This window comes from Apus apus, chromosome 1, assembly GCF_020740795.1.
Source record: "Apus apus isolate bApuApu2 chromosome 1, bApuApu2.pri.cur, whole genome shotgun sequence".
NCBI lineage: Eukaryota > Metazoa > Chordata > Aves > Apodiformes > Apodidae > Apus > Apus apus.
This window is the reverse complement of record NC_067282.1, coordinates 97,802,465-97,926,012: the sequence shown is the minus strand read 5'-3', so window position 1 is coordinate 97,926,012 and position 123,548 is coordinate 97,802,465. Positions and strand designations below refer to the sequence as shown.

The following is a 123,548-nucleotide window of genomic DNA, read 5'->3' as shown; positions in this document are numbered from 1 at the left end:
AGGTGCCCTAGATCTGAGAGCAGCACAGCCACTTGCTGTGGGAAAGAATGCAATAGGCTTTCCTAATTGCAGGAAGTATGCCTGGTAAACACGTAGGTGAATCAACTGATTTTTGATGGATTCTGCAGTTAACAGAGTTGCCCTTCTCTACATCGTGTGAAATGCCAGTGTGTAAATAAAAAACCACCAGTGGCTACTGGGAAATGAGGAATTGTATATATTCATGCTAGATGTCAATTCTGCCTGTGGAGAATTGGAGTAGAAGGCATTTAAATTTGTTTAATAAGAATTTCCGTGGACCTGCTTGAGAGAAAGCATTATTTCCTGTATGATACCAGACATGTTTGCTCTGTGCCGCTCAGCAGTGGAGTGACAGCAAATACAGACCTGCACACAGCACCACAGAGTACACACCTCATAGAACATGTTTCTTTGAAATTACTCAGTGGTATCTGTGTGCTGCTACTTGGTTGTTCTGGTTAGGAGGGTGCTGTTTCATTCATTCTGGAACTCATTTTCTAGTGTTAACTAGATCACAGCTCCTTAGAACACGGACCACAGCCAGGATGCTGAAGTGCATCCAAGTTGACTTAATAAATGCTGAACTTTTTTGGCAAGGAAATCCAGAGAAACACAGGTGGCCTTTAAGAACGATGCAGCTGAACCTTGCTGTATACAGGAAGCAGAAAACCAGGGATCTTTTTTTGAAGAGACATTGCTAATGGCCATGATACCACTTTGTTGTTGTACCTGAACTGTGAGGCAGGAGTGCTAACCAGGTGGTGAAGAACAGGAAGCAGAGGTAGCCGTCTGATGTCCAGGACTTGCCTGTGGAAGCTGGGCTGGAATATCAGGTGCACAAAAGCTCTTTGTTAAAAGCTGAAAGCACATCTGGACTAGCGAGATTAACAAAATACATGCATATTTTGACAATGATACATAAAAATGTTACTTAAAAGGTTCTAAAAATGTACACCAAGCCACCACAGCTGGGGAATGGAAAAAGAATAGCTCAGATTTAGGTTTTAAAGCACGAGTATAGCCATTGCTACATTCTCATTCATGCTGGACAGAGGTGAGAACCGTTAAGAAGGAAAAAGAAATAAATTCCCCTACAAACAGGCTCCCGAAGTCGTGGAGGAGGCACTGGCACCCGTTCGCAGACAGGCAGCGCTGGGTAACCGGGGCAAAGCTGCTGGTTTGGAAAGCGGATGCCAGCCAAGGTCCTGCCCCGGGAGAGGTGGGGGGGATGCCGCTCCCTACCGGGGCATCACACCCAGCCAGCCTCGGTGGCTCCGGAGCCGCAGCGCCCTGAGGAGCTCGGCGAGCAGCCTCAGGTGGCAAACAGGAGCCGAAACACGACCGACCGTGGGCCGGAACACGGCAGCCGCTGATGCAGCGCTGGCAGCCGCACCCGCGCCGTTGCTTCAGCCGCTCCCGAGCTCCGCCGACCCGAACGCGGCCCCGCCGTCCCCCCGGCCGCGCCACGGCCGGCGCAAGGCTTCAGGCTTCAGGCCCGGGCCCCGCACCCCTCAGAGCCGGCGTCCCGCCCCGCCCCGCCGCGGGGCTCGGCTGGCTCCCGGGAGCCGGCCGCGGCCCGGCCCGGCCCCGCACCCACCGGCGGCCGCCGCGCGGCCCGCGCCTCCCTCCTTCCCGGCGGCCCCGCGCGCTCCCGCCTCCCCGCCGCAAGCCAACGGCCGCGCCGCGCGCACGCGAGCGCGCCGCGTGACGCCTCCCCGCCCACCGCCGCCGCTCGGCACTAACCGCCTCTCTCTCGCGCCAATCCTTCCGCGCTCGGGCCTCCCGTGCTCTCCCCGCGCGCCACCTCCCCGCCCCATCCCTCCCCCCCCCCCCCGCCGCCCTCCCCATCCCGCACATCGCCCGCAGCCACCCGCACAACCCTTGCCCCCCGCCGCGCCCCCGCCCCTGCCCGCCCGCCCGGACAGGGGACTACTTTTTTTTCTCCCCGCCCCCCCCCCCCCCAGCCGGGCGTGCCCGGCGCAGGTGGCAGCGGCAGCGCCGCGGCGGAGCGCGCGCGGCAGCGATGGCGGCAGCGCCGCCGAGGCGGCCCTAGCGCCCGCGCGAGGGGGAGGGGAGCCGGAGCGCGAGCGAGGCGTCCGGCGGGGGGAGGAGGGGGGGGCGGGGGCGGCTCGCGCCCGCGCGCGGGGGAGAGGGAGGGGAAAGGCGGGGGGAAGGGAGGGGAGGGGAGGGGAGGGGGGGGCGGCTGGTGGCGGTTGGCGGTGGGGGAGGGGCGGCGCTGACAGGGCGATGCCGAGCCGGGCCCGGCCCGCGCCCGCCGCCGCCGCCTGAGCCCTCCCAGCCCTGCCGGGGCAGCCGCGGCCGCCGCCAGCAGCCGTCGTGCCCAGCGAGCGAGAGAGCGAGCGGGCGGGCGGGCGGCAGCTCCTCCCGGGCCGGCGCCGCCATGGCTGAGCCCACGGCCTCGTCCAACTCCGGCGGCGTGTCCCTGCCGCTCATTGAATCAGGTAAAACCGCCGGGGCGGCCGCGGGCCGGGGCGAGAGCTCCCGCCGGTGCCGCCGCCGCTCCCTGCCGCCATCTTCCTGGCCGGGATTATGAATTAGTCACCCCGGGGGCTCCCCCCCCCCCCCCCGCCCCAGCAAAGCCCCGGACTCATCCCCCGTCTCTCTTCGTGTCTCTCGCAGAGCTCTACTTCCTCATCGCTCGGTTCCTGACCACCGGGCCCTGCAGGCGAGCGCTGAAGGTGAGTCCGGGGGTGCCGCGCTCACCTGGGCGCGCCGGCTGGCACCCCGCTGCCGTTCGCTGCCGCCGAGAGGGTTGATTGAAGGGGAGGTGTGAGCAGCCGGTCCCCGCGGTTCCCCCCTCCCCGTTTGCGGCAGCTGCCGCTTTAGAAGCTGAGGGCTTGCTCGTCCCTGACTCTGTATTTTTACCTTCTTCTCTGCAGGTGCTGGTGCAGGAGCTGGAGCAGCACCAGGTCTGTGTGTAGTCTCCGGTCAAATCATCTCTCTTGCTGTAGTCGAAAGTTTACAAGTCATTCAAGTTTCTTCCACTCTACTATCTCCACATTTTCCCCTCGACACACATTGTTTTGGATGTGATCTATCCTTCCTTCCCCTTTAACCATTCAAGTTTTCTTTTTTTTTTCTTTTTTCCCTCCATTTAGTTGCTTCCTAAAAGGTTGGATTGGCAAGGAAATGAGCATTATAGAAGTTACGAAGAATTGGTGAGACTTCTTCTTATTTAATTGGGATGCTAACATTGATGTTAGACGCTTTAAGTTTAAAAGAAGGGCCAAAGTTTTACCTTCCAGTTTCGTTCCTGCTCTCTTAAGACATTGGAGTTGCTTTGGAAAAGGCCTTCAATTTCTTTACATTAGACTAACAAAAACACAACTGGTGTTTTAAATGCAGGATATTGTTTACATAGGAGAGGTGGAGCTTGGCGGTGTTCATTGGTACATGCCACTGCCTACATATAGGGGAGAACCAATCTGCAGCAAGGTTTCATTTCAGAGTTTCAGGAGCAAGTTTGTTAAGCGTGTTTTGATTTGACGGTATTTATTTTCCGCTTGGTTTCCTTCATCAGTCCCCTTCAACAGATTAGGAAATGAAATCGCTGTTCAGAAATCAAGCGTTGGCAGTTCTGGTGTCTATGAGTATGATCTTTATCGCTGGTTACTCAGTGGTGATAGCTTTGTTTCTAAATACTGGAAAAAATAGGAGTGACTTCTCAACAGCATGTACTTTATGCCTCCCACGGCTGATGTTGTTTGCTTAAATGTTTTAACTTGCATCCGTTTCAGAGAGAAAAGCTGTCTTTCTCTTGATATTTTAGTGCTGCTTAAATGACAAAATATATTTGGCGGTTGAGTCTGGTGAAGTGGTGGCCTGCTGGTGCCTGCCCAGTGTGGGTTTGTGCTGCTTTATTGATGTTGATCTTGCTTTCTTTAAAGACGTGTTTATACTTGAGGTTTTTCCCCGCTAAGATTCAGGCATTTCAGGTTAATTGGCTTATCCTTTATCCATCAGGTATTGCATTGTTATAGTTAAATCCCCTTGTCTCGCTTGTGTAAGGCTTGGAAGATCTCAGAATCGTATTTGCATAGAGAGGGAATGAAAATTTTGTTTAAAACATTTTATTAATTATTTCACTGCTGCTTAAAATGATAAATTGGATTCCATTTCTTCCGTTTGTCAATGAGGTCAGTTGAGCAAATGAAGTTTTAAATTAACGGTTTAAGTCTCTAAAAAGCCAAGTTTTGTTGAACAGGAATAGTTTCAAGCTCTGATTTGAAACATTAAAGTAGTAGTAAGTTTGCAAAGGATTGTTTGGGTTTTGTTTGTTGGTTGGCTGGGTTGGTTTTTTTGACCCCAGTTTTTTTGGCAAAAAATGGTGGTGGATTTTAGTATAGGGCTGTTGGGGTTTTTTAAAAAATGTTTACTATATGTATACAGTTGTCAGATTAGTTCTTTACTGTGTGCTGCTTGTACCTCTTTCTCCTACACAATTTACATCTCTACACAGGGTAATAGTATTTCAGAATATCCAAATTCATCTTCTGAAGGTTTTAGTTTCTGCTTTTGAGGGGCTTTGCAAACCTTTTTTCTCCCACTGGTCTTGCTCTGGATTTGCAGAGACCCCAGACAGATGCTGTCATGTGATACAATTACGCTTTTACTCTTTGTTCATCACAGAATTGGAGTGAGACTTTAAAATAACTGTTCCTTCCAAAATCTGAATAAAACTCCCTAGAAAAGGAAATTAATTGCAAGGGTTTGTATTCATGCTTCTATCAGGGATTACATTTGAAGTGTGTACTTCCTGATGATGGCATGCAAGCAAAATGGTTTATAATGTTTGGCATAAGCCATTAGACCCTGAGCTTTCTGTCCTGAATGTCATGGCTGGTAGTGCTCTATACCAATTCAAGAGGGGAAAAATAGTAAAGAAATTATAAAAATGCATTTTGTAATACAAAATAAAATTCTCATTATCAGCCTTAAGCGTCTGATGAGCTGATTGGCTTGGATATATATATATATTTAGCTGTGTGGTGATGTTAACTATTTTACTGCTATTTTCACCCCTCTGCACCCTGAAGAATACAACCTATACCCTTACAAGCTTTATACATTATTTGGATTTTTATTACTAAAACAAGTACTAAGTTGTGGCTTAAATGCTACATTTTCAATACTTAGTGTATATTTGGGAAACTTTTTCTTGAGCAAATCTTAACGATAGCACGTTATATTTTTATTCTCACTGTTCTGATGACAAGATCAGCCTTGTCAGGGCTTTCCTCATCTTGAGTCAGTAGGCTAAGGGAATAGCATCATGAGCACAAGCTAGTTCTGCCTGTGTTCTGAGCTACATGGGCAAGAGGCCACATACTTGTGTTGGTGTGGCCCTCTGCCTCTCCTGGATGTACTGGCTGGTAATAGTCTGGCTGCTGAAGTAGCAGAGTGGTTTCTGGGTCTAACTGGTTTTGACGTGGCCAGATCAGAGAGAGGAGTAAGCATGGGACTGCTTGTGCCTGCTGATTCAGACCTCCCTAGTTTTTTAAAATTATTATTCTTAGGGTTTGGTTTATTCATATCTCTGTAAACTCTACTTTGCATACTTCTGCATTATTGTGACTGATTTTTATAGTTGGAGAAGTTTTTTTTTCATTGAACTCGCAGAAAGAATAGAGAAAAAAAGAAAAAAAACTCCACACATCTGTTTTTGACTGAGACATCTGAGTGTGTGTGGGGGTGTAGGTTTTAGGCTGTTAGATGTAGATAGTATGAGAGCCTTCCTGAATGGATGGGATGGCTGTTTTGATCCTTTTGGTTTAAGGAAGTAGGACAATCTTATGAAGTACTGGTTCTTCAAGGAAACTATTTCCAGAGAGATTGTACACAAGCCTGCTAGTTTGCAGCTTACTGAACAAGTACTGTGTGACTTAAGTACTTGTTGCATAAATTCTTGTGCTGGATTACAAGAAAATTCTCCATGATCTTTAGTTATGAGGGTTTGAATTCTGTTTCTTATTCTTAATAAAAATAATTGTGTGAAGACACTCATTGTAGGGTGCCACACAAAAGGGTACCATATGTGTGAATGTTGCAGGCTTTCAGTAGTAAAAGTGATGTGCAGCAAGTAATTTTACTGCAGTCATTTTTATTATGGCTTTCCTGTTTTTGGAGAGCTGAATTTAATGGATTGCAGTTTAACAGAATTGACCTTGTGTTTAAGTTGAACTTCAGAATATTTAAGCAATGCTTAGTATACCTGTGAATACTGATACTTTTAGCTCCATCTGTTCTGGATGTACCATATGTATTTTTAAAATTTAAATTTCTGTCAGGTGCTGTCCAACAAACATGTGTCTCCAGACCATTTGTTACAAATATGCAAACGTATTGGCCCTATACTGGATAAGGAGATACCACCCAGCATTTCAAGAGTGAATTCCTTACTTGGTGCAGGAAGACAGTCATTGTTACGTACAGCAAAAGGTATGGGTTTTTTATTCTTTGAAATGGGTATGATGCATTCTCATAAGTATGTAGTGAAGACTTTTGGAATACTTAAAAGTGGTGAACTTTAACTAATATTGGCCCCCGCTTCTTCTATAGTGAGTTTAATGAAGAAAAACATCAGTCATCTGTGTATTAATGGTAGAACGGTATATTGTTTGTTGTGAAGAGGAGTTTGTATGTTGGCATCACATGATTTATTTTTACTCTGGGTGCTGAGGCTGCTGAATGTGGCCAGTTTTCTGTGTTACTGCAATGTAGAGAATCATTAGGACACAGGTGTTACTCCTCTAACATCTGCCAACACTCCCAGTAGTATATCGGCCCATGCTGGTTTTGAATACAGTAGCGGTTTTTCTCTGTTCAGTGCAAATGTGAAACAGTAACACCGGTTTTCTGAAAGGTTTCTTGGTTCATGCAAATGGCATCATAATTAGTACTTGTGAATTCTATGCATAGGCAGGCAGAAAGTCCTTGCCCTTAACTGAAAGGGAGTTGTTGGCAATGCATAAGCAGATACTTTATTTGAGTAGATCTTTGCTTTAGATTTATCTCTTCAAATGTTTCTGGGACAGGGGTGTTCATATGTTTTTCTATGAGGTTCTGTTGGGTAGCTAGATGGTATGATGTGCAACTGGTTTATGGGATACTATTGCATTTTCAGTTGTCTGTCTTAATTGCTTTAAAGGATGCACACCAAATGGCACTGACTATTCAGTCCTGAAAATCAGAATTAGGATTATTTCAGCACGAGTGTGTCAAAATTACTGTCAGTGTGGGGATATTTTTAAGAAATGCAGAATTGTCAGGTTGGAAAGGACCTTTTGAGATAATCTAGTTAAAGAATTTAATAATAGCTAATTAATACATATTTTTATTATTGATTAATAAGTATTAATGAAAATTTAAAAAATAATTAGTTGTTTTAACTGAGAATGAGTAGGAAAAATTCAGTTGAAAGTTAGTTTTGTGTTAAGTGAACTGCAGAGACATCACCATTTAGGAGTAAGTTCCAAGTTTGGTGATTGGTTGTGGTGTTTGTTTTTTTTTTTTCCTCTGTTACTGTATTAAATGTACTTTTCTCTCCTCGTGAAAGCTTTGGGGCATTTGGTGTTCCTATTTTTTCAGTTGTTTCCACACTGTTTGGTATCACAGGTGCGTTCTTTACCGTGTGTTGGAACTGCAGCTCTCTTGATGTTTTTAACATGCACTTAGGACTAACCTCAGTTAGTTTTAAAGATTGCAGGAACACTGTTTGGAAGGGTTCTGCATTTGCTGCTCTTCATAGAGGAAGACCACCTGAAATTCCTGTTAACTATGGCGCGCCACCAAACCTTGGTAAGCTCTTTTCTCATTACTGTTGCTGTCAGCATACAATGCTTATCTTGATGCTGGCCTTGCTATGATGCTGAAAATTGCACCTTAGAACTGGATCTGGAGGCTTATCTGGAGAACTTTTGTATGACTTCACTGGAGTTATGTATTGGGTACAAAGGTCTGCTCCCAGCACTAGACAGACACTAGCCTCTAGATGATCTTTTTCTTTTATAAAGCCCCTATATGAAGTGGATGAACCTGCAGAAAATGCAAATCATTCTCCTACTGATAGAAGGACTCTTATTATTTGAGGTATATATAGAAAGCCACAGGAAAATAAAGATAACAATTAGCTTTTTTATTTGGAGACTGAAGTTTTGATTGGAATTGAGCAATTTTAAAATACTGTCTTAATAATAAAAAATGCAAATACAAAAAAACCCTGAATTTATGAATTCTGAAAGTCACCTCTAGTAAGTCCTTAAATAATATATTAATGGAAGTTAAATAACATCATGTTTTAGAATAGACCCATTTTAAACATCAGTATGTTCATTCTTTTATTTCTTTGCATTGTAGTGGAAGTGCATCGAGCGAAACAATTAACTGGATATGCAAAGTTCAGTACTTCATTTCCAGGATGTATGTATCAGCATGTCAAGATGCACAGACGGATTCTTGGCCATCTTTCTTCTGTATACTGTGTTGCGTTCGATAGGACTGGACATAGAATATTTACTGTGAGTTGATGAAATAGATCCATATTTGAATATAGTTCTACACAGATGCAAAGAAAAGAACTTTGAAATGCATATTATGCTAAAACTTCTAGAGATGGATATTGGTAGTATTAAAATCTAGCTGTTTATCTCCATCGCTATACCTAAGTAGAACAATTTAATGAAATTAAAAATTGAAGCGTTTAAGAAATTGTGCTTAACATCTGATCTGGTGTTGACCTTGAAGTAGAAGCTTTATTCAGTGGTGTAGTTCAATGTTAAGCATGTTTCATGTTCTCTATGAAGTGGCAGAGGAGAGATTGCTTTTACAGAACAGTACTTTCCTTGACTGTTACATAAGGTATCCCCTCAAACTTATTCCAGACTTTTTGCATTATATGGTGCAGTTTGTGGTGATTGCAGTGTAATCCTGAATGATAAGTGAATATTCTTGTTTTTCTTTAATGTTGGTCATATGACTTTCATTCAGCTTAAGTAGCATACATAGTTTTAAATAAAAGTGTAATTTACCAACCTGTGGAAAAACATAGTTAGGTTCCTTAAAGGAAATCTTAAACTTCTATCCTGAATGTCTTGGAAAATCCTTGCTGAGTGTAATAAACACTTCTTTCTAGGGCTCAGATGACTGTTTGGTAAAGATTTGGTCAACTCATAATGGCAGATTATTGGCCACATTACGAGGACATTCAGCAGAGATTTCTGATATGGCTGTCAATTATGAAAACACTATGATTGCAGCTGGAAGCTGTGATAAAATGATCCGAGTGTGGTGTCTGAGAACTTGTGCACCAGTTGCAGTCCTCCATGGACACACAGGGTCCATTACCTCATTACAGGTAGGTTTGTGGGGTTTTTTTAAAGTGTTTCTGCTTGTAGAATAATGTAGATAATACATAATAATAATGTAGATTGGTTGTGAGAAGCAGCCAGTCCACAAAACTCCAAGCTGAGTTTCACTTGACAGCGTGGTGTGGAAAGTTTGAAGGTGTTCTGATAGTAGAAAACAAGAAATAATATGGGGGGAAAAAAAATGCTGTTTCACCTGATTTAAAAAGTTGTAAGTCTGCTTTAGTAATAGGATCTGGATTGATGTGACACCCCAAGATTAGCTAGCTGTCACATTGATAAGAAATATCAAGTTTGCTTGGTCACTTACTGAAGCTAAGAAACGTAGTTACGTGAATGCCCCTTGCCAATAGAGCCTTCTATTTTTGTGTTATAACTTCTCAAGAAGGAAGATTACTACCTTACCTTCTGTTTGTGGAGAAAAGTGCTTTGTGGTTGCTGTTACTAGGTTAAGAAATAACTTTAGTGTCCATCTTAATTTTTCATGTCCAAGTGCAAGGAACTGATGTTCTGTTTGTCTCTTTGTTGATGTTCTGTCTATGTAGGCTAGCATGTACATGAATGGCAAATAACTTTCTCTGTGCCCATCAATGTGGTTTTCACATGATTAAAATTATTCTGTGTGTCTGCCTGTGGGGATATGAACGTCTGTACATTTAAATATTTGTGTAAAAAATTAGTCTAAACCACAGGACAAATCGGCTTTTTTTTTTAAGAAAGTTCCTTTCCTCTCTGAAATTCATGAGTATTTAATTGAAGATAATGACAGGAATCCTTCACTCAAAAAAAGATCACTGTCTGTAATTACTAAGGGGTTGGAATCAAAGAGAATTTGTGGGAAACATCATGTCATCCTACTGTCTGTTACTGGTGACCTGATAGCCTGGTTTATGTGGGGGGTGTTCTGATTCAATATGTGGTCCCAACTTCTGTGAAATAGGTGTTTGACTTAATCTCAGAATAGAAGTTATTTCAAAAGTGTTCATTGTAGTATGTTGCGTATTTAAATTTGAAGGCATTGTGATACTTCGTGTTCTTGGTAGTCCTTTGTATTTGGTCTTGTTCTGTAATTTTGTAATTTCTTACTTAGCAGATAAACTAGTAGCTCATTGTCCAGATTTGTTGTGTTTTCCAATGAGACAAACAGGCTTATGTTGAGGGATAAAGAGTGGCTACCTGCCAGCTTATGATGTTAAGTACAAAAATAATTTAGCAGTTTTCTCAAAAATTCTGCCTCCCAGACTGATATTCATATTTGCAGAGTTGCTGTGGCATTTGTTGCTCTTTTTTTTCTTGTTTTTTTAACAGCGAAGCATTTACTGATAGTGTTTCTTTTATTGTAGTATGTTGGATTATTGTTTTTTTGTTAAGTGTTCTTAATAATACTGTAATTGTAATATGTACAATTTATATGGCCATTTTTAATGGTAGTAAATTGCAGTACTTGATAAGCAATTTAATCAACCCGTGTAACTTGCATTCTGTAAAGTATTATGAAAGGTAGCTCTGTGCATAGCAGTAAACCCATGTCTTAAAGAAAGTGTGTGTGTGAGGGCTGCCTATAAATGTGTGGTACCAGATTACACGTACTCAGATGAACTCACAACTGATGCTCTGCTTAATTACAGAATTTTAAAAAGCCTGTCTAGTGGAACTTCCTTCCATTTTGTTCTTTCAGTCTACTCTGCTCATCATTGCATTAATTGACAGCATTTTTAGTGTATGATTTTGAGTAGTTAAGACTTGAAAAACAAAGCAGTGAATGAATTGATTTTATGTAAGTCAATAAATGAAACATAGACTACAAACTTATTTTCAAGTATAGATGTTATTTTGTAAACATTAAAAATTACAGTTATCAGCAACTGCTTTGCAGTTGCAGTTGAAAAATCCAAAGTAAATCAAGGTTTACAGTAACTTTTTTAGAAGTTCATAAACAACTTTTAAATGCCTCTTCTTGTATGTCTTTTTTGTCTTCAGTTTAGTCCAATGGTGAAGGGCTCCATGAGATATATGGTCTCTACTGGTGCAGATGGAACTGTGTGCTTTTGGCAATGGGATACAGATTCCATGAAATTCAAGTATGTAAGCGGGTTGCTGATTAATGCTGTGCTATGCTTGATTAAAATAAGTTGAGTATTTTAACCAGCTAAAAAAAAAATGATTTTTTGGTGATTATAAAAATGTTCTGGAAATAATCTTATGTAAATATTTTGAAGCACCATCACTAGCTATATCTTTTACAAATTAAGTTATTCTATTGCCTGGGGACGTCAGCTGGGAAATACACTAACTTTGTATTACACTAAAAGTACAAATGTAGGACAACTATAATTGCTGCAAACATCAATATGTTGGAAAAGCATAACAAAGCTTTTTGTTTGTATTGAGTTTTCAATAGTTGTGTTGTTTTAGGATGTCTATTACATCCCTAGTATGTTCAGGGTAGTTTTAAGTGTTCTATATGTTGATCTGTTGATCTGTTAAAAAAAAAAACGCCAGAAAGAGAAAGATCTTGGATGATCAATCTGTATCTACCATTGTGCCATATAATGGTAGTTGGTATAAAATGAACCACTTTACATTGGAGCACCTATTTAAAAACAAACTAACCAATAAAACAAACCACAAACCAAAAGATAAAAACAGAGCAGTCATTTAGAAAGCGGAAGATTATTTTGCTATTTAATCAAAGGTGTAGTTGTATCTGAAGAATCTTTTCAGGCTGTAAGTTATAGAAAGAGAGTGTGTAAACTAGATCATTAATTATTCTCCTCAAATTAGGAGAACAGGACTTTGAGATGGAAGCATTGCTTAAATTAGTTTAAGCATTGGAAGGTCTCAAGGCAGCATTAGATTTTGAATCTCTACTATATATCATATAAACATGAAAAATACTGTGATACCGATGGTCACAACATTTCCTTTGATAAATAGAAAACACTTCAACAGAAAAGTCATAGAACAATGAGTAGAAGAAACCTATAAAGCTTGAAAGTAGCACATTTTGGTGGATTTCTCCTTACTGTAGTTCTTAGTAGCTACTTCCTGTGAGATTATGGCTATGTCAGTTGGAACACTGTATATGATTTGTAGAACTGGAAACATTCTTTTAAATGAGTCTTTTAAATCACCATGTGCAGAGTGTTGCGAAACTTTTATTTCTGTAAAATTTTATGATTTTGCACAGCATTCTGCAATAATGGTATTGCTAGACTTCATGTACTGTTGGTGGTTTGTAATGTGCAGGCAAGAGTTGGGTATATCGTGGGTATGTTATGGAGCGGGTAAATCATACTGAAGGATGAGAATAAACATTCTTAAGCATGTTGTGTTACCCTTGCTAGGTAATAGGATCTTGCAGGAAAAGTCATAAGCTGTGTGGGCTTCAAATATCATTTCTGTATTTGTGTACAGTAATTTCAAAAAGTAAACCTTACAGCTCATCCTCCTACACAAGATCTACAGATGTTATTTATGAAGTACCTTTTATGTAGATGTTTGAAGAAACATACCTTTATGTTTTGAAATGTTGATGAAAGCCAGGTGTTGTGTGGCATGTCCTGTTTCAAGCATCTTTTCTTTTTAAGCAATCGGCCAGTGAAATTCACAGAGAAGCCTAGACCAGGGGTTCAGATGCTTTGTTCTTCATTCAGTGTAGGTAAGTCATGTGTAGATTGAGTTCATTATTGTGATTTCACTTCTTTGTAAGTAATTGGTATAATACTCTGCTCGTGACAGCTTTAAAATATTTGAAAACAGCGCTATGTAGTAAGTTATAAGTAGTGTATATGTTTATTGTTAGCCCATGACATAAATGTGACACTTGCCTTAGCTAACGCTGAAAAACTCTGTTGAACTAAGTAATTTTCCTTTTGACATTGGTGATGCTACAGAAGGAAGAGTCACCTGATGCTTGTTTACTTTTTATGCATCATTTGCTGAATTTTAATTTTGATTTAATTCCTTAGTATAATGTCAGAGATTTGCAAAATCAGTTCTCTTTAAGGTATCACAGTCAACAGCAGCAGTGGAAATGGTTACTGCTAATAGGAGGAGGTCTGGATTCTGTGCCAGTTACATGCAGGAAGTCATAAAGATCCCTTCTTTTTTAAGAATCCACAAATATATCTAAAAATGTGCTTCATTGATGGCTTGTGTTCTTCTTTCTAATCATGTGCGTTACTGGTGAGAAGCCTTACTTGTACCAGACAGCATGAGTATTTGAAGAAACTTGGGATTTTCAGAAATAAAACAGAAATTGAAGTGTAGCTTGTTAATGTTGTCAGGATATGGCCCTGGGTTGTGTTTGGGGCTTTTTGAGGGTGTTTTTGTTTGGGGTTTTTTGACAGCACTTAAAGGCACCAAGAGGCAGATGTTACTATTGCTGCCACCGCAGCTGAATAGTGGTATACTCATACTGGTTTACTTACCCTTGTGACCAATTTTGAAGCCATTCACATACTACAAATGAGACCTATGCTACAGTGAAAGAGTCATCTAGATAATTCTGATGGTGGCTATTCATATTCCACATAATTGAAGACTTCTGTGCTTAATTAGTAGTGTTAGATATTTGAACATTCCCCTAGTTATGTATTTATTTTTTGTAGCACTGAGTACGACCATGTATTTTTACTATGTCTGAGAGAACTTTTATCGGGCAACAGGGCAGTCTACTTCCACATCTGTATGTCAGTGGAAGAACGCAGAAAATGTGACACTCTTAATATTATTATTTTTTTTAAACTAGGCATCTTAAGAAATGTTGGTTATCTGCATTTATTTCTTATACAGTAGGTTAATGCTTGATTTATTTTTTTTTTTTTACAGGTGGTATGTTTTTAGCAACTGGCAGCACTGACCATGTAATCAGGATGTATTTTTTTGGCTCTGAAACACCTGAGAAAATAGCTGAATTGGAAAGTCATGCTGTAAGTAAGATTGTTAAATCCAAGTAATTTCAAGCAGTATTGAAGTTGCACATTAATGGTGTTAGTAGGTTTGTAGCAGTGTCCTTTTATTGAGTATTTTTAGAGCTTTTGCACAATTTCAGCCTATCATCTCAATGTAACTTGACCAGTTTAAAGGCTGGAATGTATCAAAATAATACTTAGAATCGTTTCAATTGGACATATATTATATGTTTTCATCTCATTCAAGTATGCCTAGCCACCTGCATATTACATGGTGTATACAGCAAGGAGATAACTTGAGTAATCAAATCCACATTCTCAGCCTATTTACCATTTGATGCCTTGTTTTGTGTTAAATCTTTACATGGGCTTAAGCTTCCTGAATTTTGCTTCTGATGACTTCTGTTCATGCACAACCAAGCTACTTTATACTCCCTGCATAACAAGTCAGCTTGCTGGTTTACTGTTGTTTCCCCATGTGCTTAATGTAATGTGTGCTGTCTGTCTACTTGCTCTCTTGATGTAACTGATACCTGTCAGGAAAAGAACTTCTTAGATAAAATGCTCTCTGTGTACGTTAGTCTAATGATCTCTGTTTTGTAAGGAATCTGAGAGAAACTTGGCTTATCTTTGTATGCTGAAGATTGAGTCTTTTTTTTTTTTTTAGCACTTGATGCACAAAGAATCTGTAGATGTAGTTGAGCCCTCAAAGTTCTTTCAAAGGCAGTTCTTAAAAATACTCTTTAATTGTTTGCCTTTGTAAGTTTTCTGTAATAACTTAATCTGACTCAAACCATTTATGTTACAGTGATAAGGTTTGATCAATACATGTTTTGCATGTAGGGGAGACTTTTAGCTCTGAAGATAAACTGATCTGAGTGTGCTATCTACTTTTCCTGTGATTTTCTTGTGATTAAATTTAATAAATGTATGTTTCTTTAAAGACTGGGTAAGTAGGAGCAGGAACAACAGATTCCTCTAGATTGTAGTTGGCTTAGGGTAGTGGAAATATATGTTCAAGTAGGAGTTAATTGACTGCCATATTATTAATGGACAGTTACTTAATCTGTCAGTCCTTCATATTGAATTGGGACATTTTGTTTTAAAATTTCCGTTTTAAATGCATTAACAGTGAATTCTAATAATTATTTGTTGGACTTGGTTCATCTTACAGTTAAAACTGTTAGTAATTATACAATATGCAGGTTTTTCACTGTTTCATGTTTTACTAAGCTCAGATTTGTCAAAACCATATTTCCTATTTAAAATTAGAATTTCTAACAAACTATACCTTTTCTTACAGGACAAAGTTGATAGCATTCAGTTTTCCAACAATGGTGATAGGTACGTTGAAGATTTTCAAATGTGAACAAACACTAGATTATTTTGGCATTAAGGATGTATTCTTTTTCTCACCTGGAGGCTTCCAGTAAGAAAATTCTACTTATTTGGAACTCAGAAAGGAAATTGAAACGAATCAATGAGAGCATAGTTAAGTTTCAGCTCTCCCTCAGCTTTCTATTAATTTTTGTTAGGCACTGCCTGTGGACTGGCTGGGTTTTTATTTACCTGGAGGAATGTTTTTAACATGCCTGATATATTTGTAGTTTCATAAACCTCCTCTTCCTCATTCTTTTTCTTTCAGTTTCAGGAAGGATTGGATCAGAATAAGGAATGGAAAAACATAATGGAAATAATAAAAAATAAGTTTTAATAATTTTCTTTTTTTCTAGCCTGCTATTACTTTTTAAAGGAAATTGATTTAACAGAATTTTACAGTTGACTGGGGGAGGGAACATTGTGTAAATTCCATTTGTAAAACTTCATCCATACTTCCAGGACAGAATGGAGTAAAAATTGATCTCTGTTTGGCTTGTAATTCAAGAAGATCTGGATTTTAGCCTTCAGGGTAGAGTGAGATCTGCAACCATAAGTTGCAGATTTGTGTTATGTTGTGTGTGTGTCTTCTAGAAGGCCAGATAACTGTAACTAAGAATGCTAGTAATCTACATTCAATTTGGAAGTTGTAATTGTCTTCCTTTTGAATGTGTTTTTTTTGCCATTATACTTGTCTTTCGGGTTGTCATGTTGCACTGGACTATCCGTACTGCCTGCCTGGATTAGTTTTTCAAGGCGGTACCAAAAAAACCAGGCAAAACTTCTGTTGTTTTTTTTTTCTTGGTAATGCTTTCTTATGGAAGACATTTAAGATTTATAATTATTATTATTAAAATTAATCATAGCAAATTAGAGCACAGTAATGATACACTTGGTTGCAGTATTTTTCTGTAGGAGTTAATGTCAACTGTTTAGCTCAGAGTTGTGGAGGAGATTATCTTTGGGTGTCTTACAGTGTTTCAGTTCCTCTCTTGAGGAATTTTCAATTTGCTGCATTCATAGTTTAGCAGTTCATGAAATGCAAACCTGAGCTGCTGCGGTTTACACCTTGGTATCTTAAAGTAGACCACTGGTGGCCTTCTCCTTATGCATAGTTGGGGGTGGGAACATCTCAAGTTTGGCTGTGCTGATCTACTGCTGCCCCCACGTTAGGATCTGGAACACTATAGTTTCAGAATGGATTATTTTAAATACTTGGTTAAAGTATTGTAATTGAGGAGTTGAGGATGAAGATGTGAACTGAGCTTAACTTTGGGGCTTAATTCTTGTTCTTACATTGTAACATTTTAAATTGTGATGTTGTAACGTTTTAAATTGTGATCTTGTGTAACTCTGAATCTACCTTAAAACAAATTATTTTGATTTTATTGATTATTTTATTAACTATGTTTTAAAACTTCTTAAAGGTTCATAAGTGGCAGTAGAGATGGAACAGCTAGAATCTGGCGTTTTGAACAAGCAGAATGGAGGAGTATTTTGTTGGATATGTCCGATAGATTGCCAGGGTAGGTGAAGTGTTTTTTCTGCTGTGTTAAGTCAGAAAGTTTGAAAAACTTATCAAGCACACTTACTTACAGTCAAAACAGAGCAAGCCTTAGCAATCCTATGATCAAGTGGTATGGTCTTTATGTGAATGAAATGAGTTTTCTCATGATTGCTAATTTTTAGTCTTCTTGAATAAATGCATCAAGATTTATATAGCTTTCAAATGTATGCTGTGACAATCACATTTTCTTTATTAAGGAAAAAAAATTTAACAGGAAGTGCCATAGATCTTCTCAATCTGGATTTCAGTCAGACAGCTAATGTGTCACAGGAGAAACAATTTTAGTTTAGTTAAAATAAGGTGAGATGATAACCTCTTTACAGGAGAAGTCATGACAGGTAATGGGTAGGTTTCATCAAGGTCTGATCTTGCTGATTATTTTAATGTATTATTTTGTACTTTTATATGTTGATAGCACACAGTTTGAATAGGGTCGTTACAGATGAAGATAGGTATATTATATGGCACCCGATAGAAATGAAGGGTGGACAATGTACAGTAGCACAGAATGCTAAGTTAATTTTTTTGTGGACACTAAGCAGAAATTAATTTGTAGGTGATTAAATAAAGGGGAGAAAAAAACACAAAAAACAAACCTTGAGTATACTAGTTGATTGGAGGCTAATTGCAAACTCTTCTTATGAAGCAGTCCTTAAAAAAATGTTATTTTACTTAGAAATGAGGAAAAAATAATATTTGAGATTTGATGGTGGCATCTTCCTGGGTTAATGTGTGCAATTGTAGTTGTGTATAACTGTTTTCGTACGAGAGGCTACTCTTTGACTTGGAATAGATAATACTGCGTGAAGGCGTGTTTTGAAGAAGGCTTGTCCCTTCAGTTGACCGAGATGCTCACAAGGGAGTGTTGCAGTATCTTATACATGTATTTTTGGGGAGAGAAACATCAATAGATTGAGGTTAATACAAAATATTATCTTTATGTTGGGATCAGAAAAAAAGGCTTAATTAATGTAGAGGTTATCTTCTGAAACAGTTGGAAAGCTCTTGACTGAAGAGTCAGATTTTTTGAAGGAATTATGTTAGGAGTATAATTGTAGAAGAGACAAGTCTCCATGAGAGAGGAAAGCCGTTTTGCCTTGCATCTCAAATAGAAGAGGTTATCATGTCCTATGATATAAGTATACTAGGCATTCAGATTTACTTTTTGTTGATTGCTCCAAAAAGAATGAGATTTATGAACTGAAGTTTCAAAACAAATTTAATTCTTAGCTTCCTTTCCCTTGTCTGCTTATTAACATGGGAAAAAGGTTATTTTTCTGTGTTTTGAGATTGAAATGGGCTAAATAAAAATATCTCACTCCTATTCAACTCATTAAAATAGAGATGCATGCTCAGAAGAAGACAAATTTATGAAGCCTAAAGTCACCATGATAGCTTGGAATCAAAACGATAACTATGTTGTTACGGCTGTGAATAATCATCTGCTCAAAGTTTGGAATTCCTATACAGGGCAATTGCTTCATGACTTGGTGGTATGTAATTTTCCTTTCTTCTTGAAGTAGATGGATTTCCTAGTATTGCAATGATGTGTGCATGCTGGGTTCATGATTAGATCTGATTTGTCTTAAAAGGTCTTTATGAATGGTAAAGCAAGTGTAGTGTTTCTTGCATTTTTTTTAACCAAAACTAGCTGCTTCCTCCTGCATTTGAACAATTATTTCCCTAGCTGCTGTATTGAACTGTCCTTTGGAATAAATAAAAGTTTATGTGCAGTAATATACTTGCCCATTGCATAGTCCACTGTCCTGTGGCAGAAGCTCCATATTTCTAGAGCTCTTGCTTGAATCTAGAGAATTACTGAGTTTAGAATTCTAAAGTCTTTCTGGCTGCCTGAATTTTTGCCCTACTGATGTGCCGCAAGTAGGAGTCCAGGTGGATACACTGTGGAATTTGTAAAAGTCCATGTATTTCTGAAGGCAGCTTGTAGGGGACTAATTTTCCGAAAGTCTGAGTCTCAGGAACGGATAGTGCAGTGCTTTAGTCTCTACTATAAATATCCTAGTAATGTGGATTTGTCTTCTTGTTTGCAAGTGATGTGCAATTTTAAATTCTAGGGGCATGCGGATGAAGTATTTGTCTTGGAGACCCATCCTTTTGATTCCAGGATAATGCTGTCTGCGGGTCATGATGGCAACATCTTTATATGGGACGTTACCAAAGGCACAAAAACAAAGCATTATTTTAATATGGTAAGACCTTTTTTATACTCCATTTTTTCTTAACACATAGCAGTGTGTTCACATACTAGTTTCAGAAATTGTCACCAACATGCACACCCTCTGTACCTTTTGGGAAAAAAAACCCAACAAAACAAAACCAAAACACCAAAAAATGAACAACCAAAACCCCACCTAAAAAACCAAACCAGCAAAAGTTGGGAGTTTGTTTTTCTCTAGAGCTTTTACCTTTGAGTTTCTAGGTTATAGTAACAGTAGATGCAAAGTGATTGGGAGCCAGTTTTGACAGTTCAATGTGGCAGAAAAGGAAGGCCAGTATTGCCTCCCTTGTCTGCTCCTAGCTGCCTGCTTCCATTATCTATCTTGAATCAGGTGCCTCTCACTGGACTTTACACTAAGCTGAGTCAGTTCACTGATCTTCTGCAAAAGTATTTGCTGCTTCTTTCCGCTGCTACTTTCTTGTAAGGCTTCCAAATCTAATTTGGTCAGGGACATCTTGATAAGATTTTGAGACATGGAAGTCTACTTATGAATAGGCACTGGAATAGGTTGCCCAGGGAGGCTGTGGAAGGCCCCTTCCTGGAGGTGTTTAAGGCGCCAGGTTGGATGAGGCCTTGTGCAACCTGATCTAGTGTGAGGTGTCCCTTCTAGTAGCAGGGAGGTTGTAATGAGTTGATTTTTAAGGTGCCTTCCAACCATAACTATTGTACATGTGGAGGAGCAGACCTTGACTTTACTTTCATGACAGTCAGCGTCTGAGCTCTTCAGACTTCACCTGTTGTGAGGTGTTGTGAATAGTAGACACCAGGGCTTTTTCACTTTTTTAGTACTAAAGATCTTCTTGCTCCTCATTTGTAATTGCTGTTTTCCTTAATAGAGGTGACTTGCCATCTACAAAGACTGAAAGGTCCTCTTTTAGACCATTTTGAGAGTACTATGGACAAATATTTGTATTCTAAGCTGTCATAAAATTGATAATATTGTTACCATGAGTGTTAGTGGATCGGTGTGGTTCTTAACAGCTCCCGTGACATTTGTGCCAGCTGACAGCTCATGATTAGCACTTTAAAATAGGTTATATTCTGAGACTGAAGTTACTATCCAATGTTCATATTAAATTTTAATTTTTTTTTTCTGGCTACAGGTAATAGCAAAGTAATTTATTTATTTTTTCTTTAGCTTTAAGATCCCCTGTGCTTTTCCTGAAAGTGGTTTAACAAAATCAGTATATATTGGATGTGATTTATTTTTAAGCAGTGTACTAACAGCTAAAAAGCCTCAATAAGCTTTTTTTTTTTTTTTTCTTTTTTCTTAACAGTAAGTTAAGAAAACTTACTGCGTCTTTTAAAACTGTATGATTTGGGACTTAAATTCACATGTCAAGGAGAAAAGAAATAAACGGAAGTAACATTATTATTCATGCTTTAATTGAGGTATTTAAGAGGTGCATGGCTACTCTTGGTAGAGCAATTACTTCTTGTTTCATTATTGTTTGCTCAAAAAAATGTTGGTCAAATAGTCTTGGGTTTCTTTCCTTCAATCTAGATTGAAGGCCAAGGACATGGTGCTGTTTTTGACTGTAAGTTTTCACCGGATGGGCAGCATTTTGCATGTACAGATTCTCATGGGCACCTTTTGATATTTGGTTTTGGCTGTAGCAGGCCTTATGAAAAGGTAAGTTCTGCTTTTTACTAGAACTGTTTATTCAAGCTTCTAACTGAAATTAGTTCAGCTACATTGATTCCTTTAGAACATCAGATGTAAAAAAATTTTTGTGGGGGTATGGGATCTGAATGTAACGGTTGCCTTGATGTCTGAGAGTTCTTGTTTGCATAAGGTCCTGGCAATAGCAGAAACAACCACTGTGATAGGTTTTCTTGGGAGTCACTCCCAAGAACTTTTCTGGAATACATTTTCATCTTCCACTCAGCTAATTTGCATGTTAATTGTTTGACCGTACAATTATTTTTATTTCTTATTTCTAAAAGTAGTATAATGTTTAAAGATTGGAATGTATCACAGAGTTTATTGAACTGCTACCTAATTAACAAAGAAGCAGACTGTGTGTATGTTAAGAACAATCTGCTGTTTTATTTAAAATACTGTAACTTGTAGTTCTTTAGGCCTTTCCTTATTCAAACCCAAATTCACAGTAGTAGTTTGATTAAAATAAGCAAAAGTAAATATTCATCCAACACTCTGAATTTTAAAATGTTAGAAAAATAGGCCTGTAATTAATATTTTGGTTTTTTCTTATCAGCCTGTTTCTGTTTTGTTTTGATAAATACATGTGTTTCTGTTTGTTTGTTTTGTTTTTTTGTTGTGGGTTTGTTTTTGTTTGTTCTTTTTAAATAGCTCTAAAAAGTGCAGTTCTGGCCTATGCTTTTCTTCACTTTCAGTTTTTTGAAAGTTGCAGTAGTAATTCCATGTTTATAACTTTACAGAATTATTATATTTTGTTGCTCTACATTCTTAGCTGAAATTTAAACTTTCTCTTCATCTTGCTCATCATTGCTTGCAAAAAAGATTCTGACTGTGATCTGCTACCCTGTAACTTTTCCTTCAGCCGCATTAGGTTTCAGAAAACATTACTGGTGGACTTGCATGATAAAGAAAGAACTTTACTTTCAGAGCTTATGCTTCATACAATTATTTCCTTGCATGGAAACCAAGGAAACTTCTCTTAATTGTGTAGAAAAAAAAAAAACCAACAGAATGAGACATAAAATATTTTTTACTTTAAATGTAAAGCAGTGTTTCTGCTTTAAGTTGCTTCATACAAAAATCAGAGTAGTGGAATATCCATACAGGTTAATTGTAGCTGTGCATAACTCTTTATATTGGGAACTTGCCCTTTCTTTTATTTTTAAGGAGATTTTTAAGTATTATAGTGTCACTACTTCTTCTCTGTTCTTTAGTTGTTTTTTTTTCCAAATTGATAATATAATAACTCAATTTCTTTCTAGATTCCTGATCAGATGTTCTTCCACACTGATTACCGGCCACTTATTCGAGACTCTAACAATTACGTCCTAGATGAGCAGACTCAACAGGCTCCTCATCTCATGCCCCCTCCCTTCTTAGTAGATGTGGATGGAAACCCTCATCCAACAAAATATCAAAGATTGGTGCCAGGAAGAGAGAATTGTGCAGATGAACATTTGATTCCTCAACTTGGATATGTTGCAACAAGTAAGAACGCTGTCACTGAAGACCAGCAGTTAAGAGTTACTGTAGTGATTCTGAATGGGAGCAGAGTAGTTAAGACATATGTGATTTAGAAAAACCCTTGTTTTCTCACATGCTGACTACCATGTATTTATGTTCACTGAAGATGCTGAAAGGTCCTACAGGGAATACAATTTTCAGCAAGCAAAAAAAAAAATTAGTTGCTCAAAAGGATCTCTTAATTTTTTTTTTTTGCAGGCACTAACATGCACAAACTGTCTTTAATTTCTAGATTCCATAAATGTCTTATTTGCAATAAGCAATTGGTAGCGTTACAAGAATGGTTTTCTTTGGTTGTAGAACCTCTCACTGTGATGTGAACAATGAAATTAAATAATTGGCTACAGTAATTTAGTTAACCCATTAATTTTATTTGTATTACACTTGCAAGGTGATGGAGAAGTGGTTGAACAAGTTATAGGCCAACAGACAATTGACCAGGATGAACAAGGCTTGGAGCCAAGCATTCTCGATGGCATGATTAGACAGTTACAACTACAACAAGATCAAAGAATTGGAGCTGATCAAGAATCTGCTTCAAGTGGCCCACAAAATGGGGAAGGAACACCTAGAAGAGGTTAGTACTTGCTGATTAAGTCTTAGGTAATTGTTCTATCTCAATTTTTATTCCAGTATGTGAAATATTGCAAAAAAACTTTAATGTTGTTTTGAGGACTAAGATTCCCTTAACAGGGTGATACCTGGATAAGATATTTTTATTAATTAAAACACTGCTACTCCTGTGATTAAATTACAAAACAGAGACTTTCACTTTTTCTTTTAAAGAACATAAATTGTATTTTTTGTAGAGTGCTATGAATTTAATAATATTTGCAGAGTACTCAAATAACAAAGTACTAATTTTGTACATTGTAGTAAGAAGAAACAGAGTTACAATTCTGTATTATCTGGAAAAAATATTTTTATTTGTATATTTTAGCTTTTAGAAGACCAAGTTTAGACATCCAGTCTCCTCCCAATATTGGTCTGCGACGTAGTGGACAAGTTGAAGGTGTGCGACAGATGCATCAAAACGCTCCACGAAGTCAGATGGCTACTGAGCGAGACCTTCAGGCTTGGAGACGAAGAGTTGTTGTACCAGAAATACCACCAAGCTTACTCAGGTCTGTAGACAGCTTACTGGCCTGCAGATATTACTAGAGAGAACAGATCAAGTTGTTTTTTCTAAATCTCGTGCTATTAGACCTAAGCTAAAATAGACACATGGTAAAACTTAAATAGTTCAGTGTTACAGTCAACCCTGCTTAAAACTTCTGATTGTAAAGTTCATTCAGCTAAAAAAAAGTTTACTAGTTTAATAGAGAATGATTCTTCCACATGTAAATACTTCTGCTCATCTTAAAGGACAGTTAGATTTTCTAGATTCTTGCTTTTTGTAAATAAAGGAATATAGAATTTAACTCTACATAAGAGTTTACAGAGATTATGATTCTTTGAGGTATTATGGGGGTGATGTGTTATGACCAGAAGCAGCCTTGAGCACTTGAAATCCTAAACCAGTTAGCTAGTTTCAAAAGTACTGTCAGTATGCATCTGTGAAAAGGAGAATTAATATCAGTGGCTAATTATTTTTAATGGTATAGCTGCATTTACTACTACATATCTGAAGTTTTAAAAAGGCTTTCCTGGTTTTGAGAGCTAGAATGATAGCAAAGGAAAAAATGAGGATTAAAAGTGGGCTTGAAAAATTTTGTTATATTCTGATATTTGCAAGTAAGACTTCCATAATATGCATCTTTTTAAATCTGGAAATGAGAAGACTTATTTTATAAGTGTTTAAGTAATAGCATCTAAAATCAATAAGGTAATGGAATTAGGTGTTAGGGTTTTCCAGATAGATCCTTTAAAGGGAATGTATTTAACTTTTTAGCATTGTCAAAACAGATGTAGAATTAATTTTCATTACTTTCTTGTAGGAAGCAGGAAGAGTATCAAATAGCAAAAGGGGAAGAAGAGAGAGATCTTTATGCAACAGAGAAGAAAAAGTCATTCGAGTCATTGGAAAAGGTATGCAACAGCTCCTAAGAAAATGGGCATTCTGCACCCAGATACAAATAATGGTTTAAAAAATGAAGGTAGACATTTCTGAAGGCATGGTCTTCAAAGATTTCTGCTGATTCAGCTTCCACTTATTGCAGAACAAGGTTTGATTTATTTTTATGAATACCTGGAATTCTTTTTTCTTTCAGTCAAGCCTCCTTCCATCTAAGGTATTTGGCAGTAATTTTGAAAGGCAGGCTTGATTTTCAGGCTTTTCTGGCTTTACTGCAGTAGAAGTTTCAAAGACAGTTGTTCAGGTTCCTGCTAAAGCATGGAGGTGCAAGTGAGAATGTTCAAGGTCTTACACCTGAAGAGTTAGAGGCTAAATTGCTCTTACCTTGTAATTTTATTTTAGATTACAATGTTTTGTGTATGGGGTAACTTTTTCAGACTTGCCCCATTTTTAAAGATTTTTTCATTATTATTTTTTTGAAGCAATCAGTAAGAAGGAAAAATGGCTTATTTTACTGCTTTTAATACTGCTTTATTTTAAAGAGTAATTCCCTAGACAATCACTAAATACTAAATTTGGAACAGCAAATTTAAAACTATTTGCTTACAGGAAATACAATGAAGAGAAGTTTTGATGTGATTATGCTGTGATGTGATTGAGGCAGTTTTTACATTCAGCACGGTGTTTAGCTGCTCTTTCATGCCCACAAACACTTGCCACGTGTGTGTTTATATAACCTCTTTTTTTCACTTCTTGTATAAAACAGAGTGACTCTGAGTCTTCATTAATACAATCAAAGCGTAGACTGCATAGGCGCAAATATGCCAGTTACCGAACTCGGAATAACATTGAACAACTGGATTCTTCTGATGAGGAAAGAGAGAACTGCTTTGGCTTGATAGAGCAGGTGAGTTCTCTTCAGAGTTCTGAGTTTTGAACTTGATTTCCTCAAAAAGTGAAGTTTCATGTAAAAGTGCCTTTTCTTTCTTAAAACAAACAAGCAAGCAAAAGGAAAACCCTCTTTTACCAGGGAAGTGTTTCTGTCAGCATCATTATTGTTAACACTTCTCAAACCTAGTTATCTGGTGCTTTAGTAGTGGCAAACATTCCTGTCATTTTAAAAATGACATAGTTCAACTGTTTTTACTGAGAATCTTCTAAACCAAATCCACAGGCCAAGGCAAAAAGATGGTGTACAGTGCTAAGGTTGGTTTAAGGTGAACTTCGGATTTTAGATGTGTTTTGCTCTTTCTCTGCAAAACCTTCCAAATTTGTTTTCACACCTAAAACTGGAAATTCTGGAAGTTCTTGTTAAAGCATTGTTACAGCCTGGTAATGTGATTCTCCCACAGTCGGTTTATCCTGGCCCAAGTCCTGGCTTGGGGTGAAGGAGAGCTTTGCTGTGGGTAGCAGGAGCTTTTGACTGTTGTGTTATCATATGCTGTAAATCAGTGGTAGGACTGCTTGGAGTACAATTGTCTTGCTTTGCACACAAGGAAATAGCCTCAAACTGGGAAAGGGGGAAGAAGTGGAAGGAGCAAAGAAAGTTGGACCTGTTGGACTAATAATTTTGTTAAGGAAGGATGGTGAACAAATTTAAGGATGTTCAGGAGATAAGATAATTTTGTAAGTAAGATGAAGAATGATATTCTTTGGAAATGAACTCTCTTCTCCTAGACTCTGAATAAAGAATTCTTATGTGTTCTAAAATAATTAATCACGTAATTTAATTATAAGTTCAGATTTTCCTTATTTTGGGAATAAGGTTGGAGGGGACTTGACAGGAGACTTCTGGCAACGAACAAATTCAAAGCATGCAAAACACAAATAGGAGAGTTATGCACACTGTCCTGTCAATACTACATATACTTAAATATTTTTCAAGTTATGTTGGATTTGATAATACTAAAAAAACCCCTACGCTATAAATACTATAAAAAGCCGAACTCATGTAAATAAGGCCTTTTGTTTGTTCTTTTTAATCCTCCAAATGTTAGGATGAAAAAGAAGGACTGACTCAGTGGGCATTGTCCATCCTGTACACTTTAATGAACAGGTCTTAGGGGGAAGGCTCTTTGTTGCTCTGAAAACTACAAACAAATACTCAGTTGGACTAATCCAAACAGTATCAAAATTGAAGTTGCAAGTTAAATCTTGTTTTCCTTGATTTGTGCCTTTTGCATTCTTTAAATTCTTCCATTTCATTCTTAAAAGTTAAAATTTTATTGTGTATTTTACGTGACCTCATTACAGCATCTCGAGTCTGGAATTTGAAGGAATCAGAATCACCCTTCACTTTGTTCTGATAAATGTTGTGAACTTAAATGAGGAAAAAAGTACAACTGTCATATGGTAGGGGGATAGAAGTGTTGCTTTCTGAAGAATGGCCACAGTAGGTGGATCCACATGTGGCTAATAAAATGTGACTGAATATACAGAAGTTATTGATAAATAGTGTGCTTCTAAGGTGATTAATAGTGTGCTCCTGAGGTTAAGAGTTGAAATCAGCTGCAAAGAATTACTTTCATTTCCATTTCAACAACTCTTTTTACCAAATTTCTTCCTAACTTAATAATATGCAGACATGAATGTGCAATGTGGCTTGCATTTCAAACCCTAAAAAAATGTGGTGTGAGAAAGTTTTGGACTGACTGCATATTTTTATATTCAGGAAGCTGAAGAAAGTGAGGGCTCTGGCTCATCTGAGGAAGAGGAAGAGTGGAGAAGTGACAAGAAAAGCAACAGTAACAGTTCAAGGTAAAAACAAACAAGCTTCATCTTTTTCTGTAAGGAGTCTTACTTGAATTTTGGCAAGTTAAAAGCTTTGTGGTAGTTGTCTTGTGCTTTGTATGTAATATTTCTTGTAGTAATGTACTGACACCTTGCATTGCAATTTGGTGTTCCATTTCACCAGAATATTTTTGTCTTTAATATAGTTTAAAATCCTTTTCCTTTTTTGCTAGAGGGCCAAGAGAAAGAAGACAGTCTGGAAAATTTTTTGTAGTGTGTTTTGTTCTGTAGGGTTTTTGAGGGGGTTTTGTTTGGTTCTAAGTTTTAGTTGTCGGTGTTTTTTTTTTTTAATACTGCAGCAGCAGTCAGTTTATAATTCAAATATTATAGGGAAAAAATCCTAATTTTGATAAGGTTGTAATTTTGTTTAGAACTGAAGTTATAGACAACTTTTTAATAACTTTTCTATGGCTTTTTGGATATTCTTTCTAGCACTCTGTAGTAGTAGACCTAAAATATATGGAGGAGAGAGGAAAAAAAGCAAATGCGTACCTGTGAGATTTCCAGAATTTCACTGCACATTTTCTTGAATTAAATTACTGATTTTAGAATTCACCAGGCCTGAGTGTGTTTAAAAAAACGCTTTGAAATACTGTGTTCCTGAAAAATTGTTAAACAACAAGTGAAGAAATTGTTACAACAGGCTAAAGTAATTTTATTTCTTTTGAAAGTGCTCTCAACAGTAACCTATATCTGCAAATATTTGTCTTAGAGAAATTTAGCATTCTGAAACTTGATCCTATGTTTTTATTTTTCCTGACCCCCATTCCCTATGAACAGTGATTCTTCAAGTAGGTACTCTGACTGGATTGCTGACGCAGGAATTAACCTACAACCTCCTGTACGGACTTCTCGACGGAAAGTTATCAGATATTGCAGTACTTCAGAAGATGAAGTATCAGCAGAGATATCAGCTCCTCCAAAGAGAAGAAGAAGAAAAAGGAGAAAAAAGCCCAAACCAAGAAAGCAGGAGGAGGTATAGAGTTAATTTCTTCTACTCTTTAATTAACTTCTCTCTTATGTGTTTAAACCTGGATTTTTTTATTGAGACTGCCATCTTAAATTATAAAACTATTTCTTTTAAGACCTGCATAATAGTAAACTTGTTCACTTAAATCTTCATATAGGAAAGGAATGCTTAGTATTAGTACTACAAATACAATTACAACTTAGAATCATAGAATCATTAGGGTTGGAAGGGACCTTGAAGATCACCAAGTTCCAACCCCCCTGCCATGAGCAGGGAACTCTGCCACTATATCAGGTTGCACAAAACCACGTCCAACTTGGCCTTAAAAACCTCCAGGGATGGGGCATCAGCAACCTCCCTGGGCAACCCATTCCAGTTCCCCACCACCTTTATAGGGAAGAATTTCTTCCTGTTATCTAACCTAAATCTTCCCTCTCTCAGTTTAAAACCCCTGTCCTATCACTATCTTCTCTGATGAAAAGCCTCTCCCCAGCTTTCCTTCAGGTACTGGAAGGCCACTAGAAGGTCTCCCCAGAGCCTTCTTTTCTCTAGGCTGAACAGCCCCAACTCTCTCAGCCTGTCTTCATAGCAGAGGTGCTCCAGCCCTTTGATCATCTTGGTGGCCCTTCTCTGGACCTTCTCCAGCAGCTCCACATCTTTTCTGTGCTGAGGGCTCCACAGCTGTACACAGTACTGCAGGTGCAGCCTCACCAGAGCAGAGCAGAGGGGCAAAATCGCCTCCCTGGCTCTGCTGGCCACGCTTCTTTTGATGCAGTCCAGGATGTGTTTGGCTCTCTGGGCTCCAGCACACACTGGCAGCTCATGTCGAGCTTCTCATCAAGTACCACCCCCAAGTCCTTTTCCTCAGGACTGCTCTCCAGCCATTGTTCCCTCAGCCTGTATTTGTGCCTGGGGTTGTGCCGACCCAGGTGCAGGACCTTGCACTTGGCCTTGTTGAACTTCATGAGGTTGGCATTGGCCCACCTCTCCAGCCTGTCAAGGTCCCTCTGGATGGCATTCCTTCCCTCTAGGGTGTCAACCACACCACACAGCTTGGTATCGTCAGCAAACTTGCTGAGGATATACTCAATCCCACTGTCCATATCTCCAAAGCCTTGAGGAATTTTGAGCAAAGCCTTGGAGGAATTTTGCTAATACGTTTTGGAAGTGCATGTTTGTCTTTTACAAGTTAACCTTTTGTCTGCCAAATGAAAATTGAATTAGTAGTTTTGATGTCAGCAATATGTCCATTATGTCTAATCTTGCTATCTATTTAATTTGCAGGCTAATGCTGCAACACAACCTGTAAACTTGGAATTGTCCTATGATTGGCATCCTCCCATTTGGATAACAGACACAGCTCTTCGAAGATCCCCTTTTGTTCCTCAGATGGGCGATGAGGTAGGAACGTGGATGAAAATCTGTAAAAGCTTGTGTTAACTAACATTATTCTAGTTACTAAATATAGGCTAACATTTACTATTTGTGGTTTTATTGGGGTTTTTTTAGGTGATATATTTTAGACAAGGACATGAAGCTTACATTGAAGCGGTCAGAAGAAATAACATTTACAAACTGAATCCCCACAAGGAGCCATGGAGAAAAGTAGTCCTTAGGGTAAGTACATTGAATATACTGTGGGTTCAATGCTAATAGTCTGTGAATGAAGAGTTGTATTACATTGTTTGCAAAACATTGATTTATGAAGTAATGACATTTCCCATCATGTTTCCCTATAGAAACAACAAGGGAAAGTGTGTCTGCAATTAACAGAGTATCTTCAGAGTAACCTGTGGGAAGCCCAAATATAAATAGCTGTGTCAAAATTGGGAAGTTTGTCAGGCTGTCTTCCACTAAAATCTCAAATAGAGTTTCAAAATTTGTGGCTTTTTGGATGTGGGTGCAATTCATGTGCTTGGTTAACTAATTTTAACTTAATACTTCTGTGCATAGTCCAGAAGGTAATACTTGCTGAAACTATTTGTTCTTACCTTTAGGATCAGGAATTAGTAAAAATTGTTGGAATTAGATATGAAGTTGGTCCTCCCACGTTGTGTTGCCTAAAGCTTGCTTTTATAGATCATGCCACTGGAAAACATACAGACAAATCATTTTCTATCAGGTATGTGCAGCTTTCTTTTTCTGAAAAGTATTTAAAAATACATTTATTTCTAACTTTCTTCCTAAAGCCCTAGGGCACACACGTGAAAGGTGTTTTGTTTTTTTTTTTAATCTAGATACCATGATATGCCAGATGTTATCGACTTCCTTATATTACGTCAGTTCTATGAAGAAGCACGGCAAAGGAACTGGCAAGCTTGTATGTGTGTTTTCTAAGTATTTGACTAAATTATTTTGAAATAAAACACTTGTCCTTGGCTAATTGCTGAATATGCTAGATGCTTCTTGCTTTAAATTTGAGGGGGCTCTCTGGTAGGTAATGTCCCTTTACCCTTTAGAAATTTGAGCCTATTATCTGCTCTGCTAAGCATTTTGGAGGGATTACCATGCATCTAATAGTCTTCAAAACATATATTGAGACTGTAGTTTTTTCTTATTTTATAGTTAAGTAGCAAATTTATTTTGATTTTAGCACTTGTATTTTCTTGGTATAGTAAGTTGTCTCATCTTTTATTTTGAATATCAATGGGTTCAGAACTTTTCAGCTGAAATACATTGATCAAATTTTTTTTCTAACTGTATGCAGAAGCAGCATTGTTAAATAAGTTTTCCTAGTAAAGTATCTGAGTGGACTTTTTTTTTGCTCTAGCTGATAGGTTCCGATCCATTATTGATGACGCATGGTGGTTTGGAACAGTGTTGGGTCAAGAACCTTATCAGCCTCAATATCCAGATAGTCACTTTCAGTGTTACAGTGTTAAGTAAGTATAAAAAGATTTTACACTTCTGATGTTAGTAGTGTAGGTTGCCTTCTTACATAGCTGACTTACTAGTATGAGAATGTATACATTGTTCAAATTATTTTTCCGGTTGTATTATTATCACCACTTTTTAATGTTTTCAGGTTACTGATCTAGCACAATGTGAACATGAAGGTACTTCTGGCAACTTTTTAGTGAATAGTAATATCCTAAAAGTTATTGATCTCTTTCGCATTTCTGAGTAATTTTCTGCAATGACCAATGCTGAATCTCTTCCACGAAGCAAACAATTTCCACTGTATGTTAATAATTTGGTTTGGATAGGGCATGCTGAATCTCTTCTGCTGTTGCTGACTTCATGATCCTTATGCTCACAGTTCTCGCACTTTTGTCTTTCACATTATAGTCCACAGGAGCAAGTATACATATAAGATGATGTCATGCTATCACTTGAGACTCCTGTAAAAGATGTTTCCGATGTCTTCATGCTTGACACATTAATGTGAAGACAGAACTTGAGTCTTCTCATTGCCTAGTGGTATTCTGCCATATTCCCTATTGTATAGGTCCCACTTCTGGTTTCACCTTTTGATTGCCTGTTAGGTGATATTTAGCTACATAACTGGAAGATAATGTAACCTTGTGTTACCTGTAACATACTAATCCCTTTGAGCAGCCTACTTGTCAGGACATAATCAAAGAAAAGAAAGATAAGTGAACAAAGATAACTCTGGACCTCAGTGTTCAGAATCAGAATATTGCTCTTGTCCTGCCGTGTCCCAAGTTGTCTGGAATCGTTCTGGGATCTTGCTTGCCTTGGATTCTGCCAGCAAGGGAGGACTGTAAGGAGCATAATTAATTAATACATAAAAGTCTTATTTCTGTCATGACCAGAGGTTATTCCCATGTCTGTTACAGTATATTTGATATTTAGAGTTTCAGTGTTAGAGGGCTTTTTACTTTTTTTTCACACAGAGACTTTTGAGCCTGTCATGCATCCCAAAGAGAGGAAATACTTGTAGCTAATAGGTAGTTCTGTGAGACTGGTAACATCATGTATTTTGGTTCCTTGTCTCATCTGAGTTACTTGTGATCTATCCCATTGATATTCCTTAGTGGAAAGGTGTAATTGACTTACAGATTGAAGTTCTTGTCCTGTATGGCTTTCGCAAGTGAATTTTCACTTTTGCTTTTACGGCTACAGTTAGCAAATTGTCTGTCTTGATATGCTTTAAGTAAAAGTGGCATCAACACTAAGTTTGTACAAAAGATAATCAGACTGTAAAGGACTTTATGTTCCTGACAATGATAAAGCTAAGATGCTTCTACATAGAAGCTATCTGTTAGTATGTACAAGTACTTGTTTTTTCTTTCTAACAGTTGTTTAATCACCCACAATGTGAAAGTACATACAGATTAAAAACTGAATTTCACACTATTTGTACACTGATTTCTTGTTATCATTTCATTCTTCTTCAGACTCTTCTTTTAAAGAGAAAATCTTTGAAAACTAAAATGGTACTGGATGCTTACTGGCATCTTACTCAAGTCCATGGGGAAAAATTTTACATTCCATATGTTGTACCTTTAATGTGTTTTATTACGTAATCACAGTAGTTCCTTAAGAGGAATTTTAGATGGGGTTTTGGTTGTTTTCTCGGCCAGTTCAAAGTGCAAGTTTCCAGTTACGAAAAAGAGCCTATAGCACATTTCCTAGACTCCTTTGTTCTGTGAACACTAAAGGATATTTCAGTATTTTAATGCACCAGCCTTCAACAGAGGAAAATGTAGAACTGCTTTGATGTTAGTTTAATAATTGAATAGGCAAGGAATGTAGTGCTCTTTAAAGAGCACTTTCAAAAGACAGCTCTTTAAAGATTTCTGCTGCTTCTGTAGAGAGTGTGACTCACAAACAACTCTTCTAGGGAAGATTCCTAAGACGTATATATGAAAATGTCTGGCGTGTTTTGCAGGTATGGTTAGGTTTTGTGACTTGGCTGGGTCCTTGGCTCTTCTTGTAAATACAAGCCTGTGTTCAAGACTCTTGAGTCTTGTTGACCCAAGAATCTACATGTGGTTCAGCAGCAATAGCTTTCTGATTTGCATTAATATGCTCTGTACATTGCATGCAAAAAGATTTTTAATTACATTTCATTTTACATCTGTTTAAGTGGGAAATAACAGCCTAAACACAAATGTTTGTGACTCTCGTATGCTGTGTCTCTTCTTCACTCAGGATTTGGTGCTTTTTTAAATGGTAGAATTTTGCTAATCCAGTTGAATTTGTACATCTGTGATTGTTCTTTGCCAGTTGTGGAATAGAGCTTTATTGGAATCTAAGCATTTTTCTATTTTATACCAGAAACAACCTTTGAAAGCTGGCTTCAAAACGCTTAATGATTTTAGAATGTGAGAAACTACTTTTTAATGAGACGAAGTGGAGAAATTGCCAAATAATTTAATTGAAACCAGGTTGTCACACAGGAATAATTTCAAGTTATCACCATCGCTATTGTATAGAGAAGAAATAAATGCAAGATGTATACATTCAATGTTTTGTTATTTTGTTGGCCAGAAAAAATAAAGTATTTGTGTAGAAGGAGCTTTATATATTAAGGTGTATTACCTGGATGAGTGGAGCTTCAGGAGAATGAAATGGGGCTTAAGCTTTACTTAACTGTTTTAAGTCTTTTAATGCAATGTTATAAAGTAGTATATACTTTTACGAATGCCATCAGTTTCTGAAGTGTGGTTACATTAACTTGGGAAGACCACCAAATGGATGAATCTTCAGAACCTTAAAGAACTCTGCTAGTTCCTAAGCAGGCAGGCTGAAGGTGGATGTGGATCCTGTTTTTCCCAAGTCAGTGGGTAATCCAAAATAATGGGCAAATGCTTTTGCCTGCGCAGTTTTGGTTATAAAATATTATAAGAATGATCATCTAAGTTTTCACTTTGCTTGAAATAAATACACAGGAGGTATTAGACTAAATACGTAAGTTTATTAAGTCATAAGAAGTAGATGACATTCACCCAAGCATTTGAAGAATTCTAATGAAACTCCTGGCAAAGTTGCGAACAGTCCTAGAGTTGGATGCTCCACTGGTGGACTGGCCAATTGCTGTTGTAACTCCTGCAGACAGAAAAGGCTCTGGAGGGAAACTGGTGAACTGTAGACTGACTGTATTTGACTTCAGTTTCTGGTATGAGCTTATAATACAGGATACTAAGTGTAAAGATAAACCCAGCTGTAGGAAAAAGCCAGCACTGCATCTTTACAGGGAAGTTCTGCCTCTCTACATCTTTTGAAGTTCTGTGACTTTGTTGATAAGCATGTGAATAAAGTGGACAGTGGACAGCATATATTTGGATTTTTTTAAAGAAGACTTTGACAGAATTTCTCTTCAAGAGATATTAAAGAAAATAAGGTGACTTAGGATTGGAGCATATACTTCTCTGTGTTTAAAGTTGGTTAAAGGATAAGGTGCAAAAGGGTGGTTCTTAGTCATATTTGAGGCTGGAGTTTGGGTTTGTTTTTTTAACATTGGGGGTAGTGGACTTTGGAAATACATAGACACTGGAAGCCGTGGAAACAGTATCAGCAGGTTCAAAAAGGTATTAGACAAAAGGAAATGGGTTGGGAGGTATTTACAAACGTGCCTAGAACAATACAGTGATAACGAATGCTGGAAATATGAGTAGAATGGTAGAGTAGAATGAGTACCAGGGTATACTGTCTCAGTAAACAGCATGTCAGTCGTAGTTTCAAAACCACAAATCACTGGTCTAGCCTGACCAATTGGGCATTAAGCTGATCCAGTTGGGCTTTTCTTGTCTTTGTGCCAAAATTTGTTGGCTTTTTTTGTGTCTTTAGAACCATGTAGAAATATGCTCAAAAGTGGTAGGATTTGAAGATATCTCAAAATTAAACCATTAACTAAAAATTAAGTATCAGAGTGAATATACGGATGGACTATCAATACCAACTGTGTTTGCCTTTGCTTCCTTTTGGTCCTTACTTCGTCTTAATGTGGTATGCCTTATAAAACAAAATGTTAAAATACCAAATACCTCATGTACTGTTCTGCCTTTTTCTGAAACTTCCTATGGACATGTAGAACTACTGTTGTGGTTAGCCAAAAAATCCACACTCTCCTGTGTCTTTTTTCTCGTATCTTGCCTTTGCTGCTATCTCCTTTTTCCAAGTGTATGGCTTATTTTTCTTCTTCAACTTCTTAGTGCAGGCTTTGTGAAATTGATTTTTATATTGGGTAAGCTGCATATAGCCAAAATCAGGAGCACAATTTTAATTTGAATTTCAGTATGAAGAGTGTTTCCTTTTTGCACTGTGATAGTTGCTAGCTAATACTTTTTTTTATATGCATGTTTATACAGTATTTTATGAATACCTAAAAAATAGCTGTAATTTAAATATGCTGGGAGGCAATACTTCTGATTCAACATATCCTTCTTTTGTTTTTTTGTTTTTTTTTTAACTTGGTGAATCAGATGGGACAATGGTGAAATTGAAAAGCTTAGCCCGTGGGACATGGAACCAGTTCCTGATAATGGTAGGTAGAAACTCACTTAATAAAACAGCTTAATATGCTTCTCCCTCTTCCCAGTTCCTTTGTTCATGCAGGTAGATCACCCCTGTCTTTCTTGTGACTCTTTATGCTAAGTCATCTGAGTACAGTATCAATTATGCATATCCACTTAACGTGTGGAAGTGATATGGTAATAGTTGTATTGTCTTTTAAATTACAGAAAATGTCATGAGGGTGTTTACATGTTTAGGCAACAAAGTTCTTAAAGACAGTCTTGTTTCAGATTTGGTGAAATACCTTGAATATATCTATATTTTTTCCCTTTGCATCTGACAGAGCAGTTTTGAAGGAAATATTTCAAATGTGTATCTCTGGTGTATGCAATAAAACCTGCTACTTCCAAATGTCAAGTTTCAAAAACATCTCAAGTTTCAAAATATTAGTTTGTTGTGATACATTATAGTACAAGAGGGTGGAGCAGTGTGGGGGAAGAATGTATATAAAATAATTTGCAGCTGGCAGATCCTTACCGCATAGTTTTAAACCAGCAATTTATAAAGTTTGCTGGTCAAATCCAAATCAACTGTAAATTAAACAGCTGGGTTCCTGGTTTGTCTTACTCAATACAGTTTTACAGTGCTTGTCAGTAACAGCTGGGTGGAGGAAGGAAAATTTGTGAAATACTGAGGCAATAGTTACTGAACAAGCTGTCAGAAATACACTTATTTTCTTTATAACCTTTGCCAGGAGTTAGCTTACTTCCCAAACACCAGAGAGGCTTATGCTATGTTTTTTTCTGAAATATGAGTATATTGTGCACATGTGGATGTTCTCAGTAGCCACCTGACTGTCTATCTTTGAAATGTTAGCTGGCTGCTTCAGTCAAATCTTGTGATGACTAATTCTGCAAAACAGTCTGAAATTAAAATGTAAAATTGAAATCTTAGTACATTTTAGTTTGTAGAAAACAAGTAATCAAGAGGATTTTGGTTTTACACACAGAGACTTAATGGAAACATTCCATCACTGACATCTCTCTCCTACCATACAGAAGCTTTTCTTACTCATTGTGAACTGGTGATATGACACTGAGAAACAGTCATATTACTGTTAGAGGCTCACAGATCTTATGTGTGAACTGAAGTCAGGATTTCTTCTAGATGCTGTAAACTACAGTTGAAGTTGCTGTTTATATCAGTGTATTAATTATCACCTCTTCCTTGTATGGAATGAAATACAAAGAGTAGTGTTCTTGACCACTTTATTAATAGAATAAAGGAGCTAGAATTCTTGAAAATGCTACACCAATGACAGAGACCTCCTACAGATGCTAATTTATATCTGGATAGTATTAAATGCATCAGTCGTCATTTACTGGCTGTACCAGAGGCAAATTGGAACCTCTTTCTTTGATCTAGTAAGTTGTTATTGCCATGTTAAAAGCTTAAAGTTTGATCAATTGGAGGAGCTATGACTTTACCACAAGAAAACTAGGAAGTGGGACACATGGGAAGAAAAAAAAGAAGCCTAAAAACAAATGTATATTTTTGGACAAGGTCAAGGAATTGAGGATAGCATTCTCTGAACAGGTCAATGATCAGTATCACAGCAACCACTAAGCTAGATGAACAAAAATTCTCTAAGGACAGTCTGGAACTCCTTATTTTCTACCTTTCTTTCCAGGCAGAAAATGGCACTCTGCAGGGAAGTAAAGCTCTTACAGAAAGGTTCTGTGCATTTTTGGAAGGCATCGTTATGTTGACAATACAGTATAAAACAAGGGTTAAACCTTTTTTGCTTTCCCTTCCTTTCTTCCTTAGACCGACTTACAGATCAGATTGAAATTATACTTTATATGTCTTCTTCATTCAGTTTACTAAGGTAAACATACCGGAGCACTGAAGTTAGACTAACTAGCAGGTCACAACTTTAATATGTTACCTTTGTATCCTGCAAGCAAAAGTTTTTGTGTTATATTTATCAAGAGACAGCGTCAGATTTCAAGTGCTTGCCTTGTCAGGGACAGTGCTGTCAAGAGCAGGAAAACCTTGTCCATATACACGTAGAGTTCAGTTTTTAGCGGCCTACTTACTAAATCACTATGGTATGGACTGGCTGTTGTATGTATTAATTGCCTGTACCTGTACTGTAAGCACTGCAATCCTTCTGGGGGTTCATCTTTCTATGACCAATCTACTCCTGAAGATGAGATCATATGGTTATATATATATATATGTGTGTATATATATATATATATGAGTGTGTGTCTATATGTGTATATACATAAAAACATGCCGGGAGTTACGACAAGTCTTCTGTGTCACCTTTACTAGGCTGCTGCTTACAACACAAAGCAAAGATATTTACACACTTGTTGAGAAGGATAGAGTTTTGTTTGTTTTAGTCTGTCATTCTGCTTTAGTTGTTACTCCTGCAGGAGAAAATCCCTCTTGAGCACTTATGCAATGGAGTACCAGACACCATGTTGAGTTCTTCTTGACACAACCTTATGTAAGTGTAGCAGTATTACTTGCTACTTTCTCTTAGTGTTGTCTTCAGGAAGTTCAGTTGCAGAATTTGTTTCAACTCAAGTTGAACCTGGAGTTAAGAAGGATCATCTGAGTCACCTCTGCCCCTTCAGCTTTTCCTACCACCTTTTTTATTTCATACGTTTATTTCTTGAATTGCTGCTTCATCTTTAGTACTAGTTCACTGGATAACAAATGCTGTTAGGATTCCATCAATGTAATAATGAACAGAGAACTAGAGATTATTTTGGGCTATTAAGACTAACCCTGTTCAGATGAAGGAAAAATAGTCCTTTTTGTAAACTTAGAAGATCCCCCACTAAATCTTGAGGTTTTTTCTTTACAGTAGTTGTAGCTGAAATGTATTTTAGAACTTGTATGCAACACTTTAATGGACTGCAGTCATCATAATACTGACAAAGACCCTATCCTCTTGCTTTCATCTTAGTGGACAGACTGGCATGCTAATGGAATTTCTTACTGTTAATTTTCTCTGTATAAGCCTACACACTTCATACTGTTGAATGTATCTGCTAATAAATAAAATACTGATTATAGTTGTCCTAATCAGTACAAAGAAGTGATCTTGCCTACCAACAGTGTCTGCCTTCCATCAGGAACCTTCACATGCTTTATCCTTTTCAGGTCCTCCAATTAAATAAGAAACTTAGCTTTTCAAAAACAAAGTGCAGAAATGGCAGATGTGAGGGGGAAAGATACCCAGGGATAATACATTATCTACTCCATCATTCTGCATTGGCCAAATGGCATTAGTCTGTGGAAGTGTGACTTTCCACAGAACCAAACAACACAGCTTTATATTCCTACTAGTTTTTAATGTTTTGTAAATGCTAAATTTGCCATGTACAAACCAAATCTTTTTAAAAAATGTCCAGAAGATCACAGTTGTTAATACCAGGAAGGATGTCAGAAGTAAATTGCCCGTCTTACACATCTTTAAAGGTTGAGGGCACAAACTGACTCACTGAACTAAGTTATCCTGCAAAGTCTTAAGTCATGCCTTTAAAACAAAAGCATATAAACAACTCTTCCAGTTTAAGTCCTCTTCTAAATCCTCTCTTAGTTGAAGAGAGGTAAAAGTTCTCTTGAAATTCAGAACTGCAGAAAAGGTGAATAAAGGATATTTTTGCTGTTGTATGAATTTTCAGTACTTATTTTTCCTATAGTCTTAGCATCAAACTTCATTTTAAAGCAAATTTTTTTTGTCAGTTACAAGCATGTGAGTATTTATTAAACATGAGTACTTAACAATTTATCTTGTTTTGTGTTCTTACTTCTTTCCCCTTTCCTGTTTGCTGACTTTTCAGTTGACCAGCCTGAAGAATTAGGAGCTAGTGTTTCTGTGACTTTTGAAGAGGTGGAGAGGCTACTCTACAAACCTGAAGAAGGGGAGTGGGGGATGAAATCTCGTGATGAAGCATGTGAACGGATTATCAGTGGCATTGATCAGCTTCTGACTCTTGGTAAGCATGTAATCTAAGCCTTAGCTAGTTTTCTCCTAACATTGCATTTATAACAGGTTCCTGGGATATCTGTGGCTTTCTTTTACAGTACTTTATCATAGGGTATCTTTAATGTTCATACATTTTTATGTGCAATTCCTTCTGTTTGCACTGAGATTTTCGTATTTTTATAGATTGTTGGTTTTATTGTGAATATAACAACTGAACACCTGGCTTAAGTGTCATATGCATACAAGCCTTGAAATAGTAAATTAATCTTGCTGTTTCTTAACAGACATTTCAGCAGCTTTTGCTGGTCCAGTTGACCTGTGTACGTATCCCAAGTACTGTACCGTGATTGCTTATCCGACAGACCTCAACACTATTCGGACAAGACTGGCTAACCGATTTTACAGGTTAGTACTAGCAGTAGAAACAAGGAAGAATGTGGCCTTGAGTTTGTCCATCCTGAGAACTAAACTTTCTTTTAGTAAGAAGAGCAGTTATTCTTTCTACAAACATCCTGACAAGTAGTCCAGTACCTGAATTCAGCATTACTACTGTTTTGTAGCAGGGCTCTGATGCTTGATAACTGCAACATAATATTAATTTGTATTTAGTTTCTTAGTTCTGAAGGAAACTTACTTCAGCCCATACTTGGTACCGTTTTCAGAGTTACAATAAACTTTGACTTTCTTTGAGAATTTTGCTATTTGAGTAAATATTAAAAAATCATTGAAGTTACTTCAGTGCTGAAGATTTTGAAGTTCTGTAATTCATTTACTTGGAACTTGAAGTGGGTTAAACTCCTAAGTGCTTATCCCTTTCAGAAATGGGCTTAAACACAGTGGTGAAATGTCAGATAGTTTACCACTGATATTTTTAATGATAAAAACTTGTAGTGAAAGAGGGAAGAAACTGAAGTACAGTGATGATAAAGTTCTGATCTGCTAGGTATCCATAGCTCTGGAAGAATCTTAAGGGTGTTCTTCATCTGGACTTGGATTCAGTGTGTATGTGTAAATACAGTGAAGAGGCTATCGTTTTCCTACGCTACTAATCGTTTTCCGTGTAAATAAGACTGAAATAATATCTTGGGAAGTAGTTTGAAATTCTGTAGGTGAAGAGCTGCAAACTGGAGGTATCTCTACTTAAGAATTATAAGGAATTGGAAAAATGAATTATAAAAATGAAGTTGCATAGTTTTGGTAGCTCATTTCTATCAAGTTATAATTTTAATTTGTAGCATTTTCTTCAAATCTGTCATCTTATAGAGAGTACTTGTTGATTGGTTAGTTAGCCTCAAAGCAAGGTATTTGAGGAAAAACAGAAAAGAACACCATAGCTTAGATGTCTTTAAAATGTCATTAGACTAAGCTTCTCGTCACACTCTTTTTTAATTGCTTCTGCCTACTGTTTATTAGTTAAAAAGATACTACAGAACTTGTGTTCCATTTAACAGGGCTTTGTGACAAGCAACTTCTGATGATTCCAGAATAAATGTTAGAATTTACAGTGGTGATTCAATAGTACTTTTTTCCCCCTCCTTTTTTGAATTGGGTTAAATGTAACCTTTTTTTAAAATACATGTGGTTGTAAAGAGTCCAGGGAGTCCACAATCCTCATTATTATTTCAGTGATATTTTATAATTCAGTGGTAGCGAATGCTAGTGCTTACTTGGCTAGTTGTATATTAAGAATGAAACCAAAGTGTACTAGAATTTCACAGCCTTTCTGAAGATAAAGTACCAATAATGAGGTGAAAAGTGAATGAGCAAAGATAAGTGCTGGTTTTGCTTCCTTGAGTAGGTGTCTGTGTGTGTATACATACATATACACACATATTTCACTTCTGCATGTGAATAAAAAGTTTGAGACTGGTCTAATGAAACTTAAAGGACAGGACATCTCTTTTAATCTAATATGGACACAAAATCACTGAGATGTAATTTTTGCATTTTTTAAGCTTTTCAGCTTAGCATTAAAAGTGCAATATTTTCTAATTTTTAGGAGAATCTCGGCATTGGTTTGGGAAGTAAGATACCTTGAAAGCAATGCTAGGACCTTCAATGAACCTGGGAGTGCTATTGCTAGAGCTGCAAAAAAGATCACTACCCAGCTCTTGAAGTTTATCAAGTAAGTGGAATTTTAATCTAAATAGTGCTTTAATGCCCATACTCTCAAACAGTGGGAGAGTATAAGCATCTTAATATCCCTTTGTTGTGAATCCTGCTTCTTCTAATTTCTGACTACATTTCAAGACATGCAGGACAGTTGTGTGTTACTTTTTTAGTATCATCTTAATCAAGGAAATACTTAAATGTAATGTTTAACTTTTTTTCCCTTAGTAGCATTGATTGGTTTTTATAGTATCAAAATGTCATTTGATGTAGCTCAGCTTATAAAGTAAGTTCTGTTCTGTGTAGGAACTCTGTAAGAGTTCCTGTTGCAGCTTGTCTGACTTAGTTCACTTGAGAGATTTATTTTGAAAACAAGTTAGTACAAGCAGTCTTGCAGCCGGTAGAACAGGTGTGAAGGCTCTTTTCAAATTCCTAATGCTAATTTCACCCTTTTCTCCTCACTTCTTCTGAAATGTACAGTAGAGCAGTTTTTCAGATGTAACATTACTTTGTTAATACTATAATCACCTTGTGATTTTTGTATTTCATTTAATTCTTAGTTACTGTCTTGCAGTTCATGTGTAGCTCTTGGTTATGGCTAGGTTTAATCTAGGAAATGTTTTTGCTATTCCGGTAACAGATTTAATTGTATTACAGTGATCAGGACTGTACAAACATTTTTGAATTATGTAGCACAACTGATGATGAACAAGATGGTCTTGATGCTGATCTGGTAAGCTTTTTTTTGTAGATACTTTCAATAATGTATGGTGGTAAGGAAACACCACCAGCCTTCAAGTATTTATTTTGTAAAATTGCTCAATTTTATATATATATATATATATATGTACGTATGTATTATACATTTACATAGCTAATATAGACATGAAATTGTGAGGAGGTGGTTTATTAAAATAATTTTGAGTTGTTAGTATTTGTGAAGAACTATAACAAATAGGCGTGTTGTACTATCAGTGTGTACCATCAACTAGAAAAATTCTTCCATATTTTGTGAGTGGCACTGTATTTCTGAACCATGTTAACATGCAGTAATATAAATATTTCAAGAGCAGATGAATAGCTATCTTTCACTGTCTTTTTGATTATATATGTTTTGATTGTATGGTTATTTCTAAGGTCAAAATTGTCGTAAGTGCTAAAAGCTGACAAGTGTTTAACTATTGCACTGTTGCTTTTGCTCTCTGTTTTTCTGTGTACCATAATACGAATCATGCATTAGATTTGCATGCCTCCTTAAGAATTTAATAAAGTGTATTTATCTTAAGTCTGATAGAGGTAAATATGCACTGCTGCCTGGAGTGCTGTATGTTTAATGATAGCTTGTCCAAAACTGCCCAAACCTTTTTCACATTTTTAATTCTAATTTGGCATAAAGATGCAAAGTAGCTGCTCCCCCTTGCAGGTTAATATACAGGGAAGAAATTTCATTGAGTCATTTTAGTTCTTTGTCTCGCTACTTCAGCATCACCTTAGTACTTCCACATTGTAAGGTTTTTCTTCTTACTAAAAACAATTTGATCACAAGATGTCTTTTCGTAGGACAAGCAAAAATCAGAAAGCTTTATGACATGTAATATCAGTGAATTGAATTACTAATATAGTCTTTGAGGTTCAAAGCTGATGGACATCCTTGTATTGCAATTTCTGGTGGTAATCTTCCCTTTGTGTTAAAGACAAGCTGGAGTTGGGAATCTTTAGTGGTGTTCTAGGATCTTGCTTTCCAAGTCTCAAATGCTGTGTTGTTTTTTAATATGCTCATCTTCTGTCTTTTGGAGATAAGTTAGAATAAAAATCTATTTTTACTACAGCATCAAATATAATGACACTTTGAGCACTCATTACCTGTTTTTTCTTACGCTATTTTAGAAAGGATTGATTTTATTTATTTATTTTTGTTCAGGATGATGAAAAATGTCTTCCGAGAACATCATACAGAAGAAGGAAAGTGAGTTGGCTAATCTTTAACGTACATATGCAAATGAGTTATGGTAGAAAAAAATAGTTAATAGACTATATTTAAATTCAGTGATGCTGAGTGATGGTTGTTTTGGTTTTTTTTAACAATCATAAACCAGGATTTTTCGATTGGTATTGAGGAAGTAAAAGCTTTGTTTAAATAGGTCTTAGCTGTTTTAGTGCTTCTGTATCCATTCTGTATAGTTGTGTGGGAAAATCTTCAGACTTTAAAACCAGTGCTGTTCAGTGTGACAGTTTTCAGTAATCTCTCTGATACTGAAATAAAAGCATTATTCAACTGAGATGATTGGAAAATAATATTTTGAGTGATGGATATTATTAAAATATTTTGAAAGTAATTTGGTATCAAAAATTATATTTTTGTGTCTTATTTTGCATTTTAAAAAACCCTGAGATATAGTAAAAGAATATTGTATCATTTGTCAGCATTTATTAATAAGTTAGAAAAAATTCTGCTGGTAGCGTAGTGCCCTTTTTATTATTTAAATAATATGTTTGGAAGTGTGTTTTTTCTGCTATAGAAATAATTCCAAACAAGGTTATCAGGTTTAGTTTTTCTAGCTATATTTCAGTAATGCTTTTTTCCAACTGTTTTATTTTCAAGGGGCGGGGCTTAAAAAAAGGCAAAAGCATGAAAACTGGCTATGATGAAAACTCGTGGAAGAAGCAGTGTATGGAACTGGTGAATTTAATTTTCCAGTGTGAAGATTCTGAGCCTTTCAGGCAGCCAGTTGATTTGGATCAATATCCTGTAAGTTGTTCTTAACCTTGTATGATACAATTTTTTTTATTTTTATTTTTATTCCAGTCTTTGGTATCATAAGATCTCCACATTGCTCTTGGAGCCATTTATTCTCTTTATGGCTTTAGTCCCAAACCACTGGAAGTAATATGCTTTGCTCTGTGCTTAGAAATGTGATCTCTACTGCATCAAGATCATCCATCAAAAATACTGACACACAACACAAAGCTATTGTTGAGCAGTGGTGGTGTCTACAAATATTCTGACACCTTAAATATGGTTTGAGACCACTCGTGATCTTTTTTTGCTTACTTTCTTGCTGTCCCTTATAAGGGAAATAATTTTAAATAAAACTGTGAATCTCTGTGTTCTTAATTAAAACCAGATTCTTGAGAGACAGTCTATAAAACCTGTTACTGAGTCTGAGCTATAAACCTTATTTGTTCCTTCCCTTTCTCTTAGCTATTAATGTTATCCTTGCTGACTCTTTGGTCTCTTTTTGTCTAAGAATTCAACAAATTTTCAAGGAAAAAAAAATTCTATCAAGCATGCAAACAGTTTCTTATAGGCTTCACATCTTGAGTTCACGTCTCACTTCAGATTTTAAAAACATCTTGAGTTTCTGTGGAACTCATTAACAGGAGGGAAGATAGAGTTGTGTTGATGTAGTGTTTGGGTTTGTTTTATTTAAACTAGGTTGGTTTGTTTCTCATAGTAAAATCAGTCAGGCAAAGGATTACAGGATTTACAGCAATCTCATTTTGATTATCAATAAAAACATTGACTTGCGTTTTATTGTTACTGGGTATGTTTTATGAAGGAAACTCAGGAGAATTGAAACTGGAAATCTCTGTGTGCAAGCATGTGACATTCTATCAACTCAGTAATCCTTCAGAAACTCTGAAGAAGACCTTGAAAATACCCAACAGTTTGTATGGGGTAATGTAGTGGAGACTAACTAGTCTCAACAAAGTATTGCTGTCTGTATTGTGGTTAGGTGCTTCTGTGTTCAGCTGCTGGTTAAAATAATCTGGTCATTTTAGCTACCCTTAAATTACAGAAATAAAATTCAAAAGTATTGTATTTTCTTGTATACCACCTTGAATCTTTTTTCCCTGTGTTTTATTTAGGATTACAGACATATTATAGACACTCCAATGGACTTTGGTACAGTGAAGGAAACTCTAGAAGCTGGAAATTACGACACTCCAATGGAACTGTGCAAAGATATAAGACTAATATTTAGTAATGCAAAGTCTTATACTCCAAACAAGAAGTCAAAGGTAGCTGTTAACATTGGGAAGTTTATGCTTGTTTTAATGAAATGAGGTATTATTTTGGAATTAGTTTGTTTATCCATATTTATGATAAAGCTGCTGGTTAGAGCTGGGGAGAAGTATGACAAAAATAATTAATATTTTCATTTCTTGTTTATTTAGAGTTACATAGGATTGCATGCTGTGTTTTTTCTATTCCTTTTCTGTGCAGTTTTTAATTTTAGAAATGTTAACTCTTAAATGAAAGGTTCTGTTTTTAATATAACCCCCTTCATTACCTAGATTTATAGTATGACCTTGAGATTGTCAGCCTTATTTGAAGAGAAAATAAGAAGAATTGTTTCAGATTTCAAAAATGGTCAGAAACAGAATGAAAAACTGCGAAGAAATCGGAGGTACACTAGAAGATTTCATAATCAAAGCTCAGTGCAGCATCCTACCAAAATGCTCAGGTAACCAAACTATGCAGATGAATAAATATCTCACAGCTGACTAATATGCATATTGACTGTCATGTTTACTCTATTAAGAAGAGAACAATTCGTTTATTAAATGGTTAGCTAACTCCAGTGAGACTTAGTATACTTACTTTCCTTGCAGTAGGAAAGACATGCAAAAAACCTGCTTTCTTTGTAGTATTAAACTGGCTGTGAAACAGCGAAGGGACAGAAGAGTAGAAAGATTGGGGGTTTGCTTCTGTTTTTTAAAATATTTCAGTCAGGAAATCAATATTTAATCTGACTGAAATAATGAGGAATTAAATTAAGATTTACTTAATGTACATATGATACCAGCCTGTAGAAGAGAATGCTCCAAGCAGACCTCATAGCAGCCTTCCAGTACCTGACAAGGCTACAGGAAAGCTGGGGAGGGGCTTTTTACAAGACTGTGTAGTGATAGGATTAGGGGTAATGGCTTTAAACTGGAAGAGGGTAGATTTAGGTTAGACATGAGGAAAAAAAAAATCAGTGTGGTGGTGATGAAACAGTGGAACACGTTGCCCAGAGAAGTTGTGGATGCCCCATCCCTGGAAGTGTTCAGGGCCATGATGGATGGGGCTCTGAGCAATCTGCCCATGCAGTGGGGTTGGCACTAGATGATCTTTGGGTTGAAAAGGACCTTAAACCATTCTGATATTACAAAGATTACAAAGCTGCATATATTGCATGTTTTACGACATTCAGAAGAAAGTCAGTCCTATGGAATTTATAGAAGTTGTCACTTACTGTAGTACTCTGTTGGTAGCTAGATACACCTTTTCTCTTTTTAAGTAAAACAAGCTTTTGACAAAACCGCTGGTTGACATGATTAGCTCATGTATTCTTGATTTGCATATGGGATGAAGTGAGACAAAATACAAAAGCTAAACATGATAAATTGTCGAAACTGATCTTACACCTTTCTGCTACTGTCCAGCCTTTCTTCTCTGGCAATGAAAGGAGAGGAATCAACAGTTTTAAGAAAAAATAAATCTAAGAATACATTTCTTCACCATGTTTGACTTTCTTCTCTTAAAATGTCTACATTTTCAAATTCTTTATGCATACATGTTGGATTATGCTGTAGGAATACCTGGCAATGAGCTTTAAACTTCACTGGGAGTGTTCCTTGGGTTTCTTGTTTCTTCTCGGAGAAATAGAGAAGCACGCATCAGGATAGGCAACGTTTTTTCCTTTGAAACCACACTTCAGCTTGTATCTGTAGAATTGTATATGACTTGTTTACAAGTCGGCAGTGCTTGGCAGGACTGAAGTTTTGGACTATTTGGGAGTTTGTTTAGATAGCAAAAAGAAAATACATCTTGTGTGCCTAGATGAATTTCTGAAAAACTGACTGTAAAGAAGTAGCTGACAAAACAGTAGTTTTAAATGTGAAAAAAGTTACTTATCAGGATTGCATGTAGCACTCTAGTATGTATGTTAAGAAAGGATCAAATAATTGAATTTCTCTGCAAACATGCATTTTATTTTAGATAGTTAACTTTCTCTAAAGATAAAATAACTCGTGTTTTTGGAACTCAGTTTATTATGGAATAATATTAGCATGCATAGCGCTTATTTTGAGGCTTATGTGCAATTAACAAGAGACTGGGGATTCAACAGAACTTAAAGGCTCCTGTTGCAATTTCCTGGTAAGCAATAAAAGGGCATTTCTGTCTAGAAGGCATTCCATATGTAATTATTTGGTTTTTAGAGCAAAGAAAATGTATCCTCTTGTGTAACTTCACTAGGAGATTAGACTATTAATGAAAGTACTTAATTCTTACTCTTGTTGAAGTTAAAATTGCCTCACACTGTGTTAGCTCACAAATCTAACAACCCTTCCATAAATCTAAAATTGTATGTCATACAGTTAGTTAAGCTTTCAGAGAGAAGGTTTGTTAAAATAGACATAATTGCCATTATTTTTCATTGTTTTACAACCTGTGTTGCTTTTACTTCTTTCCCCTTTCACTAGAAATTTGAAGCAGAAACCATTGAAGTCTCAGCCAAAAATTGAATCTGAGCATGAAGATTCTTTTACTCAACCTACCTCAAGCAGAGCTGCCTGTGTTGCAAGCCATAAAATGAATTCTAGCAATTACAACCATAGTTCCTCTGGTGAATCCTCAGATTCTGCATGTCTGGCATCCTTTGAAAGGAATGGAAAAGCTAGATCCACAACACTAACAAATTGTTCTGCATTATCATCAGGTCAGAAATGGAATCTGTTTCAGATCAGGGTTTTCATCTGGGTCTTATGTATTATTTGTTCCTTTTCCATTATAATTGCCATAATTTGCAATTGCATACTAAATTGTTGAATGAGGTTTGAATCTTTAATGTCAACATTTTTAGACAAGTTTATTATGCACTTTGGCTTTTGTATAATACAGAATTTTGTGTATTTTAATGAATTTTGGACACTTCCTGCAGTCCTGAATGTCATAAAAATATCTGTGTACTAAACATAAAAATTTCTGCTTTAAAATCCCAGAGAATGCAGTAAGTTTATTTCCTATCACTGAACACTATAAATACAGAGTGGTGTATTTTGTAGGGCTGTCAATTTCATACATGCAAGACATTAAGATACGGTAGTGTATTGGACAGTAATATGAAGAAATTTTAAAGATTTCCTTGATCAGCAAAATGTAGCTCTCAAGAATTGACAATTTTTAATTTATTTTTTAGCAGAAAGTGAAATAGAAGGTTCTTTGGTTTCTTCATCTACTTCATCCTCTACTAGTAGCTCAGAAGACAGTAAAGAAAGCTCTGTGCCTCTTTTGTCGCCTACACTGCACAATGGTGTGTGTAGAAGAAAGAACAGCAATCAAAGGATAACTAGAAATCGAGCTGCTCAGAGAAAACAAATAGGTATGTTTTGAGTAGCTTTCTTGTGAATAGCAAATAACACACGTGTGTGTATATATATACAAGTAAATGTAATTAATATGTATTTAAAATTGTATATGTAAGAGACTTTTTGATTGGTGGTAGTTCTGAAGCTCTGAAAGTACTTACATTCAACTTTTAAAAACTTTTTGTTCAGTGCTTAGGGGAGGAGGGCAGAAACCAAGACTAGTGAGAAGGAAGTATGTTATATATTGATAAGAGTAAAAGCAATGATTTGTAATGAAGTTCTAATTGTCACAAAGCTAGAACGAACCCAAAATTTATGATACAGCTAAATAATTTCTCTTGACTGACAACAAATGTCAGTGTCATGTCTGTGTGTTAAACTGTTCCAGATTTGACAAGACTTACCAAGTTGCTGTTTTACTATTTCAGATGTTAATTTCTTTTTTAATTTACAGGAACACTTTCTCAGGAGAATGGGAATACAAGAAAAACTGTCAGGAAAAAGTTATATGGAAGTGACTCTGAAAATACTTCAGTGGTAACATCTGAGTTGCTCAGTAAGAGTGCTGGTAGACATAGAAAAACTCCACGCAGAAGTGCTGCTGTGGCTGCTAATAAATTAAGGCTAATGAGTGATGTGGAGGAAGAGGTTTCAAGCTCAGAAAGTATTGGCATTGGATGCAAGAATAGAAAACTGCCTCATCGAAATGCCTCAGCTGCAGCCAGGCGAATGTTTCTGGAGGGGTCTGAGGATGATGTAGGCTTAAAGTCTGAAAGTGAAAAAGAAATAGAAGAGCAGCTTACCAAGAGGAAAATTCTTTCTCAACCTAGTTCATCTGCCGCACGAAGAAAATTTGTTAGTGAATCTGAAAATGGAACTTCAGATTCTGAGACAGACACCCAGATAAAGCAAAAAAACTTGCAAAGCAACGGTCATAAGCAGTTGTGTGTGATGGTCCACTCTGTCTCTCCCAAAATTAAAAGTCCCATCCTAGACTTTTCAGAGGAGGATTCCAAAAGCCATAATTCAGAGGATGGGAGCAGTCAAAAAGTTTCTGACCAGTCAACATCTGTACATAATAAGCCTGCAGTGAGCAACTCTGAGAATGAAATGGATTCTGAATTGGACAGATGGAATGGCAGAAAAGCAACTGGTCTGCAGCTTGCTGCTCCTTTAAAAAAAGCTAAAGTCTTGAGTGATTTAGAGGATACAGCAGAATCTGAAACAGGAGATAAAGAGGATGGGAGAAGTTTTTTCTCAGAGAGCTTGGTGCCAACTAGAATTGCAAGGAGTTCAAAATCTGGACCTCGTGCCAGCATCAATGACTCTTCCGATACAGAATCTGAGACAAATTCCAATAACCGTAATTACTGTGAAATTTCTTCAAGAACAAAAAAGAGGAAGAGAAGAGGAAAAACAAAAATTGTTAGAAAAGGTAAGTTTTTTTTTAATTAATGCATCTAACTCTTGATACTGACTACATGAAAGACACAACATAAGATTAATGACTGAATAGTGTTTGGGACAGTATGGACTAGACAAAGTGTAATGGTGTTCTTTGTTCTAAAATAACTATAAATGGGGGAAGTAGAACTGTAAGATATGGTGATGATAGTGACAGCTTCTAGAAGTTTAAATAGGTTTGGAACTGGGAGGCTGCCAAACACAGCCCTGAGATAAAAGTATCACAGTTTGGTTTAGTTTGATGATACACAGAATTCACACTGAATGCTGGCTGGTTTTGTGCTATTCAGGTGATATATTTGTCTGTGAAAAACTTGTCATTAAATCATTATTGTTTTTCCATATTTACAGGGGTTTGGGTGGTTTTGGGGGGGATTTTCTGTGTGAGAAGGTACCATTACTGATACAGTGGCAACCCTCCTATTGCTTGCTCACTTTAGTTTTTTAGGTTCATGGGTGTCTAGGTAATGTTGAACGTAATTGAAGCATCATGTCACTTGCTCTAACTACCTTATCATACTGGTAAGACATTACTTGAGGAGATCTCTGTAAAGCAGTTAACAACAGCTGACTGAAGGACAGAAATTCCAGATAGTTGCAGAACCAAGATTTACCATTCCACTTATTTTAAAAGCTTTAGTTTTTTCTGTAATTTTGTCTATCATTAAAATGTGTGTGCTGGGTGACATGTTAAGATTTGGAGACCTGGTTTTTCAGGGGTTTTTAAGTATATCAGAATGATGCTCAGATTTGTTATTAAAACAGGTTCTGTACATTATGTGCCTTTAAATTGTTAGGCAATTAGTCCTGATTTAGAAGTTGAAAGACTGCTCAGGGGTTGATGTTTCATCTAATCCTTCTGAATCTGTCACTGAATCAGAGAGACCAGATTTTGAACCTCTAAGAACTCTTCAGGAATTTTAATTGTAATTGGCTATTGAGCTCTAGACTTGTCAGAACTGTGTTGCTATAGTCACTTTCTAAAACTTAAAAGGATTGGGGAGGGAATCTTTTAAAAACTTCTTAGAGTTTAAAATGTTACTTGAATGTGCTTTGTATGTCAATACTGAGTCAAGTATAAAACTTCTGGTTGGGTTATGTTTCGGTTTTTTTGGTTGGTTGTTTTTTTTGTTGTTTGTGGGGTTTTTTGTGGTTTGGTTGTTGTTGTTTATTTGCGTTTTGTTTTTTTTTTGGAGACTGGTACCATTACTTTGAGAAAGATTTGAATAAACTTTTAATACAGCAAAAAGGGAAGGTGTTTCTACAGATATTTTATCTAGTAGGAATTTGTAGCTTTTAGAGTAGGCAATTGGTAACATTTCCTTATCAAGCTTGTCTAACACCTCATTTTTAAGGGAGAAACAAGACTGGTTAATCTAAAAAAATTTCCTTATTTTTTTAATGTAAACACTTCCCATGAAATACGTAGAAGCTCCCACTTAGTAGCCAACACTGAGCTTCTGGTCCCTTAGCTTGTCCTTTGAATGTAACATGGATATTTTAACTGTTTCTATTACTGTGTTTTAAAACTTGATGAAAAATGGGTTTATCTTCATGCCGTCTGTAACACTCTGTTTAAGCTGTAGCTTCTGCTATCCTGTACTTTTTATGCCTGTGGGTTTGTTAATTTGTCTTCCAGATCTAACTTAGAGCAAAACTCCTCTTACTTATGTTTTGTCTCTAGAACTTTTCTTTTTTTTTCTTTTTTCTTTTTTATTATTTTTTTTTATTTTTTATCTTTTTCCCTTTTTTCCTTTTTTGCCTTCCCCCCCCCCCTTTCCCCCCCCTCCTTTTTTTTCTTTTTTTTTCTTTTTTTGTTAATTCTCGTCCTTTTACTTTGGTCATAGCTTCTTCAGTATTCCATGTTCATCCAGCTAGGCTGAACTGCCAGTCACAAAAGCAAATTCATAATTAAAATAAACATTGGCAAGTATCAATATGTATTATCAATTAATTGTCAAGGGCTGCATTAGCTTTATAATCATATTAACATTACCAAGTATTTTAAGGAGAATCAGAAAGAAAATAAACAGTATACTTTTTACTTCAGTGTCCAACTTTTTGCCTTAAGGGGGGCTCATTTATTATGAAACAGTCTTACTTTGAACTAAATGTTTAACATCCCTGTGTAGTCATATGCACACAACAGAATGTCAGGTTTTTTGTTTTACCAAATTTTTTAAGCTGATGCCTTTCTAAAACTTAAATTAAGAGACTCCATCTAAAGGGTATCCTTAAGTAATTATGAGGCAAGAGTGAGTATCACAAAATTTCTAGAAGGCCATTAAATATGCTCTTTAAAAATCAGTAAGGATAAAATACTGTATGTAATGATTACTAGCAATTTTTGGGTCTTACTGAACAGTCATCTGCCAAGAGGCCTCAGTATACTATTAACTTAGTAAAAATCTTCATGTTGCCAGTGTGTGCAGAGCAAGAATGGGTAAAGACATGGTACCACGTTTGAGTCTCCTTTCATGTGAGAGGGGAATATGTCATTATCCTATACAGTGTTCCTTATGGGCAAGTAACTTTCAGGCACATAGTTTTTTTTATGTTGTGAGTTTTTCTGTGTTTCTATTGAAACATGAGTTGTTCTGTATATGAACTCGTAGGTAGCTTTGGACAATGTTTGCTGTAAAACTCAGTATTTATTTTCCAGTTTATCTAATCTAATCTGGGATATTACCACAGGTATTCATTTACTGATTTTTAAATTAGCATATGCCCTTTCTAGATTATTTTTCTCCTCAGCCGTCAATAGATGCCACAACAGATCTTCTGTCAGTACAACCTAGTTTGTCTGTGGTTTGCCAACATGTATTGCTCTTTTTCTAAAGAGGCTGTTAGTTAACTGCAAATAGCAAGCTAAACTTGTTTGTACTTCTGAAAGTTGTTGCTGGAGTATATGCATGGTTTTATGTAAATGCATACATATAGATGCATATGTATTTCTACAATATCTGTTTTCAAATAAATATATATTCTGTATCTAAAAATAGATATATACTACACAGTCAACTAGCTCAGTAATTTATGTGGAAACTGGTTATTTTAAAAAATATAATGTATATGGTACATATAAAATACAGCATATTTTATTCTATAAAACATAGTATATATATAGTGTAATGTAGATAATATTTTATATACTACATATGTAGTATATAGCATGGTTTTGAATATATTTTTTAAAGGAAAAGGTAAAGCAAAGTTTTCACACAAATTATATAGCTGGTCAGTAGGGGCTGGGAAATACTTTGTGGACTGTAGTACATTCTGTAGATTAGCTGACTGGAGGGATGGCTGGATATTCCTACACAGCATTGCAGGCTGGACTTCCAGGTTTAAAGTTTCATGGCATGAACTCCAGGAAAGTTTGTCACAATGGGGACTGTGATGGACAAGGCCTTTGTATCTTGGTGCCTTTCTTTTAAATGCTCACCTCATTTCTGCAGGTAGTAAAGTTTCTTTAATCCTCCCTCTTCCTGCTTGTGCAATCTCTTCGTACCTTTGCATTATTTAGTTCAGGGCATGGTTATTGTGTAGTGTCATTAATCTTTAATTAAAGCTTTTATTTAAAAATAAGGTGAGCTTTATACAAATACACACCCAATTTAAGACTTTTGTGTACGAAGTATAGATTGAATATTCTGGTGATGTGTTGCAGAAAGGCTGAACTACTTTATCCTTTAGTCTTGCATTTCATTTTATGAATTAGCCTCTGAATCTTGGAAAATACACATCACCTGAAAAGAAATGTGGCCTGAAAATATGCATAACCTGAAAATACACATAGTACACATTTATTACGATTTTTCCTCAAAACATGCATGTATAAACACCTAAGCAACTATTGTTGTGAAAAAATGGCTAAAATAATTGTATGTATTCTTTCTTTTATTAAAAAAAAAAAAAAAGCCTTTCTTGAAATAATTCCAGGTGATGTCTTTAGGTTTAAAACATTTATTTCTTCAGATGGCCAAAGAGACTTTAATTAGCACTTAGCAGTAAGGCTGGGCTGTCTTTTCCACCTTTCCAAACTGCCATTCTAGAATGTGAGTGTAGCTTAAAGCAGATGTAGGGAAATCTTAATCCTAAGGTTGGGTTATACGTTTCCACACTTACTAACTGGTTGAAATATCTCTTTCTACTGGTAACTTGTTCGCCAACACTATTATGTCATGATGTATCACTACATTTACTTTTAGTAGTTTACTATTTCAAGTGTAATTTACGATGTTTAAAGCTTATTTGCTCCTGCCTGTTCAAGCTTGCTTCCTAACAGCTATAAACAGTAACCATATGTCTTGTACGTGTGTACTTGACCAGGAAAGATAGTAAAGTAATTATCCTTTGGAAACATCAAAATAAGAATATATTTGAGTCATATATGAAGTAATTTACATTGAAATAATGAGCAGATTTGATGTATTAAGATATTTTTAATATTGCTACTTGAGCAGGACATTTGAATTTGTGGCCCATAACTTTTTTTACACTTTCTATAATATATCTTTGTTACGTTTATTTTTGTCAGATTTTAGGGAAAATGTTATCCTATCCTTACCTCATAGCTGAGGAACTGGGGAACAAGAGAGTACAAATGACTTGCAGTGCTAACACATCCAGTAAAGCTGGCCAGAAAGAGCAAGGAACTGAACCTCAGTCAATGTTAAGTCTCAGACTAGTATTCCTGTGGTGGCTGTCAGGCTCCAAAAGCATTTGACCATTAGCAGTTCAAGCAGCTGAAACAAAGCTAGTGAGACAAGCTTGTTTCATCCCTCTGTAAAGGAAGATGAGGGAGCACACCCTCTCTAAACTCCTCGTTTCCCTCAACTTCTAATTGAGAAAATACTTAGTTGCCTAGTGTTCTGCAGATACACAGCAGCTGCTATGATTTTTCCCTGTTTGCTGAGTACAGGTAGATAATAATCAAAAGTAGTGAGTTTAAGATAGGACAAAATTGGCTATTAACAGGAGGTAACAGGCTAATATAATGCAGGGGTCTTAATGGAACACATTTATCAATTTCGTTCATAAAATCAGTAACAGCTATAAAGAAATAGTCGCTGGGCAACAGTCTTGGAAAAACTAACTTTGCAAAACACATTTCTGCTAAAATAGCAAAGTTTTGATATTTTTTTAAATCAAGTTTATGCAAATAAGATTACTTCAATAACTGCTTTTTATTTTCAGATACCTAGGAGTAATTCTGTTTTATTTAGAAGGTAAAAGTTTAAAATACTGATCTTAGCATTGTACATATTATTCACAGATTGAATATTTGTTTTGAAGCCCAACATACTAAGTAAGTGCTATATTAAAAATAAAAAGACTGAATTAAAGAAATGACTTTTTAAGTTGCTAAGGAACAGAGCAGTTTTAGTATGTTCTGTGTATGTGAAATAATTCTAGAATTGTTCCTTTCGGGTTCAGGACTTGTGTCTACGTAAAATATAATCTTTATTTAGAGTAAAAAGGTGTAAAATGTATAATAGTTAATTTTGGAAGTTCATTCTAGTAAGAAAATTATAGCTTCTCATGATAGAAGTATCAGTAATATGAGAGCATTTGATTGCTAAGTTAGGTAATTTGTAATTTCTAAGCTAATTACTGAAGTGATGCTAAAGAAATTTACTCTCAAAACCTTCCATTATCTCAAATCAAAAGGGTGATCCTGAGAGTTAAAAGTATGCCTGGGACTGGCTAACTGTATTTTTAGTAAAGGCTGAAGGTAAATACTTCATTAATAGTTGAAATGAAAAAAAAAAAAAAAAAAGCTTTTGTCTATTCTATTAAAGGTGGCAGTGTTTGTGCTTAACTAAGTATTTCAGGAATTTAAGTTTTTTAAATCTTTATTTTGTAGAATCAGCATCTGAGGAGACTGGACAAAATGCAAAAGTGCTCAGGAGCAGGACATGTATCATTAACTACAAGAAACACATAAAGCTGTCTAATGTGACTGAGAAGAAAAACCCACGCAGATGTGCCACTTTGGCAGCTAATAAGATTAAGATAATGAGCGATACAAAGGAGGAATTATCAAGCTCAGAAAGCGTTCCCACAGTAAAAAAGAACAGAAGGCAACCTCATGGCAACATGTCTGCAGCATCCAGGAAGAAACTGATCAGCAACTCAGAGACAGATACTTGCTTAAAGTCTGAAAATGAGAGAGAACAGCTTTCTGGCAGAAAAACACTTTCCTGCCCCGAATCATCTGCTCCTAAAAGAAAATACATTAGCGAGTCTGAGAATGAAAAAACAGAATCTGAGGCAGAGACAAAAGTGACTCAAAAGCAGAATGATGGTAGCCACAAGCAGGCGCACAAAAAAGTGTGTGCTGCAACTTTTAAAAATCTCAAATACAACTCTTCAGAGGAGACTTCCACAAACCACAACATGGAAAACGGGAAAAACTGGGGAAGTTCTAGTCAGTCAGCTTCAGCCCACAACCATTGTACAAGCAACTCTGAAGAGGAGATAGATTCTGACTTGGCTAAACATGAAACTAAAAATACCAGAGAAGTACCAAATAAAAAATCTAGAGCTTCTTTCAAAAGATCCAAAATACTGGATGACTTCAATGAAACAGCAGAATCTGAAACAGGGGGAAAGAAAGATGAAAAAAGCTCAGTATCAGAAAATATGGAAGCCCCTGGGACTGCAGGAAGTTCAAAAGCCAGTTTCAATTGTTTTTCTGATTCAGACTCTGGAACTGATAACAGTATCTATAGTGATGCCACAGGAACAAGAAAGAGGAAAAGGAAAACAGAAATTTTGAGAAAAGAAATTACCAATTCCAACTCACGTAAGCCTTCCAGAAGACCCCAGCGAAGGAAACGTTGGAAACTGAACCAAGAAAATGACTCTGAAGATTTGGATTACACCAAATACAGAAGAGCTAATCGGCGTTCTAAGATAAGAACTCGGAACTGCGGTAGACGGACTGTGAGATACGATGACGGTGACGACGATGACGAGAGAGGTTTAGATGATGTAGAATGCAAAACGTAACCTTAAAAGGAAAAGCCAGCCCACTTTTTTTTTTTTTTTTAATGGTAATAGCACTAGAACTCATGATGGATGCTGGCTCTTCTTTGTCCTACATTTCAGGGAATATATTTATATTTTTCTATGAAAAAGTTATGAATGTGATTAGATGATGACTTTCTCCTTTTCATATTTTGACTTGCACTTGCCTGCCCATGTAGCAGCATTTAGCACAGATGCCAAAATGTGCCTCATTATAGGGGCAATTTTTTGTCTTTACTGGTATTTTATTACATATAACAAGAGTTAAAAAATGTTAAAACACTGCGCAACAGGTTAATAGCAGTATGTTGAGTATTATTGTTATGGGTGCTGCAATGGAATACTACCTAGGTCATACAACATTCAAAAACAGATTTCAAACATCTCTAATGCTGTATGAAATCATATACAATAATAACAGGCTTATAACTAATATTGTACACTATAAAAATCTGGCAGATGCTAGCATTGCATCAAAAAAGTAATGAATGGTCACTAGGTGAATAACTCTTCAACTTGTATTAGTGCAGAGTTAAACCTTCTGTACTTCCATTATTGATAACATGCAACTAGAACCAGTTACCAGTGAAAAAGTGTGTTTGCCAATTAAAAAGGCATAGTGGTGCTGGTGAAGAGAGCATTTATGCTGACTGGTAGTACTATCATCATTAATGTGACTTCTATACTGTAAACTTAAGAATATGAAATGCAGGTGAACTCTTGGGCCTAAGGGTTTTTGTGTGTTTTCTTTATAAAATAGAAAAACAAACAAAACACTTGTTCTGTTTTCTTTATGCGTGAAAAGCTTGAGGTGCAGGATTCTTACATTCCAGACCTTTTTGCTACATTTCTGTTGTTCTTCCGTATTTAAACTTTAAAGTGTGCTTTAATGTTACACTTCACATTGATTAAACCTTATCAGTTTCTCATTATTGCAGTACATCTCCTATTTTTGAAATGTTTGAAGTGGTGGCTGTTGACAAGAAATAATGCTGGTCTAGAAGACAGAAGAAAATTTCTCCAGGAAAAGGTGTAAATTCTTATTTGGCCATCTATCAACTACAAGACCATGTAGCCCATCTATATTCTGACTTTGCCTTTCCCCCCCATTTCTGCCTTCAGCCCAACACCAGGCACTCGGTCTTCTCTGCTTCTACCCCACTCTCCAATATAGGTTTCCTTCTTCTGCTCTGCTGGTTCCCTTTTTCACACAAAGTAAGACTTAGTGATTCCTGATCTCATTGTCCAATAAGAGATACATTAGAATAGTTTCATCCCAGCCCAGTTCTTTAACTGAAATAGCAAGTTTATGAGTTAGTTTTCCAGCAGACTGGACTGGAAGGGATTGGGGGCCCGGCAGGAGGAAGTTAGTGCAGCTGCATAATTGTAGTTACCAATGCCAGAACTGTTTGAAAATGTAGTCCCACTCGGCTGCCTACCAGTGGTCAGTGAGAACCACTTTTCCAGCATCGCTGACGTTACGTGCCAAAAATGTGTCTTTGCCATTGCATCATTTGGTATCTAGAATGTTACCTCTATAGAGAGGTTTGTTTTTTGTTTGTTTTTTTTTCTTAAAACTTCTACATGAAGTAAGAAATTACCCTAGTTTGTATCATTCTTGCCCCAGGATTTTTTTTTTTTTAAAGCATAGCTCTTAATATGATAAGGTAGAATTTTGTAAATTCAAGATACGTGTGTATCTGAATTCTTTGAGTTGGGATCAAAAATACGAACACAGTTGTGTTTAGTGATGAAACTCTGAGGTGGCTTTATGTATCCTACGTTTAGGGATAATTTCGTTGAAAGAGTAAGTCAACTGGTATTTTTATGTTGCCCATAAACCAAATGCATTTTTCAGCAGCTGCCTATGATCAGTGTCCTATGGAGTATAACCCTCATGTATAGGAATAAATATTGATGTAAGAACTCTTAAGTGAATATCAGAGTTTTTATTAACCTTAAGTTTAAATTGCTAAAACTGAGCTGGTAGGTTTGTATTTCTCATTCAGCCTTAGATGTAAAAATACAGTTTTCTTTTTTTCTTTCCCACCCTTTCTCAGATGCTGAATTCTCTGTTATATCACACTTGTGCTCTACATACTCATGGTGATCCCTGGAAGCTGCAAGAAGGTTCTGGCCTCTGAATTTATCAGGTTTCAAAGAGCCATTAGGAAGGAAAATTACTAAACTGGAAAGGGACTGTCACTGCTCCACCCTCTAAGAGTCTGTTTGTTTTTTTTTTTCTTTTAAATCTAAATGAGCATACTTTTACCAGAACTGGCTCTTCCAAGCCTTGCAGAAACCTTTCTTTCATCTTCCTGGTTAAACAGTCAGCATTTTTCATTTGGTCTAGCTGTACTCAGGGAAGTAAAGTGATTTAATAGACCTGTAAAAGTAGTGTTTTTATTTAAAGCTGCTTAATGCAATATATTTGTAAGTGCTTTTGTTGTTGTTTACGTTGTGGTGGTTTTTTTTTCGTTTTGGGGGGAAGTGGTTCTGTTTGTTTTAAAGCTGGACCTGAATCTGGGATAGTCAACAGGCTGACAGGCACCACAGAGGAAAATGCTGGAAGTGCAGGACAGACGTGTAGCAGAATCAGTTTTTTTAGTATTAAAGACTTCTATGATGTACATGTAGAAGTGGACCAAAGTAAAGTTATACATGAAACTGGACCCTCACTGTACTCTTATTTGCACACTTGCGGTGTGTTTTCCCCTTGTCGTGTCCGGGTTTCTGCCCGTCTACCCCACACCCCAGACCCCGCCGGTCCCCGACCCCCCACCCGCCCTGCCGGCCCGGGGCGCTCGACTCCAGCTGCTCCCGGGCAGCTCCGTTTCCAACCAGGCAGAGAAGCCAGCGCGGGCAGCGGGAGGCCTGGGGGGCGCGAAGGGGGGAGCAGGGGCTGCGCTGGGCGGCCCCGCACTTGGCCCCGCTCCTGCTCTTCGGCCTGCCCGCCGCTTCTCCCCCTCGCCCCTGCCCCCGACCGCGAACCGCCGCCCCCAGCCCCGGGCGGTCTCGCAGGCTACGCCGGAGAAACGCGGGCCGCTCTGCGGGCGGGAGGGGAGGAGGGCTCAGCCGGCTGTGCGGCCGCCGGGCCGGCCTTCCCGCGGGGCTCGGCGGCAGAAGCGGCCGCTTCGGGCGGCCCGGCAGCGGGCAGGCAGCAGCGGGCAGGCTCCGGGGGGCCGCGCTCTGTTGTGCGCGGCCGGGCCGGGCCGGGCGGGGCGGGACGCGGCGCAGCCCGGCGAGCGGAGCGCGCAGGCGGGCGGAGCAATGGCGACCTTCTTCGGGGAGGTGGTGGTGGCGCCGTCCCGCGCCGGCGTGGACGATGAGGAGTCGGCGGAGGAGGCCCGGGAGGAGACACCCGAGGACCGGGAGATCCGCAGGGAGCTGGAGAAGAAAAGGTAGCCGGCCCGCGGAGCGCCTCGGCCGTTCCTGCCGGCGCCGTGGGGCTGCCTCCCCCGCCGGGCCTGCTCCGGAGCCGCTGGGGCTGGGGCCCGGCTCGGGCCTGAGCCGGGTGGAGCGGGGGTAGCTCCACTTCTCTCCGCCTCTTTTGCCAGGGAGGTCGAAGTCCTCTGGACCTGGAAGTCTGCGGAAGGCCCGGCCGGCGAGCCCCTCGTGTGCTCGAGGTTTATCGTAGCGATAGGACATCACGCTGCAGGTAGGTGCGCGGGCGGCAAACCCTGAAACACCGCTGCTCTTTGGCGCTTGGCTACGTTCGAGAAAGCAGGAGGCCGGGAGAAAATAAGAGCGTGCCAAGACGCTCTCTTCGCCATAGTCTGTTTTAGCGTTGATCTCAGCTGTGGGGATGGTCCTTAGGAGCGCCCAGCTCTCCGTGCAGGGAGCGGAGCTGCAGCCCTGAGGCAGCCGGGCTGTCCAGGGAGAGCCAGAGTTACTCTGGACGGATGGAACAGGGGGTTTGTTACAGCTGCTTATTCCTCCTGTCAGATCACGGTGAAGTGGTACATTTTTAGTTGAAGAGCAGAAGCAAAGTATGGCTTGGATTTTAGCTGGGACTCTTCCCTTTATCTGACTCCTGTTTTGTCAGATTCGCCTGGATTATTTGTTAACTGACAGAAGTTTCTTTCTAGTAGTATCAAGTTTCTCAGTGCAGTCTAGTGTTTTGAAATGGGAGTTTGTCAAAGACTTAAAATTATGGTCAGTAAGATGCATTTTCCTTAATTTCTAACGAACAGTGATTTTTTGCTTGATCAGTCAGTCCTTTTTCACATTTTAATTCCTCACTTGTTCAAAAATGCAGTCTTTCGAGGTGGTTATTTACTTACTAGGCATAAAGTCTTGAAACACCCTCCCCCTTGTGAGTTTTTACATAGCTCTTTCCCTGTGGATATAAAGGAGTTCTGGATCTTCTGTACATTTAGGTCACATCTAGTTGATATTTAGATCTTATCAAAGCTAACTCTGCTAACCTATTTTTTATTTGTTCAGGTTTTTCCTAGAAAAATAGCTACAGCTATTTTAGACATTATTTCTGTTTAACAGGAGCTTTTGACAGGAATTTGATTTATGAACATTTATTTGGAACCTCTTTGCCGCTAAGTCATGCATACTCTTGTCTTTACTTCCTAGAGCCAGTATTAATAGTTCTGCCTTGCTGGTTCAGTGATATTTTTTATTTATAGAAATCTGTTAAATTTGGTTTGTCAAGAAAGAGACTTAATGTCTACATCCTTAGTGTGTACTAAGGGAATCAAAGTTGACTGTAGTGATACAATTCCTAATGATACATGTTTTTGATGTTGGGGCTCTCTATATGTAGAACTGCTCTTTTACATCTTGATATGGTGAGGTTACTCATGTTCTTGAGCTTTGCTAGATTGGGTCAACACACGTATGTTGATAAAAATGTTATTCCTTTTTTTTTTTTTTCACTCAAGCTGGCAAAAAAAAAAATTAGGTTTGGGTATTTATTTGTAGAACAGGGATTTTGTGCTTTATAAATTAACAGTATTTATTGGCTTTTTGCAGCATTCCTGTCATCTTTTATTCTGGATTCTGTATGTTGGGAAGTGGTTGGTGTTGTGAAGCTGTGGAATGAATGGTGTCGAACATCCAATGCAACAAATGTCATCCCAACAGATTCTTTCTGTTTGTTCTACCGATTAATATCAGACCCAACTGTAAGTGACTTATGTATGAATTCCTCTCTATTTTAGCTTCCTGAAAAAGAGAGCAACCTCCATCCTCCCCGTCCCCTGCCCTGGCCAAACAAGACATTAAGGCTGCAGTCTTCTGGACTAACATCGTAAAAAATCTGAAGGGTCATTATGCTTACTAAAACTATTTGAAGGTCTGGCATGTGAAGTTCAGTACAAAGATGTGTGACAGCCTGAATGCCTCTGTTGTGAATAAAAAATTCTTGTTGAAATAGAGTTGAAGAAGCCCAAGAAAACTGAACAAGTCGTTGGCTGTAGTCACATCATCTTTGTGTAATCATGAGCTGGTTTTGTGCTCTTTAAACCACTTGCTTATGCAACTTTTTTTTGTTTTTAAGGTTTTGTTGTGCCAGTGTAGTTGCTATGTTGCTGAGGATCAACAGTTCCAGTGGCTTGATAAGGTAAAACTGGCAAGAGAGCAAATTGGGCAATGAAATCTTAGGGGTGGGGATCTTCAACTTAGTGTAAGTGCCTTTTTCTGATTTTCTAAACATGACAGCATTGTAAAGAACTGTTTTCCCTGTGGCTTTCTTAAGTTTTCAATAAATGAAGAAATTTACTATTTGTGGATTCTGTGAAATTCCTTTGTAGATGCTGCCAATTGTTTGTATATGCTGTAACTTACCAGTGTTGGGCAGTTCCTTCATTTGGACAATGTCAGTTTTGTTGCCCTTTTTCTCTAGCTTCTTTCAGCTGCATTTCAGCTCTGGGAGAATTCCTTCTGTAAAAAAATAATTGCATAACTCTAAATGTATGGCTGCCAAAGGATCAGCAGACAAGCCTGTTACAAAACTCGTGGTGGATGGTGTCTTTACTAATGGATGTGTTCTGTTCCTTTCACAAAGAGGAACTCTAAAGGAAGGTGCCTCCAAAGCAGTATGTGTCCCACTTGTTCATAGACTTAAGTGCATTACCCCAGCATCATTCAGGTCCATGAATGCTGCTGGATCGTTCAGGTCCCTCCAGATATCATCCTAGTGATTTTAATAAGATAAAGCCAGGAGGGTAGGCTTTGGCTGTTGATTTTTATTATGGACTTGGGTCACTGCTTAGCCTCAAGGAAGTATGGCTTATTTGTTCTTGCTGTCTGTCTGCTAACCTAATTTCCTTTGGATCTGCTCAGTCTAGCCTGCCAGCTGGCCCAGCCAGTGCATGAGAGGGATTACTTGGTTGCAAGGGAGAACCATACGAGCATCTCAGTGAGAGTGAGGGAGCAGAAAGATTATGGGAAGGCAAAGAGGACAGAAAACTGGGAAAACTTCACTGAACAATACGGGCATTTCAGACTTAATTTTGTAGAAAAAATAGGCTTTTGTGGTTCTTTGGCTTCTAGAAGTGTTTTCATTTGCTTTGCTGGGGTTTGCGTAATGGTTCACTTCAGAGTTTGGAAACCCTAAGACCTTAACCATTTTGGTTTTGCTGTATTCCACGCATTCTTGCACTTCATTTGAACTGGGATTACAAAAGAAAGGTTATTGCCGTGTTGCTGTCATCTCCATTTGTCTTTTTCCAGCTGTTTGCACATGTGTTATTTTAAATGTGGGTGTTTATGAAGTAGGAGTATGGACTTTTACCAGATCAACGTTCCTGAGTATTTTTAGACTTCACGATTATCAGTATTTTTAAACATACAGCAGAAATGTTGTGCTGGTAACCTGCTTTTAATGTGAGTTACAGACCTGTTCTGTATGCTTCAGAAATTGATTCACGGAGCATCTTCACAGTCTCTATGAATCAGATTTTTACTTTTATATATATTTTCTCAGTAAGTGATCACTGACAAAATCAAAACATACAGACTAAACTTTCACAGTAAGGCACGCCAGCCAGTGTTTCCAACAAAGCAAATAAACTGTAAATTGAAAGTATCTGTGCTTCTGAAAAGTTATGTCAGTTTTACGTTACAGCAGTAACACGCTGATGTGAGGGAACAGTCAGCTTCCCTCCTGTGATTGGTAACATATTTGGAAACAGGCGAGTTTTTGTTATCTTTACCAATTCCCTGTACCCTTATTGGTCATAAATCTGAAGAGGACAGTGTAAAAGAAAGGTGCAGGTTTATCATGCATCTCATTTTGACACATTCTTGAAAAAAAATGGAACACTGCAGCAGTTTGGTATTTTGTGACCGCATGCAATGGATACAAAAGTATATTTGATGCAGTGTTTTTGAAACTCTCCTCTTTGAATTTGAGGAAAACTTGAAAAATTACGGTTCTGTCTCAATTCAACTTGAATATAATTAAATAAAATCGGAGCATTTAAAATGGAGACTCTTTTTAAGTACTGTGGACCATCTGGGGAGCACGATTTCAATTTCAAATGTCTTGCTGCTTAGTAAAGCAGCCTGGTTTTATTTGGAGTCCTTTTTCTTTCTACAGTCACCATTAGTGAAAATAAGTCTTTATATATTTGGAGGTGAATAGCAGGTGCTGAAAACCTAAAGCCTCTCAAGAAGATCAGTAGAATTGGTAAATATCTTAGCTGTTCTTCAGGTTTTGTTATCTCCATCCCAAGAGCAGTGCATGTGAAATTACTGCCTGAAGGTTGTGATTAAAATTTTAATCCTGCAAACCTGAATTAAATTGCAGTGTGCCATCTGCACTGAAACTGAATCAATTGAATTAATATCATTGTATTTTTACAGTATTACTGAGAGACAGTGAGTTTTATTTATGTGTTTACATTTTTATTTCAGGTCTTTGGCTGTATGCAAAAGGAAGGCTTGCAAGTAACTATTCTTTCAACGTGCCCTGTAGCTGATTATAAAACTCAGGAATCCACTTTAACACTTCCATCTCCATTTCTGAAAGCCTTAAAGACAAAAGAATTCAAAGAGCAGGTCTGCTGCCCACTGCTGGAACAACCTAACATCGTTCGAGATCTTCCTGCTGCTGGTATTTTCCATCTCCCGTTATTTACAGGGCTGCTGGTGGCAACACAAAATTCACTTTTAAGAGAATGCCATTGCAACTAGTGTTTTTGCCTGATGGTGTGAACTGGCTAACAAGTTAGCTTTGAAAATGAATTCCTAACACTTTGACATTTTACATGTTGCCTTGTAAAATAGGGACAAATTCCAAAAACATCCCAAAATCCTTCTTAAGTGTGGGCTCTAAGTACGAGCACATTCTTCAGTATAGCATCACAGATTGAACTGTATATTGGGTTTTTTGAACATTTTACTTAGGAACTAAATAAGTTTTTTTAAGAGTTCTTTTCATCTGAGCATCCAATCTGAGGCTAATAAAGTCCTTTTTGCATATTACAAGTAAAGTAGGTTTCACTGCACTACTGACTGACCTCATGTAAAATATGGGTTCATATTTATTCTGCAATGTGGTACAACTCCGAGTCTTCTCATTACAGAGTACCAAATTAGTGGTAGCATTATGAGGAAAAACTTGTCTAGCAGGAGCTAAAAGTGGATGATTTTTTCTTTAAAACGTCTGTCTTGTTTGCAGTTTCTTTTGAGTTTTTATGCTTGGTTTGGTTTTGGTTTTGTTGTTTATTTTTTACAGAAGCTCATGTTACTTTTGTTTACCAATAATGTACCATTTCCAGTTATTTGCCAGGAAGAAACACCAACTGCATTTTACTAATTTTTGGTCGTTTATGTTCTTGAGTACCTGATAAATGGCCTAACAGTCAGGATCCTAAGTACTTTATAAATTAACTTTCATGCTTTATGAAGTTCTGGCCAGAACAAACGTGATTTTATACATAGAACTGAGATTCCTTCTCTGCTGAACATAACACACATTTTCTTGTGACTTGGATTTAGTTTTGAGTTATTGTCAAGTGTGGCAGATTCCTGCAGTGCTGTATCTGTGTTACACTGATGTCATCAAACTGGACACGGTTACAGTTGAAGCCTTCAAGCCTCTGCTTTCTTCTAGAATCCTGAAAAGTTTAGTCAAGGTAAACATTAATATTTAAAAATTAATTGGAAGTTTGGTCTATTTTGGTCTGTCATTCATCTCTTGAGTTCTACTGTTGACTCGCCCCTGTGAGATTCCACCTGTATATAATTTATAGAAAGATATAGACTTTAATGATAGAGGACAAGGATTTCTGCTACAATACCTGCTGTGACATCTGTTTATAAGTTGATTAGAAATCATGAATCTGTAGCTTCCTGCAAAACTTCATTTTGACTTTTCAAGCTCTTGTAGTGGTACTGGTGTATCAGGGAGGGATTTCTTGTGGTTGTTTAAGCTGCATTTTACTTTGGAGGTGCGTCGTGTTAAAATCTTTAAGAATATGTATTATTTTCTTGTATTCATATGCAAGATGACTCTGTTCTAGCTCTGTATCTACCTGTCTTGTGCCATACGTGAAAGCTTCTTAAGAAACCTATTTTGACCTGCAACTTCTTTCTGAAATTAAAAGACTGAGTCTTTAAGATGATTCTTAATAGTTTTGCACTGATCAAGCAGCTGAGAAATCATGGCATCTTAGCTACTACAGTGAATGTTTTGCTTCTTTCTGAAATGTTTTTAATTGAAATATAGTTGGTTCAAAACACTCTCATCGGTTTTGCCAATTGAACTTGTATTTAAATGACAGAAGAGGTTTGTGTGTACTGAAGTGTTTATTTTAACTTTAAATGTGGGACTTGCAAGTTAGTTTTTGTTACAGCTTATGCTGGTCTGCTAAATAAATCTTAACAGACTAGTACGTAAGTGTTTAAACTCTGTAGGAAAACAACAGTAAACATGGAGGCTCTTCCTCTCATGTACGAACAAGGAGGAATGCAGATTAACAAATCCCATTTTATGGTTGAACTGCAAATTCCTTTGGAGCCTTTAGCAGATCTCTGGATACCTTCCTTTGGAAGCCCTGAGTTTTGCTCACAGTTAACATTTTAATCAAACTGATATTCAGAGCAATAAAAATTGGAATAGAGGACAGTGAGGCTCTTTTTGGTTTGGTTTGTTAAAGGCAATGTAGCTAATGCTTGGCATCTCTTCCTTTCCGTAGGATGTATCTGAAAGCACGAAGATTTTGAAGAAGTTACTGACGACCAACGAAACTCACAATAATATCTATATCTAAAGAGGACATTTATGACACAGACTGCACAGTTTGTTCTGTAGAGGACATTTTGAATTTGTAATTGTTTCCTTAAAAGTGGAATAAATTCCAGTAGATTTTTACTTTTGCACTCATTTTTGTTACTTACAGATTCATCACCACAAACACATAGATTTCTTCTGCGTGGTTTGGGACACTATCTTCTGGAGGGATTTTAGGAGATATCTGGAATATGAAAAGCAACTTCTTTTTCTCGTCATGAAGGGATTGTATTATCTAAATGTATACTTATTATATATAAAAGAGGAAATGCAATTAAGAAATTCTGTTTATCTAATGAGAACACTATTTTTTACTTTCTTTTGAGACACAAAAGTTTTCCTGATATTTGTTCCTCTTTAAAGGTTTGTCTGTGATGGAGAAAATACACTCTGCATCTTTTTGCTTAGATAAGTATGTATAAGTTTGTTGTATGTATGAATGATACATATATATGTATACATGCTCATACATTTGTTGATACACAAGACAGTAAGTATGGTCAATATCTTTAAAAGATTTACTAGTGGAAAATAAGCTTGCTTTAGAAATTAGTAGGAAGCAGGAATGTGGAGCTGGTTTGAACTGCATGGAAGGGCTGTGACTTGGATGTAGTGAGTAGTTCATCACAGGTATTTGGGATGCCACTGCCTGTGGCAGTGGCATGGTAGGAGAGATCTGGTAGGAGAAGTTTGCCCACATTCAGATGCTGCAGCTCCCATTTGCAGTGCCTTGCTCAGAGCTCATCTTTCTTGGCACTTTCAGCTACAAACTGATCAGGTGCCATAGAAGCACAGCAGCATTCCCTGCTGTCAGGTCTCTGCCACTGGTGGGAAACTCTCCTGCTGAAACCGGGTGGTAAGGATCACAAGCTGCTTCAGCTGGTTTTGCCAGGACAAACAATGTAATCTATCCACTTTAAAGCTCTGAATTGCTGGTAGCTGTAGGAATAGTACAAGATTTCTTATGCAGAGTATGTGATTTCTAGAGATCCTTAAATTTAAATTTTAGATCTTTTAAATTTAATTTAAAATTTAAATGTGTCCTTTTGGAACAGAAGGAAAACAGCTTCAGAGTTTTCTGCTAAGTTTAACTTTGACTTACATTGAATGGCCAGTGGACCTTTTTCAACAGTGTATGCCTGTAACAGAACTGTCATCCATCCCTTCAGGTTTGAAAGTGGTTTGCTTAGTCAACATGCACTGATGCAAGTAACTCCTGGCTTCAGCAGGGCCTCTACAACTTCTGATGCTGGAAGTTTTAACTGCATTCTGTAATCATAGTTTCCATGGTAGAAGAATATTCTTGATGTAGATACCAAGTTGTGTGTCAGTTAGACATTGATTTAAACTTCTGTTAATATAATTACAGATAAGCAAGCAACTGTTGCTTTAAGTGGTGCTGTATTTTGGAACAAACTCTGAAGCATAAAGTACAAGACATGGTTCCTTCTGTTTTGTATTCTTTCCTGTTTCTATGCAGCATTTTAATTAAAACCTGTTCATCTGCATGATCTGAGCTGAGAATTCTGTTGTTGTGAAATAGTTGGCTGCACCGTTTTCTTACTTGCATACTGAACATGTTTGGTTCATAATAAATAAAATACGTAACAGGAAATAACCTTGAAAAATAAATTGCAGGCTCTTTTAAGAATTGTTAATACACTTCTAGTATTGGCTTTATCAGTTTGCAGTGTTTCAGAACAATTTTCCACTGAAGTAGAATTCAGTTTTTACTACCTGGGTTCATGCTGAGGTGTGAGAATACTCATGAACACCTTGAATAAAAGTGGCAAACAGAACACTAGCAACTGGGAAGACGAATTAGAGTGACAACTGTTGTATTGACAGAACTCTTCAAAGGCTAATTACTCTTGCTTTAAAGGGTGTTGTAGCTCTCGAGAGCTGGAAATGCTTACATAGGATGTGGTGGGTTTTCTGTTGGATATTGTCAAGGCAGTGGTTTCACCGTGTGTATCCTGGATAATTTTGTGGTGCACACTACAGACTAAGTGAAGCTCTGTGCAGTACTAGTTCTCTCTGATGTGAAAGGTCAGGGTATGCCAGGCAGGGCATGTGCACCCAGTGTAGTCAGGAAGAATGCCCCTCATCAGTGTAATCTGGATTGTGCTGCATAAATTTGAAATGCCAGCTCTTTCCAGTACAAAGTAAGTACTGTAAGGCAGTGAAAAAATATATTTTAATTTTAAATTCCTTCCATATTTTTGCATAATTTGGTGTATGAAGTAGCTCATATTCCTCCCTTAAAACTAGTTTTGAAAGCATCAGAACTAATCATGCCTGAGTATCTTATAAGGAGCGTTGGCTGAAGACACTTGCATATTTGAACATTGCTGAATTGTTGGGTTTTCTTCTATGCTTTGCAGGATCTAATAAGAGCCCGAAATAAGGTTTTCTTTGTTTCTAACAGCTACTGGTCTTTTTATTACTCGTTGGAGTGTATAAACTTAAAACTTTTTGTCAAACGTGGTAGATGGCTTCAAAAGCTTTGGGAGAAGAAGTGCGTTCTTGCCTGTGTGTCTGAAATGTGATAATATAAGATGTGTTTTGTTAAGGTATTTGGCTAAATGTAAATAATTAAACCAGATAGAGTAAACTATTAGACTGGAAGAGTATTCTTTTTGCAGTTGTCACATCATCTAAGCCGCTTGCTACCTGTTTTTATTTTATTTTTTCAGGTAACCCTGAGCTGTCTTCTGCTGAAGAATGTTGTCTTCCAAACTCAAGACACAGCCTCTTCTTGAGTCTGATCTGTTTTACCATGATGCAGAATATATTTGGTAGGCAGACATCTTGCTTTCCTCAAAGGCTCAGACTTAAAGGTGATATTCCTGAGCTAATTCTTAAGTCTGGAATCACAGTGCTCTTTAATGAGGGTCTATAGATTTGTAACAAGTTGGCATCTGTGCAATTCACTTCACAGATGTAGAAGTACAGGACTGCACAGACCTAGTTAGAAGGTAATGTCCAAGCCAGAAATCTGTTTTTTATGTGAATTGGATGCAAACCTTCCATGTTTGAATGCCCAAAATAGCAAGACATCTTTTGGTTTTGGTATGGTTGTTGGGGTCACATACAGTGCAATGACTCTCCGGTAATAAAATTCTTGCAGTCTTTTGAAAATCCAGCATGAAAACATTATGCCCTGTTCTGCTTCCCAAGCACTTCTCTGTCCAATTATGTTCCTTTTTGTTTATGACATGAGGTACCAGTTCTCTTCCTTGTACTATTTAATCATCCTGTGTGCCATCAGCAGAAGCACAGTCACTCTGCAGAAAAGCATGAGCCTGAATGTTCCTCTTGGATCCCGAGCCTTTTGATGCACTGAAGCAGTGAATGTTCTAGCTCATGTCCTGAAGCTTCCTTTCAGTGCCTGCCTGCCTTCTATACAGTAATGTGCTCCCTGAACCGTGTTCAAGTACTTCTGTGTTCCCACTGCACATCAGAGATGAGATAAAGAGCTTTATTGTTTCATCAATCCATCCTTGAAGCCTACACATGATGCGTATCTCTTCCCACTTCCTATGTGAAGGCCTAGTCTTGCTGCATGTCTATAGCAAGGAATCCCCAGCCTTCAGCTTTCTCGTACTGGCACCAAATATCTCATTCTCCACCCTACAAACTATGTTGTGTTGCCAAAGCCTCAGAGGAATAACCTTGCTTGTGACATGTGATTTTACAATTTCTATGTCAAAAACTGCATTAAAACACTTGGCAAGTAAAGTGTGCAAAATTTAGGAAAATCCTAGAAGTCTGCCCTGCAAACTTTCACTCAGTCCTCACCCAATGCCTGAAGACCTTTGTATCTTTGATGACAGTGTTGAGTGTTTTTTCCTGGATAAAGGTGCCCTGTGAAAGGGCACTGCTCAGTTAGGGCAACATGGAGGGAAGGAAGGTCAGGATGAGATTGCTGGTTTAAATTCCTTACTGTGTTGAAGAGTGTGATTACTGAAGCTAGTTACTAAAGGAGCAAAGAGGAGGAATTTCTTTCTACCTCGGTTTCAGACAAGGGTTTCTTTCATAATGTAAATGACAGTTGGACATGCAGTTGGTATCTGTGTATTTTGTGGGTGAGCAAGCTGGGGTCCCTGGGACCTGACTTGCTGATGTGTTGAGCTGGAAGGGCAAAGCTGGATCAAGATGATCAAGATGATGAAGGTAGACATAGAATTATTACAGTGAAACTTGAACATGTTTGATGTGCAAGTACTGGAAAAGATTTTTTTTAAAGACAAGCATTTTGTTCAACATCAGATGTTTCTGATTTTTTAAGGTTATGTTTTGAACCTAAAACATTAAACAATCTAAGTAAGCTAAGAATGGCAATAGGAGAGATAAATTGAATTTTTCAGTGCAATCAGATCTGCATTTTTCTATCCTTCAAATATTTTGGAGTAAAAGTTTTGACAGATACTGCACATAATAGCAACAAGCATTAATGGGCACCTCAATCTAGCCAAATGAGGTCAGAGCTTTGAGGTAAGACTTTCTTACTGTAAAGGAATCACTGAGATGCTGTTGATATATACCCTAGAATAGTTTATGAGGAAAAGTACTAGAGAATCCCATGCAGTAACTACTATGGGAGACCATTAACTGCAGGATAAAAACACAAAGCACTTCTTTGGCTTTGATAACAAGGTATCCTGAGATGTACCTTCAAAGGGTTTCTTTCAAAGGGCATTTTCTTAACATAAGCATTTACTGAAAAGACCATGGATTCTTCCCCTGTGTTTAATCAGAGGATTACAGTGTGTTTTTGTACACTAAATCCACTACACCTATGTTCAGGATTGATATTTGACCTCTTCCGTTAGGTCAGATTTGGACCTGGATCCCTGTTCATGAAGGGAAATGAAAGCAGTTTTTCCCATCAGCTCTACAGACGTTAAGGCCAATCTGCTGCTTCACAGGGAATAAAGGGGGAATGAAGATCATAGAGTCATGATCACTGAAGGCAGTGACTTGATTGCTGAACAGATGAATGGTGAATGTACAGCCTTGCTTAAAAAAAGAGTAAACCTGTGGTTAGAAAGTTGGTAGCTGAAAGGTTGTATGAGAACAGAGGCAGCCAATATGGAAAAGGTGAGAGCACAGTAGAGAAAAAAAAACAAAACCCTGAGTGCTGATTATCCTATAAAGTTGGGGTTTGAGATGGTAGTTGTGAAATAAAAGTAGGGTGTAAGGTGGGTTCGCTATTCCCTGCTGGCTCTGAATCACATTCCTGCAGGTCACAAAGAATGCCTTTATGCTGCTTTACTTAATTCACTTCCGAATTGGGTTGCAAAGGATTTTTTTGTGCAAAGGAAGCACAGTGAGCAAGTGTGAAAAACTGAGCCTGGCTATTTCCACCCTCAAACCCTGGAGGACACTTGCAGCAAACCTTGCCTTTGCTGTCAGAAACAAGCAGTTCTTTTGTTCATTAGTTGGAAAGTGCTGGAGCAAAACTCTTCAACCTGAAACCGGAATGAAGAATGCCAAATGTAACTCTCTCAGGTTGTTGGAGTTGTTTTTTCCAAGTGGCAGGAAGCAAACACATTTGAGATTATAACCTTGTTAGTGCCATGTGTGAAGAGATGCTCTCCAATAGTGGATTTAGCAGAAAAGGCAATTCAGCACCTGCCCTTATAGTTTACTTTTTTATGTTCTTCCACTTTTCTGTGAGAGTGTATGTGAGGAATATTTACTTTTAACAACTATTTAGTTTTAGGAGTCTTTTTTGGACAAAAAATAATTCAATCTGTGGTGGTTTTATAAATAGACTTATACCCAGGTGTTGTGGTAAGCACATTTTCTATCTTCATGAATGGGCTTGTTGCAGAGGTCTTAAGAGTGAAAACCCAAGTATGAATCCTTATAGTTTCCAGCTGACACCCTGCCTGGCACGTAAAGAAATTCTGGATGGGGCAGATTTGTCTGGTATAATTTTCACAGAGGGATTTTATTTTTTTTTTCGCTCTGACTGTGAATGTTCTGGTTTGTGTCCTGCTGGACAATGATCCTATTACTTGCTTTTCTGAGCATCCCAATATGGAGGTGACTGAGAGGTCAGATAACCAAAACTATAGGCTGGTTTGTTCTGTGGTGCTCATTTGTGGTGATGCTGCTTTCTAAGGCTCATGCACATTTTAGTTTTTCACTTAAGTTTTTCAATTAATTTAATAATTTTCTTTAAAAAAACCTGGATATATTTCTCCAAGTCAGTGCTGGAAATAAAATGTCATATTGGCTCAGTTCTTAGACTGATTTTGACTCTGTTCTTATTCAGGCTCAACTGTCTGACCTTATTCTGCTTCAAGTAGTAAAAGTCCCATACTTGATGTGGTTACCCTGAATGTGCTCAAAATTATGTCTGTTGGAAAATAAAACATTTATGAACCAGATGCCTCATAGCAGGTGGACCTGCAGCATGAGGCTCCCCCTTCACTCAGTATCACCCCCAAATCCCGTTCCCCGTGTGCTATTCACTTCTACAACTGATGATAAGTGCCTTTTCAGGGATCACCTGGAAGCACAAAGACACGTCAGCTCTTAGAAAGGAAAACAGTAGATGTGCTGTCTGACCCAAGGAGCTCAGGTGGTGCTGTGGGTTGCTTCTTGAGGTAATGGCATCCACTTCAGCACCATGGGACAGAGGGAATCAAGTACAGGAACTCTTCTCCCTCACAGCAGTATAGCTAGTGCTTCCCCCAACGAGGGTGCAAAAGTTCCTGCACAAAAAAACAACAACCCACTGTCGGTGGTCTTCGGAGCAGCCCCGTAAAACCACAGGCTGCAGAAGTGTGATTCCATGTTGCACATGCTGCTGTGAATCATGGACTTCCTTCCAGCAGGGACCCAAACTTCCCAGCTGCGTCCCCAGAGCTCTGCACCATGTCAGTGCATCGTGTAAGAGGTTCCTGTTCATTCATTAAGAGACAACTTACCCAAAAATAGGAATAAATACTGAGTCTTACTCAGTAAGTAGGGGTCTTTAATATTACATTTATTTAGCTGTCCCTCATTTAGTTTTCATGGTACTTTGTGAAAACTTTACTTTGTGAAGCAGGATCAAAAGCAGTTGTATGACTTTGCCTGCCTCAGTTTTCACTCTGCACTACGCTTGCAGTGCACACTTCAAGTTAGATGCTAAAATCAAAATCAGTTGGTAAAGGTCTTGACTTAGTCAGTGTGGGGTAGAGAAAGTAATGCTGTAATGCTCATAGAAATAGTCACTTCTTTGAGAGGAAAGTACTTGCCTTAACTTTTTACATCACCTCTACCTAGGGGGTGCTGCAAAGTGTTTCTGCAGAGCAGCCTGGTGCCACAGCTGTGCTGCTGCGTGGCAGGCCTGTAATGTTATGAAAGTGGCCTTTAATGTTTGAACTTCCAGCAAGCCAGTCTTGTGTTTTCTAGTGTTGACATGTGGCTTCCAGACTTCAAAATCCAATACATATACAGAAAACGCATGAGTGTTGAATTTAAACCATATTTTAATAATTTGGCCACCTGTTCAGTATCCTAATAACCTTAAAATAGAGAACTTGAGAGCCTCTGTAAAATTATTTGTAGCAGATGTTAAATCTTTGGTGTATTCTGCACACTAACACGCTGGGGAACAGATATTAAACATTATCCTTACAAAAATAACCCAAAACATATTTCAAAGAATTAGAATGGTTCATAGCGGGAAGTGGAGGCAGGAAGCTCTGTCCATTGTTGTGGTTTGTTTTAAAGGTGTGTTCAACAGGAGATGAAAATGTTTGTTGTTACTGCAGTTGGACAAAATAATTTGGGTGTATAAAAGATAAAAAGCCTTTTTAATATTATTTTATTCCAGCAACTTTCTCAGCTGTTACTCTTCTAGCCCCACTTTCTTCTATATTATTTTTTTTTTAGTACATGTCAGCTCTCTTGACCTTAAAGATATAATTATGGGGCACTAAATTCTAAGTGTCAAATCCATTCTTTGATGGCAGAAAAACTACCCTTTGGTCAGCACTCGAGAGCCAGGGGCTTGCTGGCAAGTTGCAAACAGTACAGTCTGACATGACTGGGTAACAAGTCTTTTTAGTAGCAGAATGAGGTGCTGCTTTTAAAGATAAAGATGCTGTTGACAAGCAAACATGTATATATAGAGTCTCCATTGGTGTAGCTCCAAGTGTGCAGACTACAAATGGGCTTCAGAAACCACGACACTTTTCAAATCTCAGTACATTTTGGGTTGGTTTTATTTGCCTCCTGAGGTTTTCAGTTTACCTGATAACTAGACTAGCTAGACTTTCTATTTCTTTCTTTTCCAGAACTTTAACTTTCCTCACAAAGTCACGTTTCCAGGAGCTAGGACTTGTGGAAAAAGACAACTGGGTTGTTTCACCTGCTTCAACCTCAAGGAACCAATCCAGGATAAGGAATTAAAAGTCAGGTGCTTGGTCTTGGGCCGTAGTTGCTATGTTCTGCTTGAAGAGCAAAGTGGAATAGTCTAGAGGCTGTTGCCTAATTAAAACTAAGAGTTTTGCTACATCTTCTGAGATCACCAAGAAAATAGGACCATCAGACAGTGCATTGTGCTGACTGGTGTGTTTAGGGGTTGCCACTGAAAATCTGGCTTAGAAATTAGAGTATGAGTGCCACTGCTGCTGGGGAAGCAGACGAAGATAGATGTCTGTTGGCTTTTCCTGCAGCAGATACAGTGTCAACCTAGATGTGACCTTTCCATTCCTGGAGGAGAATGGATCATAGGTGTTATGCAGGCAAAAAATAATTGCAGCTGGAGACAGGGATGAGACAACCTTTTCCTCTTATTATCAATGGGGGAAAAACTTTTTAATGATTCAGACAAAAATGCTTTACTTCGTAGCTTTGTGGTGTGTGAGGTGATGTCGAAAGATATGATAACCTCTGTTGCTTTATCCTGAAATAAACTAAAACTTATCCTAAGGGCATTTCAGCTCCAAATCATAGTGAATGCAGACATACATGTGTATATATGGATTTACATAATCCCAAGAGGGTTTTTCTCAGTCAGTGTAAATGTCATTGATTTCTCTGTGTTTCAGAACAGTCTTCCTTGCATGTAAATCATATCAGAATTTAATAAACACAAAATCACTGCTTTGTTCTTTAATATTTCTGAAGACATAAACTGAATATGTTGCAATATACAGAACCAGTGAAACAGTTCCTGAACTGTCACTGGCAAAAAAAGGAAATGTATAAATCTTGCAGAGTTAAGGTGGAAAAGCTTTTTCTGTGGAAAAAGGTTTAAAAAAATCCATTCCCTGTACCTGTAAATTTAAGAATTGAAATATCAGTTTCTGGCTCATCAGGTTGAGAAAACAGGACTACTACTCTTAAAAGACCATAAAAAAGAGAACATAACCTGTGTATAGTCCTGTGCTTTAGCTCTCTGAATACAGCTTCTGCACAAAATCCTCCCGTCCTGGAGAAGCTGCAGCAGCTCATTAGCAGTAGGAAAAGTGGCCGTGACTGTCAGGTGGACCGTGCTCCAGATCATGCAATTATTTCCTCCCTCTTTTTCCCTCAGAATTGAAACTGTGAATATTTCTGCTTTTCTGCTTTACTGACTCCAGCAAAATAACCTTGGAAAAGTGACAGTCTTGGGTCTATCAAAGCATGAAAATCCGCTTTCTTAGAAAAAAAAAGAAATATGAAAAAAGGAATTTAAGAGGGTTTTTATTAGTTGAAAAGTTTGTTCAGAGGTTAAATATTTGTTTTTATTGTGGGGTTTGTTTGTTTGTTTGTTTAATTTTGTAATTTATATCCAGACAAATTTGGGCTTATTTCTTGTTTATTAAAAAAAAGGAAAAAAAAAAAAGGGGAAAAAAAAAGAAAGAAAAAAAAAAAAAGAAAAGAGGTCATCGAAGCATTCCAGGTTGCAATGTCTTAAATTCCTGTGTCTCTCCTCCTCCTACGCCTTCTGTCACGGTGATCCGTGAAATCCCTGACATTCCAGAAGTTCGTCCTGTATTCGGGGAATCCTTTCGCCTTCGTTCCCGCCTTGTTTTGCTTTCCCCCGGTCCGAAGCCATGCCCCCTCCTCACACCGCCTGCCTGCCCACCCCCCCCGCCCCCCGCCACCCCCATCCCGCGGGGCCGGTCCCGGGCGGGCGGCGGGGCCGTGCGGCTGCGCGGCGGGGCCGCCTGGGGGCGCTGTGGCCGCCGGTGCCGCGGGCGCTGGGGGAGCGCTGGGTTTGCTCCCGCAGCAGCGGGACCACCCCCCCCCTCCCCGCCGCGTCCGCTTGCGGGACGCGGTGCCGTCCCTGGCCCCTCCGCGGCTGCACCTCGGTCCCGAGCGCTTTTTGGAGCTCTGAACTGCTTTCCCCGCCTGTCAATATTTGCGCTTTCGGCTGGTTTTATGTGGGTGTTCTCAGGAGGCCAAGCGGTGGCAGGTATCTGTAACGAGGTCACAGCTGCCTGGGATTTTTTCCCCCCCCATTTTCAGGGTCTTGGAGGCCTTCGGTTGTGCGGGACCAACTGCCTTTCTGAGCTAGGAGAGCTCTGCAAATACACCTGGCTAGTAATGCCAGCCATCCCCCTGCCGCCTTCCCCAGGGCATCTTCTGTGTAGGTTTTCCCTCTCCAGCCCCTACAACACTTTATCTAAAACCTGCTGGTATGTTAACTATTCTAGTTATTTATCAGCACCATCCATCAGCAATTTGCTGTTGTGATTGGCACCGATTTTACAGCACTCTGCTTCTTCTGTTGCCGTGATAACACACACTGTGCCATGTTTTCAGACCCTGGCCGGTTTCCCCATATGGTTTCCATATGGGAACATGCTGCTCTTGTTAGCCACCTTCGAAGCGGGCCCGTCAGCCAGGTCCCCACTCAGAAACAAATAAATTGTCTAGTGTCTACTGTATTTCCTTTCAGGCCACACTCTCCACTTTAAACTTGGCAGTGTTTCAGAACAATCAAAATCCAATCAGCGGCTGTGCTAACTCCATATGTTTTATTTCCAGACTCTGCGAGGCGGAGGAAGCTGAGACTATTTTCGGCGTGTAGCAGTGTTTAGGGTGACATGCCACAGATCACACTGCACGCTTTCTGCTGACTGTTACCCAGAGCCCCGTTCACGTTAGGAGAGGCGCTTGGGTTTCGTGCAATAAGCTGTGGCTGGCCAAGTGCTGCAGATCAAATTAGCTTTCCTGGAAAGTGGAGCACCTCTAATAGAGAGTGAAACAAATGTAAACCACAATTAGTTCGATGTGTTGGAAATGTGCTGGAGTTGTCTGAGGCTGAGCCTGAGAACATAAGCAGGCTTGACAGGGTTGCCTTTCTTTAAATGGTGTTTCAGATGCGGCGATTACCCCTGTCACGGGTCTGTTGGCATGTTCTGCTGGGCTGTGTGCTGGAGTCCATCAGTCAATCTCCTTCTGCCTCTAAAAACAGTGTAGCCTGCATCTGGATGTAAAATACTGTGTCAGGAGGAATGTGTGTGCGTAGGCAACAGTCGTTTCTCCAGCAGACTTGCCTGGCATCCCTCTGCGATCAGGCTTCTCCCCTCAAATATGGGCTGTGTCTATTTTGCCCTGATGTGTACTAAAATAGTTGGCAGGTGACAACTGCAGTGCCTGACCTGTGTTGGCAGGATTGCCCGGATTTGTGGCAGCTCAGCTGCCTGTGTTGTATGGAGGTGGAAGCTGGATGTAACAGTGCCAGGGTAGTGCCTGTGGCCTTGCAGCACCCTGTACCCGAGGAAGGCTTGCTCCTACACAAGGTGCCAGACTCAGTGGCTGGCAGCGATAAGGGATACAGAGCTGAGGGAGCTGCTTGCTTAAAAGCAGGCAGGAGGCATGAGGTGGGCAGTGTTAGGACTTGTGCTTGCATCTCTGGAGCACACACACTCGCAAGCAACTCTCAGAGCATGTTGTTCCTGCTCAGAAAAGTGCTTATGTCCTGGTGTTTAAGGGGGGAGAGTCAAGCAAACGTGAGGAAGGCTCACCTTGCACATAGGAAAATCAGTCCCAATCCTAAAGGGATAACAGTTCTCACTTAGAGGCATGCAAGGAGGAGAGTGAGAAGGTAGGTTTGGGTGGGTAACAACTTAAGCAACGTTTTTCTCTGGGCCAGCCATGTAAGTAAAGAGTTGCAGACTGATTTCATGGAGGCTGAAAAGCACCAGCAGTCTAATCTGGCCTGTGGTCCTGTTGCATTCCCCTCTTTCCCTCTGGTTGCGTGCTGCGAGTCTGGAGTAATGCAAGCAAAGCCCTGCATTTTGCGATTTTTCCTGGAAGAGAGTTTTAGCCCATTCCATGAGTGTATGGCAGAGTGGGGAGAGCTCGCTGCCAAAGTGCAGGAAGCACCAGCAGAGCTGTTGACTGTTAATCCAATATTTAATGTTCGGTGGGTTGCCAGTAGTTATAAAACCATTCATATGGTTTGATGGCTGTATACAGCTTTCCGTGGTTACTTTACATCTGGCTTCAAGAGTGATGGATTTGAGAATGCCACTAGGATGTCTGTTAGGGAACACTGTGAGGCCTTAGGAAAGGCAATAAACCAAGATCTGTCATTGTCAGGGAGCCGGCTTGAAGGATGCTTTGAAAAAGCACTCTGGGTGACCTTTGAGTACAGAACAAAGTCAAGCTTCCAGGCATCAAAGTAATGCCACATGTGAGGAAAACCCAACACGTATGGAAAGCCTAGAAGGTGATAGCCAGCATGAGGCATATGTTCTGATCAATGCTAATTAAGTGAGTAGTAATGTTTGAGTGAAAATAGCTGATGGACTGTTCAGCTGTGGTGTTCGTCGACACAATACCAGCAAGCGTGGGGGAAGCAACACACCAGGAAAATTCCAGGACCCCCTCATCTTCCACACGCTCTCTGGAAGGAAAACACGGTGCTGCACACACAGCTCTGTGCTCAAGGGAAAGGTGACCGACACAGGGGTGAGAGGTGTTGGTGATGCCTGAACGGTGCTGCTGGAGGGTGTTTGCTTGGTGGGAGCTGGGGGTTCCACTAGTGGAGAACGTGGCTGGATTGATTCCTAAGTGTGCTCATCAACAAAAAAAGCTTTGGTCAGGTCAATGACAGGGGAGGGTAAAGGAGATAAGGGAAAGAATACCTGACCAGGTAGCTTGGGGATTCACAGATTGGTAATGTTTTGGGTTCAAATCAGAAACCATAAGCACTTTGGGGCAGCAAAGAAGGCAAGATTAATGCCTACATCTGCTTTTTCTAATTATTATTTTTCCTTTGGAAGCAGAAACATCTTTCCTATGGCATACAGCACACAGAAAATTTTTACCAGGTAAAACTTTACCCTTTGAGTGTGAACAATTATGTGACAACTCGGGGGGGGGGGGAGGGGCAAAGCCAGATTTGGACTCTGAAAGGAGGACAGATGTCTGGGGGAGTCTGGGACACAGCAGTGCCCTGGGCCTGATCTACAGGAACTTAGAAACAAACAGGGTAATTTTTTTTCTTTGTCAGTCTCCTTTTTCTCATTTTGTTACTCAGTCTTGTTCACCTCCTGAGTTCAATGAGCCTTTTCAAGTTTTTTTTCCTGCACCTTCTGAGTATTTCCAAACTTTTCTAAATCCCAGCCTTTGTCCTCTCTTTGTGAGGCATTTTCTGTTCCTTCCGCATTACCACTGTCATTTGTTTTCCACAATTGCCTTGCAAGTAGTTCCTTCCTTCCCTCTAGTTTTCTTGGTTTATTTGCACATCCCAGCTTGTTTTTGTTTCTGTAAGGAAAAAACGCAGAGGCTCACATAAAGCATTACACAAAATGAAAGGTACGGCTTCCATAATAATTTTACTTTATGGTAGTTAACTTCTTCATCATGCACTTACATTAACCCTTTGAGTCCTCCTGTTAATGTGCTCAGGCTTTACCAGTTTTCTGGAGCAGCTTTTGGGGCTGGATCTGGCTGCAGGTTCTGTCCATGGGCCATGCGGGTGTGGGATGTGTCCTCTCCTCGCTTTCCTCAGTAGGATGTTTGCTCCACTGACCTACAGAGGACACCTGTTTCCATAAAAGCAGATAGGAACAGGACATAGGGATTAGTATTTCTAATTGCTTTTACATTTCGTTAATTTTTTCTATTTTAATCTGGCCAGGGTTAAAGTATTGTGTCTTTCCCTCCCTGCCATCCCCTAAACACTGAATGCAGAAAGAGCCGAATTAATCTAATATAATCCAACAAGCTATTTCTCCCAGTTTTTTAACCTTTTAATTGTGTTTAACCTAATGAAAAGGACTGACAAAAAACATTCTCAACTCTAAGATGAATTAATTATAATTTCATTATTTGTTGTTAATTCAGTTATAAAGCCTGAAGCTGGACCCAGAAATCAAACAGTGGATTTTGAGATTATTTTTATAGCTGTGTGTATTCCCCTGAGAAAACCATGAAATTAAAATTTTGAGCTTTTATTATTCTCTTTTCCCTAGCGAGATGTGTTTTTGCTGCCTGCACAAGGAGATTTGAATAGACTGAAGGACATGCAGAGTAAGTCCCTCAACATTTTTGTGGTGGGAGACGCTGCCTGGAATGTCTCTTGGCCCAGCGTATGCTGAATATGAGAAGAGGGCAGGAATCTCTAGGAAGCAGGAGGGCAGTGTTGCCACATCGTACGAGTCTCTTCTAAGTGCTCTGGTACTTGCTGCTTTACTTGAAACACCTACCTCTCTGTAAGCGGCGACATTGAGTGCCATGGAGCCCTGTGTCAGGGAAACCACCGTGCTGAGTAAAGCCCCTGCGTTTGCTCCTCTGCTCCAAGTTCAGCTTCGGGTCCCTACTGGGACATTTTCTTTGTGAAATGAAGTCGTGGTTTACAACGCACATCCATGAGTCTAAGTTTTTCTTTCTGGCAGCACTGAAACCTGAGCCATATTTTGGTTTTGTCTGTAGTACAGAATGGTGATTTTACCAACAATTCTGGATTTTGGGGTTTAACAATCATGCTTTTGAGCAACACTGCTGTTAGCAAAGTGCACTATTTTTTATCATGCTCAAAATTAATTTGGTGAGTTTCTACAGAAAATAAATTTAAGGCAGAAAAATAATTAAATTGGACCTATTTCATTTATATGCTTTTGTCTGGGGGCCTTATTTGGGGGGGAAAAATAAATAACCTGCTCTTCAGTGACAGCATTTTAAGTCACACTAAAAATGATATATTAACTCAAACAGCTTGCCTCGAGCTTGTGTGCAAGCATATACCTAAGCACGTTTGTGCATACCTATTATAATAAGCCATATCTGGTTGATTTATAGAATTGTTTTGTTATTTTTTGCTTGCTGCAAATGTCAATTTTATAATGACTCACATACTAGAGAAAAAGAAAGCCAATACTTGAAATTATTGTTGCTATCTTCCTGCTTGAATTAACTTCAGTATTGTTGAAATAATTAAGAACTTTGTGTTTGATCAAAAGGTCTTGGGGTTGGGCACTCAAGGTTGCATTGACTATAGCTGTATTTTCCTTTTTCAAATGGGTCCGTGATATATTCGATATTTAACCCAAATGTCCCACCAATGTAGATGCAGAGCAAAATAGCCTTGCAAATGGGATAACAGTAAAACTTGAGAAATGCCTGCAGATTATTTAGCATCTCGTCGTGTGTAGGGTGCATGATGAGTAGAAATAGGAAGCTAACAAGCCAATCTTGATGCTTGAGGATGTAACTGCTGCCCTAACACCACACAGGCAAACCAGTCCTGCACCCGATGAGCACATTTCTTGGTAAGCATGAAGAATGAACTCTGAATTGAAGTGGCAAAAGATAATTTTCAACACCAACTTTTCCCCCCGTGAGTGGCGTCTTTCTGGGCTTGGTGGGAGCGTTGGCACTACCAGAGGTTGCCTGAGTTCAAGAGTTCTGGTTGTTGCTTTTCCAGGTGTGGTGAGAACTTTGGAGTGACTAGCCTGGTGGCCAGGGGCTGTTAGCAAAGACCTCTGAAAGCTGCAGCAGAATGTAGCTGTCTGGGGAACTGGGAAGTTTATAGGCAGGATGTAGAGAGAGAGAGACTAGAAGTCCATTAAAATGACAAAGTGCAGAGTGGAGGAGAGAGAGGGAGAGCCAACCATAGCAGCTGGGTTTTCTGGCCAGGACTTTTCAAGACAGAAGAAGATCTAATGGGAAGTGCAGGATCAGCAGCTGAGCTTCAGTGTTAGTTGACTGGGCACTTGTGCTATACACACTGCCTTGTCCTGCAGACCTCAGGCAAGATAGTTTATCTTAATATTCCTCTGATTGTGTCCCTCTGTTTCAAGAGCACAGTTCCTTGCTGTGAAGACCCCACTGTTCCTTGCTCCCATGATTCCTCCATCTTCCCCTGTCTCTCCTGGCTACTGTTTAATGAAAACACAGTATGAATACTTTGCTCAGCTGGGACCTTGCCATGGTGGAAGTGAGGGTGGCTCCACAGAGCTGAAGGAGTGACTCTTGCAAGAAAAGAACTATTCTGAGTATGGCAGGTGGCACTCCTTGTTTGTGTGGCCCTTCCTTATTCTGCAAACTGGAGTAAAGTACAAGGCATGTGTCCTGTTCCCACAAGGGCCTAACCAACAACAAATGAAGTGACCATGAATAAGGACAAGGGAAGGAAAGTGACTCAGGTTTTCTGACCTTGGATATAAGGATGTAGCAGTTACATTTACTATTAATGAACCCATACGGTAAGAAATGCGTGATCAGTTGCTCAGTTGTTGAACTGGTATTCAATCATTTGCAAGTGAGTGAAAAGTTTTGAAAAACCTTTTTTGGAGGGTTTGCTCTGGTCTTTTGGACATCTGCAGGAAGGCAGCTGTGGAATGTCTCAGCAGAGATGGTGTGTTTGGTAGCCTGTCCTGACGGGGAAGAAGAGCTGCTGAACTCACTCAGAGGGGCCTGGCATTCAGCACCTTCCTTGACTCACAAAAGGGGAGAAATAATAAGGACAGAATGGTTCTTAACCTGTTTTTTCAAACTTTTGTTCTTGGTTGTGTTTCTGTGGCTTATGGTCACAGCACCTCCTTACACAAGTTAAAATGATGTATGAGACAGAGCTGCTTTAATAAATATGCTATTATTAATTTTTTATTTTTTTATTTTTTTTCCTAAGAATTTTCAACTGTTAAGACAGATGGACAAACAGCACCAAGGGATCCTAGTAGACCCGTATCACACAAATACTATTATATATTTTCTCCCATGGAGCTATTTACACCACTACCAACTGGTCAGCAGAGACCGAGTGTCCCTGGTGGCGCTGAAAATGAGTTGGGGATGGACAGCCACTTTTCCAACCCCCCACAGGGTTGTGGTGAGGCCCCAGAGGAGACAGCTGGGCACTCAATGCAGTTCTGGTGACCAGCAGAGCTGGCCGCCTCCAGCAGTGCATGGCTGGGCTTGCTGGGGAAGCTGCCAGGGTTGTGCTGGCGGTTGCTGCCTGTGGCTGATGGGTCCCTGGGGAGCTGTGAAATAATTTTAAGAAGTAACTTGTGAAAAGTAACTAAGAAGAGGAAGCCCCATGTTCACTGATTGACTGACTGAACAAATAAATGAGTGACTGAAAGAGGGTGCACAGGGGCTGCAGCCACAGGGGTCTGAGTCTAACCTGTGAAAATTGATCCAGTCCCTGCTGCCTGGACTGAAAAGTTTAGCAGTGATTTGGTGGAAAGCTGTGGCCAGGCTATCTCAGAAATACTATCCCTGAAGTTTCTGGATGTTAGAGAGACTTGCTAAGGAATTGCTTGGGCTTTTGTAGTCCACACCCATGTGGTTTAGAGAGGAGAGGGCAGAGCCGAGTGGACGCATGCAGCAGAGGGGTGGTTTTGTCACCAAGCTTTGAGAGCAGCTGCCAGCTCTGAGGATGCTGCCAGAGCAAGGGATAGGCATCCAAGAAAGGGAGTGGACTCCCACCATCAGAAGAGGTTACACTGGTATTATCAGCTCTCCACCCTCACCCAGAAAGGGGGAGGACAGCAGTGCAGGCATCAACTTGTGCTCCTTGCACCTTTGTAGGATGGAGAGGTGCCCAGCAGTGGCTCGGAGGGCGGAAGGGTGCATGGCCCTGCCTGCTCTGGGGTATGTACCTCCTCTTGATGACACTCCTGGCCACCTTTTTACCCATCCCTTTCCTTGATTCCCCATGCTATTCCCAGTCCTTACATCTGCCCTTTTTGTTTTGTCTTTTTCAGCCCTGCTGCTAAGACAAGGGAATGGGGGTGCTTGCCCTGTCTATTCTCCATCGCCTGGGCTCACCTGCAGGACTCCCAAGGGCTTATGACCTCTCTAATGGTTTGGCTATATTTTTGTTTGTGTCCTGTTTGGTCTGAATGGTACTGGGCCCATGGGCTATAAAAATATTGTAATGGAAAGCATGTGCTCCACACTGTTGATCATTACTATTTATTAGTACCTAACATAAGCTATTTTGAATAGCAGCAATATTTTTGAAAGTGTGTGTGTAGTGGGGTGGAGAAGCATCTTGTTTTAGTGCTGTAAATTTGCCTTTCTGTATATAGAGAAGAGCAAACAGCAAAACCCTTCATTGGTTTAAATCAGTGCAACTTTTTGTCATCTGTGTCAACCTGTCTTCCACCCGAATTTGTACTGCAACTCTAAGAGTAAATACAGCAGCAGAGGACAGGTGTAGCATGAAGCATGTGTGTTCAACACAGCAAGTACTGAGGCTCAGCTAAATAGCAGTCAATGTACTGTTTGCATGGCTTTCAACATCCCAACTGAAAATAAACATCAGTCATGCTTCTCTCTTCACTGAGTTGGAAAGCAGCCTGAAAAAAAAAACAACAAACACACCAAACCCAACGCTTGCCATTCTACAGGGCTGTGGCACACAGCCTGCAAGTCAGAGATGCTACCTCATGGTACAGTGGTCAGTGACAGTAACTTTGCCAGAGACATGATGAGTGGTGGCTCTGAAGGGAGAGCAATCTGTCTGCCCCAACCCTGGCAGCCGGTGGGCTCAGCCAGCAGGGCCAAGGCCATGCCAGCCTGTGGCAGCCAAGCACAGCCAGCCTGAATTCAAGTTCCTCAGGCTGACACAGGAGGGTGCAGGGGGATGCTTCATCTTGGAGCAGCAGAGGACAGTGGAGGTGACAGCCCTGGAGCAGAAGGATGGGATGTGCCTTGCAGCGAGGTGTGGACTGATGCCTTGCAGCCAGACGTGGGGATGTGGAGAAGGAGGGGTGAAAAGCCCTGCAGCTGGGAGGATGGGCTAGTGCTGCTGCGTGGTGTCTGGAGTTTTAGCCATGGCTCAAGGACTGTAGATGGTGTTCTGCTGCCTCCTGTTTCCCAGCAAGCATGGTAGGACTGGTCATCACTAGTCTTCTGTTACCAGCCCTTTCTATGCATTCAGGTACTTTCCTTTGAAATGGACGTGTTCAGAGGGCTTCATCATTCATATGAAATTCAGTAACAGAAACAGAAAGAACACATGATAGGAAACTGAAAGAAGAAACCAGGGGCATTATGTTGTTTTATGAAAGTGAAGCATAACGTATAAAATCACTGAGCCTGAAGGATGTTTTTTAACCACACAGAATCACTGTGCCAAAATTTGGAACCTGCTTTAGACAGCAGAAGAATATTTTTATATTTTACAGATAGATCTTGTCACTCAAGGATTTAAAAGGCCCTGTGCTGAGCCCAGGTGAAGGATTGAGCTATTTCTTTTCATAATTGCCACACTTCTTGCTTATGCAGTAATTTATTGGGTATTGTTAAAACTCTCATCCTTGTTCTCGATTCTTTCAAAGCGTGACCTTATCTTATGCTTCTGCAGAGTCACAGAAGCAGCATAAAATTGTTCCCCACTCTGTCAAAATTAGGCTCCAAAGTGGCCACATCTATGTGACAAGAAAAAAGGTCATGCCTCCCAACCCTCCTGAATTTTAATCATGAATGGACTACTTTTTCAGAGGTTATTTTAGGAGCTTCAGTATTTGGGTATACGGTGGAAGAACAACAGTCAAAATAGAAGCATAAATGCACCGGGAGGTAAGTAAATGTGTTGTAGACTGGTTGATTATTTGTCACATAATCTATATTTAGAGAGTTACATAAAAATATAGTTGCCATAGCAAAAAGTGAGAACACCCACCAGTGTTAGGCAGTTGGGAACAACGAGTTTATATGCAAGCTAGGAGGAGAAACATAACGAATATACTTCAGCTTTCTTAACCCCTGTTTTACTTGGACCACAAGGTACACTAAATGTTTCTGAGAACACTTAAAACTTTCTCCAATGTGCTCAAGAATTCAGATCCATATCTTTCATTGTCACTGGCTGAGTGCACATATTTACTTGTAGGGCATTTTTAATACAGTGTGATGGAGACATTAAGCTTGAGCTTGTTCTAGTTTTCTGAAAATAACTCACCATTTGGGAGGAGAATAAAGGGTGTTAATCTCAGCTCCTTGGCTGAAATTCCTAGTAAAGTTTTTACTTCTCCATTCCCAAGAATAGGCACAGTATTTCTCAAGAAGTAATTAATATCCAGAGTGTTACTCTGTATATAAAATTTCAGTGTACCAGTGCACAGCTAATCCTTAGAAGGAAAAGCTGCCCTCAAAAATCTAGCCAACTCTGCAATACTTAATGTATATGGACTTGAATGATAGGCAAAATGTTGAAAGAATTAAGTTAAATGTATTTCACAGGGAAAAAAAAACATTAGGAAAAGTCTTGGGCAAATCTTTTACAGATGGTAGACAGCTTAATTGCTGTGGTAAACTTGTCTGACATTTTTGGAAAAATTTGGGTGCTACAGTAATCCGTAGAACCCAATGGGCCCAGGTTCAAATGAAATTGAAACAAAGACATGCATGTCTTAGTCTTAGCTGGGTTGCTAAAGTTTCACCCAGGGTTTTGGAGGTGAGGGTTTTTTCTGTCTTTATTTTCTTTCCATTTAACTCCCATTAAACAATTTAAAAGTTATACACATATTATTTGGACAGCAAAGCAACAGAAGCCTTAAACAAAGTGAAGGAGGCTACAGTAGTCCTCTGAACCAAATGCCTTCCTGGGAAGTTTAATGATGGACACAGCTGGACAAACTTTAGGGGAAAAAAAAATTTTATTTTTTTGCACAGAAGATTGTGCAGGGCACAAAACAAACTGTAGGGACACAGCCTCTGGCTGTTGGTGGAAGTGTGGAAGGGCTCAGGTGTGATTTCTTGCTCTGTGCTCCCCAGTCCGGTGTCTGAATTGGCATCCAATGCTGGCACGTAACCTGGCTGCTTCTCCTGCATCTCACTGAAATACTCCTTCTGCAGTTCATGAGCACACATGCCACTTGCCCTTTTTTTCACAGATTGCCACTATATGTCTACACTGAACTTCCCGTGTTGAGCTAAATTGTAATCTTTTCCTTATTTGGCCGTGAGCAGGCATGAAGTCAAATCAGTGTGATACTTGGCTCTTATTCTTTCAGCTACATTCACTTCATCTTTGAGCTGCAGCTGAAAGATAAACTTCTTCTGCAAAATCAGTCCGTACTTCCATTTCTTGAGAAGGTATTTCTTCTAGCACTCTCTTTTTATTCACACAAATAGCAAAATTTCATGTCATTCCCATAATTTGAATGAGAATTAGAATAGAATCGTTATTCAATGATATCCCTTTTTACTTAAAGCCTACATTATCTTGTATGCGTGTTTGATTTTTCGTGGTCTCTTCTTTCAACTTTTTACTAGGCAAATCCCATGCTCTCCTTGAGTCTGGGCTCACCGTATGGCCTCGGACTGAGATGCTCTGTGTGTGGCATACCATGCACATGCTGAATGAGTGCAAGTGTGTCCCATGCCAGCTGCAGACCTCCCCAGGTGTGGCTCATCTAACAGCTTTCAGGATCTGTCCCAGGCACCATCAATTACTGGTGTGATAGGACTGGGGTTTGAGTGGACCTCCTGACACCAGTGGTGCATTCTGACATCCATCCTTCATTTTGTAATTGAGGATTTCTTCCTTTCTTTCATTCTTCTGCTTCTCTGTGTGGTTTGTTATGTCCTGTCTTGGTCTTAGCAAATTTCTTTAATAAACTTTCCCTTACAGAGACTGTATTTGTCACAATAACGGCCAACAGAAAACAATTGCCATGTCTCTCAGAGAATATGGGCATTGGGAGAGCTCATCTGTCAGTGCTGGGATGCTCTCTGATGTAGTGTTTTGCATTACAAGTGCTATGCTTCAGAGTGTGATATCTAATAGCACACTTGTTTTACCCTGGATAGTTTATGGATGTAATATTTTGCTTTTACTGGAAACTTGCAGAGCAACTTGTACCAAATTGGGTTACTGGTGTGCAAGTGTTTGCAGGTTTAGAGGTAGAGCTGTCTACCTGTGTTCAGGTTTTGTATCTTTTCAGATTCTTTCTGCATCATCATTAGTCAGGCTGACTTAATTGCTGCTCAATTATTCTCTCTCTTAAAAAACAAACAAACAAACAAGTGTCTTGTTTTTTTGTTTCTCTCAAACATATTGCATTTAAAGGCTGATAAAGTACTGCATATATTCCTCAAAGGGTGAGCACAGGTCTGTTCTCTCACTGCACATTTATCTCCTTTAAGGACGATTTCCCGAAGGATAATATGATTTAAAAATTAAAATATACCTGGCAGGGAGGTGGAATCAGGATTATACAGTAGTGTCATTCCTCAAAAATCATCATATTTAAAAGAAATTTCTCTGAATATTTTGTTCACTGCCTAGGTTGAACCCCCTAACAAGGGTCATTTTCAGGGTTTGCCTCTGTGAGATGAGTAACCGGCACTGCTTGTTTGCAGGTCAGTGCCCCTATGGGCCATTGAACCACAGGAGTTTTCAGCATCCAAGGCAGGAGCTGTGCCCCAGCAAGAGGGGACCAATGCTGGAGCACCCCAGGAAAGGGGCTGTGCTACTCTGTGATTTCTTCAACAAGGCTTTGCAGAAGACCCAGGGGTTACAGCCACAGTGAAGGAGCTGGGCAGGTTGTGTGGGGTCACTGGGGGGAGACCTGAGTGGTGGAGAGGGGGCAGCAGAGCCAGCAGGAGGTGTGCTGGGAGAAACCGTGTTATCTTGTGGGTATGGCAGTGGGAAACCCCAATGTGACATGGGTTGAGGAGCCTTGGGAGTTCAGGCTGAGGAGGGTTAAGGGCTGTCTATGGGGACCCAATACTGGGGCTGTGTTCCTTAGGCTGCGGAGAGATCAGTGTGAGCAGGATTTCCAGAGAAGACAGAGGTTGGTCAACTTCCTCACCAGCCTGGTAGAAGCCCCACATACAATGCAGTGTGTCAGAGATGAAACTGCCAGGGGCAAGCTGGGGAAGTGTGTCACCCAGCACTGATGCTGGGGAGGGGGGTCCTTCCCACCAGGTTTAACTGCTGCCCTTGGGAAATCCCTTCAAGGTGTCACTGCTTTGGTTGTGGTGTAGTCCAAGCTCTGCTGACATGCCTGTGACACCTTTCTTTCATTAAAAGGCAAAGGAAACAAATGAGAAAAAAACTAAGAGAAGATTCAGGACAGGTGCTGCTACCAGTTGCTTTTTGGGTGAACTAGGAGATTATGTGAGTCTTCTCTCCCAAGTAGCAAGAAATAGGGTAAGGGGAAACAGCCTCAAGTTGCAGTGGGGGGGTTGGACTGTAGATTAGACAAAAATTTCTTCACAGAAAGGGTTGTCAGGCACTGTCACAGGCTGCCCAGGGAAGTGGTGAAGTCACGATCCCTGGAGGTATTTAAAAGGCATGTGGAGGTGGTGCTGAGAGACATGCTTTAGTGGTGGACTTATCAGTGCTGGGTTAGCGGTTGGACATAAAGATCTTAAAGGTCTTTTCCAATAAAAATTGTTCTATGATTCTGTGTTTTTTTCTGTCTCTCCTCTTTACCTGTCTCTGCACACAATACTCTGCTGGTTTGAGCTTCCCTGCACACGGCAGTGTTCTCCATGTTTTGGTTTCCCCACAGAGTGTGGCATGTGCACCTGGAGGAGGCAGAAGGTGGTGTTTGGCATGTTCACTGCAGCTCATGGACTCTATGAGTGGGATTATTTTTTCTCTACCAACAATCTCAAATAACCAGCACCTTTCTGGATGTGTTTTTTTAAAATATCTTAACAGCCTGCTGTTACATCTGCTAATGTGTTTTCAGATGCTCTTTGCAAGGCTGGCTGTTCCTGTTAATGAGCTATAGCTTCTGTGAGGAGAACAGCCCAGGGGATTTTGTGGTCCTGCAGGAAACAGGTGTTTCTGTTTGAATATGTTTTTTTATTATTTTTATTTTTTTCCATTTTTTTCTCTGAGTACAAAGCACAGGCTTCTGCAGAGAGGCTGACAGAGCTATCTGAGCTTGAACACCTGGAATATCCCACCTGTGAGTCTACTCCTGCTGGAATTTTCCCACTGCCTTACTGGAGGGAGGTGTCTGCTCTCCAAAAGAAACACGAATTCCTACAAGGGTCTTCTGATTAGCTACTAACCTATCCTTGTATGTCTGAAAAAGGCAGCAGGTAAAGCCTGTCTGAGTGGAGCAAGCATTTCTTATAGTTCTCTTGCTTTTCTTCCATTACTATCTCTTACCCAAAGGTGGAGGGACTCTTCTGATTGTCCTTTTTCTCTCTTCCCTGTGTGCTGAAAGACAAGTGCTACTTCTGAGCTTATGGATGGTGTGAAAAAAACACAGCCTGACTAGAAAGGAAGGCATGGGTAGAGTGGGATGGGAAGTGCAGATTATACCCATAAAAGGATGTGGAAAGTGCCTCCTTGGTCATCAGGTTGTGGGGGATCCACTTGACGAGCAACATTTTGACTCAGCTGGAGCCTTGCAGGAGTTCCTGCAGAAGTGTGGCCATCTAACCCTCCATCAGGACCAGCTGTGACATAAAACCACAGTTTCCTGGGTGACACTGGGTGAAACTCTCTGGTCACTGAAGTAAATGGATGTTTTGGTAGTGTCTTGAATGTCACTGTGCTGTCACAACAAAAGGCTGTTGTCTGTTATGATGCCTTACTTGGAAACCCCTCACTAGTCAATGGAGAGAACCAGGAACTTCCAGAGTGATTCATCCCAGCTATTTTAGATGCTGACTTCAGGATGGGATGGTTCATCCATGACGATTTGTTTATCTTCCTGCATTGAAGGCTCTGCTCTCAAGATCTCCAGCTAACATAAGATGAGATAGATTGGTTGTTTTATCCCACATATGTGGGACCAGAAAGATCTCATTCCTTCTAAGAGACAGTAATCTTCCTCTTTTATGTCAAGATTGTAATTCAGTCAGTGGGACGTACCATGGAATATTGTCTCGTAAAGGGAATCTGGTCCCATATTTGTGAACTAAAGAACAAAATTCTATTAACTGGTTTTGTTCATTATTATTCCTGAAAACAGAGCAGGTACTTTCAGAAGTACCAAAACTCCATTTAGGCTTAAAATGGGTAATGAGTCCATTACAGGGACCTGGGAAGGGTGGGTTCCTTTTTTTGTGAAGATTAGAAGAATTCAAATCTTTTTAAGGAGGTAAAAAAAGCTAAAAATTAAGAGAAACATGAAAGTAGTTTTAACTGGTTTTAAAAGGTTACTTTGTGATTTGAGAGAAAAAGAGGCAACTTCTCCATCTTTTCTCCCCTTTGTGATATGGAAGAAAACTGATCAAAGTTCTCATTACATGTCGTTAGGGAGTTTCAGCACCTGATGGGTCACAGTTCTTCAGGTTCACCACATTTCTTTCAGGAAAGAGGGAAGACTTGGGCTGTTCAAGCCAGTTTTCTTGCAGGCCCCTCTGTTCTTCCTCTTCTTTATTTACAGGCCAGCTAATTTTAACAGCCTGCTTTACTTCAGTGTTTTACATGGAGCTCTTGCAAGGGCAACACACATTGCCCAGACAGTATTTGCCTGTAAAATATGGCAGAAACTTGATGTCTTTGCAGCCCCTTTCAGAAATGCGGTGTGGACCCCAGAAGAGGGCTGGCTGCTTAATGGTTAATGCTTAATGAAAGTTGAGACGTGATGGGTATATAAGGGGCAATGGAGCACCAGGCTTGGATTGAGAATCAGGGAACTTCAGCCATCCTTGTTTTGATCTGGCCACGGTGGCAGCCCTGGGGGGCGACACGTAAGTCTTCCCATTGCTCACTCACAGGGTGATGGTAGCAGTGGAGGGCAGCGGCACAGGGTCAGCTGTCCTGCTGCAGTGTGGCACCGTGTTCTGCTCTGCTACGTCTCTGCTGAGCCTGTTCCTGGTGCCGGTCATTGGGCAGAGGCAAACGTGGGACATCACCCAACTCAGGTTGTAGCCTGGCTCTGGCAGGGTTCACCATCTGCATTTGAACGCATGGTGAGCTCTGGGATTCCACTCTGCTGTACTGACATTTAGTAAGAGGGGTTTTCTTTCTTTCTGTTCTCATGCTAGATGGCAGCAATATGCTGACAAGAGTTGCATAAGTAGAGCTTGATTTTCTACCCCCCTCCATCTTTTGAAAATTGTGAGGGATGTAAACTGCTCTTTAGTAAATTAATTAATTTTCTCATCTGGTGTTGTAGATGACTAATTGAATTGGATAATATATACTTTTATCTGACCTATTGGTTTAATCAGCTAAGGAAAGTCTGCAGCAAGTGACACGGTGTATCTCATTCCTGCTCCTTGAGTGTGTTATAAAACCAGGTTTGCTTGAATCTGGAAAATACCATATTTCCAACCGGATTGCTAAGCAGCTGCTGCTCAGGGCAACTGAAAGCATTCTCCATCCAGAGACGTGCAAGTGTTTTGCAGAGCAAACTTGTGCTCTGCTCCCTCTTTCCAGTGAGAAACCAGGCGTGCGGGGGTATGGGTGGGCATCCCCAGAGCACAGCTTCAGAGTTGCCCTAACCCTGAGCCCCACTCGGTGAGTCACTCACTCAACCCCCAGCTTTCATAGTAACATGTCAGATAATCTTGTCATCCTAACAGTGCCATACACGGCACAGGGACGCTGGGAAAAATTATACTTTTCATTAGGAAGAGAGATAATAGGTTGAAAGCCCAGAGGCTCTCTTGGCACAAGATCCTTTCTCCTCACTTATATTCTAGCTTGTGCCTAACCTGTAACATGGCATTTATGCCTGAACCCTTTGGCAGCCTGTTAGAGTATCTGTAGTTATGAAACAAAATCCAGAAATAGGATTCCTGTTCTGTCACCCACCAGGGCCAGAGTGAAGTGGGAGGCAGTGTCTGGTGGAAAGAAGTGCTTTTATCAGCACTTCAGAGAGAATCTGAATGCTTAACAGCTAGGAAGCACTGAGCTTAGTTGTGCTAAAAAGAAAAACAACTTACCCGCATTTAACACCTTGTGGGAAAGATTGAATTCTTTACTTTTGTATGTAGGAGATTAATTTGATTTAATATTGATAAGATTATGGTAATGTGGAAAAAAGCATATGATCCACTCTAATTTCCGCATGGAAATAGGGTATAGTGTGCTTAATTCACCAAGGGTGGTAGAAATAACATATCTCTGAATGTATTTCTGTTGCAGAAAAAAAAACACAACAAGACACCAGAGCAGAAGATCGGGGTATAAGATTCAAGTTCTCTTTTGCTTTTTCATTTGAAGCTGTATTCATTATGGTCTCCAGTCCACCTCACTCTTCTCTGCTGTCAAGTTGCAAAACGGTAGATTTTGTCCTGCTGTTTGTCTGTCTAGCAAAAGCTCCTTTCTTTTTACGTAGGCACTTCCCAAGCATGCTTGACTACTGAAGTGAATAGGAACTTTGTAAATGGAAGCACAATATGATTCAGCTCTCAAAGGTGTGGAAATTTCATCTTGAGATACTCAGAGGAATATGTTCTGAGTTGTTTTTTCCTGTATGTACCCAAGTTGCATTAGTTGACAGTTAACGTTTCTAGCCAGATAATGAGTGTGTTTCTCAGAAACTGTACACAGAGGATTTCTTCTGGGTTTTTTTTTCAGCCCCTTTCTATTTTTAGATTTGCATGTAATTCACAGGACTTTTCTTTCCATTATAATAAGGCAGCAGGTGTTCATTTAAACTAAATAATTGTCAAAAGTTATATGCCTCTTTTTCACATGTAGAGCCAAGAGACAATTTTCTAGTGTTGGCTTAGGAAAAAAAAAAATAAAAAGCTATTTCAACATAATGGAAGCTTGCTTTGAATGGGAGTCAAATGTTAATTGATTCAATAGAAAAAAAATATGCAATCTTTTCATGGAATTGTGGGAAGATTTGGCTTGCAAGGTACTTCTGGAGGCCCCTAGCCCTGTCTCCACATCCCAGCATGGGTAACTGCAAGACCAGATGGCTCAAGTGCTTGTCCGGTTGAGTTTTGACACTGCAATGTGGAGACTGCTGGAGTTTGCAGAGGAGTTTGTTACAGTCATCCAGAATTAATTGAAGATAAAACATCAGGTGAGTGAATGCTTTCCCTGGATGGGTGCTTCATATGATGCAGAGCCTCCAGGCCTGAGGAGTAGCCTGCCACAGGCAGCCAGACCTTTTAATGACCTTATTATCTCTTTTAATTCTGGGGTTTCAGGAACTTTTTCTTTGACAATCCCATGCTTTCATGTGGCTTCAAGTGGGCAAAGTCATTGTACTTCGCTGTGCATTCAGATCTGAGTTTCAGTAATTTATCAAATTGTTAAAATGCTAAGAAACTTGATCTTTTTTCTTTTTATACTCCATGGACAATAGAAAATGCTTTCAAGCAGGATTTCAGCAGCCTTCTTGCTTTGACATTGAAAGCATTCCTGTGTAGAGCAACAATCATGCAGAAATTGCTGTAATAAACTGTTCCATTTATAGAAATGTAAACAATATTTATGTGCTATTGGTAGTACTTTGGACAAAATCAGTGTGTGGGCTTGTGTTTAAAAAAAATAACAGTGGAGGAAGAACATAACACAGAGAGAGAAAAAGCTGTTGACTAAAACTTTGCCTGTTGCAAAACTAGTGCCTGTTGCACTAGCCTTAATAAACCCATGTACTAACCATCTTGTGTTTGAGACTTTAGAAGAGCTCCTAATTTTTGACAACTTCTAATCACCCTTTTCTTTCTGAGAGTGATTTTGTTAAAACATCTTGTGCTGATCATCTCAAAAAAAGTGACTTAAAAAAAATAGTCCTTATACACCACTTTTATCCACAAAGTGATAAGGTTCCAGTCTGCTTTTATTCTGGGCCATTTTCCAACACCTGCCTAGGCATCATGGTTGACCAGAATAAAACCATCATTTTTTTTGGCAAAGATTAATCTGTCTTAAAATAGATTTATCAGTTAAAGAGCTCTTTATTTTTCTCCCCTTTTTTTCTACCTGTATCATTTTTATTATATTCTTACCTTTCCTTCCTGATTTAATTATCCTGGTTTGTAGGGACAGTGAGATGTAGAAAGAAGTGGTCCCTTCAGTGAAAAAACAGAGGCTTGCCTTAGAACAGACATTTTTATTGTCCTCATAGTGAAGTGGTCGATCTTTTAACAAATCCATGACAGACGAAAGTACAAATTACTGTGAATATAATGACTGGAAGACATAATTAATCTTGAGGTTTAATTTCCATTTATACCCCTCCTTCTCCATCTGTTCCTAGCTCTTCTCATTTTAATTTTTTTTACTTTTTTTTTTTTTTTTTTTTGACCTAAATTCTCAGTGCCATTCTCTCTTAGCAAAACGAAATGCTGCTCTGTAAAGTCTGAGCAAACACAGCGTATCCTTCCTGTTGCGTTGAAGAGAGCTCAGTGAGAAATTTTGTGTGGATGTCACTGAGAAACCTTGGGCAGAAATATCACTCTTGATTTATCTTATGAAGATCATCAAACGTGTGGTTCATCTGGAAGAAGATCTATTCAGAAACTTTTTAAAGTTTTGAGCACAAAAATGTGGCAGGTTCTTTGTTTTTTCTCAGGGTTGCGTGTGTCCCCTTGACTCACACTATACACAAGAAGTTACTGCAGAGGTAGAACACTGAGTAGGTCCTTGTATTCAGTGGGTTATAATAGAGGGTGCAATGATCTGCTCAAAGGAGCTGGAGTCAGAGCCAGGGAGGAGACAGCCCCTGTGCTAGTGTGGTTGCCAGAGTGGATATTTAAGAAAAAGCCTGTGGTTTGGTTGAAGTGGGGTGCAAAGAAACAACCTGTTCCTTAGTATTTCCTGAAGAGCCTAAAGAAGTAGCTGAACTGAAAGAAGAGGCTACTCATCTTATGAATGAAAGCAGGAGATCACAGTGTGGACCTCAGAGCCAAACTTAACAGGCAGAAAAAGGAGAGCTCTGAATGGAAATGTAGCAAGTTATGAAGAAATGAGGGAAACCTTAGCAGATGTTTGTGCATTATGTTAATTGCAATTTCAGCAAGTGCTTGAAGAGGCAAGTAATTGAAATAAAGTATCTTGTATATTTAGAAGAGGATAGCCCACAAGTGGCAACTGTAGCCATCCATGGTGAGTGACCTAAAGACCAAGCCTGCATTATGGACAGGAGAAGGGTGGAAACCCTGGTGTCTGCACGCTGTAGGAAATAAGCTTTTCTGTCTGAGTAATTAACCCATCCAACTTTTCAATGGTCCATTTCAAGTTAAGATCTCACCTTCAGAAAAAAACCTTGACTTCACCTCTAACATTTCTGTATATCTAAAGTAATTAAGGCCTTGTAGTAAGAAATCTCTCTAAGGCCACCTGTCTACCAGTGACTTCTGCAGTGATTTTGGGGAGGGGAAAAATCAGGTCTTTCATTTCTCCACAGTGATCCTGATCTGTTCAGTCAAGGCCATATTTTTAAGTCAAACTGATGCGGTCACTCAAGACAAGAGCCAGAGAGGCCAGAAGAGATTAGTGTTGAAAATCCAAAGGTGGTTAATCAAACAAGCCTGATATTGGTAGTCCCAGCTGTTTTTGAGATAAAGGAGTCCCCACAAAGAACCTTGTCCCTCAACACCTAATGGAGGACCTGACCTGTGTCTGCTTATAAAACATAACCTTTAGGATGACACAGTTGAAAAGAGGGAAGGGAGGAAGGAGATCCTTCTTACCAGGTATGAAGGGAAGAGCTCTGTGCGTGCGTTAGAAAAGACAGCAAAGTCCTGTGGGCAGGTGAATACCAAACTGCAGGGCCAGTAACAGTTGTGAAATGGTCTCCTGATCTCAGTGCATCAAATGTGAGATGCTGAGCCAGTTTCCTGTGACTGGAAGGCCTATGGCATATGGTCAGTGTTGCTTTCAGCACATCTTTCTTACCCAGAGGATAGTACAACAATCTCATTGTTCATAGGCCTGAAGAGAACAGTCAGTCTTGTAACATGACATGACAAGGTGAAGAGCCAGGACCAACTTCATCTTTGAAATTTCTGGGTACCAACTGGAAAAGGTTAGCCATCACTCCAGATCATAAGTCTGTAAAGAGAGCTTGTTACAGGGTGGCTAAGTACTTTGGCATACAGCCCATAGAAACTGCTGCTGGACTTGCATGCTTACCACTTCAGCAAGTTGAATCTTTCAGCTTGTTGAGGACTGGCCATGGTGTAGAAACAGGGTTTTCTCATTTGCCTTGCAGTTGGTTCTTTAAGTGTTCTGAAAGTAAAACAATTACTTGTTATCCTGCCTGACATGCTTGGTGCATAAAAGTCTTCAAAATTATGAAGGCAAATGTGGACAGTCAATTATAACTGCTGTCAAACTAGGGAGACAATAATATGCTGTGCTGATTTTTACTGAGAACCTGATGAAAATATGTCTGAATTTATGTAATTTTAGGACTATGACATAAATTGAAAAAAATCTGTGTTTCTGGATGTTAACAATGGCATTAGCAAAAACTATCCAGGTTTGCATCTGAAGCACTGATTTGGTATGGTGGCTGCCTTTTCAGCAAGAGCTTGTGTTTCCAGGTTGGATTAGGCTTCAAAGATTGGTGAATTTTGCAGTTTCATCTTCAGGTCTCTCACCTGCAGATTAGGAGGTTAGGAACCTCCAGACAGAGCGGAGGGGTTGGTGCAGATAGGAAGATGCTTTCTGACTTCGGAGGCTTCGGGTGCTAATGCCCAAAGGGAGACTTGCAGCCAGACCAGGACCTTCTGTCTCGGTCTTTCACAGACCAAGAGACCCCATCACATGGTTGGCCATGGGTGGTGGAATCACAAGCACCACAGAGTGTGGCTAACCAGCCTTCACACAAAGCCTTTGCTAGACATGTCTGCCATAGGAAGCAGCCAGGCTTGGACATCTCTCAGATGCTTTTGGGTGCGGGTGGTAAAGCAGGGGGTGAGTACTGCTTTCACAGCCTTTGCTTTGACCTGCCGCATAACATGCTCTGTTAAACTGCTCTCCAACCACAGTATGGAAACTCTAAATGGTTTTCCCAAAGATCTTTTTTCCCCTGCTTCTTCCTGCCTGACTGTTTGAGCGACCTGCCGCTGTTCATCAGAAGGATCTAATGTACACCACCGTGGAAAAGAAGACAACATGCCAAGGAGATCTTTCTTTGTTAAAACTTTTAGCACTCAGCCCCTTTGTCCCTTGGGTACTGACTAGAGAAGAGGGCATGGACAAAGAGCTGAAAGCAAGCCAAAGCCATGGTGGTGGCTATCGGGTAACCGCCCCGTTGGTGCTTGCTGCGTTGGAAGCATTGGCTGTTGTTGAAGCACTGGCTCTCTCTGTGAGTGAACTCCTTGAAAATGCAATAGTGGATACTGTATGCTAACTTAAAACCTAATGTGTTATTCCTGGCTTTCATATACCTGGTTACCTGTGGATAAAGCTATATGATATTTATTATAGCAGGGCAGGACTGCTTTGTAATCTGAATATGCTCCATTCACACCGGTGACTTGAACAAAGTGTTTCTTCATTTCTCCAGCCATTAATGGCTTTCTCATAAGAAACCATGAAGTCAGTTTTGTTATGTTTGTCAGCTGGGTCTTGACTGTGTGTATTTTGTTCCACAAAGGGGTTATTCAAAACCTCCCCTTCAGTCTTAATTAATTGCAGACCTGGTGGAAGGCAAGCCCGGTGAGGCTGGAGAGGTTCCCGTCTGGTTTCCATTTCACCCGCAGGCCACGTGTGGAAGCATGGCTGGCTCCCAGCACTGGGACCTCACTGCTCAGCATGCTCTCACCAGCCTGCCAAGGTGAGGGCTGAGTGCCAGTATTGACAGGCCTTATTTATTTATTGATCAGCCTCCAGACTGCAGCCCAGGTGCTCACTGGGGAGGCCTATAGGCAGAAAGTAGTTCATGCTGGCAAAAGGGGATGAAAACCCCAAATGACCCCACCACCTCCAACCCTATCTCCTCTGGATAAAGGCTCACGTGACTCTTCTGGAGACAAACTTCCAATTCACTGAGTCAAAGCTTGTGATGGTTATCTGTGCTTTCTTTCAGTTTTCAGTCCTCTCTGTCATCTTCCAGTGCCATGGTCTTCTACCAAGCAACCTCAAAGTGAGGGGTTTCACAGTGGTTCCACCAGCTTAAAATGCCACCAAATATTTTACTGCAACTGTGAAAGTCAGATGTGAAACTGTAAGGCTCCCTGAGAAAAAAAATCTCGTATTTAATAAATGTACAGAGTGTGTGATTACCCTGACTGGCTTAAACTCTTCAGAGCCTCTTACTATCCTTATAATTTATGCATTTCATCTGTCTGCTGTAAATATACACAAAGCCTGGAGAATGCTTCTGTTTCCCCAGGAGATTAGTTTCTGTTGCATTTGGCTCTGCAGAGCTCTCTTTTGCAGATGAGTTATGAAGAGCAGACTAATAAAAGCAGGAGGCTCCTCCAAACATTGCACAACAGCATGTCAAGATGAAAGGTGGACCCACAGTCATATTAGCCTACAGGAAACTGCATCTTGTTGCAAAGCATCAACATTTTAAAAGTGTTACAGAAATAAGCACCTACCAAAGAAGAGTTTTATGAAAATACTGTCCTCTCTGGGCAGGAAGGGGGTCTCTTTGAGTGAAGTTTGAGGCTCACATCTGCCTGCTGGGTAGTACCTGCAGGGCAAACAGAGTACGGAGAGCCACACATGGCAAAACAAGGAGATCAGAAATCCTGCTACCACCATGCATGGCCCCTCATAGTTACACAAGGGCTCATGTTGCATTAGGTGCCAGGATGAGAAATGAGGGCAAACATGCTTTCTGCTTCAAGCAGCTTTCAGTATAGTGAATTAAAATTCAGACATAAAAATGCCTCAGGAAATGCCAAAGCTGGTCCTAGCATAGCACATAACAACAACAATTTGTTATTTGGCATTTTAATGTCAGACAGGAGGATTTCTGAGCTTTGCAGGAAAAATAGATGCTGTAAGAAGGATTAAAGTACTAAAGGACTAGCAATTATCACAGCAGGCAAGCGGGCAGCAGAGGCAGAGCACAGAACTGAGGCAGGATTTACTGACGGCTAAATTAAATAATGGTGTTGCGATAGGATGTGCCAGTTCAGAGCACTTATTCCGGCACCTTCCTCTGATAAGTGATTTCAGATGCTTTCAAGGACAGGGCAAGAAATCCCATAGTAGAAGGGAGTGAAATTGTTAGAGAGGTGAAGGTGAACAACTGGAACAGGGTAGGCAGCTTCAGGTTGCTACACAAGACATAGGAAAAGTGCACATGCTGGACAGGATACAGCCATCTCCCACTTCATCCTACGCAACTGGGTAGGTAGGCAACACTGGGGGCAGAGGGTTCTTGCTCCAAGGGCTACAGAATTAAACCAAGCCAGTGAAAGCTGGGCTGTACCCATAATGTGTGTTCTGAAAAAGACCTGAGGAGATCGGCTTTTCACATGTGAAGACAAGCAGGAGATTATTCCTGCCACAGAGCATGGTTTTTGAGGGAAGCTGACGCCCACAGCAGTTCAGAGAGCTGTGCCTACGCGCTGCTGCTGTGTGCCAGGGGTACCAAGCAATCTGGGAAAAGGATGTTCAGCTGTACATTGCTGTGGCAGGTGGAGTTCATCAAGCTGAGCTTAAAAGTGATGCTACCAAGACAACTCTACTGACGCTTCAAGAAGAAAGGCATTTCTGCAACTGGGACCTGTGTGACAGGTTAGGCTGTTTGAGTTGGTCTTAAGAGTGTTTCAGGGGATAATGCCTTTAGAGTCCATGTGTACACCTCTTTTTGTCATCCTGACTGCCCTGGATGCAGTCTGTGTTACTGAAGGAAATAGGGTCCCATCACACTGATGCTGTATGACAAACTGCTAACTGATCTGTTGGCATTTGAGGTTAAAGGGATTTCTAAGACAAATGGACTTTCTATCTATTGTCCACCTAAATTACTGTGCAGCTCTAGTTAATTATTAAGCAACCTATTACACAAACACCTATTATCTGGTGAAATGGGTGAAAAATGAAACAAAATCTTTCTACAAAATTCTTCTAAAAAGAAATTAGGAATACAGCCCCTCAGTACAGAAGGAGAGTGACCTCCTAGAAATCATGACACAGTCAAGGTGCAGCATAAAAAGCATGCAGGAACCTCTCCTTTGAAATGGCTGTAGTGAATGGCTGACACTTGGTACAACAAACACTAAGGCTAGACACTTCAGAAAAGATGAACCTGCTGCTTTCCACCTCCAACTTTGCAAAAAAAAAAAAGGGAAAAATCAAGCAGGGAATATCAGTCTTCAGCAGAGGAGTGCTGCTGTTTGTCTTTTATACATGCTGCAGAAAAATATTGAGTATCCGCTTAAAATGATAAATTCAGTGGGGAAAACAAGCCTCTGACCTGCTCCTGTTTTCTGAAGTACCCATCCACAGAGCTGATGCCTGTGAGACCTGTTGACTGCACCAAGTGATTTGGGGAGCTGAGCGTCATTTTGGCATCATTTAGATGAAAGTTCTGCCAGAGTAGATACCTTGGCCAGTCCTATGGCTGCAGGAAATGCACGCAGGAAAAAATACTTTGCCAGTATATATTGTGGGCACAGTGAGAAATGCAGGATATACAAAAACAAATCTTCTGTGTACTTGAAGGGCCTTAATACAGATTAAGGCTTTTGCTGTCATAAAAATGTTGTAACAACAGCAACAGAATTGCAGCAGCTACAACTGACCACAATTATTAGGCAAAATTTCATGTGACCATTTAGATTAAAAAAACCCATGTCTCATAGCTTCAGCAACAGCTTTTGGGATGGTTTCTGAAAGAGTTGTGGCAGGTGAGTTGCAAGTCAGCAGAGCTCTTGTGAGAAACATGAAAAAGAAGAAAGGCTGGAACGAAGCTGATAGCAACAATGTTTTAGTTAAATGAAATATTTTTTTTTCCCATTGCAAGGGGTTAAGAGTGATTAATAGAAACATTACCTCTTAACTTCTGTTAGGAGTTAATTCTGTTCATAATTCAGTATATCTTGTTCTGAATCAGGAGGACACAGAGGCAAGAGGAGTCTCTCTGAGTCTCTGACTCACCTGGGCTGGAATGGTTGAGGCATATAACAACTTCTGAAACTGCTCCTGTGATCATCTTTCCTCTTCATTGATAATAGCTTTGAACAGTTGTTGATGTACTGCTGCAGAAGAAGAGTTTTCTACCTGAGAGGCAGTTTAATCAGATGTGGGGCACCCCTCTATGCAGTGCTGCTTGATCAGTGTTTGCAGAGAAAGGAAGAAGCACTGTACCTTTTAAATTCTTTTAAAAATCAGGTGAAGTGTCTCCCAAGCAAGGTGAAGAATGGTTCCACCCTCAAAGAGAGGAGAAGAAAAAGAATTACAGGGCTACCACAGAATCCACCCGAAAATGTTTTAAAGTAAATGTCGAAGTGACAATATTTCAAAATGGATGTACAGTCTGTTGCAGTTCTGTTAACTTCCACTAGGTTTTGGCTGAGCTTTTACTGCAGACCCTGACACCCAACGGGCAGTTCCCAGGAAGTCTTACAAGCAAGATGAAAGGTCAAGAGCCTTTGTTTCAGGCAAGAAAAAAGTCCAGGTAGAAAAACTATAGAGCAAAATAGTCACACGGAAATAGGACACCAGAAGGTATCAAAAGCAATTAAAACAAACTTCTCTAAGCCATTTGTGAAAGCTAATAAAAGAGAGAACCAAATTATTCTTTCAGGTCTGTGCTTTAGATCACAGTGTCACTGATAATACCGAGCTGGAGAAAGAACAAAATGATGAAACTGAGATGCTGAAGAGAAATAACAGCCCCATCCATCTGACCCAGTAATCAATGCAGGATTTGGCCTTCTGTAATGCCTGAGAAGTGTCAGCAAAAGCTGAACCTGAAGCCTGAGTGATGTTTTTTTCTTGCCAACCTGTGTTAACATCTCCTTCTTTAAGACAAATTTAATAATGTTCCCGGGAACGGTTGTGCAGAGACAGAACTGAAAACCTGCAGGAGATTTCTGTAGCAAGCTACCCTGGAACTGGGCATGTCCTTGTGAGAAGGCACCAGGAACTTTCTCAGAAGCTGATGGGACACAGAAGACCCTCACCTGCTCTCCCAGAGACCTTCAGAAAGTCAGAGCTGAGCATCACCACAGTCACAATGTTCCCCTTATAACTTTCTCAGTTATTCCTGGTTTATTGCAAGTGTATTTACATGTAAATGCTTGATTTGTTGCACCATGGCCAGCCCTCTTCTCCTACAAGCAGCTCTTGTGATGATGAATCTTGATGTCACCTGTGGAGCAGATTGTGCAGCATCTGATTTAATCAGGCAGAGGGATAAATCCAGTTAAGAAAACATATAAATTTTGTTTGCACACAAATCCTTTGGGAAGCAGAGATGATGGATGGAAAAACAGTCAGTGGGAGTTCAAAAAAATACGTATTTCCAAGTTTGCCAGTGTGTGGCAGTGGTCCTTTAGTAATGGCAGTCACACAAAGTGAAACTCAGTTACATTGCCTGCTTTGCTCTGGAGGCCAACTTGGAAGAGGACCCAGACAGCCACTCACGGGGCACACACAGGATTCAAAACAATATTTGAGACAGCAATTAAATAAAACTGTTCTAAAAAAAAAGAAAAAGCTGCAAGATCTACAGTAGCTTGACCTGAGGTGTGACAGAAATGAATTGCTAATAAAACCTTCCAAGGAGGAGAAATTTAAAGGATGCCTTTAACACTTTTTACAATAAAATAGTTTTCATAAACAGCTCATATATCTCCCAGGCTCCCTTGTATGTGTTGCTGCTGAGCTACACTGCAGACATAATGAATTGCAAACTGCCCTCGCTCCCTGCAACCAACATCAAATAATTAAGAACTTAGAACCTTTCCAGGATGACAGCTGCCTTTGAAATATGCTTTGAAATGCACTACATTTGAGTAATGGGCAGGGCTGAAAGCCACTGAGGGTTGGATATCTCACAGCTTTTTAGACCTCTGGGAAACTCCCTTGGAAAATCTGCCTTGTTTACAGCTCAAGCACTCAACTGCAGGACATTGCTTCAGCAGCAGACTATAAAGCTGAGAAGTAAGTACAAGGACAAGAGAAATCCATTTAAGGACTGAGTTTGAAGCTGTAGTCTTGAAAACATCCATTCAGCTTCTGCCTCAGCCTGGAGGAACTTGGTGTGCATCATTCATGAGGCTCAAAGAGTGGGGCAGTGTCCTGCACAGGAGCCACAGTGGCTTCTGCTTGCATGTTGTCCAAGGTATCCTTGTGCTGACCCAAACATTTCCTCTGTATTTTGTTCAGAGGCTGCTGCATGTAAACCAGAGCCACTGCTGAGGTCTGGGTGTAGGTCTCCCTTTGTCTACATGACTGTCCTAACCATTGGGAAATAGAGAAGGAAGCACAAGTATAGTGGGATTAAGCTGGTTGGCAAAAGTGTTTGAGAGTCAAGACCAAAGTTTGCCAGAAGAGTGAGAGAAGCAGGTAGAGAGCTCTTCTTGGATCAAAGGAGTGAAGGGTGATGGGTTCAGTTGGCCCTTATCTGCTCTTCTGGTAGCTATGTTGGACACCAGCTTGTGAATAGGCTGCATTTTAACAGTAAGCACTCTGAAGCTGATTTGATTAGCATTTTATTCTCCTTTTTGTCACTACTCTCCAAAACACACTGGTGTCCCTGGGAGGGGGTACATGACTTCCATGGTCATAGGCAAGAGCTCCACACATATTCCAAGGCTTTTGTCACTGAGCTAGGGGGTGTGCAAGGTGAAGGGGAGAACACTGAAGGCACAGCATCAGAGGAAAAGCTAAAGCATTGCTGAATTCAGAGCCTGGTTTCCACTCAGCTTGCTGATTTGAAGGCAGAATGGTGTCTAGATGTGCACATGGTATTTACAATTACTTCTGGGTGCCTCCAGAACCCTATGCCTGCCTGAGACAATGAGATGGTCTGCTGAGTGCAAATGCAGCAACTGTATTTGCAAATGGTTACCGTGGCATTGGGGTGTTATACGCCTGTAAGAGACTCTGTGTGCATTTAAAATGAAGCATTGATAGGTAGCGTGACCTGAATCACCCCTTTTTTAAGGTGAAAACCTAGTGGAAAGCTTTCCTAAGAAGGAAACATCCAAAATACTTCTACCGAAGCTCTTTCATCCCCCATCACCTGGTTGGAAGACAGCATGCACCTCTGCTGATACGGTGCTGTGCCAGTCTTTCCTTTATCTTCTACCTGGCTTTATTGCAGTGATATTTGTTCATCCTTGAAGAAGACAGTGCAGAGGGGGCAGTAAGGGAAAGAACTGGAGTTCCAAAATAAGGACACCAGACCGCGCAATGCCTGGCACTTTAGAAAAGGGAATGTGAAACCACAGTACCTTAAAAAGCAAGTGGTGAGAAGGGTAGTTAGTGGTTTGAGAAAATAACACATTTGGGTGTCTCTTGTTTTTGAGGAATGAAGAGCTGATTCTCCTGCCAGCTGCAGCCAGAGCTCCCTCGGTCGTTTATCAAGAGCTTTACCTTCATTGCCTGAGCCTGAGCAGATGGCCAGAGGCGGAGCCTCATGGACCTTCCCTTCCTTCGACTGAGTGGAAATCACAGCATCAATGAGACTCACAAGTTTGCCGACCCAAACGAGAACATGACTGAAGTGTGAGTAAGGTGCCCCATGTGGGCCTTACCACCCCCCCCGTACTGCAGGGACGAGGTCCATGCAGGGATTCCTGTGGCCAAGAACTTGAGATCTTGTGAGAGGTACCTCAGCGTGCCATTTCAGGGATGACTGAGCACACTATTAACACAGTACTTGTCTAACCACAGATGGCGCAACAGTTTAACTAATCATTAAACTGTTAATTTAAAGCTGTGGCTCTACAGGCTGCTCTCCTTGAACTGAGCATCTGCACAGGCACAACCACCCCGGTTTGAAAACAGAGGCAAGCAGCTGGGGAGTAAGGTCACCTCTAATCCACAAGCAGCTCCAACCAAAACAGCGTGTGCAACCAGGCCCTGAAACAGGAGGCTCCACCTGACCACAAGCCTGTTGGTCTATCCTGCGCCTGCAGATGCAGTAGTGAAATCTGTGTTTAAAATCCAGCAAGAGGTTGCCAGAGCCCTCAGACTTCTCATTCCTTACAGCAATTAAGGGATTTTACCTTCATAATCACTCTCTGATAGGTAAAGCATTCATTCTTCTTTCACCGACTGTAAACAGATCTACAGGATTAAATAAGTGACTAGAGTAAGGTCATGCAGGAAGCTGTGGTTGAACTGGAAATTTTGGTGCGGGTGTGTGAGCCCTGGCCTGGCTCCCTCATCATCTACTGCCTGCCTGCCTGAAGGAGTAAAAGGCAAATTTGCATCTTCTAAGTGCCTATCGTATTACTGAGGTTGTGTGCTTGCGTTGCTGCCTCAAGTTCCTGATTTCTATTATTAGGTCTGCTATATATCTCTCTGTGTTGAGTTTGCCATGATGAGAGATAATAAAAGATAGAAGCAGATAATGTTGTATCCCCAGACACCATTTAAATACGACTATGACAGTAAGGGTATGAAAATTGTGCTGAAATCAGACCATTATTTTAGTACATATTCCATGCCAATCTCTAACATCCAGAAAGGAGCTATAACTAGAACTGGTCACAGTACATATGCATTGGGTTTCACTGCAAATGAATTGGTAGAAAATTGGGTAGGAACATGGCTGAATGAACAGGGAGATAAATACTGTTGATTAGTTTAGTTTTTATTCCTTTTCATTTGGTGGCTGTGTGTTCCTTTAGCTGCTTGTCAACAGCAAGTATTTCACAATGCAATTTTTTACCAGTGTGTTTGTAGATCTTTCTGCTTTGATAGCATGACACTAGAGGTTTACTTGCCTCATAAAGTTTATTTTGAGAGTGTCTCATTTGAATGAAGAAGGATATGCTGCAGGCTCTCACTTGTTGTATGGGCAGAAAAGGTAATTCTGCTGGGGTGGGGCATGCTAGGAAGAAACAACAGTACTTGTTGATAGCTCATTACACTCACATTTATCTGAAAAGCAGTAATTTTGCAAGTCACACTTCTTCCCCTAAGAAAGAGGCTTTTCCTCTATAGTTATGTTTAACTTTTAAGATTCCTCTCTGCAATTTTTCTAGAAAATATCCAGGAAAATTTGCCCATCTTATCTTTAGGATTGACCCCTGTGAAAAGGACAAAATTATCACAGATGTAGATACATCAGATGAGTGGCTATGAGGCACCGAAAAAGCAGCACGGCTGTTGTGGCTACACTGAGGGCAGAGTTCACTGTAAAGATCTGGTCAGATGTGCACAGTTTAACCAGGTGGCAGCCTGGGTCATTTGGTTACACACCAGACATCCCTTCAGCCCTGTTTCCAAACCATGCAAAAGCAGAATGGATGGTGTAACAGTTTTGCTGTGTTACTTTTAGTAACAGTTTTCTTCCTGTGCAGCCTCTGATTTTATTAATTTGGCTGCTGTCCTATTTTGGGATTTTTGGCTGAGGTCTTTCACAACTAGTTAAAATGTTTTGCAAAAAAGTGTGCAAAATTACTCCCAAGGAAAAAGCAAGACCCACCCCAAACAAACTTTGCCAAAGCGGACTTTAGATTTCAAGTAATAACAGAGCATATAAAAGAGAAGACTTGTTAGAAGGGTTGCCAAGGATAAGTCATTTCAGGAAGGAGAAAGGCTTACTAGGTACTAGGTATAATGAATAGAGAAGGACATCTTATGAATATGGGAAGAAAAGGAAATGGACATGGAATGAAGCTGAAGAAAAACAGAGAACACAATTACAGGAAAACAGTAGAAAAAAACATAATAGACAACTGGGTAAAAAGTGTTAAAATTAAAATCCATTCATACACATGCATATAATTAAGGAAATTTGTGTAACTGTTCTTGCCATCTATTTGCATACACCTGTCATGGCTGTTAGATCAGCTGAACCACACTGTCTCATAGTGGCTCAAAGAATGGTTATTTCAAAGCTGCAGGTACAAGTATTTGTGGAAAATCACGCTGTGTTAATATTAACACTGAAATGGCTTGCCTTTATCCTTCAGTCAGGAAATGGAAACAATGGCACACGACTTTATATGACCGACAAAGCATAATTACCAATAAAAAATACTCTCAGGGAACTGTTTCAGAACAATTGATGGGTGCTAACTGGGAGATTGCATCACTTTGAATCATGAAAATGTGTATGGTTGTTGAGTATTCCAGATATAGCAAATCATGGTGTTATTGGATAAACTGTTTGACATAAACATGCAAGAATCTTCAGTCAGGAGGAAGCGGGCTTAATGGTGATATGAGGGGAAGAAGAATCAGAATCTGAAGCACAGTGTGAAGGCTGAATGATTGATGGGGGAGGAAATAAGGGAATTCGGAAATTTGATAAGAAAACTGGCAGCAGAGTTTTGGCTGTGCTCTTTATAACCTTAGAAGTGCTTCAAAATTGAATAGCTTGTTCCTTTGCCAATATTAGTGTTAGGCTAGCTGGCCTGCCCCTTCTTCCCTGCTGGATGAACTTTTAATGAAGTTTACTGTTCTCCAGCTCTGCTGCATCACTGCTTCTTTTTCTCAGCCTCCTCAGATGATGGGTAACTTTCTTATGCAGTTTCTTGACAGCTGACAGTAAATGATCCATGTCCCCGCAGGTATTTTCTTGTTTTAGTTATTCCATCATTCGTGTTTCACTAATTCTAACTCTTGCTGTCTCCCAGGCTCCTGCTTCCTTCATCTGTGCAGTAACTGTAACTTCCCAGAGTTTCCCTTTTTCCCATAATTTGCCATGACCTGAATTATTACAGGGCTCTTGTGCTTTTGCCTCCATTCTCACTCCATTTCTTTCACTTCTGTAACGTTTGCATTAGATTTCTAAGGGCTTTGGAAAACTCCTTTTTGCAATCTGCCCTGCAGCACTCCTTGCCAGCCCTGCTTTGGAGGCAGTGGAGAGAAATGCCACTCCTGGGGTGTTTTTTTGATAGGCTCTGCTGTAAACCTTCAAGAACACCCGGTAAGTGTAGCCAAAATGGCGCTGTTTATTGGTGGTGAGTGCATACCAGCAAAACATGTGCAATACCTCCTGCTGGTGGCAGAAAAAGGAAAACCACTTTGATGAAGTATTATAAGATTGTTTTACTTTTACAGATTCCACAGAAAATTTAGTACAGCCAGAAACTAAAATACTGCTCTGTATACAATGGCAGTATTGACACTGTGTTACTTCAGGCATGTAATGTAGGCTTTTTGGATCACACCCCTGTCTTTCTTGGTCTCTTTCTTGACTATATAGGGAAATTGGTCAGTTAACTTTGGTCTTGAATCACACCCACAGCAGATGACTAACGCTGCCCTAAAAAGAGATTTGTAGTATCAACCCACATCATTTCCACTGAATGGATCTAGTGCTTTTTGCCTGGCAGATGTGATGCCAACAATACCCAGAGGCGTAATGCAGGTGACCTTGGCCAGGAGGGTGGCTCCCACTCATCCCTGCCACTGCAGGAGAAATGGCCAGATGAGAAAAGCTCTCCTGTCCTGGGGCAGAACAGCTGGCCAGGCAGCTGCAACACCAACTACTCCTCTCTGTGGGTTATTTATTGGTACCCTTACTGCTCTTGGCTGGTACTTGTAGGAGCTGGCTATAGCCTGGTTTCTTTCCTCAGACTCCATGCTTTTTTTTTTGTACCAAAATGGTGCAGACCAGGAGTTGCTCCCTGCCAGAGAGGCTGCTCAGGTGGAGGGAAAGGGGCAGTGGGACTCACCAGGTGAACCCTCAGGTGAGATACACAGCCTGTGTGCAGAGCTGCTGCACAGCTCATGCTGCCCGGGGAGGCTGATGACCACCTCTGTGTCACCTTGTCTAGTATTTATCCCAGTTTTTTTCAACATCCACATCATTGTTTCAATTTTTCTTCCATTCAGATCTTAGTCTTTTGCTTATTTGTCCAGTTATACACAGAAAGATTAATGCTCGTGGCATCACATCCTTGGTAGGGAAGTCTCCTCTCTTCAGCTTCCCCAAGGTGGGCAGAGCCCTGCTTGAGAACTCATCACCCCTTTTCAAGCCCTGAACACACTTTCTAGAAAGGAACCAGGTGCAAAAAGGGTTTCTGCATGAACAGCATCCTTGGCATGCCTGCTCAGTGCTGAGGCCACCTGGCTGCTGGCAGTGCCAGTAGGGAAGTATTTGGGGAGCTGCTGGGAGGACAACCAAAGCGAGGTGCCTGTTCAGCAAAGATCATTGAGCAGCTCTCCACCAAAGGTGTATCCCAGCTGCTTCTGGCCCACTTCCCCAGCTAATCGCTTTTCCAACAGTGTTGTCACACCTTCCCTTTCACCCAGCCGGATAGGTTTTCAAGCTCTTTGTGGCAAGTATGTAATTATTTAAATTGCTCTCTATAGTTACAAGCAGGCTATAAAACTAATAACTTGAAACAGTGCCCTAGCCTAGATAATATGACCTGGAATCTGAAACACTAAACTCCAGTGCAAGTACATTTGTAACTGGTGTAGATATGTTACTAAATTTCTGCTGAACAACCAAAATACCTGTAACGCTCCTGAAAAACTGTATAATGCACTTGGGTCCATCTCTCCCTTTCTTCTGTTTTGGTTTAATGGACAGGGCTGTGGCAGTGCTGAAGCAGTGTGTCTAAAACTTGTGTCTGACCCAGGGGTGGGTGCTGCAGGGGGGTAATTTGAGGAAGGGTGTGATTGTTGTTAATCAAGCACTTAAAAATAAAAAAAATCCCTTGAACATATATCCAAACCAATGAAAATGAACTCAATGTACATTAGTTTGTTAAGTCAAAACTTGTGTGAAGAGAAAAAACTCTAGAAAGTCATTGAAGTGTGGCATATTCAAATTTTCCAGCTGTAAACTGCTTGGAGTTCAGAACCTGGCAGGACTAGGAAACACAGTTGGTGCTGCCGCAGGGGCCGCGGTGCCTCTGGAAGGCACACCCTGCACCAGCTGGGCTCTGCTGACCTGTGCCAGCCCAGCGGCAAGGGGGTCTGCCAGAAACAGAATCCTTAGTCTTTTGCCAGCTTGTGTAAATGCTGACCCTGACAGAAAAAAGAATAAAGTTGCCCATTTTCCCCCACCTGCAAACCATTAGGGAAAGTCAGAGGCACTCCTTGTGTGGCTATTGAGGCTGTGCTTCCCTTTGATGGGTACCTGCCTTATCAGCACAGCTCTGCCAAGTAGCTGATTATACTTGGTCTTTAATGTTTGAGGCTCTGGGGTTGAGATCACAGAGCTCAGAAATAAATGCAAGCATGTAATAATAGGCAGGACAGCAACTGCAGCTTGCTACTTGTTTCATTGAGTCACCTGGGACCTGATCCTTGCAGCAATAAGAATCAAAGATTTAGTTGGGCAGGCAATGTGCAAAACCCCATCTATTCAGTGTAATAGCAAAGACCTGACTTTTTGGACTACAGCCACCTAATGCCTTAAAGCAGGGCTGGAGGAGCGCAGGACAGGAGATGTGGAGGTTGTAAATCCCCACTACCACCCCTGTTGCTCAGCCTCACTGGCTGTTCCTGCATGGCAGCTAAATCGCCCATGAGCTCTGGAAAACACTCTCACATTCTTCACTCTTGCCTTTTTAAAAAGCTGAGCTCCAGCACTTAGAGTCCAGATGGCAGAGAGGGTCAGTGCTGCTGTCAAGAGCTGGGTGTTTCCACATCGTGTATCGTGGATGTGAAAAAGCAGCTCTAACCCAAGTCCCCAGCAGGAAACCTTTCTTACTCATGCTCTGCTCATATGATACTCTGCCCAGGCAGCCAAGCTCATGGAGAGCAAACACCTCCGCCAGCCGTAGGGATGGGCTCCAGGTGTGAGAGACCCTGTGGGCTGCATGAAAACACAACGCTCTTGCAAAGGGAAAGGAGGCTCAGGAGCTACCTGGTGTGTCTTGGAAGGCTCAGCCATGTGGGCCGAGACAAGTTGCTTTTGCTTTGTTACAGTCTCCCCCACCTGAGAAAAGAGAATAATATTTGCTCACCGACCTCGCTGGGGTGTTAGGAGATGGTAATGAATGTCTGCACAGTGCTGCAAACATAGAAGGTGTTATAAAAATGTGAAGCCTTTAGGTGCCAAACAGTATATTTGAAAATTGCAGGAAAGGGAAATAGGGTGCTCAGACAGTTGTGGGGCGAGCAAGACAGGTTTATTGCAGACAGAAATTTTTAAACTCACAAATTCAGGGGGTGCCAAAAGGTATCTATTAAGAGGTGATGGACTGCAGACACTCCATAAAGTATGTCCCTGCTGACCAGTGGCACCAGGTAGTGGACCCAGAGAGGTGAATGGTTAACCTCTGCAGGCTGCTGAGCCTGTAACCTGGCCAACACAGTGGCCTGGGGCACTGAAATTTTGGGAAGGTGCAGGGCAGAGGTGATGGGGTGCAGAAAGGAGGCTGATGTGCTCTACACATTGCCTATGAGTACAGCCAGAGCAGTAGAAACAGGCGCTGCAAGCCCTTGCCTGCAGATACTTGTCAACACTGTTATCAGGCATACGTGGAAGCATTTGTATTCCTGCAAGGCGGATGAGCACTGGAAGTGCCACCACTTCACTGTGGAATGCCGTGCCCTAAGGGGTGGGCACATTGCTACTCCCATGGGGTGTGGAGGGGCACAGGAACCACTCCCCTGCCCTGCTTTGCCTTGGCACAGCTGGCTCAGTTGGGTCAGGGTACCAGCATTCTTGCAGCCTGAAGCACCAGAATCTGGCCCAGGGTATTTCTCCAGTTACCCAGGTTGGACATGGGCATGTTCTCCTGTGAGGGATAATGTGGTGTTGACATTGGCTTCACAGGGTGGCTGGTGCTGACTACAGGGGGTACTGAGCCCTGGTTTGTTGATATTTAAGTGCCTACCCCCATCCACCCCAGCTCTTTTCAAAGAGCTGAAAATAACTTTGCGAGGAAGGGAGATGCAGTGATGCTCTAATTACCTCAAGAGACTCCAAGGCAGACGTTCAAAGGGAGAGGGAGAAAGTTAATGTTGTTACGGAGCCGTTAGCCCCGGGTCGGCTGGTTAGCAGAACGACATTTCCCCAGCAGGGCTCGGCAGCGCAGCCTTCCCATAGCAACTGACACAAACAAACCCCAGGGCTGCAGAGAAGTGATGACTGAAAGGAAAGCGTAAGGGAACAGCCAAACTATTTCTGTATTTCCGAACTACGCAGCAGCTATTTTTTACTCTTGCATGCTAAATTCTCATTGTGGTGCATTTGCTTGCTGGGTGATATCCCTTCACTTCCCACTGCTTTTCTCTTAGCTGATGTCCCACCTATTTGACCAAAGAGCTTCACATGCTTTTGAGTGAATGCATGTCTCTGTGCACGTGTGATGCTCGTTTCCCTGCTGTGCATATTCATTAATAGTGTAAGGATGTACTCTTTGTCTCAGATGCCTCCTGGCAGAGCTGGGACATGTGTTGGGTGAGTGTGGGTACTCTCCCTTGCTATTACGTCCCTCAGATGGCTGGGGACAGGATGCCAGCCTCCAGGCTGCAGGTGTTCCAAAGTGGCTCCATGCCACCAGGTGCCATCTAGGATATCTCTGCTTCTTATGCCCCTTGGAGGCCTTCTCCCAGTGACCAAGCTTGGGTAAAAGCAGTGGGTGTGGGAGAGAGGAGGAAGGAAGGTCATCACCCAGCCCTCCTCTGAGCTGTGTGGGCCAGAGGATGCTCAGCATCTGTGCTGGCTTATCTGGGGTACAAGGGTTGCTGTTAACCATAGTAGTTACAATTGCAATTAGGTGTAATAACACCGATCGATGAGACGTTGACACTGAAAAATGAGAATACCTAGCTTGTGGACACAAGTGAGGCCACCATATGGCTGATGGGCCAGTTTGGAGAGATGAAGGCATGAGCTGGCAACCATGAGCACGTGCACCCAAAGTCCTGGCGGCAAGAGGGGTGTTCCAGGGCCCCAGCACTTCGTGCCTGCAAACAGGAACTGGAGAGCACCTCGGCAAACCCTGTGGTGAAACAGGTCTTCTTCTTCACTGATGAAGGACAATGATGGCCTGGGTTATAAGTATCAAGAGTTGGGTAGAAAACATTTCTCCACATGGATTCTGGAGGTGAGGGAAATTCTCTCTTTGGGAAATTAAAACTCTATAGCTGCTTTTTGTGAAATATGAGAAGGGAAGAGGTCAGTTTGCTATTCACAGCCAGCTCAGGGGCAGGGGTTGGACAACTTACCCAAGGTTGGGGGCTCCCATGCAAGGCTGAGATTTGATTCACCTTCCTTTGTTTGTCTATGCTATGGCTGTTTCCATCAGCACATCACCCAAGGCTCCCTTTACTGTCAATGGGAGAAATGGGTGTGTTTTGGGCATGAGTCAACTGGCCTATTTTTGCCTTCTGTCTTAGGGTAAGGTGAGTTGCTCTGGGTTTTCCTCTCCCTTTCTGCTGGCCGCAAAGGAACAATTAGCTCGGATGAACTCTGTCTGGTGGGTCAGATGAATTGCCATCCCAAGTTAGTTACTGAGCATTAGCTGCTGATGTGCCCACCTCCAGCCTGGGCAAACATAAGATAAATTCAGTTAGCTTTATTCGTACTGTAAGAAAGCATGCAGGGATCCCTGAGTAACTTCTTTTTATTTCAGTGTGAAGCAAGGAGAAACTTGGTGACTCAGAAACCAAAGGCCAGCTGTGAGGAAAATAATGCTGCCATGCTTTCTCCTATTAATCTGATTTTTATGTTAAAAGATTCTTCAAGTATTTTGGTGGAAAGAGTTTCACAGTAAACCACAAAAACATGTAGGAAAGTGAAGGAATTTACTGAAGAGGTAGCTATGTTTTTTTCTGCTTTCACTTGCTTTTACTTTTCCACTGGCTTTAAACCTCAGGCTGAAAGTCACAGCTATAGCACAAAGTACTGATGGTGGTATCCACGCCTACTTGTGCTGCAGCTGTAGTATTCCATCCAGTAAGCTTGGTTTAGGACACCACTGGGTCAGGCAGTGAACAGATGACTCCTATCCTAATTAATCACTAAAGTAGTAGCAGTTGCTGGTGGTCATCATACGGGTGATAATTTTCTACAGGAAACTCCTGGAGGGCCAACAGCTTTCTTCAGTAAGCAGCCAGTGGGGCCAGAGGTGGAGCCCTGACCTGAAAAGGAGCCTTTGCTGGGTGGTAATTTATAGGAAAGTTTGTACAGCCACTGCTGGTGTGACGGACGTCATACCAGCTCCTGCTACAGTCATCTCGCAGAAATCTTTCCTCTTACTGGAAATTTTTTGTTTATGGAGATGCTAATCAAACTGGTACTTCTCTCTGGGCTCATAACATGCTTGGAGGTCAAGTTTCAGCATGCAGTGTGTTACGTGCTAACTAGGTAACTGAATGAATGAATGAATCAACAGAAAAAATTAATGAGATTTCAAGCATGGAGACAAGTTAGAGCTGCTTCTTTACACCTATATGCAAATGTGGCTTAAAACCCCCACAACTTCATACTTGCCAGGGGTATTAGCTGCTTGCTCAATGTTTGTTAAGCAATCCAGTAAAGTACTTTGCGTTCCTGCCTGCCGGAGCAGAGATGTATCAGCTGAGACATCCACAGAGCGTCTGCTGCACCGTGTTTGGAGGAAGGAATAATTTCTGTCTGGGAGGGGATGTGTAGGAAATAGAAGAACAATAAAGCCATTCTTCACACGTCTGATAAATTGGACCTTTGTTCTCTTTCTTCCTGATGTGCTGGAGGAAAGTCACTGCAAGTGCCATTGTTCTCCCAGAGTGTTTTTGAAGGGTGCTAGTGTGTTTCTTTCCTCTGCTTATTTCAGTAGATTTACTTGTTTTCAGAGTATTTCAGATGGACATATTCAAGGAGAAAACTAAGATCCTAATTCTGTTTTGCTGCTTGCATTAGGAACCACCTCTGGAAGCTTTCTAAGTCTCATTTGTTTGCACAGTAAGACACGTCTGAAAATCACTTGTTAATGATTTCAACCTAGTGAATCTATGAATAGTCTGAGGCAGTTGGAAGGGGAAAACCATTCTTTTATGCCTATTAGCCTTTGCTCTGTAGGCCAGGCTGGGACAGACTGCCTGCTCACTGTCCCCTTGGCACAGTTGAGATGACCAGCACTATTCAAACAGGCTATAACTAAGCAGTTCCTAATTTCAACAGGACAGTGTTACAGAAGTGAAAAGGGTGGTTCTGCTGGAAAGCTCATATTCATGCTAATATTGTTGAAGTGATTTTTTTTTTTCTTTTTGCTTTGTGTGTGCTGTACATCCCTTATACATACTAAAGCAATTATAGGAGAAAGAAGCTATAAAAAGGGCTTGGCGTCCCAAAACCTCACCTGTGTTTTCCAGCTATGTTAGGGAACCTAAGAAAAGCCATTTCCTCTTTCCACAAACCATCTTTCTTTGAAGGAAGCTATGTGTGGAATAAAAGGTGTTTTTTCAGTGCTGCTGCGTAGTATTTAAGGAAAGTATTAAAAAGATAGGTCTGCTACACAGGCCAGCTGAAGAACTGTTCAAGAAACGTCTGCCCTCTGCCCTTGCCACACCTGTGGTATTTCAGGGAAAGGCAAGGTATTGTTTCCTTGGCACAAAAACCATCTGTGCAGAGGATCACAAAAGATGAGACAACTTTACACCTCTGGCAATGTTTCTGTTGGCACTGTCACTGCAGTGTACTCTTGCTTTCCTAGCTAGTCTCACCTGGGGCAAACGTCTCTTCACTTCAGTGTCAGAAAGACAGAGGTGTTTTTCAGAGGGAGAAAAGCAGCGAGGACATGATTACTGTTCTGTGGAGCACAGGAACCAGTAGGAAAAACTGATAAAATATCTGGAAAGTGATGGATCCTTCTATCTATCCACATAAGCCCTGGCTCTCAGCATAACATTAAACATTTTTTTTGGTGTAAAATCAGCAGGGTCAATAAAGTGGTGGTTGCCTGCAATGCTGATGGGGTACAGGAAACAAAAGAGGATCCAAACTATATCTTTCGGGAAAGTGGGGCTTTGAACTTGGAACTTCAAGTCATGAACATGTGCAGGCATGCTGGGTTGTGATGCAAGGTGCTATGTGAAAATAGACCTAAGGTATTCCCCAGGAGTTTGTTTATTGTTCTTGGCTATGATCTCGAACAACAAGTTCTGTGGAGATAAGGAAGGGCTTGCTTCCAAGAGAGCTGAATGAAGACCATGAATAAGAATGTGTTTCAAGAAGTTATTGACATTCCATTCAAAAAGCAGCTCTTAGAGTGCCAGTAGGTTGGCAAGCTGCTAGCCTCAGGTGAGTGGGCCTGGAGGCTATTGTATGGGTGTAGGAAAGTTTGCTGAGATGACCTGTCAGAACCTGACTCAGACAGCCAGGGGTGAAAGAGAGGATGTCTTGGGGGAGGAAAAGAAAAATGAGACCTATGACTAGAGATGACTGGAAGACAAAGCAGCTTGCATGGGAGGTACATAGGTAACAGGAGGCATACTTCCAGGGTAGGCCTGTGAATGGGACCTAAGTGGATATGAGAGTCATGTGGCTGAGCTGGTCATGCAGAACTAGTCCTTGACTAGGGACGGTGCAGAACATACCAGCTGGCCTGTCACTCTCAAACTTTTGCAAGGCTCCAGATGGGCAGGGTGCAATGTGATGCAGGGAAACAGAACCAAATGCAGAAAATACCATAGAAAAGAGGAACCCATGAGGTGGACAGTACTCAGATGGAGATGCTCTGGCTAATTCTCATTCCTGCTTTACTAGGAAACTGGGAAAATATGAGCAGGGAGGCATTAGTCATACCCTTCCAGGTAGTCCCTTAATACATTGAGTTACTGGAAAATTCACTAATAGAGGGATGGGTGATGATTTATAAACAAAGAGCTTTTAGGACAGGAAGTCCCAGTTGTTGAATGGGTTTTGTGATTATATGTTTTAAATAGATTACTGTGAAAGAAAGACATGTGCCCTGAAAACCTGTGCAATTCTTTCATGTCAGACAGTGCTTTAGGCACCAAAGAAATGAATGATCTTCAAGGGAAAAAGTCTTGCTTGCCAAGCCCAAGAAGCTCAGCCTTTTTGAGGTGGGGAAAAAATTCTAAAAATCAAATGGTTCTTACTTTTATTATCACTACTGTACACCTGTAGAACCACAGTGACTAGACAGATGGGAAAGAACTTCTAAGCATCTTGCAGTTGTCTCAATGGGGAAGGGGAAACAGCAAAAATTTACTGTTCTCAAAATTTGCTGTAGAAAATACAAGATGTTTTACCACTTATGTTATTGATGGGTAGCACTGAGAAAGCAAGCTAGGATAGGACAAGTGACTAGAAAAGGCTACGTGATGAGTCATCCAATCCAGGTATATATTTCCTTTCTAACTCATCCAACTCCACATTAAAAGTAGGTGGGTTAATTGACTCCATGATCCCATAGGAAGCTTTTTTGAGAATCTGGTTATCCCAATAATTTAAGCATTTAATCTGATTTACAGTCTAACTATATTGATGTCTGGTGTGTATTCACCTGTTCTTTTGATGGAATTGTCTTGGTGTTTAAACAGGTCTGCTTCCCAAATGTTTGCACCCAGCACACTTATACACAGCAGCTGACTTTCTTCTGAGCTTTTGTTTTGCTAGTTTCCCAAGCCAAAACTTTTTTAGCAAAAGTATTCTAGTAATACAGCATGTTTTCTTCTAATTATCCTGGTAACTCCTCTCCATCGCTATTTTGTGTTCTTTGGGAATTCATGTGGAATTGGAAGCAGGAATTGCACCAGCTACTGCAAATGAGAACAAACCGCAAGTTTGTACAGTGTCATTATATGACCCTTCTTCAGGTATTGCTGACAGAGATACCTCTTTGGAAGCATTTTAAAGCTGAAGCTCCCACTTCATCTTTAAAATGCTTCCAAAGAGGCATCACTGTCAGCAATCCCTCATAACTGCCCTTCGGTCAGGGGAAAAAGCTCTGCTGCTGCTAGCTGATGAGTTCCTTGCTTACAGCAAAAAATAAGTAGCTCTCAAATGTATGGACCTCACTTTCTGTGCTACTGAATTTCCTCCCTTTTCTGTTACTTTGATTCACAAGGTCCTCCTGCAACATCTTCTAAGCCTTTGAGTTGTTGTCTCTTCCCAGTTTTGTGTCATCAGCAAATGTAATTAGCATATACTGATGTTCCAAGCCAAGGTTATGAGAAAAAATATTGAGTAAGATCTGTCTTGGAAACAGTTCTGGAGAAGGAGCTTCTGTTTCTCTGGCTCTTCTCCCCACTGCCTGGGGCCCAATCCCCTTAGTCAAGGTTCTGCCCATCTCAACCTCCTCCTTCTCCAGGTAAACTCATACCTTGCCTTGCAGCCTTTTTGGAACACAGAGAAGAAAGGTTTATCCCAGATCTGATATCTAGAAAATCAGATATCAGATTTGACAAGAATAATCTACCTCATGGTGAACCTGTCTTGCATCTTACCATATGCATGCCTTCAGCTGTGTGTTTGTTTTCCTCCTTCAAAACACGCGCAGCAGACTTGCTTGCAAGAAGATGAGTCCAGCAGGCTTGCAGCTGGACTTGTGTGTATTTTTACCTACGAGGGAGAATGAGGAACATCCCCCGCATCAACTTCCCACTGTCTGCATGGCTCTACTCTGGGTTGTGACTGTGGTCACACAGCTGCGTGGCTGCTGCATTCCCCACAGAGGTCCACCCTGCAGCTGTACACTTTGCTTTTTCCCTGTCCTTCACTTCGAAGAACTTCACTGGCTCCTGTTTAATCTTGTCTCCATGCGTGCCTAGGTGGGCATACCCAAAATATGTACTGAAACACAGAGAACCACAGTTTAAACAAAGTTTATAAGTAACTGTGTTTCATTGGTGCCTGTGAGCCACAAGCCTCACAGCTTTCCCTTCATTGCTGAGAGTCTTCTAGAAAAACTTCAGGTAACAGCTGACTTTTTAGTTTTTAAAAACAAGCTGAAATTAGACTATTGGTATGAATAACTGCCAATTATTTCCCAGAATACAAAGAAAACAGAGAACCACAGGTTTTGCAGATAGTATCCAGCACTGTGATTTATTTCTGTATCAATTTTTGTCATAAGCAATCCATCAGGCAAAGAATCTGAGGAAATTAGTTTCAAATTCTTTTAATTAAAAAAAATAAAAATAAAAATAAAAATAAAAATAAATAGCTAAACCTACCCTCAGCCCCAGTCTTCACTGTCACATGAAGTAGATACAAAAAGGGCATCACAAGTCTCTTTGGGACACATGATTTTACATTGCAGGATCTTTCACCACAGCAGGGGAACCAATCTCCCTCCAGGAGCAGGACACTCATCTTGATGTTCACTCCCATTTTTTTCATGCTGCTGCAAAGACAGATTTAACTTTTCCTGAATGTATTTTCCAGTGTAGAGACATACACAAATGGTTTGCTATTTCCTAAATCACCAACATCAACCTGTTGCTCAGTGACAGTCTCGGGTTGCTTGTCTGTTGGAGCAGATGTGGAACTGGGTCAGCACAGACACCAGAGCACACATGTACATGAGTGCCACCACAGCCAGTCTGCTTGCCCCAGCAAACTCCCTGGCACACAGCAGGTTCGTGGAGATCAAAGAGGGAAGTTTGGAACTGGTGGGTCCTGCTCTTTCCCTCCTCTACTTGTAACACTACCCTGGATTGCAGGAGGTCCTTGTCAGACAGCATGGTTGCAGCTCTCCTTCTGAGTGGGGAATTCATCTGGATGTTGGCTCTGCAGGCTTTGTGTTGGACTGTACCCAGGGAAAACAGCCCACGAACATCCATGGTGGGCTGGTGTGGGGATGCTATTCCTGTAGGTCATTCTGCTGCAAGAGCAGCACTGCCATTATCAGGGTGTATGCCCATCCCATCCTGCCCATTTGGTGAAGCTGTGAATGGCTTTACACTGTACGAAGAATGAATACTTTTGAATTATGATTAGTGAGTAAAATTTTCATTGGCATGGCTACCAGGAGCATGATGAAAAGTCACTGTCTTGCTTGATGAAGTGGTAGTCGTGAAAGCCAGTTAAGCTGCAAATTCAGCCATAGTAGCCACCTATGGTATAACTAGCTGTCTAAGGCATAACCTGTCTTGCTTGAGGACCTATACTTGGCTATGCAAACAAA

At 40.1% G+C, this 123,548-nt stretch overlaps 2 protein-coding genes across 3 annotated transcripts; both read left to right on the top strand.

The window, feature by feature from the left end:
- Nucleotides 1–2,236: 2,236 nt before the first annotated feature.
- BRWD1 (bromodomain and WD repeat domain containing 1) lies at nt 2,237–58,791 on the top strand. Of its 2 annotated transcripts, none has more exons than XM_051614961.1 (41): nt 2,237–2,483; nt 2,662–2,720; nt 2,922–2,951; nt 3,141–3,200; nt 6,330–6,480; nt 7,741–7,839; nt 8,398–8,558; nt 9,173–9,394; nt 11,385–11,485; nt 12,995–13,065; nt 14,238–14,338; nt 15,624–15,664; nt 17,125–17,223; nt 18,607–18,757; nt 19,340–19,474; nt 21,008–21,136; nt 22,429–22,654; nt 23,082–23,267; nt 23,631–23,814; nt 24,628–24,718; nt 25,471–25,611; nt 27,376–27,461; nt 28,275–28,470; nt 29,749–29,865; nt 29,974–30,081; nt 30,462–30,586; nt 30,702–30,784; nt 31,235–31,346; nt 35,856–35,917; nt 39,750–39,905; nt 40,180–40,300; nt 41,895–42,020; nt 42,662–42,737; nt 43,926–43,970; nt 44,607–44,753; nt 45,875–46,027; nt 46,304–46,473; nt 48,479–48,714; nt 49,198–49,377; nt 49,818–50,798; nt 56,697–58,791. In XM_051614961.1, exons 1-41 carry the CDS (start codon nt 2,423–2,425, stop codon nt 57,842–57,844), a joined length of 6,927 nt encoding a protein of 2,308 aa, XP_051470921.1. In that variant the 5' UTR covers nt 2,237–2,422; the 3' UTR covers nt 57,845–58,791. The 2 variants fall into 2 exon arrangements, with proteins under 2 accessions (XP_051470921.1, XP_051470912.1); XM_051614952.1 differs by having other exon boundaries at nt 49,195–49,377.
- Nucleotides 58,792–61,088: 2,297 nt separating this feature from the next.
- On the top strand, nt 61,089–69,622 carry PSMG1 (proteasome assembly chaperone 1). The gene is made up of 7 exons (XM_051630747.1): nt 61,089–61,263; nt 61,420–61,520; nt 62,849–63,000; nt 63,375–63,437; nt 65,735–65,933; nt 66,821–66,957; nt 68,020–69,622. The coding sequence occupies exons 1-7, from the start codon at nt 61,133–61,135 to the stop codon at nt 68,092–68,094; spliced, it is 858 nt and encodes a 285-aa protein (XP_051486707.1). The 5' UTR covers nt 61,089–61,132; the 3' UTR covers nt 68,095–69,622.
- The last annotated feature ends 53,926 nt before the right edge of the window (nt 69,623–123,548 follow it).

Bases quoted from the DNA above. Each gene is read 5' to 3' on its own strand.
- PSMG1 (XM_051630747.1), top strand. From the start codon at position 61,133: ATGGCGACCTTCTTCGGGGAGGTGGTGGTGGCGCCGTCCCGCGCCGGC. The intron at 61,521-62,848 runs GTAGGTGCGCGG...GGCTTTTTGCAG, and splicing joins GATAGGACATCACGCTGCAG to CATTCCTGTCATCTTTTATT. The intron at 65,934-66,820 runs GTATTTTCCATC...ACTTGGATTTAG, and splicing joins TCGAGATCTTCCTGCTGCTG to TTTTGAGTTATTGTCAAGTG.
- BRWD1 (XM_051614952.1), top strand. From the start codon at position 2,423: ATGGCTGAGCCCACGGCCTCGTCCAACTCCGGCGGCGTGTCCCTGCCG. The intron at 24,719-25,470 runs GTATGCAACAGC...TGTATAAAACAG, and splicing joins CATTCGAGTCATTGGAAAAG to AGTGACTCTGAGTCTTCATT. The intron at 30,082-30,461 runs GTAAGTACATTG...TCTTACCTTTAG, and splicing joins GGAGAAAAGTAGTCCTTAGG to GATCAGGAATTAGTAAAAAT.